The sequence below is a fragment of the Lycium barbarum genome, chromosome 9, assembly GCF_019175385.1.
Source record: "Lycium barbarum isolate Lr01 chromosome 9, ASM1917538v2, whole genome shotgun sequence".
NCBI classification, from domain to species: Eukaryota; Viridiplantae; Streptophyta; class Magnoliopsida; order Solanales; family Solanaceae; genus Lycium; species Lycium barbarum.
Genome location: NC_083345.1, coordinates 22,754,679 through 22,876,176, shown reverse-complemented (window position 1 = coordinate 22,876,176; position 121,498 = coordinate 22,754,679). Strand labels below are relative to the sequence as shown.

The 121,498-nt window shown below is 34.7% G+C and overlaps 7 protein-coding genes across 32 annotated transcripts; 3 read left to right on the top strand and 4 right to left on the bottom strand.

Moving 5' to 3' along the window:
* Nucleotides 1-20,164: 20,164 nt before the first annotated feature.
* Nucleotides 20,165-20,794, top strand: LOC132611768 (uncharacterized). Its single transcript, XM_060326145.1, has one exon. It carries the CDS (start codon nt 20,165-20,167, stop codon nt 20,792-20,794), a length of 630 nt encoding a protein of 209 aa, XP_060182128.1.
* Nucleotides 20,795-36,071: 15,277 nt separating this feature from the next.
* On the top strand, nt 36,072-38,459 carry LOC132611008 (uncharacterized). Of its 10 annotated transcripts, none has more exons than XR_009571407.1 (4): nt 36,153-36,710; nt 36,808-36,870; nt 37,676-37,702; nt 37,839-38,459. XR_009571407.1 is itself a non-coding variant. In XM_060325419.1 (4 exons), the coding sequence occupies exons 1-4, from the start codon at nt 36,425-36,427 to the stop codon at nt 37,977-37,979; spliced, it is 423 nt and encodes a 140-aa protein (XP_060181402.1). In that variant the 5' UTR covers nt 36,157-36,424; the 3' UTR covers nt 37,980-38,209. The 10 variants fall into 10 exon arrangements, 2 of the variants coding, with proteins under 2 accessions (XP_060181402.1, XP_060181401.1); XM_060325419.1 differs by having other exon boundaries at nt 36,157-36,616; nt 37,839-38,209; XM_060325418.1 differs by having other exon boundaries at nt 36,163-36,661; nt 37,839-38,209.
* A 17,821-nt stretch (nt 38,460-56,280) lies between these two features.
* Nucleotides 56,281-60,055, top strand: LOC132610237 (putative kinase-like protein TMKL1). Its single transcript, XM_060324542.1, has 2 exons — nt 56,281-57,803; nt 59,330-60,055. The coding sequence occupies exons 1-2, from the start codon at nt 56,441-56,443 to the stop codon at nt 59,965-59,967; spliced, it is 2,001 nt and encodes a 666-aa protein (XP_060180525.1). The 5' UTR covers nt 56,281-56,440; the 3' UTR covers nt 59,968-60,055.
* A 2,172-nt stretch (nt 60,056-62,227) lies between these two features.
* LOC132610645 (probable pectate lyase 8) lies at nt 62,228-67,726 on the bottom strand. The gene is made up of 7 exons (XM_060324964.1): nt 67,543-67,726; nt 67,141-67,194; nt 66,610-66,687; nt 64,046-64,688; nt 63,698-63,801; nt 63,467-63,605; nt 62,228-63,136 (listed from the first exon to the last, which is right to left on the bottom strand). The coding sequence occupies exons 1-7, from the start codon at nt 67,626-67,628 to the stop codon at nt 62,918-62,920; spliced, it is 1,323 nt and encodes a 440-aa protein (XP_060180947.1). The 5' UTR covers nt 67,629-67,726; the 3' UTR covers nt 62,228-62,917.
* Nucleotides 67,727-84,549: 16,823 nt separating this feature from the next.
* Nucleotides 84,550-85,848, bottom strand: LOC132611767 (uncharacterized). Its single transcript, XM_060326144.1, has one exon. The coding sequence runs from the start codon at nt 85,846-85,848 to the stop codon at nt 84,550-84,552; it is 1,299 nt and encodes a 432-aa protein (XP_060182127.1).
* Nucleotides 85,849-107,317: 21,469 nt separating this feature from the next.
* Nucleotides 107,318-108,962, bottom strand: LOC132611766 (protein LATE FLOWERING-like). Its single transcript, XM_060326143.1, has 2 exons — nt 108,923-108,962; nt 107,318-107,966 (listed from the first exon to the last, which is right to left on the bottom strand). The coding sequence occupies exons 1-2, from the start codon at nt 108,960-108,962 to the stop codon at nt 107,419-107,421; spliced, it is 588 nt and encodes a 195-aa protein (XP_060182126.1). The 3' UTR covers nt 107,318-107,418.
* A 4,891-nt stretch (nt 108,963-113,853) lies between these two features.
* On the bottom strand, nt 113,854-118,011 carry LOC132610884 (sterol 3-beta-glucosyltransferase UGT80A2-like). 17 transcript variants are annotated; one of them, XR_009571359.1, is made up of 7 exons: nt 117,588-117,869; nt 116,760-116,862; nt 116,537-116,613; nt 116,033-116,144; nt 115,305-115,429; nt 114,895-115,188; nt 113,854-114,502 (listed from the first exon to the last, which is right to left on the bottom strand). XR_009571359.1 is itself a non-coding variant. In XM_060325285.1 (6 exons), exons 2-6 carry the CDS (start codon nt 117,523-117,525, stop codon nt 114,338-114,340), a joined length of 456 nt encoding a protein of 151 aa, XP_060181268.1. In that variant the 5' UTR covers nt 117,526-117,771; nt 117,876-118,011; the 3' UTR covers nt 113,854-114,337. The 17 variants fall into 17 exon arrangements, 7 of the variants coding, with proteins under 7 accessions (XP_060181268.1, XP_060181270.1, XP_060181272.1 ...); XR_009571357.1 differs by having other exon boundaries at nt 114,895-115,429; XR_009571360.1 differs by lacking the exon at nt 115,305-115,429.
* Nucleotides 118,012-121,498: the final 3,487 nt, after the last annotated feature.

The window sequence follows — 121,498 nt, the reverse complement described above, 5'->3', positions numbered from 1 at the left end:
CTTTGCACTGGTAACAAGTGTCGTACCAATAGTGCTCCATTTTAGAGAGAGAGACTCCTACTTCTCTCTAAAATTACCTAACTAACCCACAACTTAAATGTGACACTCATGACCCACCCTACAACCATAATATATGTTGCATTCCAGACTAGTTTTAAGGCACCAACATGTGATGTGGATGCTCTTGGTTCAAGGTTCCTCAAGTAGAATACATGTGGAGGATCATATTGATGGTCGTGGCACTTCCCGCTCTTCTTACTTACTACTGGAAAAATGCCTGAAATTGCTCGTTAGACTGCTCATGCTGCCAAGAATGTCAGCAGGCCACTGCAAATATGGAAAAATTATGCAGGTTGACACTGGAGCAAAACAAAAGAAGTCTATTGTTTCTGCTACTGTTGTTGTAACGTCCTGCAATGAATTCGATCTATTCTCGAAACAATCTGTTTGTCGACATGGACTTCACTTGTTTGGCTCAACCAACACGTGATTTCTTCTTGACATTGTATCCTACAGCCAAAATTTATTCCTAAAGGACATATTTAGTGTCATGGGATGGATTTATGTCGCCAGACTATGAATGCAAATGAATAGGATTACAAAATTGCAATGGCGCAAACTCTAATCGCCCTCTACAACAACATGCCTGACTACTCGTTCACAATGTTCCTAACTGGCAGGATTGACAGGTCTACCATTCAATTACTTGGTTTTTCAATGATGACAACGTTTATGTTTGCTCTAGTCAAAATGCCATGTTTCTCCATTTTAAAAACATGACAATTTTGCCCATTGTTCTCTTGTAAACTAATAATGACTTGATTTACTTTTTTCCTTATATGGGGGAAATTTGCATGTCATCTCATTTATTTCACATGCAATACGTGGTCCAGCGTAAGGGTGTCAAGTGGTTCGGGCCAGCCCGAACCCGGCCCGGTAAACCGGCCCACCACCGGCCCGGCCCAAGCCCACTAATAGGTGTAAGGGACTGGGCTAGGTGGGTTTTATTAGGAGGCTTGTAACACCTCGTATCTTCGGACGAAAGTTTGACTCATAAGATGATAATATAATGGAACCAATATGAGGGTTATAGGAAGTGTTTTGAAAACCAATTAAGTCATAAGAAATGTCTTTGGGCAAAGCAAAGTTGAAAACCACTCTACGGAGCATGTTTGCAAGAGAGTTTATAGAAGGTCATACTTCCAACGATTATAACCCCATTATTTATTTGGAATTTGGGAAAACATCCTTGATTAAAGTTGTAGCCCTTTGAAATAGCTTTCCAACGGTATATTATGGAGGTCAAACGGACATCTTTGCAAAGAGTTATGCCCATTTTACTGAAGCCTGTCTTCGCTGGAAAATGGGTGACTTCGACGGGAAGATCGACGGTTTGTCCTTTGAACCGTCGATTGTGCATTGTTCACTGGAAATTTGACCAATTCGACGGAGCAGATCGACGCTCCGTCGATCTGATCGACGGTTCGTCCTTTGAACCGTCGATTGTGCATTGTTCACTGGAAATTTGACCAATTCGACGGAGCAGATCGACGCTCCGTCGATCTGATCGACGGTTCGTCGTTTGAACCGTCGTTTGGTCCGTTAAGTACGTTTTCGGGTCAAAAGTCGGGTTTACGCGTTTTAAGCTATATTTAGGACTTAGGGGTTATTTCCCAGCCTCCCCATTCACGAAAATACTCTCTAAACTCATAGGGAACAAGTCCCAAATCTCAAGATCTTCCAAGGTAAGTTTCTATCATGATTCTAGATTGAATCCAAGTCCCTAATCCCGTTCTAACTTGAGTAAACCCTTCTAATCTATAGAGTTATGATTGGAACATTATAGTTGGAGGTGAAAACCCTAGAACCCGAACTCAAGAGGATTGGACTTCGAAAAGGTAATGTTTCTACTCTCTGAACATTTATAGTTGTGAATTGATGAGTTCTTGGGAGAATAGTAAATGGGTTTGATAAAGAGGATTATATGAACAATGCTAGAGTTTTGGATTGTTGACTTGGGATTGTTGTATTCATATGGGTGATGAAGGATGATGTTAGTTACATCTAATTAAGATTGTAGAATCACCTAGAAGTAATAGAATGGGAATTGGGTGAAGAAATCACCATTAATGAAGGTTGTGGAGCTTCATGCCCACCAAGTGTTTGATAAAATGCTTAGATGAACAAAATATGGATATGATTGCTAATATAGAATCCCTATGACTTGTATTGCTATAGATTGAAGTTGAAGGGGTTGAAGTACATTGTGATACGCTCAAAGGCGGAGGTTAAGGTAAGTAGAACTTCCATCCACATGTGGGAATCTCTACATTCTTCCCCATGATCCGTTTCGTAAAATCCATGAAGTTCAAATCCTAGGGCATTAAACCTAAATATTGGTAGCCCGTAATTATGTATTTATGTACATGAAGTTTGTATCCATATTCGTTATTGTATTCCTAATCTTCCATTACGGTTATTAGGAATCCTAGCTAAATCCGTGAATCATGAATTCTTCCTCATGCGTTCTCATTATGTTTATATGAAACTTTATGATTTCATCTAGCAAGTTACAAGCATGTTTTCAAGACAAGTATATATATATATATATATATATATATATATATATATATATATATATATATATATATATATGATTTCGAACTATTGTTATTACTCATGAACGAAAAACATGTTTTTGCAAGATTACGACAAGTTATTTTATGAAACCATGTACAAGCAAGTTATGATTCATGATATACCATGGGCAGCAAGTGCCACTATTTTCATGTTCATGTTTTGGGAGTTGCATTAATTACCGAGGAGGGCTTCAGATAGCCTGAAACTACGTAGCCACCGTAGGATGAGGATCGCTCCACCCATGTCCCGGACGATCTCTCATAATGACTGGATCCTTTCATATTTTATTAAATCTCATGTTCCCTGGCAAGGACTGAGTGTTCTGCTGGCGGGACGCAAGCACCAGACCATGGATCGGTTATAAGTTATTGCTCTCCCTACTTATGATATTTTTACCGTGTTTTTATATGTATATGTATGCACTCATGTTCATGTCCAGGTTTGCAGTTTCAGTTCTCATCATGTTATTCCATGTCCCATGTTATTTCTTTCAGTTGCTATACATACCAGTACATTCAATGTGCTGACGTCCCCTTTTTATTGCCCGGGGGCCTGCATTTCACGATGCAGGTACGAACTTACAGGACGACGCCTCTGCTCATTAGGATCTGCACGTATCAGCTTATTGGTGAGCCCCATCTCATTCGGGGTTTAGTTAATTTTTGTTTATGATTAGTTATGCATCTGAGGTATGCTGGGGGCCTTGTCCCAGTAAGTATGTTTTCCAGACAGACTCATGATAGAGGTTTCATAGACTAGACAAGTCAGTTATGTCATGTCAAACATTTGGAGTCGTATAACCATTTTGGTTCACTCATGTTTAATCAAGTATTTTATTTAGTATTGTGACTTACCATGTTTTATAAAGGCTCATCATGCATTCACGTTATATTCCGCTTATGTTATGTATTATGCTGATTCAGCAAGCCATGTGGTTCGCTCGGTCACATGCAGTCAGGCACCGAGTGCCGTGTTACGTCTAGGCCATGGTTCGGGGCGTGACAAAGCTTGGTATCAGAGCCTAGGTTCAAGTGTCTTTAGGGAGTCTATGAAACCGTGTCTAGCGGGGTCTCTTTTATATGTGTGAGGGCCCCACGCATATAAACAGTTGACCACCAAGACATTCAGGATTGTCTCATTCTTTCATAATCTAGATCGTGCAGTAGGGCAGTATATTTAGGATGATTTCCTAATTCGTGCGTATACGTGTTTTCAGAAAATGCCTTACAAAAGAACTTACAAGAAGAGAAAAACATCCACCAGTCAAAGAGCTGCAGCTGGAGCAGCTCACGAAGAGACTGTTCCGACTCAAACAGCAGTCCCCACGGTTCCTACAGCTACACCTCCTAACGCTCCGGACATGGATATGAGAGGAGCCATCCAGCTGCTTACTCAGATCGTTGCCAACCAAGCGCAGCGACAAGAATCATCCCCTAGTTTAAGTGCCAGTGTTGGGTCAAATAGTTCAAGAACTCAGGAATTCTTGCGAATGAAACCTCCGACTTTCACAGGGACTAAGGCTGAGGAGGATCCGCAAAATTTTATTGATGGCCTACAGAAAGTGTTTCGTGTTATGCATGTCACTGAGACTGAGGCAGCAGAGTTTGGTGCCTTTCAATTACAAGATGTTGCTCAAATTTGGTATGAGACATGGGAACAATCTCGAGGGGAGGAAGCATCTTCTGCTACTTGGGATGAGTTCGTTGACGCTTTCCTTGGCCATTTCATGCCTATCGAGGTCCGGGAAGCAAAGGCTATGGAATTTGAGAGGTTGAGGCAGGGTAGCTTAACCGTTCAAGAGTACTATCTCAAATTTATTTCGTTGTCTAGATATGCTCCTCACATGGTTCCCGACATGAGGGCAACAGTTAGGAGATTTGTACTGGGGTTGAAACCCGAATTGCATAGAGATGCCAAGACTACTGCTCAGAATGATAAAATGACTATCTCTAAGATCTTGGCATTTGTGCAAGGTAATGAAGCTGAACTGAAGGAGGAGGAAACTCTGCAGAAACAAAAGGATAAGGAATTCAACAAGAGGGCTAAATCTTCAAGTAACTTTAGTCAGGGAGGAGATAGGCGGTTCTTTAAGAACAGGTCAGCAGGACCCGTTCCATCTGCAGCTAGTGCCACTGTCCCTAATTTCAGAAATGACAAGAAGCAGAACTTTAGACCATCGAGTTCTCATTCTCAGGCTAATGTGGGTCAGTCAGTCTATACTATTCCAGCTTGTAGCAAGTGTACTAAGAGACACTTAGGTGAGTGTCGTATGGGTACAAATGTGTGCTATGGTTGCGGCCAGAAGGGCCACATTCAGAAGTACTGTCCATCAGCCAGACAGGGAACCGGAGGTAATGTGACGCAGTCCATAAATTCAACAACTCCTCGTTACAATCAGGCCCAGCAAGGGCGTGGGCCGACAAGGCCCGGCAATACGAACGGTGGTCAGAACCGTTTGTATGCATTGACAGGTCGTCAGGATACAGAGGCTAGAGCAAATGTTGTCACAGGTACACTTACAGTTTTCACTTTGGAAGTATATGCCCTTATTGACCCAGGATCCACCTTATCTTATGTAACCCCTTTTGTTGCTAACAAGTTTGGTATTGAACCTGAAAAATTGTATGAACCCTTTGAGGTGTCCACCCCAGTTGGGGAGTCTGTTATAGCTAGGCGTATTTACAGGGGTTGCCCAGTTTTGGTTTATCACCGCAGAACCATAGCTGATTTAGCGGAATTGGAAATGGTAGACTTTGATGTGATCATGGGTATGGATTGGTTAGCTTCATGTTATGCCACCGTATGTTGTAGAACTAAAGTGGTAAGATTCGAGTTTCCTAATGAGCCAGTCATAGAATGGGAGGGTAATTCAGTAATACTAAGGGGTAGATTTATTTCTTACCTAAAGGCCAGAAAAATGATTTCTAAAGGCTATATCTATCACCTAGTTCGAGTCAGGGATTCAGATGCCGAGACTCCAACTCTCCAGTCCGTGCCAGTTTAAATGAATTTCCAGAGGTCTTTCCCGAAGATCTTCCAGGAGTCCCTCCTGACAGGGAGATTGAATTTGGAATTGATCTACTTCCCGATACTCAGCCGATATCTATTCCGCCATACAGGATGGCCCCAGCAGAGTTAAAGGAGTTAAAAGCCCAATTGAAAGATCTTCTTGATAAGGGGTTTATTAGGCCTAGTGTTTCGCCTTGGGGAGCACCAGTCTTATTTGTTCGAAAGAAAGATGGTTTCTTACGTATGTGTATAGATTACCGTCAGCTGAACAAGGTCACCATTAAGAACAGGTACCCTCTTCCTAGAATAGATGACTTGTTTGATCAGCTGCAAGGCGCCCAATGTTATTCTAAGATTGATCTCAGAACAGGCTATCATCAGTTGAAGGTTAAGGAAGTTGATATTCCGAAAACCGCTTTCAGAACCCATTATGGCCATTATGAATTCCTTGTCATGTCATTTGGGTTGACAAATGCACCAGCTGCTTTCATGGATCTTATGAACAGAGTCTTCAAGCCTTATCTCGATTTATTCGTCATAGTCTTTATTGACGATATTTTGGTGTATTCCCGTAATGAGGCTGAACATGCAGAACATCTCAGAATAGTGTTGCAGACTCTTAAGGATCGTGAGCTTTTTGTGAAATTCTCAAAATGTGAGTTTTGGCTTAAATCAGTGGCATTCTTAGGCCATGTAATCTCGGGTGAAGGTGTTAGAGTTGATTCTCAAAAGATTGACGCCATAAAGAGTTGGCCCAGACCCACCTCAGTTTCTGATATAAGAAGTTTCTTGGGTCTGGCAGGCTATTATCGACGCTTCGTAGAAGGATTTTCTTCTATCTTTGCTCCGCTGACTAAGTTGACTCGGAAGAAAGTTAAGTTCCAATGGTCAGATGCTTGTGAGCGAAGCTTTGAAGAATTGAAGAAGAGATTGACTTCTGCTCCAGTTTTGACTTTGCCAGAGGGAACTGAAGGATTCGTGGTTTATTGTGACGCTTCGGGAGTTGGTCTCGGATGTGTCTTAATGCAGCATGGTAAAGTTGTAGCTTATGCATCCCGTCAGCTCAAGGTTCACGAAAGGAATTACCCGACTCATGACTTAGAGTTGGCAGCGGTAATTTTTGCACTTAAAATATGGCGACATTATTTGTATGGAGTGCACGTTGATATTTTCACGGATCACAAAAGCCTGCAGTATATCTTCAAGCAAAAGGAGTTGAATCTTAGACAAAGGAGATGGCTTGAATTGCTTAAAGATTATGACGTGGATATTCTCTATCATCCGGGGAAAGCGAATGTTGTAGCCGATGCTCTTAGTCGGTATTCCATGGGAAGTTTAGCCCACGTGGACGTGGATAAGAGAGTTATGACAAAAGAAGTCCACCGTTTAGCCAATCTGGGAGTTCGACTTTTGGACTCCGAGGATGGTGGAGTGGTTGTTCAGAATAGTGCTCTTTCCTCTTTAGTCGTTGAAGTCAAGGAGAAACAGTTTAATGATCCCTACTTGTTGCAGCTGAAAGAGGGGATTCACAAGCATAAGACGACGGCTTTCGAACAAGGGGGAGATGATGGTACCTTGAGGTATCGAGGTAGATTATGTGTCCCAGATGTAGATGGGCTCAGGGAGCGAATCATGTCAGAAGCTCACAATTCCAGGTATTCCATTCACCCAGGTTCCACTAAGATGTATCATGATCTCAAGGAGATTTACTGGTGGAACGATATGAAGAAGAATGTAGCAGATTTTGTAGCTAAGTGCCTGAACTGTCAGCAGGTGAAAGCCGAACATCAGAGGCCTGGTGGTCTGGCTCAGAATATTGATATTCCTGTCTGGAAATGGGAAATGATCAATATGGATTTTGTATCAGGTTTACCTCGTTCAGCTAAGAGACATGACTCCATTTGGGTGATCGTTGACCGACTTACTAAGTCAGCACACGTTTTGCCAGTCAAGACCACATATTCAGCAGAAGATTATGCCAAACTGTATGTTAATGAGATTGTCAGGTTGCATGGGACACCAGTGTCCATTATTTCAGATCGTGGTGCTCAGTTTACAGCGAGCTTCTGGAAATCCTTCCAGAAAGGATTGGGTACCAAGGTGAACCTCAGCACTGCTTTTCATCCACAAACAGATGGCCAGGCAGAGCGTACTATTCAGACTCTGGAGGATATGTTGCGAGCATGTGTCTTGGATTTCAAAGGTAATTGGGATGATCACTTACCACTCATTGAGTTTTCTTATAATAATAGTTATCATGCTAGTATTGGGATGGCACCATTTGAGGCCCTGTATGGGCGAAGATGCAGATCACCAATTGGTTGGTTCGAAGTAGGTGAAGCAGAATTGTTAGGGCCAGATTTGGTTTATCAAGCTATGGAGAAAGTCAAATTAATACAGGAGCGGTTGAAAACAGCTCAGAGCCGCCAGAAGTCTTATACAGATGTGAGACGTAGGGACTTAGAGTTTTCAGTCGACGATTGGGTGTTCCTTAAAGTCTCACCTATGAAGGGTGTTATGCGATTTGGCAAGAAGGGGAAGCTTAGTCCCAGATATATTGGACCTTACAGAATTCTACGAAAGGTTGGTCTAGTAGCTTATGAACTTGAGTTGCCACAAGAGTTAGCTGTTGTTCATCCAGTGTTTCATGTATCCATGTTGAAGAAGTGTGTGGGAGACCCTTCGTTGGTTGTTCCTGCTGATGCTATAATAGTTAAGGATGGCCTCACCTATGAGGAGATCCCTGTAGCCATTCTTGATCGTCAAGTTCGCAAGTTGAGAACTAAGGAAGTAGCCTCAGTGAAAGTCCTGTGGAGGAGTCAGAAAGTTGAGGAAGCTACATGGGAAGCCGAGGAGGATATGAAATCCAGGTACCCGCACTTGTTTCAGCCTGCAGAAGAGATTTATGATGAAGCACCAAGATTTTGAGGTATGGAAGCTTTCTTTTCATGTTTTTGGTCGTGTGTGGCCAATTTATAATGCTATTGTGATGTAGCCCTGTGAGGCAATGATATTATGGGTTTTTGTGACAGGTTGGTAGTGCCTTATTACAGGGGAAACTCTAGCGAAATTTTTGTAGAATCCCGAATGGTTATCATTCGAGGACGAATGATCCCAAGGGGGAGATATTTTAACACCTCGTAACTTCGAACGAAAGTTTGACTCATAAGATGATAATATAATGGAACCAATATGAGGGTTATAGGAAGTGTTTTGAAAACCAATTAAGTCATAAGAAATGTCTTTGGGCAAAGCAAAGTTGAAAACCACTCTACGGAGCATGTTTGCAAGAGAGTTTATAGAAGGTCATACTTCCAACGATTATAACCCCATTATTAATTTGGAATTTGGGAAAACAACCTCGATTAAAGTTGTAGCCCTTTGAAATAGCTTTCCAACGGTATATTATGGAGGTCAAACGGACATCTTTGCAAAGAGTTATGCCCATTTTACTGAAGCCTGTCTTCGCTGGAAAATGGGTGACTTCGACGGGAAGATCGACGTTCCGTCGATCTGATCGACGGTTCGTCCTTTGAACCGTCGATTGTGCATTGTTCACTGGAAATTTGACCAATTCGACGGAGCAGATCGACGCTCCGTCGATCTGATCGACGGTTCGTCCTTTGAACCGTCGATTGTGCATTGTTCACTGGAAATTTGACCAATTCGACGGAGCAGATCGACGCTCCGTCGATCTGATCGACGGTTCGTCGTTTGAACCGTCGTTTGGTCCGTTAAGTACGTTTTCGGGTCAAAAGTCGGGTTTACGCGTTTTAAGCTATATTTAGGACTTGGGGTTATTTCCCCAGCCTCCCCATTCACGAAAATACTCTCTAAACTCATAGGGAACAAGTCCCAAATCTCAAGATCTTCCAAGGTAAGTTTCTATCATGATTCTAGATTGAATCCAAGTCCCTAATCCCGTTCTAACTTGAGTAAACCCTTCTAATCTATAGAGTTATGATTGGAACATTATAGTTGGAGGTGAAAACCCTAGAACCCGAACTCAAGAGGATTGGACTTCGAAAAGGTAATGTTTCTACTCTCTGAACATTTATAGTTGTGAATTGATGAGTTCTTGGGAGAATAGTAAATGGGTTTGATAAAGAGGATTATATGAACAATGCTAGAGTTTTGGATTGTTGACTTGGGATTGTTGTATTCATATGGGTGATGAAGGATGATGTTAGTTACATCTAATTAAGATTGTAGAATCACCTAGAAGTAATAGAATGGGAATTGGGTGAAGAAATCACCATTAATGAAGGTTGTGGAGCTTCATGCCCACCAAGTGTTTGATAAAATGCTTAGATGAACAAAATATGGATATGATTGCTAATATAGAATCCCTATGACTTGTATTGCTATAGATTGAAGTTGAAGGGGTTGAAGTACATTGTGATACGCTCAAAGGCGGAGGTTAAGGTAAGTAGAACTTCCATCCACATGTGGGAATCTCTACATTCTTCCCCATGATCCGTTTCGTAAAATCCATGAAGTCCAAATCCTAGGGCATTAAACCTAAATATTGGTAGCCCGTAATTATGTATTTATGTACATGAAGTTTGTATCCATATTCGTTATTGTATTCCTAATCTTCCATTACGGTTATTAGGAATCCTAGCTAAATCCGTGAATCATGAATTCTTCCTCATGCGTTCTCATTATGTTTATATGAAACTTTATGATTTCATCTAGCAAGTTACAAGCATGTTTTCAAGACAAGTATATATATATATATATATATATATATATATATATGATTTCGAACTATTGTTATTACTCATGAACGAAAAACATGTTTTTGCAAGATTACGACAAGTTATTTTATGAAACCATGTACAAGCAAGTTATGATTCATGATATACCATGGGCAGCAAGTGCCACTATTTTCATGTTCATGTTTTGGGAGTTGCATTAATTACCGAGGAGGGCTTCAGATAGCCTGAAACTACGTAGCCACCGTAGGATGAGGATCGCTCCACCCATGTCCCGGACGATCTCTCATAATGACTGGATCCTTTCATATTTTATTAAATCTCATGTTCCCTGGCAAGGACTGAGTGTTCTGCTGGCGGGACGCAAGCACCAGACCATGGATCGGTTATAAGTTATTGCTCTCCCTACTTATGATATTTTTACCGTGTTTTTATATGTATATGTATGCACTCATGTTCATGTCCAGGTTTGCAGTTTCAGTTCTCATCATGTTATTCCATGTCCCATGTTATTTCTTTCAGTTGCTATACATACCAGTACATTCAATGTGCTGACGTCCCCTTTTTATTGCCCGGGGGCCTGCATTTCACGATGCAGGTACGAACTTACAGGACGACGCCTCTGCTCATTAGGATCTGCACGTATCAGCTTATTGGTGAGCCCCATCTCATTCGGGGTTTAGTTAATTTTTGTTTATGATTAGTTATGCATCTGAGGTATGCTGGGGGCCTTGTCCCAGTAAGTATGTTTTCCAGACAGACTCATGATAGAGGTTTCATAGACTAGACAAGTCAGTTATGTCATGTCAAACATTTGGAGTCGTATAACCATTTTGGTTCACTCATGTTTAATCAAGTATTTTATTTAGTATTGTGACTTACCATGTTTTATAAAGGCTCATCATGCATTCACGTTATATTCCGCTTATGTTATGTATTATGCTGATTCAGCAAGCCATGTGGTTCGCTCGGTCACATGCAGTCAGGCACCGAGTGCCGTGTTACGTCTAGGCCATGTAATGTGTCTCTTACTCAAGTAAGAACTTGAGAAAAATGGAGACAATAAAAATGAAGAGGAATCGAATTCGTTAATATTTAATTGCTACTAAATGAAAAATAATTTACCTCTGAAATTGTTGATGCGTGAAATAAATCAAATACCCCTTTTAAGTTACTATCTTGTTGTTGGCTTACACAAGTTCAAAAATATTTCAATAGGTTATACAGTATACTATATAATAATATAAACTATTAGTTATATATATAATAATATATTAATATAATCTTATTAGTTTCAAATATTTTATATATAATAATAATTAAATATTTTTTAGCATATTGAAATGTCTCCACCGATGATGGAGACGTGACAATCTGCACATGACATTAGGACTTAGGATCAGATGAGATAATTAAATTAAGAACTTTGGTTTAGTATCAAAACTCATGTGCATTGTTCCCATTTAGTTCCCATTTAGATGAGTAGGAAATTTAGAGAAAGAGGAGAGTAGGGAATTGTGAGATAATATGGAGAAGAATGAATGGTATTTATAGTTTGAAAATAGGGCCAAAGTATAATTTAAGGAACTTGAAATTTAAAATAAAGTTGACAACAACTAGATTTTAAAGTATTAAACTTAATAAATTTTAGCATTAGAATTTTTTTTTAAAATAATTAAAATCCGGCTCGGCCCACTAACTAAAACCCGGCCCGGCCCACTAACTAAAACTTGGCCCGGCCCACTAACGGGCCCGGTTAGCCCGACGTGTAGCCCCTATCCGAGATGGGCTGGGCCGGACACCCTTTCCCTCTCCAAGCCCGGCCCCCAGCCCGGCCCACTTAACTTACGGCCCGGCCCGGCCCCGACCCGGCCCCTTGTGGCCCACATTTAAATGGCCCGGCCCACTTGACACCCCTAGTCCAGCGTCACTGAAAAGGGATATCAAAGTTCAAGTTCTTTTATTTCTACTCAAATTTAGTGTAACTTCAATTATAATTAAAATAATTTCTGAACACGTGCATTTCATATTAATAGTATAGAGTATTGCACTCAAACTAGTCGTAACTTATAAATAAGTTAAAAAGAATTAGATTTAGTTAGGTAGGTATGATTTAATTTTTAGCTAGATTACTTTTGATGAAATAAAAATAAGTGATATAGGTTGAAGATTTATCCATCACTACCCAAGGGATCCATGCCATTGTTAAGGTACATAACTCTAACAATCAATGGTTCCTTTATGCTATTTATGCTAGTAATATATTTGCTGAAAGAAAGCTATTGTGGGATCAATTATGCACTCTTACTGATAATATTAAGCGAGCCTGGTTTGTGTGAGGGGATTTTAATGAAATACTTAGAACTTTTGACTTATTTGGGGTTAATAACATTAATGGTAACTGAGCTAGTTATCTTTGGAAAAGCATTAACCATTGTAAACTAGTTAACCTTGGCCTTAAGGGAAGCATATTTACCAGGACCAATAATAGATACAGGAATAGACAAAATTTAATCCTAGAAAGACTTGGTGTCTAGCAAATGATGAATGGTTCCATCTATTTCCTGATGCTACTGTTACATAACTCATTCTGACCATTGCCTTCTAATCATTCTACTCACCAACAATCACCTCATCCTAGAGAAAAAACCCTTTAGATTAGAAACTATGTGGTGCAATCGTCCTGGCTTTAATACCATAGTTAGAGAATGTTCCCAAAACCTAACCCTTTCCACCATATCCTTTAAATATAAAGTCATAAATTGGAACAAGGAAAACTTTGGAAACATTTTCTACAAAAAATGGAAGCTTCTGACCAGAATTGAGGGCATCAAGAAATCTCCCAACTATCCCTTTAGTTCCTTTCTTCAAAACCTTGAAAGTACCCTGCTCCATGACTATGATGATATCCTTAAGCATGAAACTGAATTTAGAGATTAAAATCTAGGATAACATGGCTCACTGAAGGTTATTCCAACACTAGATTTTTCCACACTTCAACTCTAATAGAAAGAGAAAGAATAGAATCCTGGCACTTAAAGATGATGTGGGGAAGAATAATACTATCAAAGATACCATTATTCACTACTACTCAACACTCTACATTACTGAACAATGCCAAGCCAATCTCCCTTGCAGTAACAACCCTTCAACCAGAGGTAGTCTAACTGATGTAGACAAAGAAATGCTTAATACCTCCCCTTAGGGTAAGGGAAATTGGAAAGGTTGTCTTTTCCTTCAAACCTCTAAAAGCACCCGGATCTGATCGAATACACCTTTTCTTTTATCACAAATTTTGGAACTCTATTCAACAATCCCTGGTTCATTTCTACAACAAAGTCTTCAACACTAGGATTATGGATGATAGAGTCAATAATACATATCACTTCCTCATCCCTAAATGCGCAACAACAACAAAAACAACAACAACATACACAGTGTATTCCCACAAGTTGGTTCTGGGGAGGATAGAGTGTACGCAGACCTCATCCCTAAATGTGCAAATGCTACAATTCTCAAGAACTTTAGACCAACTGGACTTTGCAATACCCAATATAAAATCATCACTAAGATCATAGTCCATATAATTAAGCTTTTCCTGCAGAAGATCAAGCCAATTTTTCTAGCAGGAAGAAGAGCTGCTGATAATGCTATAATTGTTCAGGAAAATATTAACCAATTTAGAAATACGAAAGGCAGGAATATCAATATGATATTAAAAATTGACCTAGAAAAGGATTTTGACAAGCTGGAATGAGCTTTCATTAGAGATACTATGTTCTTCTTTAACTTCCCTGCTGATCTAATTAAGCTTATATTATCTTGTATTTCAACTTCTTCCATATCTGTACTAGTTAATAGAGGGAAGACTGTTTCCTTCAAGCCTACTAGGGGTATTAGGCAAGGGGATGCCTTATCACCCTAGCTATTTATTCTATGCATGAAAAGATTATTTAGAAGTATAAACCATGAAGTTGACCTACTAAACTGGTACCCTATTTCAACCTGTAGAAATGGACCCAAATTATCCCATTTGTTCTTTGCAGATGATCTTACTCTTTGCTAGATCCAAACATTAAGAATTGCAATACCATCATAAATACCCTCTCTAGTTTCAACAACAAATCTGGCCAAAGGATTAATTTTGCCAAATCCAAAGTACTCTTCTCCAAGAACTACAGTACTAGTGACATGGAGACTTACTCAATTTGTCTAACCATTAAGGCCAATCAAAACTTTAGAAAATATCTGGGATTCCCCATCTTACATAAGAGACCTTGTAATGTTGATTCCCAATTTATCCTTGACAACCTAAAAACTAGGCTAGCTGGGTGGAAAACTAAATTCCTTAACATGGCTAGCAGGACTATACTTGAAAAATCTTGCTTGAGCAGCATCCCTAACCATGTTATGCAATACATCAAGTTATCCTGTAAGATCAACCAGCAGATCAATAGAATCCAGAGGAATTTTGTGTGGAGAACCACTGCTGATAAGAGGAAAATGCACCTAGTAGGATGACAAACCATCACCAGACCTAAAAAAGATGGGGGCCTAGGTATTCAAAAAGCTGAAATTAAAGTAAGACAACCCTAACAAGTCTGACATGGAGACTCCTAAAAAAGCCTAAATCACTCTGGGCCTCTGTCCTAATTGCTAAAAACTGTAAAACAACCCCAGTAGATATCACTCTAGGACCTGAAGCAATGTCCTTGAGGGCTATAAACATTGTAGGAAAGTCACTCAATGGGTTCCTAATCAGGGACCTAATGTGAGTTTCTGGATGGATAAATGGATTCCATAGCCCCAGAAACTCATAATAGGGCCTCTCAATAGAAATGAAGAGCAATATAGAGTAGCTGACATCAGACAAGGGGAAAACTAGAACCTTGAGAACCTTTCCTTTGAGCTCCCTATCATCATGAAATATCTTATTGCCGACACTTATCAAAGTAATAACAGCACTGCACAAGATTACAACTACTGGGGGTTGTCTAGCAATGGAATATTTAGCTCTAGTAGTGCCTACTCTCTCCTAGACAATAACCAAACTGGAAATTCCCAAGCCCATATCATGAACTTTAGCTGGATTTGGAAAATAAAAGCTCCAAATAAAATTAGATTCTTCTTCTGGCTATTGAATCACAACAGGTTGCCAACAACATTCTTCCTTCATTTCATTGGCCTCAATGTCAACCCTGAATTCAAATCATGTAGACACCCCAAGGAAAACATTAATCCCATTTTCTTTGAATGTGGAATCAGTAGACAATTCTGGAATTGTGTTGTGCAACACTGTCCAACCGCTACCATTACTAGCTCCTTCTTCCACAATATTGATAAATGGATCACTACTTGGAAAAACATAAAAAGTAAAGACTTTGATCACCTTATCAAATGGGTTGATCTGATGCTCTTTTGCTTCTGGGTATTTGGATGAATAGGAACAACAATTTGTTCAATGGCAAGCATGACCACCCTTGTTTTACTAACCTCTATGGACAAGCCATTGAATATTCCAAAGTTTGCACCTATGACATTAGAGTTACTATTAGGACCAAGATCTCCATCAATGGGAGCCTCCAGGACCAAACTTTTTCTAGCTTAACACTGATAGATCCTGCCAAGGAAATCCAGGACTAGGGGTAATAGGAAGAGTTATTAGGAATAACAGAGGTAACTGTGTTGTTGGCTTCATGAAAGGACTTCCTCATACCACTAACAATCTTGCTGAACTAACAGCCATTATGCGGGGACTAAGAATTGCACTAGAGAATAATCTGATGCCTATAGAGATCAACACTGATTCGATTGTGGTAATATCAATGATAACCAATGGACATCTGGCTTATATCCCCATTACTTCTGAATGCAGGTCCTTAGTGGAAGAGCTGGGACATCCGCTACTAAGGCATAGCTAGCGGGAACAGAACAAAGTAGGAGACCTCTTAGCTAAGGAAGGTGGGAAGCAGCATCTTTTTGACAGGGCAAAAATTCTATCAGGTCCTCCTATGTTTGTTAATAGTGTATTTTGGGCAGACACGTTAGGAACTGTCTATGATCGTGTAATTTTGCAATGTAATGACCCATCGGGTGGTAACCCGAAACAAGTAAATGGCTGGAATGCCCAAACTCTTATGTAATTTTGTAGATATTAATATATCAGTAGTATCTATTTAACAAACAAAAAACAATAGTAACATGTTAGGCAGAATATTTTGATGAAATTTTTCTAAGCAAGAACATCGAGTTTTAATATAATTATTGAAATAAACATTTTGTATATTCACTTTCGAGTTATGGGTGACAAACTTTCAAGACAATTAAAAGGAAAAAAATAAAAACAAAGAGTTTTTTAGTTTTAAAACACTGCCTAAAAATAGATTGATGTTTCATCAAAATTTATTTTATTTAAGGATCATTAAGGTCCTTAAAATGGATGTCGATTCTCTTCATACCCATTTCACAAGATTACTTTTATAATCTAAGCTCATCTTTACAAACTTTATAATTTACGCTACAAAAAGAAAAAATATATTAGAGTAGAGTTTAATTAAGTGCTTTAAAACAGAAAAATATCATTACGGAGAATTAACATTGAAAATCTAACATAAAATAATAATTACAACCATTTCTCAACTGTAATTCTTGAGAAGAGTAAAATATTACTCTTATATTCACAATTTAATAGTAAATCTACTAAGATCAGAATGACTCTAGATTAAATTCAAAAAGAAGGAAAAAATAATAAAACTTTCACTGAGGAACAACTTTATGCAAGACCGAAAATTCAAATGATGTGATTGGTGGTTGTTACCTTCTGTGATCTTCTTAATTTTATATTCTATGTGTAACATTAGCATATTTTAAAATACACTTCGCTGAACTAACAGTGCATCTATTTTACTTCTATTTAAAAATAAGAAAACTAAGAGTGTGTTTGGTACGAAGGAAAATGTTTTCCATGGAAAACATTTTTTTGGAAAATGTCTTTGCTGAAAACAAGTGGGTTCTTACTTATTTTCTCATGTTTAGTTGGTGTTTGAAAAACATTTCCCGAAAAATATTTTGTACAATTTGGTTAGTTAATGGAAAACATTTTCTAGTATTTGATAAGTGAGTACAAAATATATTTTAGGAAAATAGTTCCTATACTCCTCCACCCCACCCCCAACAAATCCCCATGTTTTCCTATGCTCCCTTCCCCCAACCCAAATAGCAAGTTAAAAATATCTGCTCCAATACACTGCACAAGTGCTGCAGCAGAGCAAAATCAACAACAGGATAGCAACAGGAAAAAAGTGAAATTGAAGACACTGTGGACTAAAGAGGCTAGAAACGACTATACAAGTTGATGTTAGAATTTTATTAATTGTAATATGTGGCCCAATTAATATAAAGCCCATAACTAATATTTAATGAAAAATAAATCTCGTCCATTAGATTGGTTACTTGATGGACGTACCGGATTAAGTCTCAACTCCTATAAATTGGTCCTCCCTCCACCTATTAGGGTTACCACTTATTTTATACATTTTTTCCATCACTGTCGGCTGTGGGACTAGGGCAAGGAGGTAAAATCAGTTTACACAATTAACGTTTCCGCTTTCGTGATAATGTCTTCCGCATCAGGTATGTTTTCCGTATTATCTCCATGTAAGATTATTGTGTTCAAGATCCTGCGTGAATTAAGTTAATCTTACATGTGGTATCAAGAGCCTGGATATTTGAACCAATAATCTTCGTAGAAGGAAAACATTATTGTGTTGAATGTAAAATAGTGATTACAATATTACTGTATTGCTCGTAAAAATCACGCTACGTCGCCGGTAGTGATTTATCGTTCAAAAGGGCTTACATGTTTTGTTGTTTCTATTGATTTGCCCAAAGAATGAATTTATTTATCTATTTATTACGGAAGGAAAAGCAGATTATTGTGTTAAAAGATTAGAATGGTAATCTTTGAAAATTTGTTTTCTATAAGAAACAAAAGTAGGTCCAGAGATCAATATCGCTTGGCAGCATATTAATTTGGCTTAATACCTAGATGGACCTTTAAACTTGGCATGTTTTGTAAGATAGGCATATAAACTTACAAGGTGACCAGATAGACACTTAAACTTACTCAAAATGTATTTTTCAAGTTTTCCAGTTATTTTGAAAACAAAAACTATATTTTTCAAACACTCACAATTTTCATGGCCAAACAAGCCCTAAATATATCACAAAATATTTTTTTTTTAAAATGCAAAAATAAGGCAATCGCATATACATGAGACTATAAATGTGCACTTAAACCAATAAATACTCGCTAATCGCAATTTTGCAGCTTTCAATTAACTCGGTTTTTTTTTTACACTTGAATAATTAAAAAACAATAACTTTAACCAATAAAAATCCTTAAAAAAAGAAATTTCAAATTAAGAAATTTCTTTTTTTTAAGGATTTTCTTCTCGGCTTTACAGTTTTCTTAATTTGAAATTTCTTTTACACTTGAAATACTGAACTTAGAAATTTCTTAATTTGAAATTTTTTTTTTTAAGGATTTTTATTGGTTAAAGTTATTATTTTTTAATTACTCAAGTGTAAAAAAAAAATCCGAGTTAATTGAAAGCTGCAAAATTGCGATTAGCGAGTATTTATTGGTTTAAGTGCACATTTATAGTCTCATGTATATGCGTTTGCCTTATTTTTGCATTTTAAAAAAAATATTTTGTGATATATTTAGGGCTTGTTTGGCCATGAAAATTGTGAGTGTTTGAAAAATATAGTTTTTGTTTTCAAAATAACTGGAAAACTTGAAAAATACACTTTGAGTAAGTTTAAGTGTCTATCTGGTCACCTTGTAAGTTTATATGTCTATCTTACAAAACATGTTAAGTTTAAAGGTCCATCTCGGTATTAAGCCTATTAATTTTGAAGATATAACTCTTTGATCGGTCAAAAATTTTCATACATTGGGTTAACTTTTAATCGCTAAAAGCCAAAACCATCTCAGAACCCTTTTTTATTTTTGTTCAACTTAAGTTTGGCCTATTACGTCACATCACCGTTCAAGAATAAGGTTTCATCCTTACATCTTTTGAATTCATTATTTTAATAATTGCAGTCCCACATTATGAGAATTATGGGGCCATAAAATAATATTTTTAGTGCTATTAAGTTTTGAAGCCAATTGTTATTTATTCTCTGTGTGTGATAATATAGTTTGCTAGTCACCCAAGTGGCCGAACTAGTATGCTTAAAATAAGCATGTACATAATAGTTATGTTTATTTTGTGCATGTAGTATACTTATAGTTTGTTAGTCACCAAAGTGGTCAAACTAGAATGTTTAAAATATTCACATGCATAAAAATATTTTATGATATTTATTTTATGTGTGCATTTATGTTCATATAGTTTGTTAGTCACCAAAGTGGCCAAACTAGCATGTTTATGAGGGAAAAAAAATATGCATACATAAGATTGTCGTTTATCCATTAAACTAATGAAATGCCTATTATTGAAAATAAATGGATAATTGACTTTCACTATTGCTAGAACTTAAGGATTTACTCAAAGGTGAATCAATTATTCTATGAGTAGTGAACATAACGAGGTAAATTAGTATTATTTAATCAAATATGTATTGTATATCCAAAGATGTCGTATATGTTTGATTGAAAATATTTAATTTCCTATTAAAGTTGAAAATGACATTTAAATTATGATAGTATGTCGTAGTATCACCCAAAGGAGAATTACGATATACTTTTATTGTTATGCCGAATCCACATTATTTTCTAATTTATGAGCATGTATATCTATTTTGCAACTATTCCTCTTCATTCGCTTGCTTCATCTATTATTGTGTTCAACGAATTGAACTTCTCTGAGTGGCATGAACAAGTCCAGTTCCACTTAGGTGTGATGGATCTTGACTTGGCTCTGCTAAAAGAAAAACCTGCTGCTATTACTGATACGAGCAATGAGGATGAGAAGTTTTTCCATAAAGCATGGGAAGGCTCTAACAGATTGAGCCTTATGTTTATGCGAATGATTATTGCCAACAACATTAAGAGTACTATTCCACAGACAGAAAGTACCAGGGAATACCTGAAGTTTGTGGAAGAACGTTTTCGTTCTGCTGATAAGTCTCTCGCTGGTACACTAATGGCTGAACTCACGACCATGAAGTTTGATGGGTCGCGTAGTATGCAAAATCATATCATCGAGATGACTAACATTGCAGCAAGACTCCGGACCTTGGGGATGAAAGTGGATGACTCCTTCTTGGTTCAGTTTATTCTGAACTCATTGCCTCATGAGTATGGACCATTCCAAATTAACTATAACACTATTAAGGATAAGTGGGATGTTAGTGAATTGTCCAGTATGCTTACTCAGGAGGAATCAAGACTTAAAACAAGGAAGTCATTCTATTAACCTCATGGGTCAAGGAGCTGGTAAAGGACTTAAAGTGAAGGCCAACAAGTTTAAGAAGAAGAAAGCACCTGCTAAAGTTCAACAGGATGCTCATAAGGAACTCAAGGCAGATGTGTGTCGTTTCTGTAGAAAGGAAGGACACTATTAGAAAGATTGCCCGAAACGTAAAGCTTGGTTCGAAAAGAAAGGTACTTTTAGTGCTTTTGTATGTTTCGAATCAAATTTAGTAGAAGTTCCTAATAATACTTGGTGGCTTGATGCTGGTGCAACTACTCATGTATCCACTATGTTGCAGGGATTTCTTACGATCCATACTACAAATCCAAATAAGGATTTCTTGTTCATGGGAAATCGTTTGAAGGCTTCAATTGAAGGCATAGGGACTTATCGTTTGATCTTGGACACTGGACATCACCTTGATCTATTACAGACTCTTTATGTTCCTTAAGTTTCTAGGAATTTAATTTCTCTTTCAAGACTTGATGTTTCGGGATTTGGTTTTAAGTTTGGACATGGATGTTTCAATTTATATAAGAATGTTGTTTTTTATGGTTCTGGTGTTCTTATTGATGGTTTATATAAATTGAAACTCGATAATGTTTTTTCTGAATCCCTTCTTGCTATACATCAAAATGTTAGAATTAAACGTAGTTCACTGAATGAAAGTTCTGCTTACTTGTGGCACAGGTGTTTGGGTCATATATCCAAAGAAAGGTTAGAAAGATTAGTAAAGAATGAGATTCTCTCGAATCTAGATTTTACTGATCTTGATATATGTTTGGATTGCATTAAGGGAAAGCAAATCAAGCATAGTAAGAAAGGTGCCACAAGAAGCACCCAGCTTCTTGAAATTATACACACTGATATTTGCGGACCTTTTGATGTTCCATCTTTTGCTGGAGAAAAATATTTTATCACTTTTATTGATGATTTTTCACGTTATGGATATATCTACTTGCTGAAAGAAAAATCTCAAGCAACGGACGCCTTCAAAGTGTACGTCAATGAGGTTGAAAGGCAATTACATAGAAGAGTAAAAATCATTAGGTCAGATAGAGGTGGTGAATTTTATGGAAAATATAGCGAATCGGGACAATGTCCAGGTCCATTTTCAAAGTTCCTCGAGGAACATGGCATATGTGCACAGTATACTATGCCAGGAACTCCTCAACAAAATGGGGTTGCAGAAAGGCATAATCGGACACTTATGGATATGGTTAGGAGTATGATAAGTAATACCTTATTACCCAAATCTTTGTGGATATATGCTCTTAGTACCGCTGTGTATTTATTAAACATGATTCCTAGTAAGGCAGTTCCAAAAACTCCTTTTGAATTGTGGACTGGAAGGAAACCTAGTTTAAGGCACCAGCATGTTTGGGGTTGCCCAGCGAAGGCTAGAATTTATAATCCACATGAAAAGAAATTAGATTCTCGAATAGTAAGTGGTTACTTTATTGGTTACCTAGAGAAATCTTAAGGGTATAAGTGTTACTATCCAAACCATAGCTCAAGAATTGTTGAAACTGGTAATGCAAGATTCATTGAAAATAGTGAAGTTAGTGGGAGTGTCGAGCGATGAAGTGTGGAAATAAATGAGGTAAAGGTTAACGTTCCATTACTCATAAATGTGCCTACTTCCACACCAATAACAAATATTGTTCCCGTTGTCGAAGAACACTTTGACAATATTGAACAACATTTGAATGAAACACTCCAGGAAGGAACTAACTCACAAATATCTGACGCAAATGAACCACAAACAGTGCCATTGAGAAAATCTCAAAGGGAAAGTAAATCGGCTATTCCAGACGATTATGTAGTTTATTTACAAGAGTCAGATTTTGACATTGGACTTAATAAAGATCCGGTTTCATTTTCACAAGCCATAGAAAGTACTGAGTCTGACAAATGGATTGATGCCATGAAAGAAGAGTTAAAATCAATGGAATACAACAAAGTCTGGGATCTCGTTGAATTGCCCGAAAGTTCTAAAAGAATCGGGTGTAGATGGGTGTTCAAGACCAAGCGCGATTCAAATGGCAATATTGAACGATATAAAGCTAGACTTGTTGCCAAGGGTTATACTCAGAAATGAGGCATTGATTATAAAGAGACCTTTTCACCGGTCTCAAAGAAAGACTCGTTAAGAATTATTATGAAAGACTCGTTAAGAATTATTATGGCTTTGGTGGCTCATTATGATTTAGAGTTACACCAAATGGATGTGAAAACTGCCTTTCTTAATAGGGACCTCAAAGAGCAAGTTTATATGGACCAACCAGAGGGTTTCGAAATTAAAGGAAAAGGTCAAATTGTGTGTAAATTAAAGAAGTCAATATATGGACTCAAACAAGCCTCATGACAATGGTATATAAAGTTTAATGATACCATCACATCTTTTGGATTTAAAGAAGACGTCGTTGATCGGTGTATATACCAAAAGATCAGTGGGAGCAAGTTTATATTCTTACTCCTATATGTTGACGATATTTTGCTTGCTGCTAATGATTTGGGCATATTACGTGAGACGAAAGATTTTCTCTCTAAGAATTTTGAAATGAAAGATATGGGTGAGGCATCCTATGTGATAGGGATAGAAATATTCTGTGATAGATCACAAGGACTATTGGGACTGTCTCAAAAAGGCTATATCGAAAGAGTTCTTGAGAGATTTAAGATGAACAATTGTTCAGCAGGAGTTGTTCCAATTCAAAAAAGGCACAAATTTAGTCTCATGAAGTGTCCAAAGAATGACGTAGAACGAAAAGATATGGAGTCAATTCCTTACTCTTCCATTGTTGGAAGTTTGATGTATGCTCAAACTTGCACAAGACCGAATATTAGTTTTGCGATCGGAATGTTGGGAAGATATCAGTAACTCAGGAATCGATCATTGGAGAGCTGCAAAGAAAGTTTTGTGGTACCTGAAAGGAACGAAGGGTTACATGCTCACATATAGGAGATCCAACAGTTTGGAAGTCATTGGATACTCGGATTCAGATCATGGTGGATGTGTTGACACTAGGAAGTGCACTTTTGGTTACTTGTTCCTATTAGCTGAAGGAGCAATATCGTGGAAGAGTGCTAAGCAATCCGTCATTGCTACATCCACAATAGAAGATGAATTTGTGGCATGTTTTGAAGCCACAATTCATGCATGATGGCTGCGGAACTTTATTTCAGGACTTGGGGTTGTCAACACCATTAGCAAGCCGGTGAAAATTTGTTGTGATAATACTGCAGCAATATTCTTCTCCAAGAACGATAAGTACTTCAAAGGTGTCAAACATATGGAATTAAAGTCCTTCACCGTCAAGGATGAAGTTCAGAAACAAGGGTTGTCACTTGAGCATATTAGAACTGATCTCATGATTGCAGATCCGTTAACGAAAGGTTTACAACTAAAGACATTTAAAGAACATGTACATACAATGGGTCTTGGTTGTACTTATGATTAATATTTTTCCTTATGATGTTTGACACTCTGAGCTCAATTATGTGTTTCTGATATACATTAATGAATTTCCTGTTTCTCATAATGGTGTACACATTATTGTAGGGGTGGGGATAATTACCGAAAAACCGGACCGAACCGAATTAATTCGGTTTTTCGGTGTTCGGTTTTTCGGGTTTTCGGTTCGGGTTCGGTTTCAATTTTCAAAAATTTCGGGATTCGGTTCGGTGTTCGGGGTTTAGTATTCGGGTTTTCGGGTTTTCGGTTTAAACCGAAATATTATGTGTTAGCCCAAAAATATTAAATAGTTAGGCCCATGCCCACTAAATTTAAGTCCAAAATAAATAAAACCCAAGCCCACTTTCATTATCAGATTTTAGATAAGTACAAAAATAAAAAAAAGCCCACTTTCATAATTTCATTTCATTGTTTTGTTACTTTTGTATCAAACCTAAGTACCTAACGTATCCACATCCACCATTCCATCTTCCATTCTTCCATCTTCAGTTCTTCTTCTTCAAACATCTCATTTAATTTTCCCATCATTATTTCTCTCTCTCTCTCTCTCTCAAGAACTTTCAGTTTCAGTGGCCTAATATTGTTCTTCATTTTCAAGAACATAAAAAAACATGTTCTTTTCATCTGCCTAATTAATTTACTCAATAATCTGTAAGTATTAGCATTTTTTATTCATTCTTTAGTGTTTTATTCATTTGGGGTTCTTCCATTTTTGTTCCTCTGCTAATGCATTAAGCTTTTTTTAACATTTAAAAAAAAAAAAAAAAACTTGTTGGGTCTTTGTTTACTTTGCTGGTGAGTAAAAGAAATGTTCTTTTCTCAATTAAAAGCCTTGATTTTTGCTTCTTAAGCATGTTAATTAAGGCAAGTTCCTGTCTTTATTCATCTGCCTGATTTCCTCAATAATCTTTAAGTATTAGCATTTTTTAAGCTTTTTGATTCATTGTTTAGTGTTTTATTCATATGGGGTTCTGCCATTTTTGTTCTTCTGTTAATGCATGAAGTTTTTTTTTTTTTGTTTTTTTAATTTTAAAACTATTTTGCTTGTTGAGTTTTTGGTTTGCTGGTGAGTAAAAGGATGTTTTTTCCTTAATTAAATGCCTTGATTTTGGTTTCTTAAGCATGTTTAGTAAGGAAAGTTTGTGTCTTTATGCATCTTAATGCAGTAATATTCTCGCGAAATAAAAGGGTTAATTATAAAGAAATGTCTGTACCAATAAAGAAAATTTTGGGTTTAAGGCAATTACCTATTTATTTTGGGTTTACAGGCCTATGTTCGGTGAAATGCCTATATTCAACATGTTATTCTAAAGCTTATGGTTAGTTTCCGAGATTGTAATTAAATGAGTAGTTTTTTAGATCTCTATGTATATGGAAAAAAGAAAAAGACTTTTATCATACCTGGTGGCTGGTGGTTGTGATGTTATTTACTTATTTTTCGTTGAGGTTTTGGTTTTTAACGTGCTGGCCTACAAATACAATGCCTTATATTTTCTCTTTAATTTTCGTAGATGGCGGATGAAACTAAATTAAGTGTTGTCGATTCAACTGGTAGCATACCTAATACAGATGATACTGATAGCAATGATAACTCACTTGACACCCAGGTAACAAAGAAAAGAAAAGAAATGCAATCTAGATCTATTGTTTGGGGTCATTTTGAGAAGATTGTTGTACGGGGAATTGATAGAGCGAAGTGTAAGTATTGTAAAAAAGATCTTGCTGCTGCAACTGTAAATGGGACAACGGGTTTGAGACAACATTTATTGAGGTGCAACGCATATAAATCCCTTATTAAACCTCCCACTCAGAAAAAAATACATTTTCCATCTAAGGATAAGAATGAGATAGAGGACCATTGGGAATTTGATCAACAATTAATTAGGAGGGCTTTAGTTGAGATGATAATTATTGATGAACTACCATTTAGCTTTGTAGAAAAGGAAGGCTTCAATAAGTTTATGAGTGTAGCACAACCTCTGTTTCAAATTCCTTCCCGTAGAACAATAACAAGGGATTGTTATGAACGTTACAATGAACTGAGACAAAATTTGAAGAAGTCTTTTAGAGAAGCATGTTCAAAAGTTTGCCTTACCACAGACACATGGACATCATTGCAAAAAATTAATTATATGTGTTTGACTGCTCACTTTATTGATAAAGATTGGAAGTTGCATAAAAGAATACTGAATTTTTGCCCCATCACTAGTCATAAGGGTGAGCACATGGCAGAGACTATTAGTAATTGCCTGCTTCATTGGAACTTGGACAAGGTATTTACTATTACTGTTGATAATGCTTCTTCAAACGATGTTACAGTTAGAGAATTGTCTAAACAGTTAAATATGTGGGGAACTAATATAATGGATGGTAAGCATCTTCATGTGAGGTGTATGGCTCACATACTTAATCTAATTGTGCAAGAAGGTTTGAAGGAAATTGATGCTTCTGTTAAACGTGTTAGGCAAATGGTAAGGTATGTTAGAGGATCTTCGGCAAGAACAAAAAGCTTTAAGAAATGTTGTGAAGTTCAAAAGGTGGGATGTGCTAAAACATTAATTCTAGATGTGCCTACTAGGTGGAATTCCACCTATGCGATGTTGAACACGGCACAAAATTTTGAGAAGGCATTTGATAGGTTTGATTTTTTTGATGAGAATTTTAAAACTTATCTTGCTACTCATGTTTGTGAAGATGGAAGTGTCGCAGGTACGCTTGAATGTGATGATTGGGTGAATGTAAGGAATGTGATACTGTTTCTTGAAAGATTTTACGAGCTCACCGTAAAGGCTTCAGGTTCACATTATGTTACTTCTAATGTTCATTTTGAGGATATATGTGAGCTTGATGCATATTTGAAAGCGTGTGTAGCAAGTGAAGATCTTAGTTTGAGTAGAATGGCTGAGCGGATGAGAGAAAAGTTTAGGAAGTATTGGGGTGATCCTGAAAAGATGAACAAAATGATTTTTATTTCTTCCGTATTGGATCCTCGCAATAAGTTTGTGTATGTTAGCTTTGCACTTGAAGAGCTATTTGGGGAGGAAGTTGGAAATAAAGTAAGCGAAGGAGTGTACGATTATATGAAATCTTTGTTTGGAGAGTATCTTAAGAATTATTCAAGAGCATCTCATCATCAATCGTCTCCTTCTCTATCTACTTCATCTCATGATACATCTGATGTAACTTGTAGTTCCGGGTCCTCCTCAAGTGTGAAATCAAATGCTTTGAGAACTAAACTTCACTTGAAGAAACAAAAGGAAGATTCTGGAAGTGGGTGTGCTAAATCCGAGTTGGATAAATACATTGGTGAAGAACAAGAGCCAATAGATGAAAGTGAAACCGCCGTTGAATTTAGTATCTTAGGTTGGTGGAAAGTTAATGCTCCTAGATTTCCTGTTCTTTCAGAGTTGGCTCGTGATGTGTTAGTTATTCCGATTTCTAGTGTGGCATCGGAATGTGCATTTAGTACCGGTGGTCGTGTACTTGATTCGTTTAGAAGTTCGTTGACTCCTAAATGTGTGCAATCTCTTATTTGTGTTCAAGATTGGCTTAGGAAAGAGACTAAATCTATTAGTGTGGAAGAAAGTTTGGATCATCTTGAGGAACTTGAACTTGGTAAGATTTTGTATTTTTTTATGTATTTTAGTGAAAAAATAATATACTTTTTTATGCTGTATGACATATTTGATTAAATTATCTTTAGACATGGCAAATAGTGGAAGAGATCCTTGCATTGTTGATGTATGATTGCAATTTGCTTCTTTGTTACTAGTGGTAAGTTCAATACTTTATTTTGTAGTTTTGTTCTTTTATCTTGAAAGTTATTCTCTAACTTTTGGTTTTATCTATTTTTTGTTATTTTCAAGTTCAACCATGCCTTCTAGAGCTCGCTCACAAGTTTGGGAACATTTTATAATGGTTCAAGACAATGAAGAAGGGCGTAAAGCTAGGTGCTTAACATGCGGTGCGATACTTAATTGTAATAGAGCAAATGACACATCTAGCTTAATGAAGCATATTAAGAGATGTCTTGAAGATAGGCGGATTCACCTTCAACTTTAAGCTTATGTTTTGAATTTGGTAAATTTCGGACTTAATTATGATTGTTATGTGAGACATATCTTCCTATCGTGGCTTTTAACCGTGAAGTTCAAGTATGGAATGACTGGTGCCATGATATCTACGCTATTGGCATATTGGCTTCCTAATATTGGTCAATTAATATATGTTACTTGTGGAGGATGTAAAGAAACATGGAAGGGATTTACTTCTTTGGCCTTTAAAGATCTATGGCCTATTATTAAGCTTTCTTTTTCTTCAGGTGCCATGCTCTGGTGAGACTCACTAAATTGCATACTAGTTGATTCACACTCTTGTTAAATCACAATCTAAATAGAAACTACTGGCTTGTCCAATAGTACGGGGGTATTGGTGCCTCAATTTTTCCTTATCCATATCAACTCTTTTTTATGCAATGGATTCCTTTTTGGTCTGGTTATATACCTAGTCTCAAGCTATATATATAGGTCCTGGAAGTTATTACAAAGGGAATATGAACTGAGGTTCATGGCTGATACATTCTCTGTAGTCTGGTGGTAATAAGCAATTTTTATATGATGTCCAATTGTCCATGGCCTAGCCTAGGGGTACAGGGTTGTTTTATGTGATGAAAATTTGAATCATTTGAAGTTTTTTTGCACTGGTCCAAAGCTATTTAGGTCCTAGTTTATATTAGAAAGGGAATATGAACTAAAGTTGAATACTATTACATTTTCTTTGATCTGATGGTAATAAACAGTGTTGTTTCATAAATCATAAGTATGAAACTGCTACTCCTGCTGCTGAACTGCTACTCCTGCTGAAATTGCGCAACTGTTGCTGCCGCTGAAAGCCTGAATTGAAAACACCGAATTAAAAAAACCGAAACCGAACCGAACCAAACTTCAAAAAACCGAAACCGAAAGAACCGAACCGAGTGTTCACTTTCAAAACACCGAAACCGAAATAGCTAAACCGAAGTATGAGAAAACCGAACCGAAAAACCGAACGCCCACCCCTACATTATTGTTTTGAGATATTACAGGATGAGTCTCAATGAGACATTATTGTGGACCATAATGTTAAATGTTTTATAGCTTATGAACGTAGTATGATAAGTTGCTAATGTTATAGTATATGGAAGGGAGTATGTAGCACAAAATTATTTATAACCGCCATAACTCGCATTAGTGGTTTGTCATATTATGGTATGTATGATGGACGTTATATAAGAGATTTACTTTATGTGCAACTAATATTTATGTTGTTAAATATTAGTGTTATGAGGTCATTGGGCCAAGTGGGAGAATGTTAGAATTTTATTAATTCTAATATGTGGCCCAATTAATGTAAAGCCCATAACTAATATTTAATGAAGAATAAATCTCGTCTGTTAGATCGGTTACTTGATGGACGTACCAGATTAAGTCTCAACTCCTATAAATTGGTCCTCCCTCCACCCATTAGGGTTACCACTTATTCTATACATTTTTTCCATCACTGTTGGCTGTGGTAACGTAAGACCAGGGCAAGGAGGTAGAAATCAGTTTACACAATTAACGCTTCCGCTTTCGTGATAATGTCTTCCACATCAGGTATGTTTTCCGTATTATCTCCATGTAAGATTATTATGTTCAAGATCCTGTGTGAATTAAGTTAATCTTACAGTTGAAGCCTTCACTCTTGCCTATATTTTGCCAGCAACATTCACATTTCTCTACAACTTATTCTGAATTTTGCACATTCGTGAAGACATACAAATTTCAAGCAGTCACACAAACAAAGTGAATAGTAATCAACTGGTAAAATAACACTGCCTCTAACAAACTTCTTCTGCCTATATAAGGTGAAACAATGAGTTGTGCAAGTCATTATAAGTTTAACATTGTTAGACTATGTAAATATTTAGTCAAATATAATTTGTAATCTTCTATTTTAGGATAGCGTATGTTAGAATTATATTAGTCAAATTAGTTCCTAATTTGTAGCCTACAATTATGTTGTAAATGTTGTATATTAACCTATTCAAGGAATGAAAATGATCACGGCAAATATTATCTTACATGGTATCAGACTAGGTCTCTCCTAAAACTCTAGCATCCTAACCCTAGCCGCCGACCACCTCTTTCGTTTTTCCTTCTCTTCGGCCCTTTCTCCTCCTCTTCTCCATGGCTGACACGTCCAAGTTGCACCCTGCGACTACAGTCACCAATATCAAATCATGCATTCCTATTGTTCTTGATTATGAAGGAAGCCAATACAATAACTGGGCTACCCTCTTCAAGCTCCATTGCCGAGCAAACTTGGTGATCGACCACATACTACCTCCTGTCTCCCCCACCGTGCTACCCCCGGCACCTGCAGCCGAGAAACTTGCTGCGAAGGCTCTATGGGAACGGCTAGATGGCATCGTTCGGCAATGGATATATGGTACAATATCGAATGATCTTCTCAACATGATCATTCATCAAGAGGACACCGCAGCCTAGGCTTGGAATCGCCTTGTTCATCTCTTTCAGGACAAAAAATCGGCTAGGGCTCTTGCTCTTGATGCAAAATTCACCAACACCAAATTGGTGGATTTTTCGAATGTGAAAGCATACTGCACCAGGCTAAAAGTTCTTGTAGACAATCTCGCCAACGTCGGCCACAAAGTTTCCGATGAACGACTTGTGTTTCTTCTTCTGCGAGGATTATCGGAAGAATATAAAACCTTTCGAACGACGATGCAGCACCGTACTCCTCTCCCATCTTTTGACGTTGTCCGATCGATGCTCGAACTCGAGAAAGACAGCCATGGCGAGGACGCCATTCACGACTCCGGGTCGAATACTGCTCTCGTTTCCCACAATATTAATCCTCATAATTTCTCTGGTAATGGGCAGCCCAACAATTCTGAAAATACCTTCAACAATCAAGGAAATTCTAACAATCGTGGAAAGAAGAACAACCGCAGTCGCAGCGGCGGCAACCGCAACAACAACCGCGGTAGCGCCGGCAATGAGCAAAGCAGTGGCGGGGGCAGCCGGCATAACGCCCAGGCCAACCAGCCCGCTGCATCGCAACACCAGGGGTCCACTGCCCCGTCGTGGTTCTTTCCATCGTGGGTTGCCTGGAGGCCACAGCCGTGGGCCACCCTACCGTGCCCGTACCCCACTGCTGGGTGGCAGCAGCCACGCACCCCATCACAACAAGGAGTTCTCGGTGCTCGTCCTCCACAGTCGTTCTACTCGGCAACCCCATCATCACATAGTGGGTATGCGCCCACGGATATTGATCATGCTATGCACACAATGTCTTTGAATCCGCCCGATGACAACAATTGGTACATGGACACCGGAGCCACATCTCACATGACCAACTCCCAAGGTACTCTCTCGTCTTACTATCAATTGAGCAAAAATAATGGCATTGTTGTTGGTAATAGTAAAATAATTCCGATTTGTGGTTATGGTCATACATCCCTTTAAGTAAATCCCTCCTTAAACCTGAAAAATGTTTTACATGCACCTAAACTCATCAAAAACCTTATTTTCGTTCGTAAATTTACTATCGGAAATATGGTTTCTGTTAAATTTGATCCTTTTGGCTTTTTGTGAAGGATTTACGGACGGGGAGCAAACTCATGATATGTGAGAGTTCGGGTGATCTTTATCCATTCTTCAAAACTTATCGAGCCATCTCGCCTTCCACACCATCTGCTTTTACCGTCATCTCTCCTCATATTTAGCACTCCTGTTTAGGTCATCCCGGGGATGTAAGTCTTAGTTATTTGCGTAATAATAATTTGATTGAATGTAACAAGGCTCGAAACAATGTTTGTCATTCTTGTCCTTTGGGGAAATTAATTAAAATGTCTTTTTATGACTCTCTTTCAACTACTACTATGCCATTTGACATTGTTCACAGTGATTTATGGACTTCACCTGTACTTAGCTCTTCTGGTCACAGATATTATGTTTTGTTTCTTGACAATTATACTAATTGTCTTTGGACTTTTCCCATCAAAACAAAGTCTCAAGTTTATGATTGTTTCTTGTCTTTCCAGACTTTCATTCACACTCGGTTTGAAAAAGAAATCAAAACCTTTCAATGTGACAACGGGCGTGAATTTGATAATGGTCCTTTTCATAAATTTTGTGAACAAAACGGGATGCTTTTCAGATTTTCTTGCCTGCACACTTCACACCAAAATGGTAAGGCAGAACGGAAAATTAAATCCATAAATAATATTGTTAGTACACTCCTTGCCCATGCATCTATGCCCCCCTCCTATTGGCATCACGCCTTGGCCATGGCAACGTACCTACACAATATTCTCCCCTCTAAATCTTAGCATATAAGACACCCACTCAGATTCTTTATCAAAAGAATCCATCCTACTCTCATCTCCGAGTTTTTGGTTGTCTATGCTTTCCTCTCTTTCCATCCACACAAATTCATAAGCTCCAATCTAGGTCCACTCCGTGTGTTTTCCTGGGGTATCCTTCTAATCATCGGGGATACAAATGCTATGATCCATCGAGCCGAAAAATAATCATAACTCGACATGTGTGGTTTGATGAAAACTCTTTTCCATTTTCACAAATAAATAGTCCATCTTCTACCTCATATGAGTTTTTGGGTGATGATAATTCTCCATTGAGAATCCATTTGTTGCATGACCAGGCCGCTGCTCTGCCGCCTGCTCCTCCCTCGTCGCCTGTCCCGCAAGCACCTCCTACCACCCCAGCTGCCCGCCAACTCCCGTCACTGCCAGCAGTCACGTCACTGCCAGTCCATCCGTCTCCCTCGCTGCCAGCCCCCCACTCGCTGCGCCCCCCACCACGGCAGCAGCCCCACCCCTGCCAGCCCCCACCCGCTCCTCGCATGACTACACATAGTCAACATGGGATATTTAAGCCGAACTTGAAATACCATAATCAAGCCTTAAGTGTCACCAACAATTCCATCTCCCCTATTCCCCGGAATCCAGTTGGTGCGCTTAATGACCCGAATTGGAAAAATGCTATGCAAGATGAATATAGTGATCTTATTGATAGTAAGACTTGGGAGTTGGTCCCTCGTCCTTCAAGTGCTAATATTATTCGGTCTTTATGGATTTTTCGGCATAAAAAGAAATCTGACGGTTCTTTTGAGAGGCATTATGCCCGTCGTGCAGGTGATGGAAGGTCTCAACAGGAAGGAGTTGATTGTGACGAGACTTTCAGTCCGGTCGTCAAATCGGAAACTATCCGTGTGGTACTTACTATTGCTTTATCTCACTCTTGGCCCATTCACCAACTTGATGAAAAGAATGTTTTCTTGCATGGCAACTTGAATGAGACCGTCTATATGTATCATCCCTTGGGATTCCGGGATCCGGCTCGTCCCGATCATGTTTGTCTCTTGCGTAAGTCTCTTTATGGCTTGAAACAGGCACCCCGGGCATGGTATCAGCGTTTTGCTGATTTTGTGGCAACCATTGGTTTCTCACATAGTACATCTGACAACTCTCTCTTCACTTATTGTTGTGGAAAGGATACTGCTTACATTCTGTTATATGTGGATGATATTATTCTAACTGCATCTTTAGACTCTCTCAAACTCGAAATTATGTCCAAGTTAGCTACGGAATTTGCAATGAAAGACTTGAGTCCGTTGAGCTATTTTTTTAGGATTGTCGTCTCCCAGGATAAAAATAGCCTATTCATGTCTCAGAGTTCTTATGCAGAGGATATTATTGACAGGGCAGGCATGTCACAATGTAAGCCTTGCCCCACACCAGTTGATACAAAAGGGAAACTCAGCGCCAATTCGTGCGCCCCATATGAAGATCCTACGAAGTACCGTCGGCTGGCAGGTGCTTTGCAATACTTGACATTTACTCGGCCAGACATATCGTACGCAGTCCAACAGGTTTGCTTGTTTATGCATGATCCCAAAGTCGAGCATATGGAAGTATTAAAACGCATCTTGCGTTACATTCGAGGTACGATTGATTTTGGTACACATTTATACAAAACTTCTCTACAGTCACTACTGTCATATACAAATGCTGATTGGGGTGGATGTCCAGACACTCGACGCTCCACATCGGGTTATTGTGTATATTTTGGGGATAACTTGATTTCTTGGTCTTCAAAGCGCCAACCCACTCTATCTAAGTCTAGTGCTGAAGCTGAATACAGAGGGGTTGCTAATGTTGTCTTTGAATCTTGTTGGATTCGTAATCTGTTGCTTGAACTCAATTGTCCTATTCGTAAAGCAACTTTGGTCTATTGTGACTAGGGGTGTCAAATGGGCGGGTTGGGCTAAAATTGGCCCAATCAAAATGGGCTAAGGTAATAAATGGGTTGGGCTAACATTGACCCAAAAATTTACTTGGGCTTAAATGGGTTGGGCTGAATTGAGCTAAAAATGGGCTGGGTCATGACCCGCCCAACTTGGCCCAGTTTTTTTGAAGGGTCTATTTTCTAGAAAAATATTTTGATTGAAAATTATTTTCGCGGATTTTTCATGAAAAATATTTTTGAGGAAAACATTTTCCGTGATAAATATTTTCGAGAAAAACATTTTTCGTGAAAAATATTTCCCATCATATTAAACATATTTTCGTGAAAATATCTCCCTTCATATTAAACATACCACAAACTTATAAGATACATGATACAAGAAAAGTCTATATATTAAAAAATAAAAAATAAAAAAAATCTCAAGCAATAAATCCAAATTTAAGTAAATCTTAAAAATGGGCTAGAATTGGGCTAGTATTGAGCTAAAATGGAGATCACTTTAAAATGAGTTATGTTGGGTTGGGCTAAAATCAGCCCAATATGAAATTATGTTGAGCCCAACCCATAAAATTTTGGGCGGGTTGGGCGGATCATCACCTTTTGGGCCAAATTTGACACCCCTAATTGTGACAATGTGAGTGCCATTTATTTGTCTGGAAATCCGGTACAACATCAACGTACCAAGCATATTGAAATAGACATTCATTTTGTTCGTGAAAAGGTTAGACGTGGAAAGGTTCGCGTCCTACATGTTCCATCCCGTTATCAGATTGCCGACATTTTCACCAAAGGTCTTCCGCGCGTACTATTTGATGATTTTCGGGATAGTCTAACCGTTCGTAAACCTACCGCTTCGACTGCGGGGGTGTGTTAGACTATGTAAATATTTAGTCAAATATATTTTGTAATCTTCTATTTTAGGATTGTGTATGTTAGAATTATATTAATCAAATTAGTTCCTAATTTGTAGCCTACAATTATGTTGTAAATGCTGTATATTAACCTATTCAAGGAATGAGAATGATCACGGTAAATATTATCTTACAAACATCATACACATAAGATACCAAAGTAGCAAATACCAACGAAATAGTTTCAAAATAGAAGTGCGAGAATAACCTTTGCTTCCAAATCCTATCTAGCTATGCTTCCAACCCACTTGTGTTCTATTGTTTTCCCTTGAATCGTTCCAACCACACCTTTCGGAGATTTTGATTTTTGCCATGAATGCCTTAGCTAAAGTGTCACTTTGAACCAAATAATCAAGAGCGTCACGTAAGAACTCTTCCTTGTAACTTCCATTGCCATAATTTCTTCATACAACCTTGTCACATCTAGTCGACTATCAGCTATCTTACTGATTGATGCTGCCACTTCTCCAAACTACAGTAGGTTAGTAGTTTGCTTCTTGTCAAATCTTGCAACCAACTTCTTAATCTATATATCTATATAAAGGAGGGACAGAGGCCTGCTTACGTGGCATGTCTAAAATATCAGAAAATCTATTTATCTTTTTTTTTGTTTTTTTTGGCCTTTTAAATCGCTTTTTGCCGTTTAAGTTGCTTAAGAAAATCCACAAGTCATACCTCTTAATTAAGCCGGTTAGAGCCCGTTTGGATTGGCTTATAAGTTGCTTATAAGCTATTTTTAACTTTTTTGAGTGTTTGACTGACCAGCTTAAAGCCATTTTGTGCTTAAAATAAACTCAAAAAATTAAATGGATTTATTTGGCTTAACTTATCTAAAACAGCTTATAAGCTGTTTCCAGCTTATAAACTGTTTTTTTAAGCCCATCCAAACAGGCTCTTAGTAACCTCTTCACGTCTCTTCTTAACCTAACTTATGTTCATTCATCCTTTATTTATCTCCGTTCGGTTTGTTCCATTCTATCTGTCCATTCACTATATCAATCCTCTTCTTCTTCTTAATCTCTTTGTTTGTCTGATTAATCCTGACTGTTTAACGCGGCTAAAGCTCCATGGAACTCGCTTGATAATCTCCCTTAGAATGATGCCAGAAGATACTACTCTCCGGGTAAATTACGAAGATGCGCCGAGGAAATTTGACCCCCGTCTAGATGTGAACTCCGCTGAAGTTATCCTTATAGTGCTCGATTAAGAACACCCACGTGATATTATCTTAAAAGTTTTTACGTTTTAGGTACTAATGTAACTGTCACTTTTGTTTAACACCTTAATCCGTGTCTTTCTCTTTTTCTTTTTCAGGTAAATCTCCTTTTTTTTAAGTACACCTTTCTCTTTTGCTCTTCTTCCTCCCACTCGCTAGAGGTAAAACTCTTCCTTGCGTCTTCAATATTTTAATTTTTTCCTTATTTTTGGTTCGTTGTAGTACTGAAGTTTGTATCTTTCGTTTGTTTTTTTGCTCACTTACTGAATTAAACAACTCTTATTTGATATTTGTGTTATTAATTTTCCAAAAAAGCCATCAAACAGGGATACTCTGACCATTCGGTTACGGTGTTACATCAAGTGTAGCTATATTTAGGTGATTTAATTATGTTTTATGTCCTCTTTTTAATTTAAGTTGATTGATTGATTTTCATATAGAATTTTTATTGATGTCTCGTGTTATGAGGATTTAGCACTATAATTGGTATAGATCTTCTTGATTAGGTGACTGTTATACTAATCATTTTTCTCTTTATATCATCTTTGTTTCATTTTTTTATTCAGATTTTTTGATGGGTATATGTTGTTTAGCGCTCATTCTTCTTCGGCATGTGTACACGGATTTTTCTTTATATAAGCTAGCTTGTGAACGTGTACATGGAGTCCTATTATTGTTTGCTTTCATTCATGTTTGTAAATTTAGATTTCATCCTGTCAACTTCGTTAATCTTTATAGATATGACTATGATCTTATTTGTTTTTTTGCCTATGACAAATTCTTTTTCCTATGGGTAATCACTAATTAGTGATAAGTTATGCCTCACTATGCCTCTTTGGCGTAGATCTTATTCCGTAGATACACTGTATATGATGCAAACTTAAGTAGCGCTACACTTACGATGAATACGTCTAGGCTGCTATTTCTTTGTATCTCGACGATATTAATATGTTCCTTTCTCAACAGTCTCCAGGGTTGTTGAAAATTAAAGAGGTTAGATACGACCACACTTATTGTTCTCTTCACCTCCATGTTTTCCTTTTGTTTTTTCTGCATTGCTTTTCTTTCATATGCTATGGATATTTTGCTTTACTAACCAATTTATATAATGCTTTCTTAATTGAAACAGGATTTCATACTTGTATCTATTTTGGCAGCTAAAAGAAAAGTGAGTTCCATCTCAATGCTTGGTTTCCATCACTTGCTGCTCCGGAACGGACTTCAAAACGGATCACATTTTCTCCAACTTATCTGGGCACTAGACTCATGAAGATCTCCTGGATATGAAATTAGGTGTATCCATTTTAATATATGTATTGATTCTTATCATTAAGAAATAATTTATTGTTGAGAAATTATATCCTTCGTCACACTCAAATATATGAATTCTTATAGACTGAAGTGGGGGAGGGATTTTTAATAACTGCCCTCATATGTCGGAAGTAATGTGAAATTGAATAATGAAGTTCTTAATTATTGAAGTTACGTTGTTGATCCTTCTTTTTAGTGTTTTTATAGGGTGGATCGTGAGAACTTAATTATATGAGGTAAAAACAACAATGCTAACTTCAGCCAAGAAGTTAAAAGTTTGATTTTTTTTTTTTTTTTTTTTTTTGAGTTTTGATGTTGATATATGCTGAGAATCACTTTTGGTGTATTTTTTTGTGTCCAAGTCATTTTTTATGGACATATGGTTTTGGTATGTTTGGGAGTTTAATTGGGACTGAGTACTAATTATCATTGTATATGACATTGTTAAAACATGTACGATTTGAATCAATAGCATCCTTTCAGTAAAGAATGTGTTAACCATATCATGGTGCTTACCAATGGGATGATTGGTTAGTTTCCTCCTGACTTAGTTGCTAAAATTGGATTATGTGGATCCTTGAGTTTGTAGAGACATGTAGAAATTGTAGCTTATGGAGTTTAATATGGTGAAAGATAAGTGTATAGGAGGGTTAGGTGATTGTATGTATGCACTTTAAATGCTTTGTCAAGAGATCATTAGATGAATGAAAAGACGGCGATATTATTTTAAAAGGGCGATATTATTTTGAAATTAGATTAAATGAAATTGTCTGATAAAGTGTCGCGCGCGCACTTTCATCCTAAGGTAATGGCATGCTTTGGCTTTACCTTAAAGCCATAGATAGAAGTATGGATACTTCTCAAGCTAGAAGAATCATTTGGCTTTGGCAAAGTGCCGGGTAATGAGTCGGAATCCTTTTTTGATTAATGTTACAATCGGGAAATGTGTGGAAGATAAAATTGATCGAAGAGCACTTTTCCAATCGTGAATGACATTGTGACATTCACTACGTGATAATGTCAAATCTTCTAATTTATGTTGGAATACTTTTAATATTTTAGTTTTATGAGGATTTACATTTTTATTATTTTAAATTTTTGGATATTTGGGAAAGGATCATTAGTAAATTTAATGAGGTCATTATTCGCGGCACGCTGACAAATTACCTAGTTATGAAATAAATGTAGCAAAGGCCAACAAGAGCTTTGTTGAACTAGTCTATAATTGGACCAGCAAGAACTGCTTCTGTAGGAGCTTCCCAAAATCACATAGCCTATTCATTTGATGGCGCATTTCGGAAAAAATATTCTGCAACTTAAAAGGGAATGTCGCCTTTAACCGAGTAACACAACTTAGCAAAAATTTGATTGCTTCGGACAGACGATCTTTTTAGTACTAAAATTATCAATTATGGTTCAAATGGAAATTTTTAATAGTCAAAGCCAAAAAACTAGTAAATTATAAAAACTCATGCTCCTGCATAGGTTATAGAACAGTCGGAACGCAAAACGCGCCAATACGTAAATTCATCAAAGATAATGAAAGCAAAAAGCCTCAATAAATAAATTCACCAAGAGAAATCAACAATGAATATAGTCGCAACAATTCCAAATCTCAATTGATAAAGAAAATTAAACTCAAATCACATGAAGAGCAACAAGTATTCCAGCAGAAACCCAAGCAAGTGAAAGATGAAAAAGTTGAAGAAATTTGCAAACCAAATACTATATAAATGTGATTAATGAGCAATGAAGAGATTATTCACAAGTGATTATGGAGCATATACACTATAAGAAAGAAGACATTTGCTAACATTTTTGTTTTTTTGGTTGCCGCAGTATTGACTATTGTTGCAAAAAATATTTTTGCCAACAATTTTTTTTTTTTTTTTGCATAAACTTTTCCCATCGGATGTTATTACAACGACGTGCAATAACAAAAATTTGTTGCCAAAAAAACTTTTTGCAACAATAGTTAATACTATGACAACAAAATTAAATTGTTTGGCAACAAAAAATAGTTCATTTTTAAAATTTTCATCATATATGCCAACAATAAAACTAAGTTGTTGTTAAATATTGAATTTTGCCAATAATATTATTGTTGTTGCCATTTCTATACTTTCTTGTAGTGATACCTTTGAATCCTTGCAGAAATAGTAATGGAAACAACGATGGAGAACCCTAGAAAGTAACAACGATGGAGAGAAAGTGTAACACCTCGTAGCTTCGGACGAAAGTTTGACTCATAAGATGATAACATAATGGAACCAATATGAGGGTTATAGGAAGTGTTTTGAAAACCAATTAAGTCATAAGAAATGTCTTTAGGCAAAGAAAAGTTGGAAGTCACTCTACGGGGCATGTTTGCAAGTGAGTTTATAGAAGGTCTTACTTCCAACGACCATAACCCCTCTATTAATTTGGAATTTGGGAAAACTTCCTTGATGAAAGTTGTATCCCTTTGAAATAGCTTTCCAACGGTATATTGTGGGTCTTGAACAGAGCTGTGTATAAAAATTTATGCCCATTTTACTAAACAGTGTTCTGTCAGTTTACGGTGGAAACATACGAACCGTAAAAATTATACGGTGGAACATACGGACCGTAAAAATTATACGGGCCGTATATTCCAGCCGTATAATTGGTCCAGAATGTCCAAATCACTGGAATGATTATACGGAATGATATACGGTCCGTACAAATTGTACGGGACGTAAAAATGGGCGTAGAATTGCCCGACGGATCAGATTTTAAGATGTTAATAAGAGACTCAAGCTCATTTTTTTTCATTCCTATTTCTCCTCCACGACTCAAGGGTTCTCTAGAGCCATCCAAACACTTCATATGCAAGAATCCAAGTGAAACTAAAGATCCACTTCATCAATCCACAAAACTAAGTGTGAGAAACACATCAAATCCATTCAAGTCAAGAAATTCCATGGAAGGTGGAATTAGGGTTTTGTTCAAGTGAAGTATTTCAACTCAAGGCTTATTCCTACAATAACTAAGGTAAGTTTTATGATGTTTCATGATGATTAAAGTGTTGATAAGGTCTTGGGAGAATAGTAAATGGGTTTGATAAAGAGAATTATATGAACTATGCTAGGGTTTTTGGATTGTTGACTTGGGATTGTTGTATTCATATGGGTGATGAAGAATGATGTTAATTACATCTAATTAAGATTGTAGAACCACCTAGAAGTAATAGAATGGGAATTGGGTGAAGAAATCACCATTAATGGAGACTGTGGAGCTTCAAGCCCATTAAGTGTTTGATAAAATGCTTAGATGACCAAAGCATGAATATTATTGCTAATATAGAATTCCTTTGACTTGTATTGATATAGATCAAAGTTGAAAGGGTTGACGAACATTGTATTACGCTCAAAGGCTGGAATTAAGGTATGTGAGGCTAACTATCTATGTTAGGGAATGTTCATGATTCTCCCTACGCCTCATTCTTCATACTTGTCAGTAATTCGACTCAAAGTAGAGTTTAGCCCTAGTTTTATGATATGTTGTAGAACTGTTATCTTCTAGGTTTGCAGTTACAGAATTCGTTCATGGTTATCAATTTGAATATCATGAACTCAGCACGTAATCTTTATAGACTTATGTATTGTTACCACATGAGTCTCAGTCTAGAAATTCAGTATGCTCAGAAACAGTCAGTGTTTTCAATTCAGTCCAGCATGTCTATTTCAGTTCAGAATTGTTCATTGTTGTTATGGTCTCAGTCCTTATTAATTAACCATAATTATACATATGTGATTTTGCCCGAGGGCACAGCACAGTCTTGTGTATACGTATACATGGCCGAGGCCATTGACTGACGCACTACTAGGCCGAGGCCATAGCGTGCATTTATTATTGGGCCGAGGCCCCACATATACAAACACAGATAATACAGATGATTCAGATACAGAGCAGGGAGCATTCATATATTTACTTCCTTGCTATTACAGTTACAGTTATCAGTTTCAGTTTCAGCTTCAGTATTTTATTGCTTCAGTTGCTTTACATACCAGTACAATTCAAATGTGCTGATGTCCCTTTTTATTGCTTGGGGGCCTGCATCTCGCGATGCAGGCAACGATACACAGGTTGACGACTCAGCTATTTAGGAGTGCACGTATCAGCTACTGGTGAGCCCCAAATTCCTTCGGGGCGTTGTCAGCTATCTAGTTAATTCAGTTTATAGACAGTTATATTATTCAGTACTCTTAGAGGCTTCATAGACACAGTTCAGACAGTCGGATATTTGTTATGTTAGCCTTGTAGACAGTTATACTCAGTCGTTCAGTTGTTTTGGTTTAGCCATGTTGGCTACTTTCAGATATATTTTAGATTGTCTAAGTATTTTCGCATTATGATTTCAGTCAGACCTTTAGTATATCAGCATGTGTTTAATTGTTTCCACATTCAGTTATGTTTTGATATCACATGTTGATTCAGTCAGCCAGTTGGTTCGCTCGGTCACATGCAGTCAGGCACCGGGTGCCGTGTTACGTCCAGGCCCAGGTTCGGGGCGTGACAGAAAGAGAGAGCTAGAGACGCTTCTGAAATTTGCTTCTGCAATTCAGGGAGTGATGGAGTTTTTTTTTTTTTTTTTTGGGGGGGGGGGGGGGGGGGGAGGGGGGTGGGATTCAAGGGTTGCGTGGGGGGTGAGGCAACCAATTTCACGTCTCTAGCGCCTAAGTTCAAGAAAACAAGTTGGTCTAGAAAATATTTTTCAAGACGTTGAGTGCAACCAACCAAGAGAAAATAGGAAAATATTTTTCTCCATACCAAACACACCCTAGTGAAATGAATTATAAAAAAAATACATAAACTAACCAGATTTGATTGTTGCTAGTCGATTCCTCTGTTGCAAGAGCCGACGAAGAATTCCTTTGAATGGATTGCTATGAATACATGGGAGATTTGTCATAAGCAATTAATTAAGACGTAGAAAAGTCACCAAAAAGTGGCAGCTAGATTTATTCACAATTACTGCCAAAAGAAAATGTTACATTAATACTACAAGAATATAAGATCGAATAGTAACTGTTCATTGATAGTCCATTAGTTTACATTTTTTTTAACTCATTTCTATTTGTGTGATTTCCGAAGTGCTCTTTTCTGTTTCACTTGCAATCCCCAAAATAATATTCGACATCCCCAAAACTATTCATAGGCCATATAATTTGTCTTTTAAAATTTTACACGTCCCATAGGATACATTCATAGCCTATTAGGCCAAGAAGAAAATGCATCTTTTCCGAAAAATTGATTTGAGGTGTTGCAGCGTAAATGCAACAATCATCGCCGTCCGAGAATTCGGGGACCTTTGGAATCAACATAGAGATCAAAACAGTACTACTCCCTCCATTTCATAATAAGTGGTTTTTTTATTTATGCACAGCTATTAAGAAATTGTTCTCTCCTATAAAATTAGAAGCGTTTTTACTAACTTACATCTAATTAAATTTTATCACTTTTAAGTTGACCTTAGATATTAAAATTTGGATATTCGTAGGTGATTAAAACTTTAGCCAGTTGAACATTTAACAAGGGTATCATTAAAACTTCAACTGAAACACTTAATGAAGCATTAGACTTCAATGGTCTTTTGGAGTACCGTACAGCTCAATAGATGAACTTTAGAACCAAATATTGTGCAAATAAGGGTACTATTTCTTTTGACCTAAAATATTGTGCTACTGAAAATAATTGACTCAAATTATTTGTCGTTTTAGCAGTTCAAGACACAATTAATTTTTTTTCTCATTTTACCCCTAGTAGAATATTATCATTAATGAAGATAACACACAAACAAAGTAAACATTTTTTTTTTTTGGCAATTAAACAATTTTATTAGTCAAATACCCCCTCTTAATTAAGATTTCTTAGAGGGCATGTAAAGCCAAAAAGAGACAAATAATTTGAGATGGATGGAGTATCAATTTGGAGCTGAAAATTAAGAAAATAAGAAATATGTACATTTTAAAATTTATTGCGCTTTCTTAGGATGGGGAAAGAAGAAAAGAAAGGGAAGGAGATGCAGAAGAGCGGACCGGAGTGTATTTTTAACTTTTTAATACTCCGTACTAATTTAGTACTACAATTGTTTGTCCATATCATCTTATATTTTCCTTTCATCCGGCTAAATTTATATAGAATGTCAAGCATCGAATAAATAAGGATATCGAATTAGGCTTAGAAAGGGAAAGAAATTAATCACTTTACCAATTACCATGAAATTTTAGATTGAATGATCACATTCTTATGTATAAATATCAAGTGGAATTAATAAACACGTTTACATTTTGTAAGTTTCCATTTTCATCTACCGATAAGAGTCGGGATTCAAATCCACATATAAAATTAGGAGTCTGGTAAAATTCGTTTGGTCATCCAATAATAATTAATACTAGGACAGTTTATTTCAAATATGTATGAATCAAGTATAACTTGCCAGCCATATTCCGTGAGGAAATTACGGTCAAATACTATTCGGCCTTCTAGTTTATAAAATATGTATACAAGTGTATAGGTAGTGTATAGTTTATACAAAATATATATATATATATATATATATATATAAACACATACATATACACCACATCAGTGGCGGATGTAGCATGATAGGTGGGGGTTCAACCCCTAACTTTCGAAGTGGAGCATAAATTTATGTGTAAAAAGTTATTAAAATTGCAATAAATAGTAGATACGAACCCCATAAATTTTAAAATAGAACGAGTTCAATCTAAGAATCTTAAAAGATTGAACCCATAGAGTTTAAATCCTGGATTCATCTCTGCACCACATATACGATCAAAGTATATACTTGATACTAAATATACATATACTATACATATCTATATACAACATATATAGCTGAAATATAATAGGTAATGTATACTTTGTTTATGTTGATAAACTAGTTAGCCAAAGAGTCTTTACGTAAGTTTCCCTTAATTCTTTTATGTTTTCCACTACCTCAGGTGCAAAGGGTCTTTGTCTACGGTGTAGAATTAGGAAAAATTATACATTTAATGAATACATAATTCATTCCAGAAATGATTTTTTAGCCCTTTACAAAAAAAATTTAGTTTTATGACTCTTTTACAAGAGATCTTTTTTTATTTTTTTTACACATAAAATATCTGAAAAGGTCATTTTCTTTTATTCAAATTGTAAAAAAAGTAAGAGATTTCATTTCCTCCAATATTATTATGCGTCTTGAAAAAACAAATTTAGTAATTCACGAGTTTATTCCGTCTATTCTTTACCACTTTATTGAGTTGCCATATAGACTAAATGAGAACTAATTAAAATCCTTTTGGGAGTCTTGTTCTACATTTAAAATATTCTCCCTTAGTTCAGTTTCATAATGTTATTATCGGATTTCATTTATGAAATTTGGTCTAGCAAGTTTCTGTTTTTACGATCTTAATCTGATTATAGCTCCAAAATATTCTAACAAAAATTATTTTTTGAAAATTTTTAAAATACATTTTTCGCCAATTTGATATGTGGTACAACTTGTGATTCTTTTTGTACAGTTTCTGAATATTCAAAAATTAATTAATTAATTAATATAATTAGATAGTATTAAAAAGTTTGTGGACTTCTTTGTTCAATCCGGTGGTCTATAGTCATTCAAGCTTATACCATTAGCTTATAAGAAGAATCCTAGCTGGAGTCTTTCTTGCAAACATTGCTCACACTGACAACACAGCAGGGAGTGATTAGCTGATTTTTATATGGGCAAACTAAGTTCATCTTCCTTAATTAGAGGTTTTGGGTTCGAGCTCTGGGTATGAAAATTTCTTGATAGGAAGCGCTTCTCCTCAAATGAGGCCCTACGCGGCGCGAATCCGGATATAGTCAGGCTCCAATATGAATACCTGACACCGGGTGAGAAACCAAAAAAAAAAAATACTTTACCTATACATAATGTCTTTCTAAAATTAACCTAAATAAAATTTAGGGGTCATACAAAGTCAGATTAAATTTATTACCAAAAAAAAGAGAGAGAGCCAGAGAGAGAATAAATATGATTTAGTCCCATTTAATTGATCATGGTGACAAAGATGTATTCACAATCAGAGAATTTGGGAGCGTTGAGTTGACGATCATGATACCGAGCGCTTTGCTTTTCTTGAGTTAGAAAATTATATCATCACTCAATTTTGGATAATTTGTCATTATAGTCACTCAATTTTATTTTATCTTTCAAAAATCACTCAATTTTGTTTTGTCTTACAAAAGTCACTCAACTCTGGGTAAGTGGCCTCTATAGTCACTCAACTTAGGGTAATTGACCTCCATAATCATTTTAGCCGAAAATCTAATTTTCGGTACATATTTAATGACGTGGAAGTTATAATTTATTTTAAAAATATCTTAAAAAATTAAAATCAATAATTAAATTTATTTATTTAGGATTCAATTCATCATAATTAGTGTATATAATACTAAATTTTAGGAAATTATTCATCATTAATACATAAAAATAATGAACGTAGACAATATATCTCAAGTAATATTGCAAGGTGTCGATGAAAAAGTCTAGGAAGTGTTAAGATAATGTCATTATTTTTTAAATTAAATATGTGCGAAATGTAAGTACGACACATTATATAAGGTGTGTTTTTTGTACAAACTGTTAATAGCAACATGTAACAATTGATATTGGTATTAACTTTTTTGTTGGGTGGTTAAATCTTCTAAGGTTGTTATCAGTGTTGTTTGGGTAACTTTTTGTAGACTTCAATTGTTAAGCTTACAATCCGGTTAATTGGGTTTATTGGCTCCATTTGTTTAATTTGATAGAATTTTATATTCTTAGAGTAATTTTATTTATTTATTTTTGACTTGAGATATATTGTCTAAGTTCATTATTTTTATGTATTAATGATGAATAGTATCCTAAATTCAGTATTATATGCAGTAATTATGATGAATCGAATCCTAAATAAATAAACTTAATTATTGATTTTAATTTTCTAAGATATTTTTAAAAAATAAACTATAACTGTCACGTCATTAAATATGTACCGAAAATTATATTTTCGGTTAAAATGACTATGGAGGCTAGTTACCCAAAGTCGAGTAGTTACCAAAAATCGAGTGACTTTTTAAAAACAAAACAAAGTTGAGTGACTATAAAAGTCACTTACTTAAAAGTTGATTGACTTTTGAAAGACAAAACAAAGTTGAGTGAATAGACAATTAATTAACGCAAACTCGAAATTAGATAAAAGAGTGAGTTTTGAATAATCATCAATTCCTGTGAGCTATCAGTTGTGACATATAAGAAGAGAGCACTCCCATAGCTACGACACCTACGCGCTAGTTATGTGGGAATGAAAAAAATTCTGCTGGAAGCACCGTCCTCAGAAATGAACTCTGCAATTCAAATTTAGTCAGACTCTAATGCGAATGGAAAAAAAAAAAAAAAAAAAAGAGATAGAACACAAGTCTAAGTAGGAGTGGACAAGACAAAAGGCATGGGGGAGACAGCGTGTTCCGTGTTGGGAAAGAAGAGATCAAAGCAATTACATGCAACATCATTTCTTCCATTTGAAAGTTCCACCCACGCCTTACTGCTCTTCTCTGTTGAAATCATTCACCAACAGTCAAAGAATCTTATTAGTAGGATCCGAAATTAAAGAATATACAACATTTTATGAGTGAGTGAGATTAAAAATAGCACGTTGGCAGAGTTGTAGGTGGCTCGATTACCATATAATTTTAGCAATACATAGGGTGTAATCTTTAGTGGCAAAGGCAATAAATATTGAGTTATCAAATCAAAAACTTCAGCTGCATTTGCTGTTGAAATGGAGTTATACATAAATTTCTGGAAGGTGATGCCGGTGGAATTATCAAAAGCTCTTCTAAATTATGAAAAGGACACATTTGGAGCTGCTGAGATTGTCAGGAAGGACATTAATTAGCGCATAGCTAGATGCATCTATTTAATGCTGTTTTGTGTGGGGCGAAAAGGAAACATATAAAGCAGCAAATGGAGGGTTAATTTCACTGATAGTCATACACTTTTTGTAATAAGTCATAAAATTACTTTTAGTATGAAGCTTTTGCACTTTAAATGAGTCTATCTAATGCAAATTTTTATGGATGCTCCACAATTCAAAATGACACAATTTGGCACAACTCGATTAAAAAGTCTGCTATATCCTTAATGAAGAATTGACTCCATAGTTGATATTTTCCTTCAAATTCCCCCCCCCCCCCCCCCCCCCCCCAAGATAAAGCATTTATTACACTTAGCATGCTTAATCTTTTTATTCTTCCAACACTTAGAGATCATAAATTGATATTTTATAAATATTTTTTTATTTTTTCCTCTAAAAATTTTATTCATATACACATACACCTAATTTAGTTATACAATCAACCTATTTATACGGTCTACAATATAAACTACATGTTAATATACACTATAAATATCTTATAAAAAATAGAGAAAAAAAACTAAATTAAATACAAAACTTGTCTACTTCTTGACGAAATTTCATTTATTTTATAAGAAAACATGATTGATTGAATCAAAACTTAGTAAAAACTTTTACTTAATTCGATATTTAGCTATATTGAATTAATTTAATGTTTTAATTAAAGTCAATCATAATATTGACTGCTTGTTTCATGTATTGTTTGCCATTTTTAAAAAAATTAATTAAATTAAATAAAAACTTGTTAGTTGTTCCTCAATCATAGATAATACTTATCTTTATTTTTTTAAAACTAAATCTTTCATTCAGAGTCAAACATAGTGTTGACTACTTGTCTCATTCGTTGTTGTTTTTTTAAAAGAAAACAGATTGAAGTAAATCAGAACTTGTTAATTGTTACTCAATTATATCTAATACTTAGCTAATTGAGATAATTCAATGTTTAAACTAATGTCAATCATAGTATTGACTACTTGTTACATCTATTTTTTTTTTTTTTAACAAAGATTGAATTAAATCAAAATTTAGCAAACATTTACTTTATCATGTATAATACTTAGGTAAATTGAAAGCAATTAAAATCAACCATTGTGTTGACTACTTGGTATTTTTTAGATTGATTGAATTAGATTCGAACATGATTATTGCTACTCAATCGTATCTAATACTTAGTTAAATTGAGATAATTCAATATTACAATTAAATCAACCAGTGTTGACTACTTTTTATATACATTTTATCTTGAATTGAATCAAAACTTAGCAAACATTTTACTCAATCTTATATAATACTTAGCAAAATTTAAGGAATTTAATGTTTCAATTAAAGTCAACCATGGTGTTGATTACTTGTTACTTCAACTATTTTTATTTAAATTGATTGAATTGGATCTAAACTTACTTATTGTTACTCAATTCTATCTAATACCTAGCTAATTGAGATAATTCAATATTTAAATTAAAGTCAACTGTGGTATTGACAACTTGTTACGTCTACTTTAATATTAAATTAATTGAATTAAATCAAAAGTTGATATTATTGCTCAATCCTATATAATACTTAGCTAAATTGAAGCAATTCAATGTTTCAATTAAATTCAACATAGTGTTGACTATTGTTACATCACCTGTAGTTTTTTAAATTGATTGAATTAGATCTAAACATGCTTATTGTTACTCAATCGTATTTAATACTTAGCTAGATTGAGATAACTCAATATTAAAATTAAAATCAACCATAGTGTTGACTACTTTTTATATACATTTTATTTTAAATTGAATCATAACTTAGCAAACATTTTACTCAATCATATATATGCTTAGCTAAATTTAAGAAATTTAATGTTTCAATTAAAGTCAATCATAATATTGACTACTTGTTATGTCTACTGTTTTCGTTTAAATTGATAGAATTAGATCTAAACTTGCTAATTATTACTCATTCTATATAGCACTTAGCTAATTGATACAATTCTATGTTTCAATTAAAGTCAACCGCAATATTGACTACTTGTTACATCTATAGTTGACATTTAGCAATACCCTTTTACTGAATCTTATATAATACTTAGCTAAATTTTAGAAGCTTAATGTTTCAATTAAAATCAATCATAGTGTTGACTACTTGCTACGTCAATCATTTTTGTTTAAATTGAATGAATTAGATCTAAACTTGCTAATTGTTACTCGATTCTATCTAATATCTAGCTAACTGAGATAATTCAATACTTAAATTAAAGTCAACCATGGTATTGACTACTTGTTACGTCGACTTTTATTTTAAATTGATTGAATTAAATCAAAAGATTCTAATTGTTGCTCAATCTTATATAATACTTAGCTAAATTAAAGCAATTCAATGTTTCAATTAAAATCAACCCTAGTGTTACTATTGTTACATCACCCATGTTTTTAAAACCGATTGAATTAGATTTAAACATGCTTATTGTTACTCAATGTATCTAATACATAGCTAAATAGAGACAATTCAATATTACAATTAAAACAAATCATAGTGTTGACTGTTTTTTAAATATATTGTTGCATTTTGAATTGAATCAAAAATTAGCAAACATTTTACTCAATCCTATATAATGCTTAGTTAAATTTAAGGAACTTAATGCTAAATTAAAGCTAACCATATTGTTGACTACTTATTATGTCTACTATTTTCGTTTGAATCAATAGAATTGGATCTAAAGTTCTAAACTTGCTAATTGTTACTCAATCATAACTAATACTTAACTAATTGAGACAATTCTATGTTCCAATTAAAGTCAATCATAGTATTGGCTACTTGTTACATTTACTTGTTTTTAAATTAATTGAATTAAATCAAAAGTTAGTAATTGTTACTCAATCCTATACAATACTTAGTTAAATGGAAGCAATTCAATGTTTCAATTAAATTCAGTCATAGTTTTGAACTTTTGACTACTTGTTACATCCACTGCTTTTATTTTATTTTTAAATTAGATCTAAACTTGCTAATTGCTACTCAACTCTATCTAATACTTAGCTAAATTGAAATAATTTAATGGTTCACTTAAAATCAACCATAGTGTCGATTACTTTATATATATATATATATATATATATATATATATATATATATATATATATATATATATATATATATATATATATATATATATATATATCTTATTTTGAATTGAATAGAAAATTAACAAACATTTTACTTAGCTAAATTGAAGGAATTTATTGTTTCAATTAAAGTCAACCATAATGTTAACTACTTGTTAAATTCACTATTTTTGTTTAAATTGATTGAATTAGATCTAAACTTGCTAATTATTACTCAATTTTATCTAATACATAGCTAATTGAGGTAATTCAATGTTTCAACTTAAATCAACCATAGTATTTGCTACTTGTTACATCTACTCTCTTTTTTTCTTCAAAAAATTGATTGAATTAAATAAAAAGTTGTTAATTGTCACTCAATCCTATATAATACTTAGCTAAATTGAAACAATTCAATGTTTCAATTAAAGTCAATCATAGTGTTGACTACTTTTATTACTCAACTCTATATAATACCTAACTAATTGAGACAATTCAATGTTTCAATTAAAATCAAACCATAGTATTGACTACTTGTTACATCTTTTTTAAAAATTAATTAAATAAATCAAAAGTTGCTAATTGTTACTCAATCATATATAATACTTATCTAAATTAAAGAAATTTAATTAAAGTCAATCATAGTGTTGACTACTTTTACATCCACTATTTTTTAAAAAAATTGATTGAATTAGATCTAAACTTATTAATTGTTACCAATTCTATCTAATACGTAGCTAAATTGAGATAATTCAATGTTTCAATTAAAGTAAACCATAGTGTTGACCACTTGTTACATCCACATTTTTTTATTTGATGAAATATAATCAATAGTTATCAATTTGTTTTACTCAATCTTATATAATACTTAGTTAAATTGAACCATTTCGATATTTCAAGTAAAGTCAACCATAATGTTGAGTTGTTACATCCACTATTCTTTAAAACAAATATTGATTGACTTGAATTAAAATTTGTTAATTGTTACTCAATTGTATCTAATGTTTAGCTAAATTGAGTTAATTTAATGTTTCAATTAAAGTCAACTATAAAGGAAGAAATGAAAAAATTAAAAGATGAGAGAAAAGAGGATAAATGAATTTTGGTCATCAATGTTAAATATGAACTCTGTTTCATCATACTCTTAAAAAAACCATAAAAAGAAATAAAAGAAAAATATAATATTCTCCTGTCTTTATTTTTATGACATTAAAATATATGTGATGACCGATGAAAAAAATGAAGAATTTATATACATGTTAGTATTTACTTTTATAAATCTTTGTTAATAATTTTATTTCTATATTTATTAGAATATTTTTTTTATGTAAACGCATATATAGCCTATTTAAAAATTTGTCTACTTCATGTATTGGAAAGAAAAACAATACTCCATTAATTATAGGGAAAAGCGTCAAAAATACCCCTTTATTTTAGAAAAAAGGCTAAAAATATCCCCCGAACTTATTTTGGGTCAAAAATACTCCTCTCATCCTTAAAGTTTTCAAATATACTCCTGTCTTGATGGAAATTATCCCCCAAAATAACCCGAAATCATTTTTTAAATTTGCTCCATCATTTAAACCTGACCCAACTAAATAATAACCCATAAGATTCCCTTATTGCCTCAAACTTCAAATCTACGTATTGGGAGAATAAGGGGATCTTATGGGTTATTATTTAGTTCGATCGGGTTTAAATTATGGAGCGGGTTTAAGAAATAATTTTAGGGGATAATTTCCGTCAAGACAGAGATATATTCAAAAACTTTAAGTATTGGAGGGGTATTTTTTGACCAAAAATAAATTCAGAGGATATTTTTAACCATTTTTCTGAAGTAGAGGAGTATTTTTGACCCTTTTCCCTTAATTATATTAAAGAGAGAGAGAGAATAAAAGTTAAAACATTGGGAAGAAAAACAATGATTACCTTGAAGTGAGAGAGAGTGAAATTTAAATTTTCATCTCTTCTTTTTTCATAAAAAGGTATTTTTGTATAGAAAAAATAGTAAGCGATTATTATGCCCTCAAAAGTTAATTGAAATTACTTTAGTGCCCTCAAAAGTTGTTTGAAATTACGTTAATGCCTTCATTTGTGCCAAATTGTGACAAAAGTGGTTGTGCCAAATATAATTATCCAAGTTTTATTAGTGGAATCTGTAAATCTTGAATATCAAATAATTAAAGAAAAAGAAATACTATTGACCGTTGACTAAAACTTTTCCAACAACTAGACTTTTATGCCAAGCATGAGTACTTGATCCATTGCGATTTTAGGAAATCCACCATACAATAATGGATCATTGATTATCATGATCACATGGAGCTAACTTCAATTGTACTAGCTATGTAGAACTTCAAGAGGACTTTGAGCATTGACGAAAATCTTGCTCTGCTAAACAAATTGAATATTATTAGGTTTATAGGCCAATCGGTTAGATCCCAAGGCCTAAGGGGACTTGGCGGCGCTAATCAATATCAAATTGAATGGTGGTACATATTTATTTATTTTGGCAATTATAGTGGTACATATATTCAATTGAAATTTATAATATTTTCAAGCTTTTTGAAGTACAAAATATTCGGACTCTTGTAGCTTTTATGAGTGCATTTTGACAATTAAAGGGGATAAAATTGGGGTGGAGCTAGTGCTTTGATTATGAATTAAACTGAACCCAATATTTGATTCAAATTTTAGATTTATAATATTAAAAATTGATTAAATATAAATAAATTATTAACTTAAAAGTCAATAATTAAAGGACTCGTATCATTTGCCCATAAAAACTTCACTATTTTTTGGAATAATTTTCATTTTATTTGAAAATCAGTGTTTGAAGTTGGATAATTTAAACAACTACCTATAACCTGTTTTTTTTCACTCCATCTTCATAATTCCAAATAGAAGTCTCTCTTCTCTCCTTTTCAAAAAGTATAACCAAACACAACTCTATCTTTATCTCCAACTTTTAAAAAAAGGCAAAAAATGCTTCTCTACTTTGGGAAAATATCATCCGTTACAAATTTGGGTAAAAAATATTACCCCCTCATTAAAGTTTTCAAATATACCCGAATCTTAAAGGAAATCACCAAATCTCCCAAATTAACTTGATTTTATTTTTAAACCCGTTTCATTTTAACCCGATCCAACTACATAAAAAACCAATATGCAATCAACTTGTTTCGGAGTCCTACGCCTGGAGCCACTAGACACAGAAGCGGGTAACCCATATCAGTTTTTTATTTAGTTGGATCGGATTTAAAAATAAAATCTGGTTATTTTGGGGATTTCTGTTAAGACGGAAGGGGTATTTTTTACCCAAATTTATAAATGAAGATATTTTTAGCCCTTTTCTCAAAATAAAGAGGTATTTTTAACCCTATTCCCTAAAAAATCCAATAAAACGAATAATATTTGATTTATAGCCAAATGTATACTAGAATATCAAATTATAAACTTTAAATTTTAGCTCCGGTAGCACTTCTTGAATAGTCTGTAGTCACGCGAGCGTCACTTCTCCTTTTGGATTGCGAGCGGGTCCGTTTGTCTTCCTACGTTGTAATGGGTGGACAATTTACTCGCCCTTTAATTGATGATTGATGGCCCACCCAACAACATGGTCCCATATGTAATCCATTTTCATTTCAAAAACAGACCAAGGCCCACAAAGCACTACCAAATCTTCACCGTTGGTCAATTTGAAACGGAAAAAACTAGGGACATGTGTGGGACCCACAAAAAATAAAATAATATTCTTTAATTTCAATGCAATTTATATGATATCATTTGACTAGACAGGTAATTTAAAAAAAAATGAATATTTTATTTCAAAATAAGATTTAGAGAAATGTATGATTTTAAATCATTTTATAAAATTAAATTATTTTTAAATATAAAAATACAATATATTTCTTAGAACAGATTAAAATGAAAAGCGTGTTACAATTGTTGCGAAATATTAGTCAAATCTTTGACCTTCCTCGTTTACTTAATGGATGAGATTTAGCTGTCGTTTAGTAGATCAACATCATCTACTTCTCATTTCTCAAAGGAAAGGAAGAAACCAATGCTTTTTGAAAATTCAACCCAAAAAAGAAAAAAGAAAAAAAATTCAGCAGTTCCAAAGACAAGCATGCCAATTTTTCATATGCAAAAAGTTATATACATATTGACAGCATACCTGATACTTTGTCCCCCCTTAATGCGTACTTACATTCACATCTGACCGTTGATTATCAACACTCTTCTAAAAGTCACGGTTAGTGATGAAAGGTTACGAAGGAAGGATGCTTATACCAGAATTAATCTCAAATGACTGATTATTTCGTAAATCTGATGCGACAAATACTGGAATATTACAGAATGAACTATAGATGATCATAACTTATTCAACTTGTAGTTAATTGACACTATATAATCTTGATAACCTTAAAAACAAAGTAAATAACCGGCTATAACCTGTTAGAAATAATACCATGTTTCATTATATTCTTTAGAATTCCTTAAGCCATATGTTATTTTTTTCAAACTTGAGAATAGCTCTATTACAACAACATATTCATTGTAATCACATAAATGAAGTCTGAGGAGGGTAAGATGCATGCCGATTTTATCCCTATCATTGTGGGGTAGAAAAATTGCTTCCAATAAACCCTTAGCATGAAAATAACTCTATTAAAGTTAGTAAAAGAGATGATAAATCAAGATTGAGTGGTTTAAACATACCAATAGCTTTTTCAAATCATAGTTATAACCGTTTGAATTGGCTTATTTTAAGTGTTTTTAAGCCAAAACAACTTTTAAGTCATTTTGTAATGTTTGAATAAAGTAAATTAAGCCAAAATAAGCCAAAAACTACAATTCCTAACTTATGACTTATGTTTAAAAGTCACTTCAAATACGTCCATCCAAACGGGCTCTTAGTCTAGTTTGAAAGTATGTTGTCTCCTTGTGACGTATATATCGCTTGAGCCGTGAAAGCAACAACTAATACTTGAAAGCAACAACTAATACTTGCATAGAATAAGCAGTCTACATCACACTTTTTTAGTGCGACTCTTCACCCAACCCTCATAATGCGGTATACTTTTTTGTTTTTTTGGAATGCTATCCTTATTATTAAAAAAAAAAAAAAAAAAAGGACAAGATGGAGTTAGAGGGTAATCATAAATAAAGTAGAGAAGTTAGTCTATAATTAAATCACAACTGTGAATCTATAGACTAAAGAGCTTAGTGCTGGTTTGTAGTCAACAAACAAAAGTGTCAGCTTTCCCAAAAAGAAAAAACCCCAACAAAGAACTCACCACTTCCTACACTCATCACACTTCTATTACTTGCTGTCTTTTTCCTTCTCTTTCATCTTTCATTCAATGGAACTTCAGAGGTTCCTCTCCTTGTACATTGTCTTTTTCATAGCCTTCACAACAAGCTGTTTCACTTCTTCTTCAACTGCATCTGATGTTCAGCTTCTCTTACAGAACATTAGACCTTCACTTCAAGGCAACACTGATAACTTGTTGTTATCTTCATGGAACACTTCAGTTCCTATCTGTCAATGGAGAGGTCTAAAATGGGTTTTCACAAATGGTACTTCTTTGCTTTGTACTGACCTTTCTTCACCACAGTACACAAGTCTTTCTCTTTATAGAAACCCATCTTTACATCTTGTTTCACTTCAGTTACCATCAGCTAATCTCACTGGAACACTTCCAAGAGAACTTGGTGAGCTTTCTGCACTTCAAAGTCTCTATCTTGGTGTTAATGAACTTCATGGGAACATTCCACTTGAGCTTGGGTATAGTTCTTCTTTATCTGATATTGAGTTGAGTGGAAATAACCTGAGTGGGACGCTTCCAACTTCAATATGGAATCTTTGTGATAGGCTTGTTTCTCTTAAGGTTCATGGTAATTCTTTATCTGGTTCACTTCCTAATCCTGCTTTACCTGATGCTACTTGCAAAAAGTTGGAGTTTCTTGATTTTGGACAAAACATGTTTTCTGGGACTTTTCCTGAGTTTATAACTAGGTTTAATGGTCTTAAAGAGCTTGATTTAGGGGATAATAAGTTTTCAGGGGCAGTACCTGAGACATTAGCTGCATTAAAGCTGGAAAAATTGAATCTTTCACATAATAATTTTAGTGGGGCGTTGCCTAATTTTGGGGGAGAAAAGTTTGGAGGAGAAGTGTTTGAGGGAAATAATCCTACTCTTTGTGGACATCCTTTGGGGGCTTGTAGTGGAAGTTCTGGTTTGAGTCCTGGTGCAATTGCTGGTATTGTTATTGGTTTAATGACTGCATTGGTAGTTGTGGCTTCATTGTTGATTGGGTATTTTCAAGGGAAAAAAAGGAAACATGCCGATGAAGAAGAGGAGGAATTTGAGGAAGGTGAAGATGAGGAAACTGGTTGTGGTGAGGGGAAGCTTATATTGTTTCAGGGAGGTGAGCATTTGACTTTGGAGGATGTGTTGAATGCGACGGGGCAAGTTATGGAGAAGACGAGTTATGGGACTATTTATAAGGCAAAATTAGCTGATGGTGGAACTATAGCTTTGAGGTTGTTGAGGGAAGGAAGTTGTAAGGATGGAGGTTCTTGTTTAACTGTGATTAGACAGCTGGGAAGAGTTCGACACGAGAATTTGATTCCTTTGAGAGCTTTCTATCAAGGGAAGAGAGGGGAGAAGCTTCTCATTTATGATTATCTCCCAAACAGAAATCTTCATGAACTTTTACATGGTAAATTCTTGCTTCTTTATGTTCTCGTGTTTACTCTTTCAAGTTTTACTAATGATAATCACTGTAAGCTCAGTCACGTTGGTCCTATGCACTCGTCCTTATGCATATATTCACAAGTATACTCAGTTCTGATTGTGACGAGTTGAAGTTATTATATTAATCATTGCCTCAGAGGAAAGTAGCAATAGTTCTTAAGCTCATTTTCAGCAGCTTTGATATTTTGCTTGAGAGACTGAGGTATGTGGACCACAAGTTGCAGCCTCTTCTCAAGGTGGGGTTGTAATTGAAGTATTAGTGCATAAATAGATCATTCACGACAGCCAGGGAAATATAAATCTAACTGAAATTAGCATCTGAAGAGAAACTGAATTAGTAATCTAATGCACAATATAGATTAAGTCTCAAAAAAAAAAAAAAAAAAAAAATCTAATGCACAGTATAGAGATAGAACGTCACATAAATATAGAGAACATTCCATTTATTCCGACCTATATCCTTTTTGCTAAGCTAATCTAACCTATATCTCTCCCACACATCATCTTCCGATACACGAACTACCATATGTATACCTATTTGGTCAACAAAGAAAAAGTAGCCCCATCATATATGCTTGTTCATCCAAGCAAAAGAAGAAAAAAAAAAGAACTAGCACATTATCACTAAACTGATTATGTAACTATCAGATGCCTTGGTCGACCATCCATTTATAATTTTGCTTTCAAGAACTGTGTGGCTCTAGATCAACTGATGACAGCTCATTCCAAGCATTTGAGCTTGATGTAGTAAGCTTCTGTAATTCCTTTAGCTTGATGCAGTCTAATGATGCTGTGGTTTGTTTCAAGGTCCTTATTTTCTGTACTGCTAATTTAGCAGTTCGGTCACTGGGAGTAGTTTCCACAAATAAAATGTTGGAACGCCAGAATTTTTACCTTCTTTTGTTCGTTCAACCTTAAATAACTCTACAGGGTTTGTACCGTTATTCTGTCTTAAAGAATGCTGATCAGGTTAGGAAGAAATTTTGTGAAATTGATGTAAAGGGAGGTATAGGTTACCACATGTTCAATCACTTTGTTCAATTAATCTTCCATCCTCAATAAACTTTGTGTTACTCATTTAGTAGTGAAAGCAATTTGTTGCTTTTGGCTCTAGGCAATGCTTGTACAGTTAACTTGGATAGCACCATTTCATTCCCAAACCAAATCTAGTACTCCCTTTGTCCCAATTTATGTGACACACTTTCTTTTTTAGTCCGTTCAAAAAGAATGATACCTTTCTATCCTTTAAACTTCCTATCTTACCCTTAATGAGATGATTTATATGATTTATAGCCACAAATATTTATGGCTTGTTTTAGACCACAAGTTCCAAAAGTCTTCCTTTCATTCTTATACGCCGTGCACAGTCAAACACCATTACATAATTTGGGACGGAGGGAGTAGCAATTCTTGTTGCTCTTTATTTACTATGAATGATGTAACATTAAAGGATGAATGAATTTAATTATGATGTTTCCTGATTGTGTACAGAATCAAGAGTTGGGAAGCCAGTTTTGAATTGGGCTAGAAGACACAAAATAGCGTTGGGCATAGCCAGAGGACTAGCACACCTTCATGGTCTGGAAACACCTATTACCCATGGGAATGTTAGGTCAAAGAATGTTCTTGTCGATGAATTCTTTGTTGCCAGGCTTACTGAATTCGGACTTGACAAGATAATGATCCCAGCAGTAGCTGATGACATCGTAGCACTTGCAAAAGCTGAAGGCTACAAGGCACCGGAGCTGCAAAGGATGAAGAAGTGCAATTCGAGAACTGATGTTTATGCTTTCGGTATCCTACTGCTGGAGATTCTGCTAGGAAAGAGACCTGGAAAGAATGGAAGAAATGGGGACAACGTCGATTTGCCTGCAGTAGTGAAAGTGGCAGTTTTGGAGGAAACGACAATGGAGGTATTCGACGTGGAGCTTTTGAAGGGAATTAGGAATCCAATGGAAGAAGGTTTGGTACAGGCGTTGAGACTTGCAATGGGTTGTTGTGCTCCTGTTGCTACTGTTAGACCGACGATGGATGAAGTAGTGAGGCAGTTAGAGGAGAACAGACCTAGAAACCGGTCTGCTTTGTACAGCCCTGCTGAAACTAGGAGTGGAAGTGGTACTCCCTTTTAAAGCTCATGTTGTTATTTTAGTAATGAATATTGTTTTATATTATGCCTGTGAGGGCTAAATGGTTATAGCTTTCTTACTCTTTCAACTACTTACCTTTGCTTTGCATTGTTAGGGAAGATCTTTTCATAGACAAATTGACAATAGATAGTGTGTCACATTAGGCATCAAATCGGATATTAGTGTGCTTTCTTTCAATTTGTCCCTCCCATCTTCTATAAGATAATAATGCAAAAAGAACTTTAATGTGCTACAAATGTTATATTGTGTGGGGTCAAAAAAGATTTTATTTTCTCCATCATTTGTATGAAATGATGATAGTCTGGTAAGCAGGGTAAACATAAAGCTGAGCATTTAAGCTTCTATGGAAACCACCACAAAAGTTATTACAACACAATTGGATTCATTGACAGTAAAGGGCCACACGTGGACTGGTCCTTATTCTAGTGGGGTAGATGGCCAGTCATTCCAACAAGAAAATCAGGTGATGTGCAAAAAGCCCAGTAAGACAAATAAATTGGTCATGTTTAGAGTTTCAAGTTTTATCTTCTTTTTTTCGTGAAAAGGAATTAAATGATTTGACCGTACCAATTTTAGAAACTAAGCTGTATATGATTGATTGGCAACACCCGAGGTATAAATCAGAGAAGTAGGTGATTGGTAAGAATATGTAAATTCAAAGACTTGAGCTTGTTTAATAGCCATATACCAAGTTCCCTAGTATACTCTACTTGTTCACATGTTCAATTTGGTGCACGTCAGTTCACAAAGAGGATTACCCTCCCAGTTCGACTTTTTGTTTTCTTTCACAAAGAATCTGTAAAAAGGTTAAACATATCCGTCAATATTACCCTTGCATGCTTCCATTAGTATTGAATGGACAACATGGAACGACTAGAGAACTAAAGCAAGGCTGTATGAAACTCATCCTGCCTTCTACTTTGAATTTAAATTTTGATGCTATTTTGTTAGGAGGTGATTTTAATGATTATTATTACATTATCCCACCTTTCACTTTGAATTTGAATTTTCCTTGATTTTGTTAGGAGGTGAACTTTAATGATTACTTGGAAATCATTAAAATTGTATTCTAGTTGTTGTGTCTAACCCCATCAATCTTTCTTTCTGAAGTGAGTCGGGCTGACAAGACTTCACTTATTCTTTTGCTCCCTTGTCTTTTTTTTTTTTTTTTTGGGAGGCAAACTCTTCATCTTGTGGTGTGTGGACGGAAGTTTCCAATTTATGCCTTTCCTTGTCTTTCTTGTTGTGTGGAACTGTAATTCGTCCTCAATGGATAGAAGAACTTCGCCTTTCTTACTTTCTTGAAATGAAATAAAGAGAAAGAAGGTGCCCGGCCATAAAGACGGGTGAAAAAGCTCTTTTTGTTGGTCAAGGGTAGAACTAAGTAAGTTTGCTCTCTAAACAAAGTAGTTTCCCTCTTATGGATTTCTTCCCGTTCAAGTCCGAAAAGCCCCTTTAATTTCCAATGATCCGGAAGTGCTACGCTATCTTCCATTGGGTAACCAAGGATAACTTAAGTTTCAAAATTTGGTTGCTCTAGTGCATTAATGGTGAAGAAGTACTTCACTTGGCTGTACGCTGTAATGGCTGCAAAGCCAGCAAGATACTCGTGGGCAAGAAACTGGCATGTTCTGTAGGTAAGGAATGGGCATGTATCACCTGCCTAATCACATGCAATTCTTGTGCCATCAATATCCTGGTGGATGCAGCCTTTGTGTTAAATATCTATGTGAATAGTCACTTAAGTTCCAGCAAACATTAAATCTGAATCCATAATTTCAAAAGTGCAATGAGTTAAGTGCTTAAAACCTTCCAACATTAAGTAAGCTTTTGGGCATGAAAACCAAATTTTTTCCACTTTATTTGGAATTTTGAAGTCGGAGTTGTGTTTGGTTATAGTTTTTGCAAAGAATATTTAGTTGTTTGAATGTACTGAAAGTGAAAAAAGTGAAAATAGGTTATTACGTGTTTTTCAAATAGAAGTTGTATTTGGAATTTCTATGGCCAAAATTTGATTTCCAAATAAAGTGAAAAAGTTTTCCGGAAAAAAGTGAAAAATTCTCATGGCCAAACGGGTCCTTAAATCTGAATCCATAAGTTCAAAAGTACAGTGAGTTAAGTGCATAAAACCTTGAAGATTAAACCAATCAAATCTAAATCGTGAATATGCCTCTGTCTATATCACCCAAAATAACATGTTTGGTACACAACAATTCAGTTTACAGCAACACTGATAATTAAGTTAAAGCAAAACTGTAATTGCTATCATAGTAAGTCAACTTTTGCTGACATTTACAGAATAAGGGAAAAGTACGAAAAGAAATAGGCAGCGATAACTTAAGCAAAACCATAATAATTACATTATATAGGCTGACAGTTCGAACATTTAAAGCTAAACATGTTTAACATTAAACCAGAATATCAACTTTCATTGTCCTCTTTTTTTTTTTTTTTTTTTTTTTTTTTTGTGCCTGTTTCTGCAATTTTTTAGTACTATGCTTCTGAATGCTCCATATTGAGAGGAGAGAAAAGAAAGAAGTCGATTTCCTATTAACCATAAGCAAGAAATGTAGTTTGCTGATCAAGATTTTAAAACAAACATGGTAGAAGAAAAGGAGAAATGTGATGTGTAGGGTAAGGAACAAGAAGAAGGACAACACTTCAACACCTGCTCCACAGATCCTCGAGCTAAAATTTTCTCGTTGAGGCAGGGCGAGGTTGAGCGCTGCTGTACTGGTGCATTAGACAGATGGAACAATGGACAAGGGGTTTTGAATCATTTAGCGTATAAGAGAAAATACATATGTATCTTGCTGGTGAGGTGTTTAGGAAGGGATGCAAGGTAGAGAAGGAATAAAATTGGCTAAGATTATACGACGTTTTTCACTGGACAGGTAAAAGTAATATGCTGTTATGTTCAATGTCTTAGACATTAACATTGGTAGCCCCGGCGACAGGTAAGTGCACCAGCATTTGAGGTAAGAGTGCCAACCAGGGAAGAGGCCTTGGCTGCTAAACTTGAAGCTCTAGCATAACTGGATGCAGCGCCATGTCCGGATGGGGTGAAGAAAGCTCCATTAAGCATAAGGTCTCCCTCTGATCTCCAGTTCCAATGCTTCCACTCTTCTGATTGCACCACTCTATGTGTCACCTGCCAAACCAAATTCCACCAAAGTTAGCAACAGACTAACTAAAAGATCTTAGTCCTTAGCCTTATACTAACCTAATTACCTCAAAAAAATGAAAAATCCCAAAGAAAAGAAAGGGATAATTACATTTTTGGACTGCTCAAAAGAACAATAGCCAGCAACTGTATAGGTTTTGAATATTAAGTATAAATATACATATAATATACATATAGTATCCTTAAAATATACATATAATATATATAATCAGTGCATACCTAGAGCCCGTAATTAATTTCAGTTGACAGGCCAAAAATTGAAAAAGCCCAAACAAAAATCAAAAGATTGAAATTAACCTGTTTGGCAAAAGGGTTGGTTGGGGCGAGGTATCGGTTCCCTTGGCTGTTAATTGTAGGAGAAGCACTGCCACCAATGGCATACATCTCCCAATGTGTATAGTCATTGTTCACTACATGGAAATAACCATGTCTACACCTGCATATCCATCAATTGGTAATACTTTTAGCCCAAGAAGAGAGAATAAAAATGTTAAAAGTGGAACAAAACAAATTTTACCAAACATGTACCTAGGCATTCTCTGAATGAGCCCCTCACCAAAATGGTTGTAGGCAATAGTCACCTGCATAATCTTATCTCTAACATAGGAGTCACTGTGACCCAATAACATCACCTGTTTATAAAGTTGGATTAACAAATAATTAGTAGTTAAACTAAAACGTAGATGTTAAAATAGAGGGGTTGATTTCCCATATTGTTACTCAATTAATAGTTATTATCTCAGAAAGTCACTCTTCTTCTTGATTCCAATTTCCTTCAACAAAGAAAGTGACTTTCTGAGATAATAACTATTAGTTGAGTGACGATATGAGAACTCTAAAATAGAGTGAAGTTACTGCATGCAGGTAAAAATTAACCTCATTGTGGTGTGTAAAGTAATTGTTGGAGATGGTAATTGCAGTTGATCCCATGATAGCATCGATAAGTCCATCAGCACAGTTAGCAAGAGAGTTATGATCAACCCAAATATGGCTGGACCCAAAAATTGAAATGCCATCACCATCAGCTATTGTCCTCCAGCCATAATGACTAGGTGAGCTACGAACCATGGCATTACCGGTTGGTTTACAATCATGAATATTAATCCCATGAATAATAATATTAGTAACAAATTGGGCAGTTATACAAGCCCCATTAGCAATATGAACATTCACACCACGTCCATCAATTGTCTTGAAACTGTTCATAATCAGTTCTTGCTTAAGAGTAATAACCATATCGCGTTTAAATACAATCCACAACGGTCTGTCCTGGATTACAGCATGACGAAGTGTTCCAGGTCGGGGATTTACAGGGTCGTCATCATTTGGATCAGTGACAACATAGTATTTTCCATCGCGACCACCAATAGCATTGCGTCCAAAGCCAATAGCACAATCAGCTAGACGCTTACGGTTACGTTGCCAATTTTTGTCACATCGCCAGCAATCATCAATAGGATTTCCAGTTCCACATGAGAAAAAACCCAATTTCCTCCTCTCTGTACTATTCCTAATGCTCCTGTATAATCAAGAATGTAAGTTAGTTCTGACCAATTTTGCTCTGTCACCTTATTAAAGGTTGGAGCTAAACCTATTCAATTGTTAAGGGAAACTTACCAATATGTACAGTTCGGCCAAACTTATTTACTGATATGAACGTATATGTATATTTCATGTATATTGTATGTATATTATACGAATAAATCTACAAACCTACACATTTGATCATATTTTGTAAACCGGATCACCTACAAGGCATTTGGTATGTAATTTTCTCAATTGCTAATTTAGTCGTGAATAATCTTAGTATATACTTTTTCGATAAGTAAAAGTAGTGAATTATGTGACGGAAGCAAATGACAAAAATAAAATTGGCTGATTAAACTGGACAAATTTAGAAATACCTTTTGAGGTAGTTAGTTATTGAAGTGATAAAAGTGGGGTGAGGAATATAATACGGTCCATACGGAATTTGGTACTACTTTCCGTTTTCCTTGTACAATTAATAAATCTGTAAGGTGGGCTGATAAATGCATCAAACTGTCGGTAGGGTAACTACCTTTATATTAACAGACAAGTGTCATTTAATGTAGAGATGGGCCATGTCAGTACAACCAGCTACTGGATCTTGGATTCGCCGGTGAGAGCCCAGATTTGATCTCATCAAAAAAAATTACCGTGGTTCCTCTTTTGCTACATAGTAATTACCAATCCATAAACTGGTTGCTCTAAGATTAGGATGTGGCATTTAATTAGGCAGTCAAATACTTTTACTTTAATATAATAAAGAGCTTTTGGACCTTCAGTGCATATCTTAACTTGGTTTAGCAGAAAACTTGACGTATTTTTCAGGTTACTAAGTAATCGCACGTTTTATGGATGGTCACCCGAAGATATCTTTTAAGTGACATTGTCAGTATATAAAAGTTAAACCCTTTGAGATTATTTAACATTTGCTTAGTTCTTTCTTGTTAGGGATGTTCGGCTTAGCTATTCTATAATGTTTAGCTAAAGGGCGGAATTTAGTTTGGTTTGTCACCCGGCCACGTGAATAGAGGTAGTTTTGGCCTGTGATTTCCGTATAAGATGTGCATAAGGGGAGACATTAACACACAAATGCATGAGGCTTTACATTTTATTAAAAGCATAATTAAGATATGAACGTGATTGTAAACCCAAAATTGAACCAACAATATGCTTGGTATGTAAAGCCACTTTCTCTGTTCTCTACGTGAAACATGGATAACATGTAAGAAAAAGACACATGAAATTAAACAATATCAAAATGTTGCGTGAAGCGCGGATCTGGTAACAACACCATGTGGAAACAACAAGGAGAAAAATAGATACTACATATTATAACATGGCCAAATTGCTGATCAGTGATTAATTTCTTTCCAAAGGTATTTCGAGTTCCGTACTAATACCGGATTGGATGCCTACATATATTGTCACGTAATCCTAAGCAAAATTTTAATATATTTAAATAGAATTTTCTGATTAACTTAATAACAGTGATTAGTTTAAATTAGTTTAATTAATCATGCTCATAAAAGCTGCATTAGGGCGGTTGGCACATTGCATGTGCAACATATTCTTTAAGGCAGTATCATGTTCTATACTAACATCTTTTACTGTCAGTCAATCAAAAAGAGAACATGGGATGAATTGTGCGGGGAGTTGGACCGGCGAAAATTGAGTTGGTGGGGTAAATGTTGTACATTAAAGAGTAACTGCGGCAATGCATTTAATTTTGTATGTTGATGTATATGTGACGTGAGGGGTTAATTACTTCATCTCCTAGTACGGTTCATTTATGTAAGCACATGAATGCTGATAGGAAGGAAGAGTGGGAATAAATAAAGAAAACTTGGGATTTTTTAATAATACTAATGATTAAAAATTAACATCCTGATGATTAGAAAGTAAAGAGAACTTACATGTCTACCATTGAAGCCACCATTTCTGGATCATCTACAGCATGTTGTTCATGGTTTGGTACATTTTCTTCACTTAACCTGTAAAATTGAATGTTAGGAACAGGGGCACAGGGCGATTGAAATTGAGTGTTGACTTGTTAATACGACATTAAAATTGAGTGTTGACTTGTTAATATGACATTCTATATTAAGACTTGGGTGAATCGAGATTTGACAATCACAACTTGAAAAATGCTATTGGTTGGAGAGTGGACCGAGGGAATTTTATTTTTTTAAACATAGCTTTTTCCCATACAAAGTGAAAACAAACTTTTCGACCTCGATTGTGGAATCACACTGTAATGAATTCAGCATCGAATGTAGCTGTGAAGGAGCAGACCATTTATGGTGCAATTGATTGTGCTCGAATTTAAAGTCACGGGCCGTAGGGCCTTAACAGAGTTAACAATTTTTTCCAGGGTATATCGTTCAAAGAGAATATGAAATGGTATCCGATGGTAAAATACTAGTTAAGAAATATTGAAAATATACCTGTTCGCCATTGTCGAGTTCTTTAAGCCCTGAAATTGCTTTGCTGCTTCAGCACTGAAAATGAACAAATAAAAAAAATCTACTTAGCAAATCTTAATAATTTCTTTATTCACGCGAACTAATCGGAAACAGAAACAGATGGGGCTGATTTCTCATACGGTCACTCAAACTAGTTATTATCTCAGAATGTCACATTTTTTTTTATTCCAATCTTCTTTAACTAATCAAATGACTTTTAGTTGAGTAACCATTTGAAAAATCTAACTCGAAACAGAGTGGTGAGATAGCACACTAGAAAGTATCTAGCAAATGCAGAACTTCATAACTTAAGAATTTCAAGAAATGTTAAAGTCAAATCATTTACTTTAACATTTTCGAAAATGAGATTTTGGCCTCAATTACCTGTTACCAGGAGTGGCATTGATGACTAATATCATCACAACTAGCAATGAACAAAGAGAGAGATACGAGCTCCAATAAACTGCCATTGGAGAAATATGAGTCTCTCCAAAGCAGAGGTCTATACGATGTGTGTGATTTTTCTTTGAAGGAAATAGTGGAAGAAATTGAGTCAGAGAAAAAGCTTCAATGGAGGAAGCCTTTTATAGGAGAAAAGATAGCGGGAGGTACTACTCTGTAGTTGCCTAACTTTGACATTGTTCATTAGACTTAACCCTGGTTTACTAAAACTCTTGGGTTAGGTTAAATTCAACTAAAACTGCTAATTAAAGTTTTTGCTTTCATAATAAAGAAATAGGAACTGCTTAATTGGCTATTCGTTTGTTAACATTTGAACTGAGGTTTTTAGGATTTAATTTCTGAATGGATGTCTACCCAACTACATTTTGAAGATACAATAAAAATGAATTTTCACTTTATTCGGATACTATAAGGAGTCATTTGGTTATCGTGATTAGGATACTAATTCTGATAATTAAATTTGAGAAACAACATCTTGCAGAAATACAGGGTAAGAATGCGTACAATAGACTCTTTTGGTTTAGCCCTTTCCCGAATCGGGCGCATAGCAATAGCTTAATACATCAGGCTACCATTTTCTTTTTAATTGTATTTATCCACTATTTAGTTATTGATATTAGTTAATATTGATTTAAATTGTATGCAAAAATTTAATATTATCTATCCCAATTATGAAATGTGAATAATCCTTAAATAATCTTATTTTTTAACCAAACGACAAAAAGAAAAAAAGTTGGGATAACCGCTCCCTATTTGGGAAGCCTACTAATGATAACAAGTTGTGTTATATGAATTCGTTGTATCCACTTCTCATAGTAAGCGCTATGACAATTTTCCATAGATTAAAGGCCTTCGCCCCAACGAATAAAAAAGTGAGTCTAACTTAAGTATACTAATCGTTTATAAATTTTATAATATTGGTATATTTTAACCTTTTGTCACAAATTATTTGAAAATAAGTTGTTAAATTATAAGTGACTTTCTGTATTTTTTTAAAGTTACATGTACACGATAAAAAATTACACTATCAATATATAAAAATGAAATTTCGTAACTATTGGTTTGAGAAAAGTTAATAGCTAGTATATATATTGTAATATTTCCTTATCTACTCAATTTCGATTTCGTACTAATAAAAATAAAATTAGTGTTTCTAGTTTGGTTGTAGTAGTGTTTAAGTTAAAACAACCCACTTAACACCTTATACCTAACTAAACCGCCACTGACTCACACACTCATCGTTTTCACTTTTCTCTCACTCGTGTCAACCTGCGTCGGTTACTCACGTGTGACATTCTGAATAGCTCCCTTTCTCCTTTCTTCCTTCCTCAATGAAAATTAAATTCAACCACCTACAAACGTTTTTAGCTAAATTTATTCACCGCTTATACGGGGACAATCTTTTTCAACCTCAGCAATTTATGTACTCCCTCCGTTCATTTTTACTTATCCTTATATTAAAAATAATTATGTATTTTTACTTGTCAAGTTTGGTAAATCAAAAGATATTTTACAATTTCATATCTATTTCACCCTTTTATTAGTTATCCGACTGAAAGGTTCAAGGAATTTTTAGTGGCTGCACAACTTTTTAAGTATGTTTTATTGATTTCAATCATTAGATGGATTAGTAATAATTAGAGGTGATATAGTAAAATTGGTGAAAATCATTTATCCTCCCCAACTTTGTTTTAAAAATCAAACTCTCCCTTCTAACTTTGAACCATAAACATTCTCCTCCCTTTATCATATTTGACTTTTTAAAATGCCTATTATACCCTTACATCAACCTTTGTCTTTTTATTTTACTTTTTGAAATTCATGATTTTTTTTAAATTATGTAAAAAAATTCTATGAAAAATAATATCGAAAAAAAAGTGAAAATATAATTGACTATATAAGTTAAAAACATTCTAATGAAATAAATTAGCAGAATAAGAAAAAATTATTAATAATTATCAAAACTCTAATATCTAATTATACAAGTGAAAATTACAAGTAATAATAACTTTGTAAACATATTTCAATGCCGGTAATACAAAACTAATTAATAATAGAGGCATATTTTATGAAAAATTAAATTTTTAAAAGATTATTTATTTATGTTGTAAAAGAAATTTAAATTATAATTCAGAAAATATATCATTATTAACAAACAAAACTCATTTATTTATATAGACAATAGAGAATGAGAGAGAACGGAAACATGCATCTATATACATATTACATACTTAATGCATGTAATACTAAAATAACAGTCATAAAAAATAGCATAAGATTTTATGACCAATACATAAAAGAAATATTCTACTTATAATGTCAACTTAAATAAAAATATATAAATTCCTAGGTTAAGAAAAATAAATATTATGTATAATATAAAAAGATATTGCATAGATGGAGATTTGAAAATATCAAGGGTAAAAATAACATTACATAAGATGAAGGGGAAAGAATGTCTATTGTTCATTGTGAGCAGGGAGTTTGATTTTTAAAGTAAAGTTGGAGGGTAAATGATTTTCACCCATAGTAAAATTGTCATTAACAAATTACGCTCTATGTCTATTTTTGAAAATATTTACGCCACGTAACTCGTACTTTCTGTATAAACACCCAGTTAGCCTATATTTATGTATAAACACATTTTATACACTATCATATAATTTATACAAGGTTGATACATTATGTTTAATGCTTTTTCCCGAGATATAATATTGCATAATGGGCTATATAGCGTAAATATTTTAAAAATCTGTATACTTTTGAAACTATACCTATTTATGCCTCATTAAGGGTTTGTCAAGTCGATACATGATAATTAAAAACGGAAGACTGGAATACTTAAACTATCTCACTCGCGGCTTGACGGTGCCGTTCTGTATTCGCTTAAATACGTGGACGCGTTTCCACGTGGGAGGTGTTGACGAACTTCTAAAATTTCGCGGACCCCGTACGGCATTGTCTATGCTATTGATGATTCCTTTACTTTAAATCTCTTGGTCTATTAACACGTGTCGGTAGTCTAGGCTTTTACATGAGGTTGCCAACCCCACTATGTAACCCGTTTTCCCGGTGAATGTCCGTAAGCAAAATTGTAATTATTCTGAACAAAAAGTTTGTTCTTTCGTTAATCATAATTAGGGAATTGGATTAGCTGGATTTTGATTCTTACTGTTGATTTTATGATCATTGAAGCATAGATGTTAAGCCTTTCAGCAGAGGTAACCTGAGCTGCTGAGTTGTAATCTATTGCCTTCGATCATCTTGGCATTTCATCTCTTTCATTTCAAGTAACAAGTGAAAAAAACTCCAGAAAAACTTTTCTTAATTTTGCAAAACTGGAAAGAAATTACGGAAAATTGCTTTCAACAACTTTTTAGAGAAAAGTTCTAACAACATCATGCCTAGCGTGACTCCATAAGTGGAGTCTGAAGAAGGTGGGCTGTATGCAGAGCTTCACCTACTTTGAATAAGATAAAGAGGTTGTTTCTAATAAGACTTTCAGCTCGAACGATTTCAAAATAGGATTAAAAATTCAAGAGTAAAAAGCTGACATATCAATGAAAATTCATATAATCTACCACAACTTGCTTGTTATGTTCTATAAAAAATGAAGTGCCAAATTAAGAAAAAGACAATACTAAAGTTCATTTTACAATTAGTATTATTTAGCTTGAAAAACAGCTTTATAAACTTTTTACCAAATATTTTAAATAAGTTTTTATTTTTACTAAGTTAAAATTTAGAACATAAAGTTAATATATAATTAAGATTTGCTTCGTGCATGTGAGGATGAGACACATAGATGCCCAAGTAAGGAGGTGTGAGAGGACGATGTGGGGGGTAGGAGGGAGGGGGGGGGGCGGAGGTTAAGGAAAGGTAGAGATAGACCGGAGAAATATTGGATAAGTGTGATTAGATAGGACATAACACATCTTCAGTTTATCGAGAACATGACCCTAAATAGGGGGATATGGAGATCGCAAATTAGGGTAGACGGTTAGTACGTAGGTAGGTGACTATTGTCTTCCAAAAAAACAGCTTCTGCTTATGCTTTTGCTATTGTTTGAATTTTGAAATAGCAAATTAATCTTCTCCATGAGCAAATAATTGAAAAGGGAATTAATTTGATAAAATAAAAGGAATTTAACGTGACGGGACGCGCGGAAAAAGGCTTTCTCACTTTTACCCTTCTTGCTCGTTGTATGTCATTTTCATATTCTTTTTTACACTCCTATGTGATAATGTAGAGAGATGATCTCAGATATATTCATAAATGATCCCCACGGTGAGTTGGTTGCATCCAGGGGTGTTCATGGAAAATTGTAAAAAGGAAAAAAATACTTTTGTTTTGATTTTAAATTTTAAAAATTGATAAAATTTAGTTTGATTTAAGCAAAAAATTGAACCAAATCGGCTACAAAAATATTATTTAAAAAGAATATCACACACACAAAAAAAAACATATAATTTCACACACAACCAAAATTGTAATCACACATATACATAGAGATATATTTTCATATAAAAGTTTTAAAGTTTACTATACAAGAGTAATCTTTTGCACTCTTGATTCGTAATCTAGGTCACTAGGTGTATGTCTTTTCAGTAACCTAAATTTGTTTCATTTCTAGTTTGATTTATTATCTTTATTTTGATAAGCACAAAAACCTATTTCATATTAGAAGTAATTTGTCTTCGAGTCTTTGCTTATTCATCAATATTTATTTCAATTATCGTAAAGATATCTTGATAAATGAATAAACCACAACTCGTTATTTTTTTGCGTAAACATTTCCTTTTTAAAAGAGTAATTGACTCGGAACACAATCACTCTTCTATGTGTTTGAAAGTATAGATCGACGTCAAATAATTTTAAAAAATGACAAAAAATTTAATAAACTAAAAACCGACAAAAATCAAAGCGATGAAAAACCAACATAATTGATTTGGTTGGTTCCAATACTAAAAGAAGAACTTAATTGATTTGATTTCTTTTAGAGGAAATTGACTCAAACTATACCATGAACACCCCTAGTTATATCTGCTATGCTTTGAAACTAACCAAAAAAAAATAAAAAATACAACAATTAGCGTTTTTTAATCGTTCTACTCTCAACAGTGTTGACAAGAAGAAATGAAATACAAGGCAGAAACTAAAACATGGCAAAAATAAAAATAAAAATGAACCTCTATTTTCTTTTATTATGGAGGAGTTAATTTCTCAAACAATCATCGAATTTATATGTTTTTGTCAAAATTGTTATAATAATTTTCGTAATCATAGAAATTCTGAACTTATGAATAGTTTCTCAGAAAATAAATATGACCGAAAAACCTAGTGAATTTCGCCGAAAATCCACATAAGCATGTCAAAACCAGAGCGGCTCCGAATAGGAATTGACTTGCCCCTCTTTAGGACAAGTAAAATTATACAATGACTACTCGTTGAGTAAAAAATCGTACTTTGCCCAAATAGTTAAAAAGTTAAATAAGGTTAACCACAATTGATAGTAATTTGATAAAAATGATTGAATTAACACAAACTAGTTATTAAAGGTTGATAATAAATAAATAAATAAATAAATAAATAAATAAAGGAAAAACCGTAAACTTATGTCAATTGAGATGAATAGTAATAATGGATTTCTCCCTTGCCAAGAATAAGCAAGAGCTTGATGATAAGAGAATCAGAACAATAATAATAAGCAGAAAGTAATTGATAATAATCTTTTTTTTTTCAGTAAGTATTCGATGCCCTTTTTTTTTTTTTTTGGTCAAACTTTGTCTCCTTTGATCATTTATGTGCAAAAAGTTACAATGTTGAGTTTGGCATCCCAAACTTTGTACATGATCATTGAGATGAGACTAAACTACTAAGCTTAACTAAAACATGATAGAAAGAAGGCTAATCAGGGGCAGTCATACATTATTTGAGAAGGTTTTGCTTGTTTGATCCTAAATGATGGAAGGTTCCATCTGTCCATATTAATCAGGCCCTTGATGTTGTTAGGAAGATCAACAAAAGAGTTGAACACTTGGATTTCATCAAGTCTATGGCTCAGGTTTGCCAACTCTGTCTGCAGATTGGTTCGCTTCCCTAAAGCAGTGGTTGATTGTTTATTCATGTTCTTCAACTAAACTATGAATGTCAGCTATGTAGTTAGTTATTCTCCAGGGTACTTTCCACTCTCTTCTTACACATTTAGTCATTAGAAGGGAGTCTGTTTCACCCAAGACTGCTCTGTAGCCATTGTTAGAGCACCATTGCATTCCAAAAAGCATGGTTGCTGCTTCAGCCATGTTACTTGTTCCAGCTCCCAAAGGTATGGAGTATACAAATATGAACTTTCCATTGCTTTTGATACCCTTGGTATATAATTGAAAGTACTATTTATAAGTACTTGGTCCTATCTGGCGCTTTCCCGTTGTGTGTATGTAACGGCCATCATTAATTGCTGAATTAATGATTGTCATTTAATTCCTTGATTCTGGTTGTCAGAAACCGTTTCACCGTTACTGCATTAACTCTATTTAATGCGTAATCAAGAGGATCTCGTATGTTGTTCCCGTTGATGTTCTCTTCATTGACCATGTCGTCGGTATCAGCTACCTCTTCGTTAATGCTGTGTTCGGCATTACCATTAGTTCTTTCTACGCCATTGTCTTAATTGACACATGTCAGTCATATGTTGATCCACGTGTTAGGCGCAATTTTACCTATACAGATAGTCCCTCAATTTTTTGGGTTCATCACAAAGATGTTCCCGAAGAATTGTCTTGCCGATTTTTATCAATCTTTCCTTGATTAGACATTTAAATCGTTTTATTGTGGAATAAGAAACGTTGTAATTGATGTTAGATCGTGGCCCACTAGCGTGATGGGTACGTGGCATAACCGCAGAAGTTGAAAAGATTCGCATTAATGACGAAGTCAAACGTGGGGCACGTGGCCATTGTCGTGCCCTTCATTTTCTCGCCAGTTCCCGATGCAATAATGATTCCCTTATAAGGCAAATTTTACCCTCTTTTTTTTTTTTGCTTCCAATTCACGCTTCAATTTTTTGAATATCTTTGTTACTTCTTCTTCTTCTTCTTCAACTTCTTTAACTTCTTCTACTTCTTCAATTTTCAAGCATGTCTTCTTAAAATATTTTACTAGAGAGGACCGTCATTGTTGATGCTCTTCCTGCCAATGTGGGTATTGAAAAACCTAAGAGCAGATTGCCTCCTAAAATATTTATGGGCGATGCTATTGTTGCCGCTGCTATTTCCAGGCCTTCATCTTCACCAACTTCTGATGTTGATGATGATGAATCTATCATGGTTGATGTGAATCTGCCTTCTGTTAATAGTGTGATTCCGAAGAATCCTTCCCATACTTCAGATTTAAAGATTATTCTTCCGAAAGGCAATAACCGTGATGTTTCGGAGCTAGACGGGGAAAAGATGGTCTTAATTTCTTCAATTACTTCTCGTGTCACTGAGGAGTCTCTTGATTCTGTTCGGGAAAGGTGTCACTGGACAAATCGTAATCTCGACATCGTAGTTCCTGGAGAGGATATGTTCTCAACTACTCATCTTCCTGGATATTCTACAGTGTACCTCTATCCTTTCACTATCGTGTTTACTTTACCTCTTTCACCATTGATAGATGAATTTTGCCGCCGTTTGAAAATTTGTGTGGCACAAATTACCCCCGGGTTTTGGCGATTGTTTCAATTACTTGAGCATGTTGCTCATCTTGACGGGGGTAAATATTACTCTCGATCATATTCTATATCTGAATTCGATTCGTTTTATCCGAGGCTCTATGAATATGTTTAGAGCTCGGGGATCCAGTAAATTGTTTGAAGACCCCGAGGATGGTCATGATCGGCATTGGTTTGATGAATTCGTATTTATTTCTACTGCTCAACTGGTGAGCGGGGATGCTACCACATTTCCGGAGAAGTAGAATGCGAGAGGTAATATTATTTTTCTTAATTTTCTTCATTCCTTTAATCTTCTCTTTTTAAACTTCTCCTTTGTTCAACAGCTTTTAACTTTAGATTAGTTAAACCTTCAAACATAAGGGAGTTTACTGAAGCCGTGATTCAAGCTTCGTCGAGTGTTCGTACATGGGGGCGTATGCCGTTTTGAAAGGTATTCGTACACTCAAAGACATGAACAGAGCTTCTGCGAAAGGTAGAGGTAAAGATATTGAAGAAATACCTTGCTTTGTAATGACGAAAGAGTTTTCTTATATTCATTTTATTTTTCTCAGGTCCTTCGAAAAAGGTGAAACACGTAGTAAAGAAACGACCGAGTCTTCCGAGCGACGAAGGGTTGGCATTAGAAAAGATAAGATCTCTTACTGGTAAGAGATCTAATGCCGAAGTTAAGATTCCAAGGCTGTTGGAAAGCCTGTCTTGAAGAAGAAAAGATTGAGAAAACAACTTCTTTTGGAATCATCAGCTGTTGTTCCCGAAAAGACGGGAGGTATGCCAAGTGAGTTCAGGCTAATTGACAAGAGTACTGATTCTGAAGAATCTTCTTCTTTAGTTTTACATCGTAAAAGGCGGGTTGAATTTCCATCTTCTTCTGACATTATTTCCAGTTCAGATGAATCTCCGGTGAAGAAGATGGAGGAATTAATAACTGTTATTGAGAGCCATAATGAAGGTGATACTGCGGTTCCCGAGGCTGATATCAACGATAATATTATTTTTGGAGTTGCCGATAAGGCTGAGACTTGTCTTTCTGGTAGTGTTGATGAAGCTGAAGTTGAAGTTCCTTCTCGTGAAGCTGCTGTAGCCAATGTCAAGGACTTGGTCGATACTGAAAACATTGATGCCAGTGCTGCTCATACCCCTACTGGTACTTTTACTTCTCCTGTTCAATGGCGAGGAATAAGTACCCCTACAATTCCTTACAATACCGCTCAACCAGTTTCCCGCTTTACCATAGCCGATAAAGGGAAAAACGTTTGGAAAGAAGGGAACAGTTTGCACGGGGTTGATCCTCGAGCACAACTTCTTTAGGCGGATGATCCTGCCACTATATGGATGAGGTCCTTTGTTCCTCTCACCTTCAATCGCAATCGTTCATTTGAACTATTAGATGAAGACAATCTTTTGGCCAATCTTCACGTGATGAGTCATTTTGCTCAAAACTATATCGGTCCCAAGGAGAATATGATTTTGAAAGATATGCCTACTCATCAAATGGACATGGTTTCCCTCGGGCTTATAATTCATGTATAGGTTTTCACTTCCCATTTTTTTTTCTTCTTACTTTCTTTTATTATATATTCTGATCCTCATTAATGTTGATATAGGCCCAAACATATTTATGTGGGAGTCTTGAACGTGCTGAAGGTGAGGCTAAACTCATTCAAAAGCTTCACGACGAGAATGTCGTATTCACACAGGAAGTGAAGATCTTGAATTCGGAACGCAATTCTTCTGTCGAGGAGTTGGACAGGGCCAAAGCCGAAATTGTAGCACATCGGGCTGATGAAAGAAATTTTCGAAAGAAAATTGCTGATCTCGAAAAAAAAACTAAAGCTTTTTGCATAGCGAAGCAGGAGGAGTTGGCTATTGGCGATCTGAAGCAAAAATTAGTGGAATCGAATCAACTGAAAGTCGATTTCCAAAATAAATTGTGGGATCAAAATGCCAAACTCAGCAAACTCGAATCTGACTTCAACACTTTGAAATTGAAGAATGTCAAAGACTCCGGAGAGTTTGCACAGGCTTTGATTGGTCTAAACCAAAGTAAACATGGTATTCAAGCTCTCCAAAAAGAGTTGATGGATAAAGATCGGGATCTTGACAAGAAAAATGTTATGTTGGCGGAAAGCTACAAAAAATTCTCGGAGATTCTGGATCGTGTTAAGAAATTGCGTGAATTCGCAAAGCAACTCCGGGGTCGAAAAGACAAGTACAAACAAAGAATTGAAGATATGGAGAAGGGTTTTGAAGATGAAAAACAAAAAAATTTCAGTTGGGCTATTATTAAAGCTTGACATGAATTTTTGAAAAATTTCAGCCCTTCTTCTTTGGATCATGCTCAAGCTCTCGCCGTTCCTGAGCAGAACATGAAAGAGGCCAATGAAATCCTCGGATATGATGCAGAAGATGAATCCATGGCTGAGGAGGAAATGACTGTAGAGGAAGATGATGTCAGCACCTCAGATGAAGTGGATATGTTATTCGGAGATGCAACTACTCCTGCCCCTGAGGATACCGTAGTCGGGGAGGATCCAAGTATTGACTCCAACGTCGGGGATGTTCCCGAGGGTAATCCTGCGCAAATTGCCAAAGATGCCTGCCTTCCTTCTTCTTCGCCAGTTTCTCCTTTTCATGTTTAAATGTTTGTATTTTGTGTCTTTCTCTTGTAAGGCTTTTGCTTTTATGAATAAAATTTCTTTCATTCATGTTTTTCCTTCACTATAAACAATCTCTTGGAAGTTTCTTCAATCAAAACCTTTCACGAGTGATCAATCCGATTAAGAATTTTAATATCAGAATCCTTGTAAGTAGACTTGTAATTTTGATGTTGTCTTTTCGGGAAGTTTGCTATAGTTTACTAAGTAGCTCAAATGACTTGAAGAAATCAAGTCATTGAATTTGACTTTCCACACAAACAAGAAATCTTAACTGATGTGTTTCTTTGTCAATAAGAAACATCAGTTAGTGGATTTCCACACAAATAAGAAATCTTAGTTCGAAATAGTAAGACTGGAATATAAGATGTTATAAACAGACTTACATGTCAAATTTCGCCATTGTTAACTCTGAGGTGTTTTTAATGGAATCGGAATCTTCCGACATTATGAATTTAACTTAAATGATTGGTATTACTATTGTGTATGTATGATCGGAATCATGGATACACCATTTGTACAATTAGAAATAGTGATATGTGTGTATGATCGGAATCATGAACATACCATACAAACTTATAAAACACAAAGATCATGTAATAACCAATTTCATGGCTAACATGATTATAAGTTTACAAATCGAGCCCGGAGGGATTTTCCGTACATTTTTGGAGTGATAGCCTCTATTGTCGGTCCCTAGTGATAGTCCCCGATTATTTTGTTTTGAAGTATAAAGAACTAAGCCATGATGCCCGTAACCTATTCCCGTACATTCTACTTACTGCCTGGTTAAAAACCTCCCCAGTAAAACCCAAACGGATAAAACACGGGTAAGGGAAAAGAGTACAGCTTGTCAAATGCAACTAGATTTTAGGAATGAAAGGGCTTTAAATTGCTTATGTTGTAGTTGTCACGACCCAACCCGATGAGCCGGGACGAGTGCCGGATCTTTAGTGACCAAACACCCCTATACCATATCTGGACAACACTACACAATAAGGGCCCACAAGCAACCCAATCTGGATTAACTGACTCAAGGAAGAATGATATCGGGAACTGTGCATCATATATATATATATATATATATATATATATATATATATATATATATATATATATATATATACGGAAGATAACAATGCAAGCCAACTAGGCTGCCACATGGACTGTACACAAAAGAATGGGAGCCGACAAGGCTACCTCACAAGTCATCTACACATAACTGTCTATAGACCTCTAATGGAAAAAAAGTTGTAGAAAGGATGGGACAAGGCCCCGTCATACCCATATGCATATTCATCTCAAAAGAATGGCATACCAAAATAAAGCGCAACTCCGGATCAAGTGGAGCACACTAACCACCGCTGGATGGGAGCCCTACTGAGCTGGACCGCCTGTTTGTCTATCTGTACCTGCGGGCATGAACGCAGCCCCCCGAGCAATAGGGGAGTCTGTATGGACAATGTACTGAGTATGCAAGGCATAAGAGTGACATATATTTAAGAATCAGGAAAGAAATCTGAAACTCATAAGCAAACTGATTGTCTGAATGCATCTGTATGACTGAAGACACCTCTGCGGTGTATGATATGCATAGATCATAATATAACTGATAATGCTGTGGTACGTACAACCCGATCCATATATCATATAATAGTGTCGAGGAACGTGCGGCCCGATCCATATCTCATATAATCCCGCGTCCAGGCATCCTGCATCCTGGACGGTAATCATCTCACGCCGCCCACTAGTGGTACTGCCCGGCCATATAGGCACGGTGTAATCATACATCATCATCCATATGTCGCTCACCGTATCGGTGCTGCCCGTCCATATAGGCACGGTGCAAGAAAATAACTGTACATAGATGTGTATAAATATATATATATATATATATATATATATATATATATATATATATATATATATATATATAATGCATGAAAGACTCATGAAAGATATACTCCGGATTACTCTAGATAACAAAAGATCTCTAGAAGTCATGGACATGAACATAAGGAATCAAGGATACGATGAATCCTGTACCATCTAAGAGTAGAATCTTTAGATTTCGCTTGCTCTCTTGTTCGTTCGGATAGTAAAGATCATGCCAAAAGAACAAAAGGGACAACCTTAACATACCTTAGAGTGTATCTAATCGTCCAACTTCTACTTCTTGAACTCATAAGTCTACAATCAAAATAACATAGACCACAATTAGTCCCTTCATAACAGTTACTATGTAATTCAAGTGAAAAAGGGACTTACCGAAATTTGGGCAACATCTTCTTCATAACTCAATAATCCCTCCATCTCCAAGCTAACTTAATTATCAACAAAAATACTAACAACTTTCATAACTTCAAAATACAATCAATTCTACTCCAAATCATCCCTCAAATAGCCCTCAAGTCCCACTCTACCCTTATTCAACTTACAACTTTCATAACTACATTCCCTTTACTTAAAACTGCTAAAATTCTTGATAATAACTCAAACTCAAAGGTAGAAATTAGTCCCTTCATAACACTTACTATGTAATTCAAGTGAAAAAGGGACTTACCGAAATTTGGGCAACATCTTCTTCATAACTCAATAATCCCTCCATCTCCAAGCTAACTTAACTATCAATAAAAATACTAACAACTTTCATAACTTCAAAATACAATCAATTCTACTCCAAATCATCCCTCAAATAGCCCTCAAGTCCCACTCTACCCTTATTCAACTTACAACTTTCATAACTACATTCCCTTTACTTAAAACCGCTAAAATTCTTGATAATAACTCAAACTCAAAGGTAGAAATCATATGCATACCTTGAAGGGACTAGAATACCAAGAATCAAACTCCAACTCCAATTCCCAAGTTCATCAACTTCAAAGAAACCCTAAGAATCAGCTTTTTCTTCACTAGCTCGGTTTTTACGGGCTCAGATCTTGCTAAAACTCTTCCCATATAATGGAAAGTGTTGAGAGGAAATATTTAAGGGTTTTCTCTAGTTAAGGAATGAGGAAAATGAGGAATAAAGTCGTGGGACTAATTATTTATAGATGGAACTAGAAGGTTCCAACGATACGGGTTGATGGGAGGGTCGACGACCCGTCGACGTGTCGACGGTCCCTCAACTTTCTCCATCGATATCCATCTATAGATTCAGAGACTGCGTCACTGTTGACGGCGTAGATCGACGGCCCGTCGAGGCTGACTGGTGCTGCATATTTTCCTGAGTCATTCCAATCCGCGTCGATTTGGTTCATTCCACATCTAATCCTGTAAATTGCAACCTTCCCGTATAAAGTTTATAATTGAAATGCTCATTTTCCTACATCAGCTATAACCCTATAGGGTCTTTCCCAATTTGCTCCTAGCTTTCCCTCGTTCGGTATCCTGGTGGCTGGAGTTACCATTTGCATGACCAAATCTCCAAGTTTAATTTGACGCAATTTGGTCTTATTGTTGTAGTATCTTTTCACCTGCTGTTTCTGCGCCATTAACTTGTTCAGAGCCAATCCTCAATGTTCTTCTAATAGATCAAGTCCATCTTTCATTGTTTCCATGTTCTATGTATCTGTAGCATGTGCATATCTTATGCTTGACTCCATCACTTTAATTGGTACCTATGCCTCTACTCCATACACTAATGAAAAAGGTGTTTCTCCGGTACTAGTTTTGTGCATAACTCGGTAAGACCAAAGAACCTCGGGGAGGACATCAGGCCAACTTCCTTTTGTGTTACCAATTCTTTTTTTCAATACTTTGAGTATCGTTTTGTTTGTTGATTCTGCCTGTCCATTGCTGGATGGATGATATGGTGAAGATGTTATTCGTTTGATCTCAAGATTTTGGAGAAAATTTATTATCTTCGCTCCAATAAATTTCTTCCCGTTATCACAGCTTATTTCCTTTAGAATACCGAATCGACATATGGTGTCTTTTCAGAGAAAATTAATAACTTTCTCTTGTCCAATTTTCGCGTATGCTCCTGTTTCAACCCACTTAGAAAAATAGTCAGTTGTAGATGCATATGCTTGACGTTCTTTGCATTGTCGTACAAAGTTTTGTGAATCTTTGCCCATTGTGTTCCAATAATAACCTACACGCAGCAAACGTCGGGCTAATGATCTTCCACCAGAATGATTTCCATAATATCCAGTATGCACTTGTTGCATAGCAGGTTCTGTGTCCGTTGGGCCTAAACACTTAGCGAGCGGCCCTCCAAAAATTCTTCGATATAGCTCTCTGTAAACCAAGAAATATCTAGTTGCTTTTACTTGTAATTTTCCCGCTTCTTTTTTATCTGCGGGTACAGTCCCTTGTTGCAAATAATTAAGTATCTCATTTCTCCAATCATGTGTTGATCCCGTTGCACGTACTTCTATTTCGCAACCAATTGGATGCAATAAATGGATCACACTTCTGCTTCCTAGCTCTGCGGGATCAACAGCTGATGCTAATTTTGCTAAGCCGTCGGCCTCCGCGTTGCTTTCCCGTGGAACCTGCTCTAGTCCCCAGTCTTTGAATCTTTCAAAAAGGTCTTATATCTGCGTTTGATACTTCTGCATTCGTTGTTCTTTTATGCTGAAAGTTCCATTCACCTGATTGACTACCAATTGTGAATCACAGTGTACCTTGAAGCTTTCTACTCCATATTCCAAAGCAAGTTTGAAAACTGCAATAACAGTCTCATACTCAGCTTCATTGCTAGTAATTTTTGGGAATTTAATGGCTTAGCGGACAATTTCTCCGCTGGGTACTTTAAGTACTAAGCTTAATCCCGACCCACTTTTATTAGATGCCCCATCCGTGTATAGGGTCCATATCCCGGAGGATGACCTTGGAGTTGCGATGGTTTTTTTTTCTGCCTCCAAAGTTAATTTTGAACTAAAGTCTGCTACAAAATCGGCAAGAACTTGTGATTTTATAGCATTTCTAGGTTGATAAGTAATATCAAATACTAAGTTCAATCGCCCATTTAGCCAATCTGCCTGATAATTCCTGTATGTGGAGAATACTCCATAGGGGAAATGCTGTTACCACGGCAATTGGATGACTTTGAAAATAATGTCTTAATTTTCTAGCAGCATGCATTAAAGCTAACGCCAATTTTTCTAAGCGCGGATATCTCATTTCGGCATCTAAAAGTGTTTTACTAACATAATAAATTGGAGATTGTTTACCTTCTTCTTCCCGTACCAGAACTGTGCTTACCGATACCTCTGGTACGGCCAGATATAGAAATAACTTTTCCTCGGGGTTAGGTTTTGACAGCAATGGCGGACTTGAAAGATACCTTTTGAGCTCCTGCAATGCTTGTTTACATTCCGGCGTCCACTCAAAACCTTGCTGCTCTTTTAGTATCGTGAAGAATTTGTGGCACCTCTCCGATGATCTTGAAATAAATCGAGATAGCGTTGCTACTCGACCAATCAAACTTTGAGCCTCTTTTTTACTGTTGAGATCATCAGGAATATTTTTTATCGCCTTTATTTGGTCTGGATTTACCTTTATTCCTCGCTTCGAAACCATGAATCCCTGAAACTTTCCTGAGGCTACGCTAAATGCTCATTTCTCGGGGTTCAACTTCATGTTGAATTGTCTTAATATTGCAAAGGCTTCTTTTAAATGAATCAAGTGATCTTCATCCCTTTTCGACTTCATAACCATATCGTCAATGTACACCTCCATTGTTTTTCCCAATTGATTTTTGAACATTGTCGTCACCAACCGTTGATAAGTTGCACCGGCGTTCTTGATTCCAAACGACATCACATTATAACAATGCAAACCCCTCGGTTTTATAAATGTTATTTTTGTTTGATCCGCAGGATTCATCTTAATTTGATTGTATCCTGAATATGCATCAAGAAAACTCAATAATTCGTGGCCAGCTGTTGCGTCTATCATTTGATCTATATGAGGGAGTGGAAACGGATCCTTTGGGCATGCTTTGTTTAGATCTGTGAAATCCACACACATTCGCAGCTTTCCGTTCTTCTTTGGCACCACTACTACATTCGACACCCACTCCGTATGCTCTATTGGCCTTATGGATCCAACATCTAACAATCTTTGTACTTCTTCCTCTATGAATTTACTTCTATCCTTAGGGAATCTTCTTCGAAGTTGTTTTACTGGTCTGTGATAAGGATCAATGTGCAGCTTATGCATTGCTACTTCCGGCGCTATCCTTGTCATGTCAGCATGGGAAAAGGCAAAAATATCTATATTGTCACATAAAAATGAAATATACTTACTTTATTGATGTAGTTTGCATCCAAGGAATGTACGATTTTTCGGAAATGCATCATCAAACGGCATTGGGTTGAGATCCTCAACTACCGCCGTTGATTGATCCTCCGTTAAAGGTTCTTGTATATTTTCTTTTTCGGCATCATTGATACTTGATTCTGTTTGTTGCAGTATTTGTTAGACTTGTTTATCCTTTTTACCTTCGTTGTCCGGTTGAAATGTTCTACCTTTGGGACCCCTTCTTTAATGCCACGACGTAACAGTCTCTGGATTTCGCCTACGTGCCATAGCGTTGGAAATTTGATCACTTAGTGATATGTTGATGGCACTGCTTTCATGGCGTGAATCCAGGGACGTCCAACTATCATGTTGTAAGCCATTGCAGAGGACATGATTGAAAAAATAGTTTGTAGCTCTATTCCACCTGCTACTACTGGTAAAATGACTTCACCCGGAGTTGTTTCTATTGAATTATTGAACCCAGTAAGCATGATGGATTTATGGATTATTTTGCTCGTCAATTTCATCTCCTCTATGACCCTGATGTTTATGATGTTGGCAGTACTTCCCTGATCAACAAAAAAACGCTTAATATTAGTATCTAAGATGCGCAAAGTAATTACTAACCCATCATTATGTGGAAATTGCATATTATCGACGTCGGCTTCATCGAAGGTGATACAATCCTCGACGAGAGTCAGCCTATCCCTTTTTTCACTTCTGGTTGTTACTCTTTTGAACTTCACGCCTGAAGTGTAAGTGACTTTGTTGACGTCCAACCCTCCTGTGATGTTGACATCTATACCACCTGTAATAAAATTAACTACTCGCTTTGGCTCGGGAAGTTGTGGCGGTGCTTCTTGATCCCTGTTCTGATAATATGCTTGTTTAACTTTCTCCGAAAGCAACTTCGTCAAATGCCTTTGTTCTAAGAGTTCGGCGACTGCCAATCGCAATGCATGACAATCCTCGATTTTGTGACCATGTCCTTTGTGAAATTCACAGAAATGTTCTGGATTTCTTTTACTTGGATCTGATTTCATTTTTCCAGGCCATTTGACCCTATTACCCAATTTGTCCAACGCTGCAACTACCTCTGATGTCGAAACACAAAAATTATGATCTGTGAGTTTTGGAGCTCCGGTGTTGTAATATCTTCGGCAAGTCCCTGCTGCTGGTGATGATTTGCACCAATATTGATTATTTCTTCGTGTACCTTCATGAGTTCCTCGTGAATAATATGGATCATAACATTCGCTTCTATACATTTGACCTCCGTCGCTTTTTCTGGAATAGCTTCCATTTGATGTATCCTTAGTTGTTGATAATGATTTCCTCATGATCGGACTGATGATATCCTGTTCTATCCGAATTTTTGAACAGTATTGATAATATATATCATCCCATATTTTCGCCGGATATTCAACTAAGTGTTTGGCGAGATCCTTTATTACCGGTTTTCCATCGAGATGTAATGCATGTCGGAATGCAATCCCAGCCCATTTGTCTTCAATTTGCGGCAAGGTGTTGCGGTGTTTTTGGAAGTGATGAACAAATTTTCGTAGAGTTTCATCCCTCCTTTGTTTGATGTTGAATATATCCTCCATTCTTTTCTCTGCTTTCCTTGCTCCAGTGTGTGCCTTCTTGAATTTATCTACCAAATCCGCAAAGGATTCAAGCAAATTTGGGGGTAAACTTGCATACCAATCTAACACTCCTCCCGTCAACACTTGACCAAATCATTTGATCATAACAGACCGAGTCATCTTTGGCCTAAGATCACAGTCTCGAATAGCAGATGTATAGGTCGTGATGTGATCCTGAGGGTCGGTAGTTCGGTCATATTTTTTGATTTTTGGTAACTTGAAACTTTCTGGAACGCTTTCCAAATCTGCAGAATCTTCCATGGATGATATATGTGGTCACTATCATCTTCTTTTTTGATAGCGGGTGGTGTCCTAGGTATTCTGCTGATTCTCACTTCGTGTTCTTTGAATTTTTTCATATGCTCCTCGAACAACTGCAATTTGGCTCGGGTATGATTAGATTGATGTCAGCATCGCCATGACCCGTTGCTTCTGCTGCTACGCCGAGATCATCGGCATTGGTTGGCTCGCCGTTTAAGTTTCTTTGCTGAAGGGGCATTGACCGACTTGAACCAGCAATTCCGTTCAGTGGAGGTGTCTTGGGGGATTTTGTCGTATTTCAACCATCATTTATTTCATCACCTTAGCCATCTCTCCTTTCAATAATTCTCGTAAATCACCTATCGGGATGGAAGCTTGATTGGATCCGCCATTGATGTGTCTCCTGTTGTTCCATTAGTTTTGCCCAATTAATTAAAAAGTTAAATAAGGTTAACCACAGTTGGTAGTAATTTGATAAAAATGATTGAATTAACACAAGCTAGTTATTAAAGTTCGATAAAGAATAAATAAATAAAGGGAAAAAGTAAACTTATGCCAGTTGTGATGAATAGTAATAATGGATTTCTCCTCTGCCAAGAATAAGCAAGAGCTTGATGATAAGAGAATCAAAACAATAATAATAAGCAGAAAGTAATTGATAATAATTTTTTTTCTAGTAAGTATTTGATGCCCTTGGTACACAAGTGAAAGTACTATTTATAGGTATTTGGTCCTATCTGACGCCTTTCCCGTTGTGTGTATGTAATGACCATCATTACTTGCTGAATTAATGATTGTCATTTAATTCATTAATTCTGGTTGTCAGAAACCGTTTCGTCGTTACTGCATTAACTCTATTTAATGCGTAATCAAGAGGATCTCGTATTTTGTTCTCGTTGATGTTCTCTTCGTTGACCATGTCATCGGTATCAGCTGTATCTTCGTAAATGTTGTGTTCTGCATTACCATTAGTTCTTTCTATGCCATTGTCTTAATTAACACGTGTCACCCATATGTTGGTCCACGTGTTAGGTGCAATTTTACCTATACAACTACTAAATTAAAAGCTAATTCTCCAATTTACAGACATTGAATGAAACTTGAATTAAGGAATTCCTAGTTTTAGTAAAAAAGAAAAAGGAGCTCCTAATCTTACTAAAAAGAAAAAGGAATTCACAATCTTTTAGTAAATATAAAAAGGAATTCATAATCTTTGGAAAAAAAAAGGTCCAGTGCCGTTAGTAAGACACTGCTTTAGGAAATAATTGTACCACAATTCACACCAACTAATAAAAGAAATACTATATAAATAATAGTAGGATACTCTTGGCAAATTATAAATCGACGTTGGAAAAAGAAAGTATGCTATTCTTTTTTCTTATTTCACGTGAAACAATTTAGTTGAACATTAAAAAGAAAATCAGTTCGCACATCTCTTTTTTTTTTTGGTTTAATTATGTAATATTGAAGTCTAATGACCTTTCATTTGTCTTACTAAAAAGGTATCGTATCCCTGCTGAAAGGACTTCCATCTCATTTTTCGCTTAGGTAAAATTTGATACAACTTTCTTTTTATTTTGTGTCTACAGTTAATCGCGTGATCATTAAACTGTAGGTTTTTTATTTTTTTATTTTTGGAATAAAATGAAAGTGAATGGCATGTAACAATATATTTTACTTGTACAAATATTCTGCTATAGTTAAAACATTCGACCTTTGAAAAAGTTGGAAAATATATTTACTCCATATTCTTCACAGTTCCTTATTAAAGAGAAAGGATGATGAATATAGACAAAGAACAATCTCCCCATCCATAAAAAAGCTTCATTTTATTTCACAATGAATATCGACATATTCTGCATTCGTCAACTGAGCTGCGAAACTGGGAGCCCATACCCATCACCCATGAACCTAGGAAGCAACACTTTTGGAAATAATAAACATTTACTCTTGATCAGTTTATATTTAATCATCCCCTCAGGATATGCATTTTGCACAATACAAATTATTCAAAAGCTATAACACACGTATTTGGGTACATTATTCATGAGTTGATAACCTAAAAATGAAGCAACATATTAGAGTCGATCAAATTACACGTAAAATTGTTTTACGCTAAGATTGGATAAATTCAAATTCTTCATTTTTATCAAGTTCTGCCAAGGTTGGACGAAACAAAATAGTCAACTCATGCCACTTCCCTACCTAACCCCTCCTTTTAGTTAATAATAAAAGAATTTCCTCCTGTGCACCTTAACTTTTACCATATAACTACATTTAATTACTTTTAAGGTGACCTGGAATCTCGATAGTGCAAAAAAAAACTCTACATTATGAGTACATAAACTGCAACTATATTACTCTTAGAAAATCAAATGTGGATTAAAAAAATAGATAGGTGGCGTTCACAATTGATTTGTTAGGCAATGAGAGACTTTGTAGGGTGAAACAAAAGTCACATGGTTTTGTCATGGTATTAGCGGAAATTAAGGAGGGTTTAGAGGTCAACAACCAATATACTCAGAATAAATTCTGAATTGCTCATGGAGTGATTTACGGTCATTTAGACAAGTTAAAAAAGTTTAATGATTTGAGATAAAGGGCAAATGTATTTCAACTTAATTCCAACCCAAACCAGACCAAAGTCAGCACAAGTGTTTGGATGATAAGTCCTTGTTTGTTTATCTGTTTTGGCTGAAGTATATAGTCTTAAATTCCCCGTATGTCATGTCACTAAACTAGCTATTGAATTCTTGGACATTTAGCTTTCAATAGCTTTCGTTGTTGGAGTTTTGATTGGGTGATGCCAACTTTTCTGTAGCTTAATTTTGGCATGTTTGCCTTTTCCAAGAAATTCTGAACTTTTTGGTGCCTGACGGAAGGTAAAAGGGTCCAATAATCCCTATTCCTCCCCCTACAGGCTACAACGGACAACTACTTCCTACATTTATTTATTATTCCTTTTGTCCTATAATAAGTGTCATCTTAATAAAAAATACACATATTAAGAAACCTATGATGAAGTGCAAAGTTTACCAAATTACCTTTATGTAAAAAAAAAATATTTTTTCCTCTTGATGATTAGAGCATGTACAAGTAGGCCATCTTTTGACATTGGAAATCCAACTATTATCATTTAGAGTACTACTGCTTTTGCCTCTTACTAATCCTATCTTCCATAGGCCAAAGCTTTCATTTTCACGAAACCCAAAATTTGACATTGTGAATCCAACTTTTGGCCTTGAATAAAGAAACTTGTCATTTTTTGTCTAAGGGCAAAGATGAAAAAAACTAGTCAATATATGCATTGCTATCCTAAGGTGACACTTATTATGGGACAATTTTTTTTGGCTAAGGTGACACTTATTATGGAATAATTTTTTTTGGCTAAGGTGACACTTATTATGGGATGAAGGGAGTAGTAATATTAGATAGTTTTTCTAATTGCATACATTTATTTTAAGAGGTTCAAAAATGTTACTATGGTATAAGATCGTATCCACTTAATATTCCTTTGAAAAAAAGTTCTTGGTATATATTTTTTTCCTTTTTTTCCCTATACGAGAAACATATTACGACTAAGATAATCCACTATTAGCGATTGAGTGATCATATATTTATTTATCGTCATTTACAAATATAAAAGTGTTGAATATCGTTACTAAACAATATCAAATTATAAGCATATTTTTCAATTTTAAGAATATTTAGTTCTTGATTTTATAAAATTTAACTTGTTTACAAAAGTAAGATACAACATTTAACATAAAAACACAAGTCCTCTCATCGCCGTAATTTTTTCTTACTTCACGGTTGTTTTTATACTGAAATAATCATACGAAGAAACAATTTCAACTATTTTATTTTCGTTCAACATAAAATTTTATATCTACCGACTTACAAAAGATAATCAATCATTTTACGATAGATAATCTTGTTTTTTCTCATCCTCCTATTTTATTTAAGCGTATCCGTATGGATTCCCGCAGTAATATCCTAGCCAATAGTCATTCAACTTTGAGTTTATTACACAAAAGTCACTTTTATATTTTTTGTTACATAAAAGTCATCAAACATAAAGTTTATTACAAAAAAGTACTTTTTTATTACATAAAAATCTTTAACTAAATTTTATCACACAAAAACCTTTTTTCAAATTTTTTTATTTTTTTTACATAAAAGTTATCCAATTTTGGCCAAGTTAACTAAAATGTAAATCTAATATGAATTCTTATAGTTTGAACCGAAAATATGACATGACACTCTAAAATAGATAGTTGTGTAATGGATCAATTACAAAGACCTTCACCCGTGTTTCTCGTCTTAACATTAATCTCCCTTGTGATTTATGAAATTATCTTTTTCTCCTTATTATTTTGATTTCTTTATAGCAATTCGAAGTCATGAAACATATATCAAGCTCATAGATTTTGTGTTGTCATTGAATTTATTTGAGGCTCTAACAACAAATATTATGCTAACTAAAGAAATGTATTTATAAAGCTCACTCTATAATATAAGAATATTAGTAAGGGTATTTATAAAATTCACTAAATTGAATACAAAGATATAGAATTCACTAAACAAAGAATTAGGCTAATTCTTTTTTTAACCTAAATTTTACTTCTAATTCTGTAACTAACTAATTTGATCTCTCCTTTGGATTCAGTACAATTATTATTACGAAGTAATCCTATACGTGCCAAACTAGACTATGATCTATACAAATTAGTTTAGTTAATATAAGAAGTCATTCCTACTTGAATTGAGAGTCCTAAAAAGGTTTCCTTTGCTGATATGAACCTTTACATCACGTTATAGTGTTGTTATGGTTGAATTCAAAGTTCTAATAAGTTCTTAATACGACAATTATATCCAACATGGAATAGAATTATCTATTTAAAAGAATTGTTTTGGAGGATTTTGGAGGGTATAAAAGTTGTTTAATAGCTATAAAAGATATTTTGGTCAACCAACATTTATTCATGCTTTTAAATAATACAGATAATAAGTCCGTGAATATTGAAAGATTATATATGAGAAGTATTATGTATGCTAAAATCATGGTGGATATAAAATTATAGGTGTGAGTTCTCTCTGTATGTGTTAAAAATGTACTCATATTAAGTAAATATTACTCCCTCCTTCCCGATTGTTTGACACTTTTTGATTTTCGAGAGTCAAACGAGTTGTTCTTTGATGGTAAGTTTTTCATATGTCTTGTAATATTTTAAATTATTAATTATAGTGACTTATGATACTTTTTACATAGTTTTCAAATATGTAAATTTTATTTCGAAAAATTTAAAGATTCTATGTTCAAACACACGGTCAAAATTAAGAAGTTTGACTCTCGAAAAGCAAAAAATATCAAACAAATTGGGACAAAGGGAGTATTAATTTTGAACTCAATAAATCAAGTTAGTTGTGTTAAAATTTCAAATCTAAACTCATAAAATTCAGATTCTGATTTTGCCTCCAAAATAAAATTGGAACCTTATAACAGATATAGAGAGGAGGTGTGACTTGCAATCATTAACTTATTACAACCATAATTCAGAAGGGAATGAAGCACTTGTTTATCATATTCATAGGTTCAATGTACAACGTTACCTAAGGTTCATTTTCCTCATCCATTTCTATCAGACAAATAGAAATAATGTTTCCCCTGCATACATGTGGGTTTGAGATATACATGTTCTCTCTCCTACAAACAGCCCATTCATCATTTCAGACCAAGAAAACAATTAATTATGACAAACCAATGACTAAGTCTATCTTTTCGGGACTTCGTGGCCACATTTTAGTCAGCTTAATTAGGATGGTTCGTCATTAACATACACACCGGCTTTTGTAATATGTACCAAAAAAACATATGTTTGAAATGTGTCATTTTTCTTTCTGGCGGAGGAGCAGGGGCAACATGTATGGAAGAGTCCGTGAAAAATAACATTATTGCAATATAATGGTTACTAATAAGCTACCACTCGATAATCAAATTAAAAAAACATTTTTTTAATTATACTTAGAGGGAAGGGGAGGGGAAATGAGGAACGAGACTAATAGCCTGTTTGGTCAAGCTTCTAAAAATAACTTATTTTAAAAAGTACTTTTTTCAAAAGTACTTTTCACAAAAGTACTTTTGGCTAAAAGCAGTTTGTGTTTGACCAATTAATTTAAAAAGTATTTTGAGCAGCAATTAGTGTTTGGCCAAACTTTTAAAAAGTGTTTCTATGTGTATTTTTCTCAAAAGTACTTTTCAAAAAAGTGCTTTTGGGCAAAAACTATTTTTTTTAGCTTCTGAAAAACTGCTTCTGCTACTCCCCAAAAGCACTTATTTTCTCTCAAAAGCTTGGCCAAACACCTCACTTTTTTTAAAATAAGCACTTATTGAAAAAATAAGTACTTTTGGGGTGTAAATAAGCTTGGCCAAACAGGCTATCTATAGCCTGTTTGGCCAAGCTTCTAAAAACAACTTATTTTAAAAAGTACTTTTCAAAAAAGTACTTTTGCCTAAAAGCAGTTTGTGTTTGGCCAATTAATTTAAAAAGTATTTTGAGCAGCAATTAGTGTTTGGCCAAACTTTTAAAAAGTGTTTCTATGTGTATTTTTCTCAAAAGTACTTTTCAAAAAAGTGCTTTTGGGCAAAAACTATTTTTTTTAACTTCTGAAAAACTGCTTCTGCTACTCTCCAAAAACACTTATTTTCTGCCAAAAGCTTGGCCAAACACCTCACTTTTTTTAAAATAAGTACTTATTGAAAAAATAAGTACTTTTGGGGTGTAAATAAGCTTGGCCAAACAGGCTATAACTCTCACAACATTGTTGAAATTTAATTTGCAGCTCTAATTCTCAATTTTGGAAATAATTCATTGTTGTCATACTGTAATTTACTTAATGTATTCGATTTTAGTTTCTCTCATTCAATCCTAGTTTGAACTTGAAATAATCGATTACGTGACTCAAGGTTCGTGTAACAAAATGGTACCTATATTCTCTGTCTAATTGATGCATAACCAATTAGTAATAGATGAAAAACTTTTATCAATTTAGCACTTGACATTTTCCGCTCAATAACATTTTTGGAACATTTAATCCTAACGAGTGCCACACTCACTAATAGAAATGTGACTTTTGTGGCAACTAAAATCGTCACAAACGTGGAAAAGTTTTTAGAAAAGATTTTAATGGCAACACAAGGGTCGTTCATAACGATATAATGACGAAATTTATTTAGGCAACTACTAAAAGTCGTCACAAAAACTCTTACTATTTGTGCGACTAAAAGAGTTGCCGCGTAGAATTACCACGCAAGGTCTTATTTTTTGTAGTGACTTCCATACTAAATTAACCGTCTTAGACTTAAAAATTCTCCCTAGTGAAACTTTGATTTAGAAGTTTAGAGGGAATACATATGTCACTGATATGTGGGGTTAGTGGGTGATCCACTTCTCCACTGGTTTTACTTGCCAAAGCAACTACAGTCAAATAAGAAAGTGACTGGACTTAAAACCCAAACATGTATTCATCTTATAATTGAAAAGCTTATCTTATCTGGCTTAAAAAATCCCAATAATAATGCATTCAACGCATGTATCAATCACTATCAAAGCAAAAAAAAAAAAAAAAAAGAAAGGTAATGGTTAACTTATTTAGTTGATGGAACAGTTGTAAATGAAAGATAAATTGTCTCCTACAGAATAATAAAATAATGAGATTTAGGAATTATGTGGAAAAATCATCAGTAGTTTAGTTGTTGAAATTGACCCCTCGAGATGGTGGCCTTGTAAAAAAACCAACTTCAAAGAACTTAGGGTTTGTTAGGTCAAATGAAAGTTAAATAAAATCATTTTATTCTTGAAAAAGTGTTTGTTCATATTCACCTAACATTTTAGTCCTGATGTGCCACTAGTAAATACTTGCATCAAAAGTTTCGTAAGCTTGATGCTACTTATTACTTGTTTCGTTTTCTTTTACTTGTCCAGTATACTAATCAAATTTCGTTCCGCCAAGGTATTTTTTAACGTCTTTATGACATAATCTGTGTTAATCAATTATGGCTCAATTCTTCTAATTAACAGGCTACTTTTAAGAAACAAATTAGGTGTTTTCGTCAGACAAAGCATTCCTTGGTAAATATTTTAAGAAGTTGATTAATTTATATATTTACAGATAAATAGACATTTATTTAGGAAAACTTTTACCTAAATTCTGAAGGAATTTTTATTATTTCTAGTTCAATTGAAAATTAACTAAACGTAAAAAAATTGCAATAAGATATAGAATCTGGGAATTATAACTCTTGTCATGGTTGTAATTTTTATTATTTCTAGTTCAATTGAAAATTAACTAAACGTAAAAAAAATCTAATAAGATATAAATATTTCTTAAAATTTTTAGCAGTTTTTTTTTATCTATTATCATATTATTCAAGTTTGAACTTAGAATTTTGAATGTCAATAAGTTTTATATCCTATGGATGTTAGTAACTCAAATAAAGTCCAAACCAAAACCAACTCAACACTAATGCTAATAAAAAATTCAATTTACCACTAGGAATGACAATAATGTTGGATATCTATTCTTTAGTTTTGCAAAATTGATTTAGAGAGTGAAAATACATAACTTAAGTTTTTCTTCTTCTCATGTAATTAATACTTATTAGCCGTACTTATTTTAGCATGACTTAGTATTTTTAGATTATGGTCATTTTCTTTATGGCTTATTAATTAGCAATATTTATTTTAACCGATTTTATTATCTTTTGTTGAATATTTAAATACAATGTCATCACTCTTCTCACATTTTTGTGTTATTTTCTGATGAAACACCTTAATTATATATTTGTATCTTACTAGGACTAAAGAAATATTTGAAATAAAAGTTATATGTTTTGTATCAAGACTATTCCGGAAAAAAACTCAAAAAATCCGAGAAACCCGAATAACCTGAGAAAATCTGAGGTTGAAAAATCCAAATTTTATTGGTTTGGTTTGGTGTATAAATTTAAAAACCCGACGCAATTAGTTTGGTTTGGTATTTAAATAATCCGAACCAACCCGATCTATGTACCCCTAATTGTAATTTTACTATACATCGCTGTAATGTAATGCCCTTTTTTTCTTTTCTTTTTTTGGCTTAAGAAGACAAACGCCAGGTTATTTTTTCTTCTATCTTTTTCTCTGTCATTATGTTCAGGTCTATCGTACCCCAAGAATATAAAATTCGATGGAAATCCTTATTTACTTTGTAGATATTCTTCCTATAGTATTTGTTTAGTAATCTGAAATTCTATTAAAATAGTACTCCTGTTACGTTTTTCCATTCATTGCTTGCCATCTGTCCGTTAATTAGAGGGAATCTGATTTTGGGCCGCCCAATTCTGTTACAATTAACTTGCAATCATTTTCACGTGCTAACCTCACATGGATACCATCTTAATGCCTAATCAAAGTTATCAGAATCAGAACCCCTATTGTGATTTTCATTACACCAATAGAGTGTAGAAAAATAATTAGCCTAAGTCTTGCTGACTAATACTATCATAATCAAAACATTTTACGAATATTCCACTAATCGGATGGTTCAAATGTCTTAATTACAATTATAGATTCTTTAAAAAATTAAAAATTTTAAAAACAGCCGCGTGTATACACTGTTCCTAGAAACAGCTACTAAAACTAGCTAGCTTTTCTTTTTTCTTCACAAAGAGAAATTAAGGTCATATATTTTCTTCTGCTCATATCAGACAGAATGAAAGAAGTCTTTTCTCAAATCTGACACGTCAACATACTATTGGACTATACAACTAGAGAAGAAATGTAAAGTTTGGGTGTCCGCACATTAAATTCAGCTTAAAATTTTTTAATTATATATTTATACAAAGTATGCATCTATTGCCATTAAGGGGTATTGGGTACGCAATAGTCCATGACTCGTGCATGACCTATATTAAAAGCATTTATTATAACTAAACAAAACAATCCATTCGAACAAGCGTTCGAGTGTCTAAATGAAATTTAGATGCAAACTTAAAAGGTACTTGTCTATGAATAAGCCTTTAAACCATGGGGTGAACAGAGAAGAAATTGGACTCTCCACTTTCAAGTCTACATAATAGTTGAAGGCGATTTGGCAGTAGATGTTCCTCGTTTCACTTTCAGTCTCCGGGATATGAAACGCATTAACCAAACAACACTTTATGTTCAAACTCCATTTAAGGAGATTAATTTTTTTTTTTGGTGGAAGTCAAACAATAAATTAATTTTGAAGCTCTCTAAGAACATTAAGCTGCATCACCAGCAAGTGAAATTCCAAATGTTAACTGCTAAATGGTTAGCTAAAATAAAAGAGCCAGCACTAATAAATGTGGAGACCAAACACAGAAGCATTATAATAGATTAAGAGTCGTGTTTGATTGGGGATGAAAGTGCGGCATTCTCTTCCATGATGAACTGAATAGTCAATGTGTATATCAAGGTTTTATGGTCTTCCACTCGACCAAGAAAACATTATGGAAATTAGACAATTCATCAACATGCATGTCTTTATAAGACACATTGCGTAGTTGATATGTGACAGAAATATTTTCGAAACATGGTTTCAAATTCCTCGATGATTTAACTTGTAATATTTGGTTACCTTGATTTATAAAAGAAAATTCTCCACTAAAAAGGAAAAATCAAAAGTGGAGCCAGAATTTGAAATTTATGATTATGAACTTATCACTGAACTCGTAGATTGTTTTAGTTATTGGATTCAGGAGCAGGCTAGCATTTGGATTATGGGTTCAAGAACCCAATTGCTTTGGTGCAGACCTTGTATTTTTATTGAGCACGTAGTAGCTTTTTATTTTTATAATCTAGAACTTATTAATTCAAAATTCTAGCTCCGCCTCTAACTGTATCCACAATTAAATATTTATACATATTTCATAATTTTCTAATATAAATACAAAGTTTAAACAAAAAATACGGGTTTGTCCTAATAGTGTAGCTCCGGCCTAGGAAAAATTATTATGTTACTTGTAAACATAGATTAGTTTCATCTATAGATATATCCTGATTTTAGCTTCATATCATTTGCTTCAATCAACACGTAAATATTGTTGTCAACTGCAAACTCAAAAATGTCACAGAAAAAGATCACACCCTACACGATTCTTTCTACGAATATGGTATCGAATAGAACTCAAAAAAATGTTTTCGAAAATAACACGGTATATTTTCCTCAGTATACCCGACAGGCCCACCCAAACCAAAATTTTTGCTATATGTTAACTATTTAATTAATTGATTTAATTAAGAAATATTATTTCATCTCTCCTTCTCTCATTCTAATAGTTGGAGAGTTTCTAATCTCCTAAAATTAGGACCGTCGCTGCGGGGCATATATACCTACGTGCAACAAACCCTGCTTTCTTGTAGAGTTGTTTTTTCTTCTCAGAGTGAATAACTTATATGCTGGTTCAACTATATCACACTATCTACTAAAATTACTTATATTTATTTTGTATCAATAAAGTTACTCAGATTAGATAATAACTTACTTACAAAGTCACTATAGCCAGGGATAATTTTATAAATCTCTCCTCAAATTTGACTTCATAACACTTATTTCACTTGTAATTTATGATATTGCGCTTATCTCTCTTATTCTAATTCTCTTTGTAACATTTCTTTTAATTTAATTATTATTAATATAAGAAATTATGATTAGACTAATTTATTCTTTATAATAAATTCTTTTTGTTTAATTAATTTTATAGACATCCTTTTGTTTTGTAAGAAAAAAGCATTTCCGTCTTCTATATTGTGTTCACAATTCCATCTTCCTTCTTTTTAAAGTAAATCACAAATTGATATATACATAATGAGATTTGCTTCCTGCAATAATGAGCCGTGTTAAAATTACCTCAAAATTCAATGATGAGTTTCTTAGGCTCATTTGACAATGGCTCAATAGTAGTATTAATTAACTTCCTGCGGATTTCATAGATTTCAGCAAAGACAAATAATTTGGTGATCGATTAAAACAAGTACTATCTATTAATAATAGTACCTTAATTATCAGGAAAACTTTGTTAACAAACACCGACTAATTTTGGGTTGCATATCCATGTCAAAATCTATAGCGTTTTAGACCATTAAGCACACGGTGGTTACCTGTTTTTATCTATAGCGAAAGCTCATAATTCTGAAATATCTGTCGAATTTGGCTATAATCAGAGGCGAATGGAGCACTATAGCTTCAATTGCACCCTAAACATTCGATGCGGAGTACAAATTTATATACAAAAATTTACTAAAATTACAATAAATAATAGATATGAACTCTTAACTTTAGAAATAAAATGGTTAAAAGGTAAAAATTTAAAAGGTTGAACCCCTAGAGTTTAAATCCTAGATCCGCTTCTGGCTATAATGACTTTATGAATGAATTAGTATAACTTGAATACATAACTTTAATGGATAATTTACTACAACTGATTGACCATATAAGTTATTCAATCTTGTAGACGGACACCAATTTTTCTTCAAGATATCCTAATTTAGCAATGCATATCACCTATTTCGATCAACACATAAACTTTTAATATACTAAAAGAATATCACAGAAAAAGATAACATCATATATATACAACACTATTCTTTGTACGAATATCATGTACCACCAACTTATACAGTATTGAATAAAACTCTATAAAAATGTTCTGAAAATTAACTTTCTAAGGTAAATATATTTTATGAGCAACATTTTTCTCAATAACAAACATGCCTACCCCCAACAAAAATTTGCAATATGTTAAAAATATTGAATAATTTGATTTAATTAAAAAAAAAAGTCTTTTTCTTTTCCTTTTCTCTGTCTTATAGATTTGTAGTAGTTTATTTTGTAATCCCTCAAATGGCGAATATGAAAATTTTAACTTATGGCCTTAAAATTAATTTTCTTAAAAAGATTCTTCAGTAATTTTAATGGCAGTTATGAATAGCTTTTTAAATGATAAATATTTGCTAATCTATACTTTTATATAGATAGAAAATGCATTCTCGCAACAATTCTCGGGGAAATTTTCATTTCAAAAGATTTTGCATCTTGAAAATACTAGAAACTAGATTAATTATCATGTGATCCAATTCGGGTGTTATGTCAACATTTCTTTTATTCTTTTATTTTTCTTCTGTTTTAGAAAATTAAAGGAGAAGACTTATCCATTAAATTGATTGATAACTAATGTTGGGGTTCATCCTAGTAAGAATTATCTGGCATATAATTGCTAACACAAGCATCCATGTGAGAGTCGATCTGGTTCAATGTTATAATTTGCTTCTGTCATTTATATATCCATGATCGATCATACAATTAAGTCTTAACATAAACGGATAAACTAAAAAACAGTATTTTGTGGTAAAGGTACATTTTATTCATACTTATATATGTATAAAAAATTAGGAAAAAGAACCCTCACTAGTTCCATGAACCATCTGATTGAATGGTTTCTCTACTATTTCATAAAGTGAATGAATTTTAATTTGGGGACCTTATTAGTTGACCTTCTTCTAATGAAGAGGAGATATGTTAATCTGAATTTGTACACAATTTGATCTGAATAACTAATATATTCAGAACTCAACGTGCAACATTAAGGATACCACCGAACATAGTAGTATTTTATTTAATGAAATTTAATACTTTACCATCATCACTTTTCGTAAATTAACATAAAGAACTATAGAGCAAATGTGAACGAATAACACTATAAAGTCTTTTTTTATTCTATTTTATCGGGTTAAAAACATGGATGGTAATCAAACTTTCAGTTTAGTGCTTCAAAGTCAAAATAATTAATTTTTGTAATAGAAAAACTAAAAAAGAAACATCTTCCCACGCACTTAGAAAAATAAACAATAAAACCCCCAATGTGGCACATGTTGAAAGGTTATTAACTTGAGTACGAAAACGAGTCTATCTATTTTCTTCTTTTAAGTGTTGTCCCGTGAATACTTTGGAAGGTGAGTTATTGATATGGTTATACTTACGTGGTAATTTTATATATGTGGCAGTCTAGTTTTCCCAAGATCAGAATTTAGCATTTTTGACAATTTTTATTTTCAGTGATACGTAGACATAATTGAGTTGCCTTTTCTATTAAAAAGTTAATTTTATGACTTTGCAGTTAACTGAAATTAGATGACTATCCATTAATTACCTCCTTACTTTCTCATTTGAAAATTAATCTCATACGACTTTGCCTCAACTAATGATAGCAGTAATTAACTTTATATAGTAACATAGTAGAGGAAAATCTAATTAGACCATAATGGTTATAAAGACCATAGTACTCGAACTCACTAGGTAGTATTATTGGGTACAACAATTTGTTTTTCCCTTGATGAATTGTAATACATGCAATGAACCGAGTAGATAATTGCAGTTGGTTTTCTTTGCAGAATTAGGATTGGTTAGTTGTGGGCTTTGGATTACTTTCTACAAAGTTGGTCTTTCGGCGAAAAACTGTTAACATTTTTTTTTGCGCGGATTGCCCTTCTTTTGGGTTGGTCTTTAAATTTTGTCCCTCATATTGGTGGTCTTTAAATTATGCCCCTCATATTGTTGGTCTTTAATTTTTGTCCTTCGCGTTGCAACCCTGAGCGTTCACGCAGAAATCATGAGGTTCTGGGTTCGAACCCCCGTTCAAGCATAAATTAAAAAAAAAAATTGCAAGGCAAGGTTTGGGTCGCGTGCATGCCGGACCTGGCATACACTTGTTAAGGAATTACCAAGGTTATGCCAGACCCGGCATACTCATGCCTTATGGGCAGACTTGACATAAGTATGTCGGGGCCGACATAACTTTGGTAATTCCTTAACAAGTTTATGCCACTTTTAGTTAAGCCTTAACTAAAAGTCTTTTCCTAGTTATGTCTTATGGGGCAGACTTTTAGTTAAGGCACAGCTAAAAGTATGCCCCATAAGGCGGAACTTTTCCTTAAGGCATAACTAAAAAATTGCCTTATAAGACAAAGTCTATGTCTTAAGGAAAAGTTATGCCTTAACTAAAATGTTGCCCCATAAGACCATAACTAAGAAAAGACTTTTAGTTAATGCTTAACTAAAAGTTTGCCCATTAAAAGTTTGCCAATAAATATGCCGGACCCAGCATAAACTTGTAAAGGAATTACCAAAATTATGCCGGACCCGGCATACCTATGCCAAGTCTGCCCATAAGGCATAAGTATGCCGGGTCCGGCATAACTTTGGTAATTCCTTAACAATTGTATGCCGGTGGGGGCATAGCGAAATTTAAACTCGGCCTTGCCAATTTTTTTTTTAAAATTTTTGACTGAGTGGAGGTTTGAACTTGGAACCCATGAGTTTTAGCCGAAGGGCAAAATTTAAAGATTTCAAATATGAGGGGCCAAATTTAAAGACCACCCCAAAAGAAGGGCAATTCTGCGAATCAGTTGCCGAGCCCAAAGATCAATTCCAGAATTGGTAGCCAAAAACTGATTACAATAGCTATTTGATGAAATAAAACAAAAAGGAAAGCTAGGCATATGTACCTTCGGCCAAACATAATTACCATCAGTAGTATAAATATACAAATCTATATATTGATATGAATATTGTGCATATATTAAATGTATATTTTACGTATATTATGTGTGTAGAGTATCTATATTTAAGTATAAATATACAAAACCTATACATTTGCTGACTATTTTGTAAACTAGATCAACACAAAGGCAGTTGACTGTAATTTTCCCACAAAAACACTTCAACAGCGCATCTCAAACGTATCCTAGATATACCAAATAATTCTCCCAAAAGAAGCTTGAATCACAAACACTACTTCAATCATCAACGTAAATCAAAGAAGTTCTATTAAAAACAAAGCAGTGTCCAACAAAACCAGAAACTTGACGAATTTTTAAAAAATAGAATATTTCTCAAAGTTTACTCCATGATTGTGGTCCAATATAGTGGTGTATGGGTACATGAAAGCAAAATCCATTAATATCACTTCCCATTTTCCACCGATCAAACCTAAAAATTCAGATCTGAAAGAAAAAATGGAGACATAGCATGAGTGAGTGAGTGAGACAAAAATATGTGAGAGAGAAAAAATGAGAGAGAAGTGAGTTTCATATACACACATTATACAGTGTAAATACATCATATTTAACTATATATACGGGAGAAACAGCCTGTTATCGCAGTACATACACATTATAAGGTTTATATACACTCTATATAAGACTATTCACTGTATACGCACCTCAGACACAGAGTATATGTACATAAGATAATCTGTATATACGATGTATATAATGTAATACAATATATATGCAGAAGAAAGAATGTCATACATTTTTTATGCACAAGTATATACATTTTTGTAAACATGATCTATAAATTGCTTATACCCTCCAGTGGCGGAGCCAGAATTTTCTGTAAGGGGGTTAAAAAATATAAAGAAGTAAACATACGAAGAAGCCAAGGGGGTTCAACACCTACCATATATACATAAAAATAATAATTTTAACCTTCAATATACACTGTAATTTTCTGCCGAGGGGGTTCGGATGAACCCCTCGGTTACACTCGGCTCCGCCCCTGATACCCTCTATATACACAACATATACAAAGGAAGAAGAAAGCACCTAAACCTCGTTAAATTGAATAATCAAAAGAGAATTCGATTATTTTGTGTTATTTATTCAGCCGAGTGACCATGTTGTTCCATTTTATTTTTCTATTATGTATAAGTGTTCAAGAGGGACTAACACAACAATGAATGCTTGTACCAAAAGCTATATAAATTGTACACTTTAACCAACTATTTTTTTATCCCACGTGGACATATGTCATAGTACTAAATTCTCATGTATACACGTACACACTTCAATTTTAATTTGCCGACACATTTATTTCCTCTGTGCACTTTTACTTGTTCACTTTTGACTTTTCAAGTTCTTTAAGAATTAATAAATGAAGTACTCCCTCCGTCCATATTACTTGACCACATTACTAAACTACTTTTTTATCCCTCGTGGACATATGTCATAGTACTAAATATTTGTTCTCTTCTCATGTATATACGTATGCACTTCAATTTTAATTCTCTGACACATATTTATTTTCTTCGTGTACTTTTACTTGTTCACTTTTGACTTTTCACGTTCTTTAAGAATTAATAAATGAAGTGCTCCCTCCGTCCCATATTACTTGGCCACATTACTAAAAATATATGTCCAAATTACTTGTTCATTTACAAAACCAAGATAAAATTAATTAAATCTTTCCCATCTTACCCTCTCCGTCCCATATTACTTGGCCACATTACTAAAAATATATGTCAAATTACTTGTTCATTTACAAAACCAAGATAAAATTAATTAAATCTTTCCCATTTAACCCTTAGTAATAAATATTCTTGAAAATAGTCAATTTCGATTAGAATGTATTTATTGGAGAGAGATAGGGATAAGCTAGTAAAATACATTAGGGGTAAGCTAGTAAAATATATCTTTTATTTATGATTTCTTAAGGAACGCGCAAAAAGGGAAAGTGGCAAGTAATATGAGACGGAGGGAGTATATATTTACCATAATATTCATATTTATTGGTGTAAGTCTCAATGGTCTTGGAAAATTATTTGAAAATGAGTAATTAATGTGAAGGGTAAAATTAATAATAAGAACAGAAATTTCTTTCTCTCGATATGTTAACATGGACAAGTAAAAGTGAACGGAGAGAGTGACTTTTATCCCGTTTTCCTTCTTTGTCAATACTTTAAACATGAACAAAGGACGAACAATAGCAATGCAAATTTGTACCAAAAGTTATATACATTGTACACTTTAACCAACTACTTTGTTATCCCACTTGGACATATGTCATAGTACTAAGTATTTATTCTCTTATCATGTATACACATATGCACTTCAATTTTAATTCTCCTACACATATTTATTCCCTCCGTGCACTTTTACTTTTCCACTTTTGACTTTTCACGTTCTTTAAGAATTAATAAATGAAGTATATATTTTATCATAATATCCATATTTATTGGTATATAGTCTCAATAGCCTTAGAAAATAATTTGAAAATGAGTAATTACTGTAAAGGATAAATAAGAAGAAGAAAAATTTCTTTCTCCTAATATGTCAACGTGGACAAGTAAAAGTGAAGGGAGGGAGTGACTTTTATACCCGTTTTCCTTCTTTGTCAATACTTTACTTATTTTACTTTCATTTGCATTCACTGATTATTGTTTGTTTACATTTATAAAATGTATTACTTTATATTTTCATTTCGGAACTAAATTTTGGTGATTTACGATATAACATATATCTTTCTAATTTTGATTTATTTGTAACAATTTTTTTTATCTATAATTGTTAATATAAAAAATTATAATATATTATTAATTTAATAAAAATATTTTATTAGTTTTGCTTTTAAAACATCGAATATATAAAACAATGGTTCTTATGTTTGGATTTGGACAATTAATTAATTGAGATGGATATCAACCTGTCGGTATACATATAAGATAGTAAAGAATTTTAAAGAAAAAATCTAGAATCAAAATATTAATTTTCCCTCATATTCTTACTAATTTTATTTTTCACATCGATGAACAACTTTCATTGTTATGACAATGACAAAAAATTCCGACTCTTTCCATCTCTAAGTCTTAATTCCATCATATGTTTTTAATTTTTATACTCAATTTTCTAATTATAACTAAGTGATGGTACATAAAATTCATTTTGTATATGTTGCTATATATAATAACAATTAGAATGTTTTTAAGAGTTATTTTCAAAATACAAACCTTAGAGACTGGCTAATTAAAGTGAATAAACATGATGCACGACACTACTAAAAAAACAGTGAAATCTGACCAAAATTTTCAACCACACGCGGTCGAAAAAGGACAATTTTCGACCAAAATTTCGACCGCAAGGCATGGTCGCTAACAGGTAGGGTGAAATTTTTTTCGACGTCACGTGGTCGAAAATTTTCGACCTCACGCGGTCGAAATAAGTTTTCTACCTAAATTACGAAAATAAAATTTTCGACCTCGCGAGCATATATTTCTGGTATTTTATATAAAAGACCAAAGGTGCAAATATACCTCTCAACTTAGTGATTTAGAGCAGATATACCCCTCGTTATAAAAGTGTTGTATATATACCCCTGCAGTTACAAAATGGTGCAAATATACCTTTTCGCTGGTGGATTTTTTTTTAAAATCATTTAGGTTATTTTTTAATTAAAAAAAAATGCCACGTGACTTTAGAAGACATACTTTTCTAAAGCCACATAGTAGATTTCTTCTGGTGGGTCGGGTCTGGTTCGTTTTAAAAAAATATCTCCGTGACGTTGACAAAAATAAGTGTACCCATTTTTTAAAACGAACCAGACCCGAACAACCAGAAAACAATTACTATGTGGCTTTAGAAAAGTATGTCTACTAAACAAAATTATTAAATGTCTACTAAACAAAATTATTAGAATTTTTTGTAAAGTCACACGACATTTTTTTTAATTAAAAAATAACCTAATGATTTTTTTTTAAAATCCCATTAGTGAAAAGGATATATTTGCACCATTTTGTAACGGCGGGGTTATATTTGCACCATTTTGTAACGGCAGGGGTACTATATATACACCACTTTTGTAATGAGGGATATATCTGTTCTAAATCTCAAAGTTGAGGGGTATATTTGCGCCTTTGCCCTATATAAAATAACCATTCAATATATAAAGCCAACTATCCAATTAAGCCCAATTTATATTAGATATACAGTCAAACCTCTCTATAATTGTTATTCGTTATAACAACATTTCACTATAACGACCTGATTTTCTCTGGAACCAATTTTTATGTTATATTTTACTTCTCTATAACAACATTCTGTCTATAATAGCAATGACATTCATTATAGCGGTACACTCTTTGTAAAATTACCTCTCTATAACAGCCACACTCAAATATTGTGTAATAATATTTTGTAAGAAATATATTATTTATAAAATAATATATTAAAATATTTATGATAATCATCATTAATGTCATGTACATAATAAATTTCAAGTACGAATATCTAAAAATCTTCAATTATACTATTAAGCTTTTAGACAGCCTTCAAGGGAAAACTATTGAATTCCTTTTTGTTGAAAGTTTGAACAAAAATATTCATCAGTTCAAACGTTATATTATTACTACGAGACTGGAATTTATAAAACAATCTACAATTTTAGAATTCTTACATCAAACTTGAAAATTTAAATGCATATGTTCCTTAGATTTTAATTATTTATCGGTATGGTATAACTAGTTATGGATTTCTTAGTAATTTATTAGTCTTTTCAAATTTTAATTAATGAAATATGAAAATCAATTGGGATTTTAAAATTAACAAGTATTTTTGGTTTCGTTTATACTAGCATAAAAAGTAAAAAAAATAAAAAAAATCGTACTCTTTTTTATAACAGTTAAATGAAATCTAAACATCAAATGTCAATATACATATATAGCAGCAACTCACTATAACATTCATGAAAATTTGGGACGAACGCTGTAATTATAGAGAGATTTTACTGTACCAACTATGAAAATAAAGCACTCTCCGTAGAAAAGTAGTTCATTCCAATAACTCAAACCGATAGATTTCCTAAGAGCAGCTAAATTCATTACTCGTGCAAATTGCCCAATAGACCGACCCATAAATCTAAAAAGATCCTGCTATAAGGTCAACCTGATATCACTTGTCCACAAATAAACATAAATAAATAAAACAAGCTTTCCACAGTGGTTCTTTTGTAAATTACCTAGCTATTAAAATTTGTTAACTTCAGTATTCAACTTCAATTAGTAATTTTTTTCAATTTCAATCAAATAATCTCCAAACTCTACTTTTGATTAGTTTCAAATTAGACATTTAAAATTATAAGAAAAGTATTATAAATTGCACTTCTTCTCATTATCAATATGTTGGAAACATACATTTTAATATGTTAATCAAAATTCATATTATAATTTATTAAATTTCGAGAAACAAAAAGTGACACGTAAATTGGGACAAATATGTTGCAGTTAGCTCTAAAAATAATCTTAAGCATCATTTGAGGAATTAGTCATCCAGAATGCACCAGACACTAGCTATGATATCATTAGGGAACCAAAAAAAATAAAATAAAGAGTGACGGGCATTCTAAATAAAACACAAAAATCCCAACCAAAAAAAGAGACTATAAATGGAGTGACAAATCAAGCTTCTGATCTCTATCATCCTTAACAAAAGTTGGTACGTTATCATGACATTCTTCAAAGAAATCATCGTTGCATTTTGGGAAACCTTGTTCATCTCCCTCAAGCACATAAGGGTTACTATTATTATAGTTCCCATACTGATTTCGATAAAGCATTGCATTGTTATTATTATCAAATCTTGTTGCTCCATTTGATCCAAATGATGGAAACTGACAAAAGTTGGCTGCATGTGCAGTTATATAAAGAGAAGGATGATTTATAAGGCCAATGGGATGATGGTTAGGTGCAAAAAGAAGAGGTGTTTGAGGAAGTAGTGAAGCATAGTCGTGATGATGATGAGATGACATAATTGATCTCTTGTTCTTTCTGGCTGCTGTTCTTTCTTTCTTGTGAGCATTTTGATGGCCTCCTAGTGCTTGTGAACTGTGGAACTTTCTTGAACAATATAAACATGGAAATGACCTTGATGTGTTGTCTTCTGAATTGTTATTTGGTTGGACATGGCTTACTTTGTCACTCTCCATACCTGCAAAAGAGACGTAACAATAATACTAAGTTAGCGAAAAAGAAGAACTTTTATGATAGTACTGGAATAATGAAAGAAACAGCAATTGCTATGCGCTACAATTCCAAAGGAGTTGAAGTCAGCCACATTCAAGTACTAAGAGTTTTTTGATATATCTTTGACGGCGTATAAATTATTTATTGGACTAGAAGGTATCTATAAAACATAGGATGAGTGGCGGAGCAAAAAATTTAAGTCAGAGAATTCCAAAAAATGTAAGAATGTTTCACTTAAAATGGGAACCTCTATCAAGGATATTCAATGATTTATGTACACAAAAAGAATTATTTTTACACTATGCAGTGTAAGTTTTCAGGTAAGAGAATTCAATCATTATAAGTAGCTATGTTAATGTAAACATATTAACATGACTAAAAATATATTCCCAACAAATTGGATTGATGAAAGAAAATTACAGTGAACTACTTACATACCTTGAGAGAAATGAAGAAGACTTTGGTTTGTGTTGGAGGTGGTAGAGCTGAGAGAGGAACAAATAAATTAAGGGGAACAGAAAGAAACAAGAATAGAGACTTTTGAAGTTGGGGGTTATGAGTTATGACTAGTTATGAAATGATCAAAGGAAGAGGGACACTTTAAGTTCAGAAACTAAGCTTGGGAAATGTGCAAGACAGAAATAATGAAGTGGAGTATTAAAAAGTGTGCAAATGGGTGGCACACAAGAGGGTGTATGGGCTTGGGAAACTGAACAGAGAAGAGATATAAGAGAGAGAGAATTGAGTAGTAGTAAAAGAGAGGATAAGTGGGGAGAAAGCTAAGTATCATCATCCTGCATGCTCAGGCAATGGAAGAGATTGGTGGTTAGATCAGAACTCAGAACTCACAAAAGGAAAAACACTTATGTATGGATTGGGTAATTGTGTCTGCCTCCCAACTCTTCTGACAATTTTAAGCACCTGCTTTTCCAAGTGCAGCTCCCTCTTCAATTAGCTTCATTTTTTTTTTTTTATGTCTTTTTTCTCGATCAGAAAAAGAAAAAAGACACTTAAAAGCCTCCTAAATTTTCAATGAAATAGTAGTATGATTTTGTCCTCACAATTCATGATTTTTTGTGAATTCTGTTCTTCATATATGTGTCGATTTTATTCACGCGCATATGTATATAACCCAAGCTATTTATCCAAGGAGACGGAGAGATTGATAATAATGTCCCACTTCATATTGCTGTGAGGTGGGTGAAATGGAGGCTCGCATCCGGGGTGCTGTGCGATAAGACTATGTCGCCAAGGCTTAAAGGTAAGTTCTACAGATGGTTAGACCAATATTGTTGTATGGGCAGAATAAGGAGGCTTAGATGGATGTACCGAAGACAAGGATGCTCAGATGGATATGTGGGCATACTAAGAAAGATATGATTAAAATGACGTCGTACGGGGCAAAGTGGGAGTGACCTTTGTGGCAGACAAAATGCGGGAAGCGAGGCTGAGATGGTTCAGACATGTGAAGAGAAGGTGCAATGATGTGCCAGTAAGGAGGTATAAAAGATGGCATGTAACATGAGTTAGGAGAAGTAGAGGTAGGTTGAAGAAGAATTGGGGGAGGTGATTGGACAGGACATGACACAATTTCAACTTACTGAAAACATGACCCTAGATAGGAAGGTACGGAGGTCGATAATTAGGCTAGAAGGTTAGTAGATAGCTGAGTGTTGTCGACTTTATGTGGGGAAGGCAGGGGGCTAGCCTTCTCTCCTCCTCTTCTTATTAGTACCATTATTTAGTAATCGCATAATTTCTTAGTCTACAATGTGTATTACTATCTGTTGCTTCATTTACTTTGTATTGTTGCTATTTTGATGTTAATATTTTTCTTGCAATCCCGCTTCAAAAAATTTTCTTTTGAGACGAGGGTCTATCGAGAATAACATCTCTACCTCATAGTGGTAAAGGTAAGGTCTGCTTACATTCTATCCTTCTCAGACCTCATTTATGAGATTGCACTAGGTGTATTATTACTATTTATATAGTTCGAGTTGGAGTAAAGTCGGTCAAATTTACTGGTCTAGCCTAGATGTGCCACTATCAGTGCCGACTTTTGGATAAAGTCAATGAAGCACAAGCCTTAAAATGAAACTAATGAAAATAAATTCCAAATTAAATAAAAAATCGATTATAAAATAAGTGTTCATAATTTTGCATCTGAAAAAGCTAAAAAATTGATTTAAAATGAAAATACTCTTTCGTCCCAATTTAAATGTCTTAGTTTGACTAGATAGAGACTTTTGAATTTTGTGGTCCTAATTTAAAGATGTGAATAATGTACTAAAATATCATTTGAATCTTGTGGTTATAAACGTGTCACGTAAGATGTTTGAATTCCCAACTTACTAAATATATAAAGAGCCACTCTTTTTGAGACAGACCAAAAAAAAAATAAGACACTTAAAATGGGACGGAGGGAATATATATATATATATATATATATATATATATATATATATATTCCCCTGTCAATCATAACAAATGATAGAATGTTATTTGAAGTTACATACTGTACAATTTATCTCATCAAAAGTATTATTTGATCGTATACTTCTCATTAAAATGTTGTTTTGGTATATATTCTTTAGGTTTTTACCTATGTGAAAAAAAATCTGTTATGACTAAAATAATCCAACATAGGAATTGAGATATTGACCATCTATTATATTTATTTTCATTATATACTGAAAATCGTAACTGACATACAAAGCAACATCATTTAAATGTTGAAAATCAATAGTGTTCACACGATCTTTTAACTCGAAATGATTGAACATCATTTGAATCGGAAGGTGATCAATTTATTTAAGTTAGTTTGATGACATTACAGTCAAATCTCTGTATCCTGACCCATCTATTCCAATATTTTTTTTTCGCTTTTATAACTATAGGTTGTTATACATCTACAGCAATATGTAACATTTAAATATGATTTGACTGTTATAGATAAAATTTATTCAAAAAAAGCAATAATGTTATAAAAGATAAGAAAATTAATTTAATTTGAAATCTAAAAATATATGCATATTTCACTAATTAAAAGTTAAAGAAAGTTAATATATTATTAACGAATCCATAACTATATGTACAAAGATTTAAATTCTACGGCACACATTTAAAAGCTTAATTGAAATTTAAACTCTTTCAAGAATAATGTAAGAAATCTGCAATTTTAACTTGCTAGTTTAATTAATGAAATGCTTGAATATAATTAGTCGTCATACATATTACTCATCAGTTCCTACTCGTTACCTTCTGTAATCAATAATTGATTCTGAAGCTTCGTATATAATTGTAGTAAAAGAAATAGTACTAAAAATGTAAATGACACTCTTATTTTAATCTAAGACCACAACCAAGAGCTCATAGCTTAAAAGATGATAAACCATTGCATCATAGATGTTAATACCAGTTTTCACGAGAAAGAGCGAGAGAATTTACTCCTACGCGACGTGAGATAATCAACATAAGCTTCATTATTATTAGTTATCTTCAGCTATGTTTTTTTCAAGTTTCTCCAACTCAGATTCATATTGCTTTCTCCATTTACTTGGAACCCTAAATTAGTTAAAATGTTTGGCTAATATTTAGAGTCCGTGCGTTACTAATTAAGCTAACATCTATACGTACGTTATAAACAGAACTATAACATTTAATGAAAGTTGGTGCCTTATTAATGTGAAAAAGTCGGTTAACATTGAGTTAATTAGTTCCTAAATAGGATAAGATTTTACCTTAACTTCCTTGTCTACTACAACACAACTTTTTATCCCGACATGCATTATTTCAATTGTGTCCTTTTCTTGTATATTTCTATTCAAAGTAACTAAATAATTAAGGGTATAAAAGTCGTTCAATATTTGAAGGATATTTTGGTCACCCGACATTTATATTCATGTTTTTAAAATATTATAATAGATCTATAAAAGTTGTTTTGTTTGACGGAAAAAAAAAATTAAGGCCTCTCGTTGAAGCTGACTTTAGGCCACGAATAGTATTGAGTCATCCCTGATCACCGTTGAAAAATAATTAAATTCTACTCATACTACGCCCAAAAGATAGATGCTGCTTGTGCTGGCCAATGGTTTCCCAGCTGACAAAAGTTAAGCACACTAGAGGATTGGGAGGTCAGAATTATAGTTGCCTTCGGTTTCGATTTATCATTTGGCCTACATGCACTACCCTAAAACTGCTTTTTTCAATAAATAGTTATGGGAGAAAATGAGCAACTTGTATCTTCCCCTGCATCACTATCTGACACATCCACCGCCAATGGCTATGCAACTTGTCTCTCCTTCCATACATTGGTTGCATGTCTTGGGATTTCACGTATATGTCATCACACACAAACAATAACAATAACAATAGTGGTCCATGTGTTCACGGACGTAGCGACTCTCAAGAGTTTTTTCAGACCAAACCTAATTCATCAGACATCATGCAGCAGCACATAATAGTTAATGCAAGTGCATTGACAGTTCTCAACCTCCCTCTCTCCAGAATATAAAGTTTATGGATTTCTGCGACCTTAAATTAAGACTCTTTCCATCTATTTTTATTTATCCACTACATTAAAAATAAATGTACACTTTTATTTGTTCAGTTTGAAAAATCAAGAGATTATTTACTATTTCATAACTATTTTACCCTTATTGTTAATTATTGGATTAGATACTTATAAGAATTGATTTCAGTTATTCAGATAATTTATAATAATTAAAGGTGATCTAGTAAAATTGTCGTTTTATTTTTGCAACTTAAAGCTTAAGGGATCTGTCAAGTCAAACACGGACAAGTAAGAAGACGAAGGGAGTATATAAAAAGAATTTGGTTCATACTATATTTAATAAATATTTTGTGAATTGTTAGTAAGATTACAAGGTTTGAACAAAAGTTGTTGAATTCACGCGAACTCATACTTGATAGGCTAGGTCAGCCCCTGTTGCCACCATGGCTAGTTTTGAATCCTTTTGTCAGAAAATTATTCTATGCAAATAAAGAAGAAAAAAAGATCTTATATACATATATAAATCTTTAAACTCTCTTGACATAAGAGAGACAAAATTGACTTTAAAATTATCTCTAATTATTCCCGTACATGACACTCTTGCTTCTTTTAAGATTTTCTTGTTAGAATATCTGACTTTACCACACAGAATCTGTGAATAGTGTTACTGGATTTATATTTCTACTCTTGCATGTATGACTATCAGTGTTTTCTTTCTTTAAGCATCAAAGAGTCCACCAGTGAAGGTAAAGTTGTAGAAAAGCCAATGAACAAGAGTGCAACTCTCTATTAAATGCTGCAACAAGCCAACAACTGAAAAGTGTTCAGAGCTTTGGGAATAACAAATACAGGATAGTTACGGAACCCCTCCTTGTTCTCATCGTTACTTGTAGTGGTGAAGTCAGATTTTTCACTGAGGGGGTTTAAAATATAAAGAAGTGAACTCTCAAAAGAAGCCAAGGGGATTCAACATCTACTATATATACTTAAAAATAATTTTAATCTTATATATATAGCGTAATTTTCCGCCGACCCTCGCACTCATGTGGCTCTGCCCCTGGTTACCTGTGTCACTGTGTGCCTTTCTGGAAATTGTACTTTCTCGAATGGCATGCTGGAAAGATATTTTTACAACAAACTATGCCCACCTGAGCAAATTCAGAATACCAACGTCCTATATGTAGCAGCTTTGAGACAATACATAGACCCTCAACTCCCAGAAAATCTTGCAAACGAACCACTAATACTATTTTCCAGAGTCAGTCGGGAGGAAGAGAATCAGACAACACTCTAATTGTGGTAAAAGAGAATCAGACAACACTCTAATTGTGGTAAAAACATTCTTTTAAACTGCAAGCACTTCCCATGATAAATAAATAAAAATTCTTAAAACATAACTAGGACAATTTAGAACTGTCATTTACAACGTCGATTCATCTTCTGATGAATATGAAATTGTCTAGTCATTTTACAATGGTATTCAACTACTTAAGAGTAACAATGTAATGATCAAGGTTATAGACTCTTGCTAGGAGAGAGCACCATTGGGTGTGTGTAAAAATATTCTACAATTACAGGAACGAAGTATAGATAGTTATAGTGACAAAATAGAATCTTTATCCACTTTGAGATCTAGGAACAACCGAAGCATCTTCTTATTGTAGAAAATAAACTTGGTGGTGCAGGTATTTGATCAGGCTCGTGCTTGTTGTGGGGAAGATGCTTAAAGAAGGCTTTTACTGCTCCAGTGACGCCAGTGGCGGACCCAGGATTTTGAGTTCGGGAGTGCTGGACCCAGGAATTTTGAGTTCGGGGGTGCTCTATTAACTATTTATATCTGTTTCCTTTATATTTTCTATACAGCTATACACTCCGTGACTGAATTTAATGGGTGCTGGAGCACCCAAAAATTGTACATGGGTCCGCCACTGAGTGACGCCATCTTCATTCTCCATCGCCTTAGCCAGCTCAACTGCATGCTCCTTTACCTGTGAATTATCTCACTTGTTCATATTGAATAACATTCCACCTTCTCAAGCTTTTTCTAAATAACAACAACCACGCTTTAGTCCAAACAACTATACTCCAAGTTTTTCTATACTTCAAATACAAAAGAAAGGAACAACTTGGTAAACAAGAAGGAAAATCCATTTTGAATTGATATCTCACCGTTACTCTCAACTTTCTAGTGATCTAGAGGATGATGCAGTAAGACACTAAGACTCAATAAGGCCCTTTGGACATAACTTTGGCAAATTAAACTCCAGTATATATATATATATATATATATATATATGCTAATTCATACTAAAAAGTTTTTGCTCTTATGTAGCTTCCGCAAGCAACTCAGTACATGGGATAAAAATCCATACCAAAGTACCTTAGGATCAAGCATGAATTTAATTGCATCAGGCAGCTTAGGAAGTGAAAATTCGTCGACAGGTATAGGGGGAGGGCCGACACCTCTTGCGTGCACCCTTTCCCCCCAAAACGGCTGATCACCAAAGAAGGGGACAACAGTTGTTGGACACAGTAATCTCAAAATAACGATAAGATACAATTAGCCCAAATAAACACAAAACGAAACGAGAGAAGAAAAAAAATCAGAAGCTGCTGAAATCATCACCGCAGCTTTAAGACCAGCAGCCGTTGTTCCAGCACCCCCATGGTGCACCTGGAAAGAAAGAGACAATTGGTTGTGTCACTTATCCTATGCATGCTAAGCTGGATGATACTTCGAATATGAAGCACATAAAGGGAGTTTGTTAAAGCTTTCAATTGACTGGGAACCAGAGAGAGTGGCCTTTATGAAGCAATAGAGATTAACCGCCATCCCCTTCCCTGCTCAACTCCCACTCTAGAAATGTAATTGTCAGTGGCACAAAAAGTTCCAAGCTGCCAATTCCCCCACCCAACTGCAAGTCACAGCAGCATAAAATTGTTGACTCAACTTACATAAAAAGTAATCTATCTTCTCATAATAGACAAACACTGGAAAGGAAGTAGCACTTCAATCTTGGATCTTGACCAGAGTGAATTATTTTATCATATGTTATGAGAGAAAACAGTTAAATCAATTGCCCTTTTTAGCACAAAAAAGTCTTGAAAACAGAATATTATCAAAGCCAGCCACTAAGCTTACTAAACATTATAATCTAAACTGTTGCTGTTACATTAACGGTGCAGGTTGGTGCCACTTGGTCCTGGATCTTTGTTGCCACTTTGTCCTGGATTTGAACCAATATTTTACAGTTGATGGCTACAACAATCCAGTTTGGGATTATGTTCAGTTCACAAACTCACCAAACTGGAACATATTCACACATCTATAAGAAGAAAGCGAGGCCAAGATGGAAACACGTTCAACCAGTGGCAGAGTGAGGAATTTGTTTAAGGGGATTCAAAAAAATATCAGAATGTGACCATTGGGATTTGACCTGTGAACTAAAGCAATTATTGAACCTCTTTTTCTGCTACTCTAGAATATTTCCTGATGCCAAGGGGATTCGATAGCTTACACGTAAGGAACAAAGCTCATTTTTAGCTTGTTTACACCTTATAACCCCCTTCCACGCATGTAGTTCCACCACTGCATGCAACTTAATCTTAGAGCTCTATGCGCTCAAAAAGCTGTAGAAACAATGAAAAAGTGGTCAGGGACATGTATACAAGCCTAAACTTAATGTCACAGCATCTAACATCTCAAGCCCAGGTCATGCAACTTCAATAGTCAAGAATTTGTGAACCATAAACTACACTTAATAGAAACACTAAACCATTGGTACCAATGAATAAAACTAAAGTCTTTATTGACAATCCCACATAAAAACTATGTATAACCAATGAATAAACCTAAGTCAATATTCAAAATCACAAGTCAGTCCTCCATTTTTCACTGTGCCTCAACCCTCACCCCAAGTTTGGTCCTGTGGCCTTAAGCTACCTATATTTCCTTGAGCTTCTTATCCTTATCGCTGCTTAGCTAATAAAACAGAATTAGAGTAAAAGTATCAAAGGCTCACCGCTGCAAAACATTGTAAGAATAACCAATCATGGGGACAATATCGAGCAAGTACACAAAATCCTTTTGGTTCAGCCACTGGGCACACAACAAAAACAAGTATTAGCTGAGTTCCACCAACAAAACTACATGAGTTACCTACACAAAAATGAATAATTAAATAAACCGTGTATTCTCACTCTAGAATAATAAGCAGAATTCCCAAGTCCGAAAGCAGAACTTACAATTGCCAAGGCCACCCCAGCCTTTGTTAATGATCCCTCTTTGTCCAGTGAGTTCCAATGCTTCAACAATTATTTGGGTCATTTTCTCTGGCTCTTGAACAGGCTGAGATTGTACAAAGAAGTTAAAAGTTGGAGATGGATACTAAAGAAATCTAAAGCTTGGATTTGGGATATCAAAACATAAATATGAAATGTCGCATCGCCATAGTTTGACTTTAACCAATATTTAGCATTATCTAAATCATGTCCGAAGAGGCTGAATACAGATTGTATGTACATGTTAACACAGATCCCTTCCTATAGAATTTGCAACTGTTTTATATCACCTTTGATATGACACGTGATTAGGATAACAACAACTGATAAGAAATGGAAATTTTGGACAAAAGATGAGTTCAAAAGAGTAAGCATAGAATTCATTCTCAAAAAAATGAGTAAAGCATAGAATAAGACTGATGAGAATGAATTCTATGCTTTACTCTCTCTCTTTTTTTTTTTTTTTTTTTATTATTTTTTTATTTTTTATAGAATGATTCTATACTTTGAGAATGAGATTTCCAGGTTATCAATAGAAACAATATCCCCACAAGCACGTACATCCAAAATATTTTATTAGAAAAAAAACTTTGAGAAGAACCTCCATCAAAGTTCAAAATGAGCTCGACAAGCCATTACTAATAGAAATTTGACTGGAGTTGAGTCATCTAGGACAAGTTGAAATGGTCTTTATTGGGGCAAGAAAACGAAGTCAAGCATACAGTACCATTTAGCACACCCTTGTAAAATGTTGGAAATTGTTTTTCTTTTTACTCATAAAATCATGCCCACCTAGAATGAATGTAGAATTTCAAACTAGAATCAACTGTATTAGCCAAAAACTAATGCAACTACCCTCCAGATCCATTTCCAAGACCTCTAATCAGCAGGTTAAAATTCATCCGGTCCATCGTGACAGTGACCATTCAACAACTATGCTTCAAATAAAATGACAGAGTTCGGCAGCTTTTCTCATCTGTAAATTCAATAAAATGCTAGTTTTACAGATCTGAAAGCAAAATATATTATATGTGCTTGGATAAAAGAAACTTTCTCAAGTTTACATAAATTTGTACATACCTAACTGTACTTCATGGGTCATCAAAGTTACTAATCAAAACTAACTTCCAGATAATATATGTGTCACGACCCAATTAGGGACCATGATGGTACCCGGGGCTAACCACTGAGCACTGCTCATACCATTACCCATCCATCATACACATCAAGCGTTGATTCATTAATCTTATACTCAAATCATAGGAAAGTCATTTTTCACTTTGAAACATAATTATCTTTATATACATAAGCCCTTCGGCTATCAAAACATATATATATACACATGGGAAAAAAATCGTGAGACCATACTACTCACACATGCGTATCTACGAGCCTCTACTAGAGTACTAGACATATGAACGGGACAGGACCCCGTCATGCCCAAAACATATATATACACAAAAGAACAAATCAATGGCACTCCAGAACAATGGAGTGCTCTCAAGTCTGCTAGTAGCTCCTACGAGTCTGGATCACCTCCCTGTCTACCTGTGGGCATGAACATAGCGTCCAAAGAAAACGGACGTCAGTACGAACATTGTACTGAGTATGTAAGGCATGAATGAAATGAACATAATAGAGAAATCATAAGGCATGAGATGAAGAAATAACCTGCTTAACCTTTAAGAGTAAATGCATTTTATACTTATTACATTTATTATCATAACGCACATATCATCGTAGCACATGTACCATCATCGTTAACCCGCGTTCGGGTAACCATCATATGCCGCCCACTAGTGGTGTCATGCCCGGCCCTCTAGGCTCGGTGTAAACATAGCAGCCCGCCTTAGCGGTGACATGCCGACCATTTAGGCGCGGTGGAATCGTATGCAGCCCGCCTTCGCGGTGACATGCCCGTCCATTTAGGCGTGGCGGAATCGTATCGTCATACAGTCAACATAAACTTATCTTTATCATACATCTCATCATTAAACATACATTAAAGCTTGAAGGTAACTATGGCTATGTCGGGGTGACATGAGGTCGTGAACCCCCGACTACGTTATGGAGTGATCATAATCGTCATATCTCACATTGAAGGGACTAACATTTTAAGGTGAGTGCACATAAGGAAAATCATCAATGGAACCATACTTAGGATCATTAACCTCATGGACATTGTACCTCACTTTAAGATTCTTTGTACTTAAACTCATCATCATCATTATCATGCTCGTATCGTATCTCTTTTCTTTATCTTATACATATATAGCTCGTTACAGTCATGGACTCATAGTTTTCTTTATTTAGGAAGATCATGGGAAAATAGGAGGATTCATGCCATAGGAGCCATGCCATAGAAGGAAAGGATTAGCCTCACATACCTCTTTCGTTTAGTTATTCAATCGTTTGATCGTTCTCCTTCGATGCTCGCGTTTCTACCTTCAAAAGAGTTCGTATTAACATTAGCTAATCGATTACATGAACATGCCCAACTAAAGCTAGAGAAAATTAGGCAGCATTTCCTTTGTTTATACAACTTTCCTCATATTACATATCAACTGTTGACACCCAATTTTGTCCCTCCTTTATTCCAATTTATTTCCTCGGGCTTCTAAATTTATTGACGGGCTAAACACTTTATTTTCACTATTATTAATTTTCACTATTTTACTATCAACATTACGAGCATTACTTTATCACAATTTTTAATGGCTCGTCATCATTTCATTTTCGGATTTTTGTACTCGTTAAACTAATTATACTTTATTAAGTCCTTTACTTTCTGCATATTAATTACTAATTGCCTTCACATAATATATATTGTACTAGTTACTAGTTATTAAATTAGAAGCCTGAAAAATAATTAAAATAAAGGAGGAAGAATCAAAATTCAGCCAAATTAGGCCCAAAAGCATCCCACTACCCGTTTAATTCACTAGCCCATTACCCCTTTCATCCAATCCGCAACCCATTACCCTCTACCCGGTCCATTAACCCGACGACCCGGCCCAACCTCTTCATTTTCATCTTCCAACCTAAACCTAATATCCTAACAACAGCGCCACACCTCCTCTCTTGAGCCCTCTCTCTCTCTTCCTTTCTTTCTCCTCATCTTCATCTCTCTTTCCCCCCATTTAGCAAAACGCAGTCCCCCTTTCACCCTCACAAATTTTGTTCCCCCATTTTCGTGCAAACTTCGTCTCTTCAGCCGCTCATCTCTCTCTCTCTCTCTCTCTCTCCCCGTGAATGGCTCTGTCAATGGCAGAGCCAAGCTTGGCTTTATCCCCATTTTGGAAAAAGGTTTGACTCTCATATATCAAAATCGGAAGATGGTGAATCATTCCTCACCGCTGTATCAACATAAATAGGCAAGGCAACTTGTACTTTAGTTCAGTTTCAATTCCTTTTTAGCCGAGTTCGAGTAAATCTCTGCTCATCTCTGCTTTTCTGATTTTCGTCCAAAATCCCAACATTCAATTCAAACGACTTGAAAATAATTCGAATTCCCGCTCATTAGAACCATAACCCTAGCCTTTACTCCCTATAAATACGATCTTATGTCCTCAGCCGAAAGGGGAGATTTTTCTGATCCTTAGCTTACCCCTAAAGTTTGATACGATCTGAAAAAAATTACTTTATCTGTTTCGTGAACATTTTCTCATACATAACTTTTTAGTTCCATTTCGATTTGGGACTTGAATCCGTTCCGGAGGATACAAATCCCTACTCTCTACTCTTAGTATCTGATTCGATTCATTAAGAAAAAAAGAATACGAAACTTTAGTTCGCAAAATCCTCAATACTTTCATTCGAACTCATTTGGCTCAAGGTTCGGGTCTGTTCAAAATGAGAGAGTAGATTCGACGCCGTCGACGCCCCATTTCACTGTACACAAAATAGGTCAGCAATCCCCAATCTCTTCCCTTTTAATTTCAGTCTTTAATTTTTTTGACTATTATGTGATTATTGTGTTTAGCGGGTGGTTAGTGTCGGTTGATGAGTGATTAGTATGTTTATGGCTTATTCGTCTAATGTGAATATAGATTAGTTTATAATCATCTAATGTTGGTCCTGTTTAGCTAAAAATAAAAGCCTTGTGCACTGTTTGGTACAGCTGTTGGTCTAACTTAGCACAGTTTACTTTTTCATTAATTTTAGATAATATAAATCAGTTATGAACCCATTGTTTCAAGTCTAACTGTCCCTCATCTGGTGTACTTGCTATCAGTTTAATTTGTAATGGTCTTTTGCTTAATTTTGAATCAGTGAATCTTGGTCTGTAGCTTGTGGTGTGGTTAGTTGCCTGATTTAGTTATATAGGGAAGAGGCAATGTTTATATGAGTGTGTTTCCCCTTGTTCCCAAATGTCCAGTTTAGACTTCCTTCCTTCCTCATCTTAGTTTTCGAAGTGCATTATTCACTAATGCCAAAATCTGGTTGAAATGCCTATCATCTATGCTGCTTAGTTGAAATCTGAAGCATATATCCATTTCCTTTCAAGTAAATTACTGTGACCAACATCTTCTAGTTCTCTCTTTGCTATCTGGTTTAAGTATATAGATTAGGGGACAGATATGAGTGGCGTCTGAATCCAAGGATAGGTTTGTTTAGAATTTCATTTTTTGTGCCTCTCTTGCAGCTCCTCTGTTATGGTTTAAGGATTTGAATGATTTGATTAAGATAGCAAAGGGTGCGTC

Bases quoted from the DNA above. Each gene is read 5' to 3' on its own strand.
- LOC132610237 (XM_060324542.1), top strand. From the start codon at position 56,441: ATGGAACTTCAGAGGTTCCTCTCCTTGTACATTGTCTTTTTCATAGCC. The intron at 57,804-59,329 runs GTAAATTCTTGC...GATTGTGTACAG, and splicing joins TCTTCATGAACTTTTACATG to AATCAAGAGTTGGGAAGCCA.
- LOC132610884 (XM_060325285.1), bottom strand. The intron at 116,674-116,759 runs GTAAGTTCTGCT...ATTTTTGTGTAG, and splicing joins CTGGGGTGGCCTTGGCAATT to GTAACTCATGTAGTTTTGTT. The intron at 115,189-116,536 runs GTGAGCCTTTGA...CTTTCTTTCCAG, and splicing joins TCTTACAATGTTTTGCAGCG to GTGCACCATGGGGGTGCTGG.
- LOC132611767 (XM_060326144.1), bottom strand. From the start codon at position 85,848: ATGGAGGATATATTCAACATCAAACAAAGGAGGGATGAAACTCTACGA.
- LOC132611768 (XM_060326145.1), top strand. From the start codon at position 20,165: ATGTATATCTATTTTGCAACTATTCCTCTTCATTCGCTTGCTTCATCT.
- LOC132610645 (XM_060324964.1), bottom strand. From the start codon at position 67,628: ATGGCAGTTTATTGGAGCTCGTATCTCTCTCTTTGTTCATTGCTAGTT. The intron at 66,688-67,140 runs GTATATTTTCAA...TCAATTTTACAG, and splicing joins AACTCGACAATGGCGAACAG to GTTAAGTGAAGAAAATGTAC. The intron at 63,802-64,045 runs GTTAATTTTTAC...CTTTATAAACAG, and splicing joins ACTTTACACACCACAATGAG to GTGATGTTATTGGGTCACAG.
- LOC132611766 (XM_060326143.1), bottom strand. From the start codon at position 108,962: ATGAAGCTAATTGAAGAGGGAGCTGCACTTGGAAAAGCAG. The intron at 107,967-108,922 runs GTGCTTAAAATT...TCTCTTTTGCAG, and splicing joins AGCTGCACTTGGAAAAGCAG to GTATGGAGAGTGACAAAGTA.
- LOC132611008 (XM_060325418.1), top strand. From the start codon at position 36,425: ATGTTCATTCATCCTTTATTTATCTCCGTTCGGTTTGTTCCATTCTAT. The intron at 36,662-36,807 runs GTGAACTCCGCT...TTTCTTTTTCAG, and splicing joins AATTTGACCCCCGTCTAGAT to GTAAATCTCCTTTTTTTTAA. The intron at 37,703-37,838 runs GTTAGATACGAC...TAATTGAAACAG, and splicing joins GGTTGTTGAAAATTAAAGAG to GATTTCATACTTGTATCTAT.